The 143,744-nt window shown below is 42.7% G+C and overlaps 5 protein-coding genes, 1 long non-coding RNA gene and 2 other non-coding genes across 19 annotated transcripts in view; 6 read left to right on the top strand and 2 right to left on the bottom strand.

The window, feature by feature from the left end:
• The window catches only part of LOC110531797 (perilipin-2), a 6,923-nt gene extending 4,688 nt beyond the window's left edge, over positions 1-2,235 (top strand). The window contains exons 6-9 of one of the 2 annotated variants that reach the window (XM_021615226.2): positions 150-334; positions 551-661; positions 859-1,149; positions 1,894-2,235. In XM_021615226.2, the coding sequence (XP_021470901.1) occupies positions 150-334; positions 551-661; positions 859-1,149; positions 1,894-2,016 (710 nt within the window). In that variant the 3' untranslated portion in view covers positions 2,017-2,235. Of the gene's footprint in view, positions 1-149; positions 335-550; positions 662-858; positions 1,585-1,893 lie in introns of those variants that run through there. The other variant, XM_021615225.2, reaches the window with a different exon arrangement.
• Positions 2,236-2,641: 406 nt separating this feature from the next.
• LOC110531798 (zinc finger protein 502) lies at positions 2,642-37,002 on the bottom strand. Of its 5 annotated transcripts, XM_036987646.1 has the most exons (10): positions 12,998-13,085; positions 12,756-12,823; positions 10,923-11,134; positions 9,222-9,323; positions 9,026-9,121; positions 8,180-8,290; positions 7,875-7,995; positions 7,445-7,762; positions 5,463-5,681; positions 2,642-4,189 (listed from the first exon to the last, which is right to left on the bottom strand). In XM_036987646.1, the coding sequence occupies exons 2-10, from the start codon at positions 12,778-12,780 to the stop codon at positions 4,140-4,142; spliced, it is 1,254 nt and encodes a 417-aa protein (XP_036843541.1). In that variant the 5' UTR covers positions 12,781-12,823; positions 12,998-13,085; the 3' UTR covers positions 2,642-4,139. The 5 variants fall into 5 exon arrangements, with proteins under 5 accessions (XP_036843541.1, XP_036843540.1, XP_036843542.1 ...); XM_036987645.1 differs by lacking the exons at positions 5,463-5,681; positions 7,445-7,762; positions 7,875-7,995; ... (4 more) ...; positions 12,756-12,823; positions 12,998-13,085 and adding exons at positions 28,953-29,169; positions 30,740-31,057; positions 31,853-31,973; ... (3 more) ...; positions 36,094-36,305; positions 36,676-37,002; XM_036987647.1 differs by having other exon boundaries at positions 10,932-11,134; positions 12,756-13,065.
• LOC110531803 lies at positions 12,888-20,630 on the top strand. The gene is made up of 8 exons (XR_002474755.2): positions 12,888-12,989; positions 17,092-17,152; positions 17,939-18,055; positions 18,136-18,247; positions 18,389-19,329; positions 19,480-19,639; positions 19,715-19,842; positions 20,005-20,630. It is a non-coding gene; the product is annotated as an uncharacterized LOC110531803 (long non-coding RNA).
• Positions 37,003-45,788: 8,786 nt separating the features above from the next.
• On the bottom strand, positions 45,789-52,642 carry LOC110531793 (tripartite motif-containing protein 16). Of its 3 annotated transcripts, XM_021615217.2 has the most exons (7): positions 52,510-52,642; positions 50,706-51,324; positions 48,110-48,205; positions 47,514-47,804; positions 47,164-47,323; positions 47,021-47,080; positions 45,789-46,922 (listed from the first exon to the last, which is right to left on the bottom strand). In XM_021615217.2, the coding sequence occupies exons 2-7, from the start codon at positions 51,294-51,296 to the stop codon at positions 46,393-46,395; spliced, it is 1,728 nt and encodes a 575-aa protein (XP_021470892.2). In that variant the 5' UTR covers positions 51,297-51,324; positions 52,510-52,642; the 3' UTR covers positions 45,789-46,392. The 3 variants fall into 3 exon arrangements, with proteins under 3 accessions (XP_021470892.2, XP_021470893.2, XP_021470895.2); XM_021615218.2 differs by lacking the exon at positions 52,510-52,642 and having other exon boundaries at positions 47,571-47,804; positions 50,706-51,530; XM_021615220.2 differs by lacking the exon at positions 52,510-52,642 and having other exon boundaries at positions 46,727-46,950; positions 50,706-51,534.
• On the top strand, positions 51,550-61,578 carry haus6 (HAUS augmin-like complex, subunit 6). Of its 2 annotated transcripts, none has more exons than XM_036987642.1 (16): positions 51,550-52,020; positions 52,208-52,303; positions 52,387-52,465; positions 52,590-52,722; positions 53,221-53,365; positions 53,806-53,868; positions 54,011-54,068; positions 54,184-54,357; positions 55,205-55,254; positions 55,370-55,499; positions 58,560-58,662; positions 58,758-58,818; positions 59,124-59,259; positions 59,660-59,758; positions 60,082-60,214; positions 60,312-61,578. In XM_036987642.1, exons 1-16 carry the CDS (start codon positions 51,893-51,895, stop codon positions 61,070-61,072), a joined length of 2,349 nt encoding a protein of 782 aa, XP_036843537.1. In that variant the 5' UTR covers positions 51,550-51,892; the 3' UTR covers positions 61,073-61,578. The 2 variants fall into 2 exon arrangements, with proteins under 2 accessions (XP_036843537.1, XP_021470887.2); XM_021615212.2 differs by having other exon boundaries at positions 51,551-52,020; positions 55,055-55,254.
• Positions 58,896-59,026, top strand: LOC118966243. Its single transcript, XR_005053502.1, has one exon.
• Positions 59,840-59,970, top strand: LOC118966244. Its single transcript, XR_005053503.1, has one exon.
• A 5,359-nt stretch (positions 61,579-66,937) lies between the features above and the next one.
• LOC110531786 (DENN domain-containing protein 4C) lies at positions 66,938-141,970 on the top strand. 4 transcript variants are annotated; one of them, XM_021615208.2, is made up of 35 exons: positions 66,938-67,223; positions 74,431-74,722; positions 95,741-96,051; positions 112,783-113,035; positions 113,419-113,488; positions 115,203-115,372; positions 115,884-116,125; positions 116,361-116,427; positions 116,585-116,643; positions 117,578-117,722; positions 117,931-118,106; positions 118,290-118,390; positions 118,795-119,013; positions 121,186-121,331; positions 121,650-121,688; positions 121,866-121,999; positions 122,270-122,402; positions 124,963-125,169; positions 125,434-125,562; positions 125,946-126,093; positions 126,339-126,509; positions 126,787-126,912; positions 127,333-127,476; positions 127,672-128,873; positions 131,270-131,474; positions 131,728-131,831; positions 135,221-135,396; positions 135,778-135,963; positions 136,225-136,405; positions 136,836-136,946; positions 137,253-137,390; positions 138,865-138,982; positions 139,217-139,370; positions 139,489-139,553; positions 139,690-141,970. In XM_021615208.2, exons 2-35 carry the CDS (start codon positions 74,594-74,596, stop codon positions 139,824-139,826), a joined length of 6,096 nt encoding a protein of 2,031 aa, XP_021470883.2. In that variant the 5' UTR covers positions 66,938-67,223; positions 74,431-74,593; the 3' UTR covers positions 139,827-141,970. The 4 variants fall into 4 exon arrangements, with proteins under 4 accessions (XP_021470883.2, XP_036843534.1, XP_021470885.2 ...); XM_036987639.1 differs by having other exon boundaries at positions 136,225-136,477; XM_021615210.2 differs by lacking the exon at positions 74,431-74,722 and having other exon boundaries at positions 136,225-136,477.
• The last annotated feature ends 1,774 nt before the right edge of the window (positions 141,971-143,744 follow it).

Here is a 143,744-nt window from a genome sequence, read left to right as displayed (position 1 = left end):
CTATAATTTTGATACCATGGATGGCCAGTCCTTGCATCCATAGCTGTCTTTGAATATGAGAGTGGTTACATTTCGAGTCCTAATTCCCCTTTATTGTTTCAACTCCTGATTGCCGCTTTAGTTTCATGTTCCTCTTTTCACCTTGACAGAAATCGAGGCTAAAATGGTCGAAGGATTCGATGTGGCGAAGGATGCACCTAGCTACTATGTCCGTCTGGGCTCTCTGTCTACCAAGCTGCGTAAGAGGGCGTACCACAAGGCTCTGGCCCAGGTCAAAGACGCCAAGCAGCGCAGCCAGGAGTCCATCTCACAACTCAGCCACACTGTAGACCTGGTGAGTGTTGACATCAAATGATAGAAGTGGAAATGGAAAACTTTATTCTCCATAGAATGTGTCAATTCTGCAGAAGGAGTAAATGGAAATTATTTTAACTGTCTTTCATGAGATGTAATGAGATCTGATGAGGTTCCCTTGCACTGGATTCATTTAAATTATGTGGGAATGAGATGTTCGTTGTGAAGTCTATCATTTCGTTTTCAACCCTTTTAGATTGAATACGCCAGAAAGAATATTGACGGAGCTAACCAGAAGGTGAAAGGGAAACTGAGCTCCCTGATTGAGTGGAAGTCTAATGAGGAAGCCGATGGCAACGAGGCTGAGGTAATGACCATACTTAAGAGCACTCATCATAGAATACCATTTTAGCCACATCATATTGTACATGGACCATCTCTTGCAGTTTTGCGTCCAAATTGCATATTTAAGTTATTTTATTTGACTACTCCTTGAGGAAAAAGCTACTTCATTTTATGTGAAGATACAGGTGAATTAAATGGTCTTCATCATTTATCCCCCAGAATATAGAGTCAAGGACCCTGGCCATAGCACGCTCCCTCACCCAGCAGCTGCAGACAACGTGCCAGGTGCTGGTGTCTGGCCTACAGGGCCTTCCCCAGAACATCCAGAAGGAGGCGCTGTTCCTCAGCCACTCCGCCTCCCAGGTCTACTCCAGCTTCAGCAAAGCGGCGGCGTTTGGGGACCTGTCGGACGGCGTGCTGGCCAGCAGCAAGGCCCAGCTGGGCAAGATGAAGGAGTCGCTGGATGGCGTCATGGACTACCTGGTTAACAACACATCCCTCAACTGGCTGGTAGGTCCCTTTTACCCCCGGCTGGCACCACCCCCCACCGCCACATCCTCCCAGTCTCAGAAGACACCAGCCCCCGCAGAGGTGGAGATGAAATCAATGGAATAACTAGCTGCCTGTTTAACGACTTTCTATCCCATATTATTCCTCCATCAAATATCCTTAAGTCACACTAATGAGCTTGCATTTATTCAGCATGTTGATGAATAAATGTTGACCAACTGTTTGTGAATGTTGCTCAGTGTGTGCTCAATAATCTAGCTTAATTTCCATATGCCTTTTCTTATGCAGGACATTGCTTTTGATGCTACTGTTGTTTTTGACATCACATTATATCCTGTTGTAACCATAACCTGCCATATAGTAGATACGTAGATGTTAACACCTTAACTTGTATGCTGCCATCTTTGTACAATTCTAATAAATAAGTTAATATGTCATCTGTGTGTTGTCTTGCTGCCTTGAAAATGACCAACCAGTGTGAAAGCATTTGGGAATGGAATTGGATGTTTTATACATTGTCGAAACCCATCTTCGGGCTTCAGTGAATTCAGTGTCTGTAATACATTGAGATAGCTTGGATATGAGGTTTGTCTGTGAGTGGTTCAACTAACTAAACTGTAGTTGTATGGTTTTCCAGGACTAGGTTTGGCAATGATGTAACCCTCCCACTGTATTAATACCTAGTAATCCAAAGGTCATACAGTAAGGCAGGTTCTTGTGCTTAGTTGCGTTTTCCATTTACAGGTACCAGACTCTACCTTGTCCGACCTCTCGTCAGTTGAGGATGATGAAATGTCAGATGAGACCAGCACCAACAAACCTCTTATCAGCTCCCATTGCCCACCAATAACCTTCATTGTCAGCTAAATAGCACGTATGTCTGATATAATGGTTAGTTATTGAAAATAGTATTTTCTTTTCAAAATACTTTCAAATACCATTGGTAGACATTGATTAATTTGGCCAGTGTATTTTAAATGTTAAATAGAATATGTAAATACTCATGTATTTCAACTGTCTGTTCTGTTGTGGATGAAACATTTTTGCATTCGCTAAGTGACCGCCTCTCCCACTTACATATCCAGTTTTGAATCGGATTCATTATAAAATTCATAATGCGGTCATTTAAGATATAATAAAATTGGTGTTTGTGGATTAATTTACTGCTGCTCGATGCCCTTTATGAACATGTTTGATTGGGTTTTCATTTTTGTAGATTTTCAACTTGAAAACATTCAAAAAGTTATACTTCAAGGCGGTCACTTTCCTAGGGTATTTTCATGGAAGGCGTGTGAGCATTTAAATAAACATTGTAACTATGGTTTCCTATACAGAATATAATGTAATGGTAGTGGGATATAGACTGAGGCCTCCAGAATAAGAATGCTATTTCTCATAGTTGCAGGTGAATTAGGAGTAAATGTAACCAGTGTGTGGTTGTATGTTCTAATTAGCAGTTCTTTAATAAGTAAATAGAGAGTGTTCTGCCCCATTGCTGCTCATAATGTCTTCTTTATTAACAAGAGGAATAGTCATATACACAAAATCTATACAAAAACTTTTCCAGGAATCCTCAACAATTATGACAGCCTTCATAATGTGTCATGCAGGGATCATCAATTAGATTCAGCCGCGGGCCAATTTCTTTCTGGAGCGGATGGTCGTGGGCCGGAACATAATAAAAAAAATGGTTTTATACTGCAAAATGACCGCAAGACGCCTAAACAGATATTTGACTAAAACAAAAATGTCAAACCTTGATTACATTTGGGAACATTGTCCTGTGAAGGGTGCCTTCTTTTGGATGGCACGTTAAAATGGGTGTCGTGACTCTCCGTGGTGAATCCCATGGTGCTTATTGTAAGAGTATGGATGTTGACCACAGTGTCATGGTTAAATTCCCAACCTGGCCACATTCCATCATGGCCACTGAATCATCCCCCTCATTCCTAAATGGAATATATCACTACTCACCTCTCCACCTGATAGCTGATGTGTGGGGTAGAGTTTTGGCATAAAAATGGTCACTGTGCATCACTGAGGTGGGTGCTGCACATTGATAGTGGATGAGGTGAGTTTCCGCCTACTATGTAAAGTACTTTGAGTACCTCAGTTAGCAGAAAAGTGCTATATAAATCCAATCAATTATTATTATTTCTATACAATCAAATATGTCTGTCTATTATGCGTGGCAGTACTTGGGAATATATTTCAGAAATGAAAACCAATAGATGATTTCCTGGTGTTTTTACAGTCTTATGTCCAACAATGAAAATCTAAATTCAGTCCGCGGGTCGCCAGTTGGGGAACCCTGCTGTACAGAGCACAACGTCCCTCAAGAACTTTCGGACAACTTAAGACTTTTTCTCGATGAACTCGCTGCTGTATTTTCAGGTTGCCGCTTTCAGTGAATCTCTTACCACACCTTATACACTGATAAGGTTTCTCCCCTGTATGAGTTCTCATGTGTTTTTTAACGCAGCTGCTGGATGCAAAACGTTTGTCACACAGTGTGCAGGGGTATGGCCGCTGGCCTGTGTGACTCTGCAGATGCACTGTGAGACTTTCAGGTTGTTTGAACCTCCTCCCACAAAGTTGACAGCTGTAGGGTTGCTCACCTGTGTGTGTTCTCATGTGTACCCTCAACTGACCTGAGGTGCTTAAAGTCATTCCACAAACGCTACATAAGTACGGTTTCTCCCCTCTGTGCATCTGGAGGTGTTGCGTCAGGCCATTGGACTGTATAAATCCCTTCCCACAGATAGAACAGACATAAGGTCGCTCCCCGGTGTGAGTGCGTTCATGTGACTTTAAGATTTCTGTTTTCCTAAAGCCCCTGCCACAATGTGAGCAAACTTATGTCCTTTCTTCAATGCGATTTGCCTGGTGAACTTTCTGGTGCTGTTTTAGACATCCCTTCGTTTTGTATCTCTTCTCACACTGGTCACAATGGAACGGCCTGGCTTCAGAGTGAACGCTTTCATGTCGTCTCAGGTCACAGAGGTTTCTGAAACCTTTCCCACACTGGGAGCAGGTGTACCTGTTGATTTGATGAGACAAGATATGATAAGGTGGTTTAGTCAAGGACCTTACCATAGTCACAAACTATAGAACAACCGAGCATCTCTATCTTCACCACCGTAGTAGTCCTGTACAGAACTCAAACTAATTTTGTTCGAGGGCCACATTCTGTCTTCACTGAGGTCCAGAGGCCACACTGCAAATGTAGTATATTGCCTTGTCTAATTACACAAACTGTATAAATATGTTCCAAAAAACAATTGATGCTCCCTGACTAACAGCCTAGCTTTCATTTCAGTGACTGTTAGTGAATATGTTTGTGTGATTACCTAATATAATATACAGTGTTGAAAAGATACCACCTAGAGAAACAAAGTAACTAATGACATCAATATTATGAGAAAAATCCAATTACGCTGTCATTAAATGACTCAGTATTAGAAAACAGCCAATTATCTTGCTACTATGAGAAAGATGTTATTACGATGTAAGTTAATAACTTGTTCTTATGAAATAACAATTCTCGTTATAAATGGGAAACAGTGTTGTTACAATATAATGTGTGTTCTTAGAACATGGATACACTGTGGTTACTGCAATTCCTGTCCAACGAGGAGCGGTGGAATTTTGTATTTCTTTCTTTCCTTCCTTCTTGCCACACTTGGTGACTTATGGTGGGCCGTACTGATATTACACACTGAAACTTTCAGGTTGTCGCTGACAGTGAATCTCCTATCGCACATTCTACACTGCTAAGATTTCTCTCCTGTATGAATTCGCATGAGAACGGCCGCTCACCAGTGTGGATCCGCCGATGTATTGTGAGACCGTAACATCTTCTAAACCTCTTCCCACAATGCTCACAGCTTTTGGGGCGTTCATCTGTGTGTGTTCGTGAGTGTACCAACAAGGCACCTGAAGTACGAAAACTCTTTCCACAAACGGTACATAAGAACGGCTTCTCACCTCTATGCCACCGGAGGTGACCTATCAGTATTTGATGTTGAATAAATCCCTTCCCACATATAGAACAGACAAAAGGTCGCTCCCCATTGTGGGTGCGTACATGTGATTGTAAAGTTCCTGCAGACCTAAAGCCTCTGCCACAATGTGAGCAAACATATGGCCTTTCTCCAGTGTGAACTCGATGGTGTTGTTTTAGAGCCACCTTTGTTTTGTATCTCTTCTCACACTGGTCACAATGGAAGGGCTTCACCTCAGAGTGAACGGTTTCATGTCGTCTCAGTTCATATGAACACTTGTGACCCTTCCCACACTGGGAGCAGATGTACCTGTTCTTCCTGGTCTTCTTGGCCGAGGAGCTTTCTGTCTCACTGACAGGCAGGACGTTGTTCTCAGCTCCAGCTTCTCCAAAGTCCACGATCCCACTGTCCTCCTTTGGATGGTTCTTCTTGATGTGCTCCTGAAGGATGAGCCATCTCCTGTGGGAGAACTGGCACTGTGAGCAGGAAAAGCCCTGGGACTGGGGGGGGGCTTGGCTTTAGCTTGTCCTGCAGGTAGAAAACACAGGAGGGTGAAATAAGGGCTGGTGAGTTAAAAGTTCCATTGCAGATTGTCAGTAGTTGATGAGGCAATAATATAAAGATTTGTATTTTATCCATGCCGAAATCTGTTGTGCAATTATAGAATCTGATCTAAATTGATCTAAACTAGTGGAGTTATGGAGTGGAGTAAGAAATTCCTGAAAAATTAAGTTTTTACAAAGTTACTTTAAAATAAGTTTGACTAACAACTAGTGTTGCACGGTATACCAAAACTTTTGTACCTTTTCCGATACTAGAACATGAAAATATTGTTTGGTATTAGAATTTGTTACTTTTGGTACTTCTGTCAAAGTCTATCAGCGCAAGAGCCTCCCGAGTGGCACAGCGGTCAAAGTAACTGCATCGCAGTGCTAGAGGCGTCGTACAATTTTCCCGGCGTTGTCCGGGTTAGGGGAAGGTTTGGCCGGCCGGGATGTCCTTGTCCCATCAAGCTCTAGCGACTACATGTGGCGGGCCGGGCACACGCACACTGACTCGTGTCGCCAGTTGCAGTGTTTCCTCCGACACGTTGGTGCCGCGAGCAGTGTGTCAAGAAGCTGTGCGGCTTGGCAAGGTCTTGTTTCGGAGGATGCATGGCTCTCGACCGTCGCCTCTCCCGAGTCCGTACGGGAGGTGCAGCGATGGGACAAGACTAACTACCAATTGGGTAGAAAAGGGGTAAAAATAAAAAAATGAAATAATAATATAAATACAAAAACGTACATCAGCACAGACGATGTCCCCCTTATCATGCTGTACAGAAGTTAACACCTGAATAATGCGACACGACATCAGGCATGCAGAAATGTTGAAACTGTTAATTATGGTTCTCAAAACAATGTCCATACAGGCTAAAACACTTTATAATGCAAGATGATACTGGTAGCTTCCAGCTTTGTAGGCTAACTTTCCTTGCTAGTTTACAGCTGAAGCCAACATCAATTCACTACCCTTTGTGATAATATGCTAAATGTTGCTGATTTAAAAGCTAAACACCACCAAAAAACATTAAATTTACTTATTCGGTCTCTCTATCACGTCTCTCCCAAATATTATCTATTGCCTCCGCAAACTGACTGTGTGAATAGGGCTCCGCCTCGTGAATGCGTCATTACTGGCTAAAGAGACAGAGCGCACTTTTATAAAATAAGCTACTTCTATGCAAATGTTGTTGATCAGTACAATAAAATAAGTCCCAAATGGAAGGGAAACAGATTGTTTGTCAAATGAAGCCCCATGAAATCAGCCAAAACAAGCTCAATAACTCAATGCATGCACACACTCCTATTGAATATACATTCACCTGTATTGTGAGAAGGCCTAGGCTAAATCTTGATTTACTCAGTTTATCAAATCGAGATTTATTATTCAAATAAATGACTGTCATTATGCTGTTATGTACTGTAGTTAGAAATTGAGTCTCTGAAAAATTTTACCGTAAAAATATTCTAATGTAATGATATTGAACTCAAAAGATGCCCAACGATTGAACAAAGCAGTAGCTGAGTTTATCTAGATAAAGTACAATTCTGTGACTGGCTAATATATGCCTTCTTTTTTTGCCCATGGTATCATTTTGGTATTGAGTATCATGACAATAAACCTGGTATCAAAGTCAAAATGCTGGTATCTTGACAACACTACTAACAACCAGGCTCTGCTACTCAAACTTCAACTCAGTTCGCCAGTGTATGGATGTATGCAATGTATTCCGTCCTGAATTTCCTTACCATTGATGCCTACTAATGATGGCTGTTTCTGCTGCCCAGAATTCCCAGAGGATTCCCCAGCCTCTTCCAGTCTTTCAGTGCCCTCATCACTTCCCTCATTGGCGTATTTGTCCTCCCCACTGACTTCTTGCTGTCCCTCCTCTCCACTCTCCTGTTCTTTCAGTCCTTGAGCATTGTCATTCTCTCCCTTTCTCCTCACATCACTCTTGTTCGTCACCGTGCCTTTTTCTCTGCCTCTTTTGGTCTGTTTAGACTTCAGTGAGGGAGCAAGGCAGGACAACGTGGACAGGATGGTATCAGAGTCATAGAAGAAAAGATCTTGAAAAGAGAGAGAATACAAATAATTCCAAATTCTCTTTCAGGAGAATCCCCTACAGGTATTTCACCCAGAGGTTAACAAGTTCAAATAGATCACCTGAGGGATCCTAACCTTTTTTTAGGTGCCCCAGATTTCTATGATGCTGCAGCAGTGTTTTCAGATGCTCAGGGTCAGAGAAAGACTGCTGACACTCTTCCAGGTCAATAGGGGTCAAGTTGAGAATGGATGCTGTCTGAGGGAGAGAAGAATAAGTATGTCTGCAGAACAGAGAAAAGTGCTGTCCAATCCCACATGACCCCTAGCCCCTACCCAGTTGACACTTATCGATGTTTATTCATTCATGGAAGGGTGTCAAGTATACAAATGAACATCAACATGTTTTAGATGATCTAATAGGATGGAGATGGAGTCAGTACCTGTGTAAAGCTGGGCACTGGCATCATCTCCTCCAGTCTGTCAAAGAACTGCCACACCAGTATCTGTAGCGCTGTGTCATACCTAGTGCTGTACTGTACAGGGAACACCTCCTTTAACACAGAGGTAGAAAGGGAGAGTTGTGTGGTTTTAGCCAAGGCACATGTAGTAATTTAAAAGTAATCAATATTCGCATTGAGGTCATTCTAGTCGAGGGATGGGCAGCTTTAATGGGGGTGGGGGAAACTAAAAATCTGAACTCATCAGGGGCCGCAGTTGCTTGCGAGTCTGCGTACCCACATGTGCATACCCCCACAACCACATTTTGAGCAAAACATTTGAGCAGCCACCCTCTGACAGCAGGGAGACATTTTTTTTGTTTATTTTAGATTTAATTTTGTGCAATTTTACACATTTTGCCATGGGGCGGAGAGAATATTTAGCAATTGTATAACTAATTTCCTGCAATTCAACACATTTTGTCATAGGATGGAGAGAAATGTTTGCAGTTTTTAATAAGATATCTGGGTGAGACTGACTAACACAATCAATGGGTGCCCCTCAGCTGGTAATTGGACCATTATTACCAAGTTTAGGTAGCTGGCCACTAAAAAAATGTTAACTGACATGGGCTAATTGAGTGTCTATCAGTGAATGACGTAAGAGAAAATCTGTTAATGAACAACCCAATTTCGAAATTGCACCTTGTGTATTCTACTATTTCAACTCTGAACAGTAAGTTCAGACCCGGACTGAGTTGGCAAAAAAATTACAATCGAGTTGCCCATCCCTGTTCTAGTCCTTAGAAGGTGGGATTTGTAACATCTAGATGTGAGATATCATCTCACCTGAAAAAAATGTTCCCTCTTTGTTGAGTCTTCTAGCAGAGTTTGGACCAGCTCCACAAAGTTATCCTTTGAGTCCTCCACAGATCTGTCTTTGCTCTGAATATGTCAATCACACACAAAACAACTGTAACCATCTACAATGAGAAATAGGTAAAGCAGACTTGCCATTAATAGACTGATATTACAGGTTACTTACCCCTTTATGTGTTGTGCATGAATGGATTCTGTCCAGGTGGGGCTGGATGGTTTTGTAGCCAGCTGAGTTAGACTCCACACCACGACACAATTCAAGAACCAGCTGAAACAGGAGGCATATACTGTTATGGCTATGAACAAATTATTACTGACCAAAAATATAAAACGCAACATGTAAAGTGTTGGTCCCATGTTTCATGAGCAGAAATCAAAGATACCAGAAATGTTCCACACGCACAAAAAACACATTTCTCTCAAATTTGTTTATCTCCTGTTAGTGAGCATTTCTCCCTTGCCAAGATAATCCATCCACCTAACAGGTGTGGCATATCAACAAGCTGATTAAACAGCATGATCATTACACAGGTGCATCTTGTGCTGGGACAATAAAAGGCCACACTAAAATGTGCTGTTTTGTCACACAACACAATGCCACAGATGTCTCAAGTTGAGCGAGTGTGCAATTGGCATGCTGATTGCAGGAATGTCCACCAGAGCGGTCGCCAGAGAATTGAATGTTCATCCTTCTACCATAAGCCGCCTCTAATGTCGTTTTAGAGAATTTGGCAGTATGTCCGTCCGGCCTCACAACCGCAGACCACGTGTAACCAGGCCAGCCCAGGACCTCCATATCCATCTTCTTCACCTGCGGGATCATCGACTAGAGTATAGGAACACTGTGGACAATTTTCAGCAAGTTGCAACCATGAAATACAGTTATAAACACTTTTCCATAAACAAGGTCTAAATCATGTTTGATGCACTAAGTAAGTCAATTATTGGCAGGACTGTTTAAACTAGACCAGCTACCAGGAAAGCTGATGAAACGGTGGGCTTGCAGAACCAAGAATTTCTGCACAAACTTTCAGAAACCATCTCAGGGAAGCTCATATGCGTCTTCGTCATCACCAACAGGGTCTTGACCTGACTGCAGTTTGGCATCATAACCGACTTCAGTGGACAAATGCTCACCTTCGATGGCCACTGGCACGCTGGAGAAGTGTGCTCTTCACGGAATGTACAGATACCATGCCGAGATCCCGAGGCCCATTGTCGTGTCCTTCATCCACCGCCATCACCTCATGTTTCAGCATGACAATGCACAGCCCCATGTCAGAAGGATCGGTACACAATTCCTGGAAGCTGAAAAAGCCAGACATATCACCAACTGAGCATGTTTGGGATGCTCTGGATCGACGTGTACGACAGCGTGTTCCAGTTCCTGCCAATATCCAGCAACTTCGCACAGTCAATGAAGAGGAGTGGGACAACATTCCACAGACTTGGAAGGAGGTGTGGCACTGCATGGTGGTCACACAGATACTGACTGGTTTTATGATCTACGCCCATACCTTTTTTTTTTAAGGTATCTGTGACCAACAGATGCATATCTGTATTCCCAGTCATGTGAAATCGATAGATTAGGGTCTAATGAATGTATTTCAATTTACTGATTTCCTTCTATGAACTGTAACTCAGCAAAATCTTTGAAATTGTTGCATGTTTTATTTACATTTTTTGTTCAATGTATATACTGAGGAAACACAAACTGAGGAGTCAAATATGTAACTGATAACTGTGAGATCCAGGGGCAAACAAAGGTCTGAATATCACCCAATGGCCCACATTATACTTTAGTGGTAGATGTTTCTCAAATTATTCCCCACACCCTACACCATTCCCAAACACTCAACACTCACACCTGTCTCACCCTCGCTCTCAGTCCCAGGATGAGTTGAACCCTCTGCTTGAGCGTCAGGAGCTCCGGAACCATCTCTGTCACCAGAGTCACAAACTCCTCCAGCTTCCCATACTGCATCACGTTACGCTGCTGAGCCACTTGCCACATGGATGCAGACATCAGACGTAGTGGTGGCACCAGAAGACGCAAGGAGGATAGAGGGAGATGAGGACCTGTCACCAGAGGAGGAAGTTAAACAGTGGAGTGTACTGACATGAACTGTCTTCGTGTGGCATTTGAGTCTTTGTAAACAATTAGGCTATATGTTTGAAAGTACACTGTTGAATGTCAGTCTCATGGTCAGCGTTTAGACAGGCAGCGCAATTCTGATCTTTTGACCAATCACATCAGAACTTTTTCAGAGCTGATCTGATTGGTCAAAAGACAAATGAGTGAAAAAAATATCAGAATTGGGCTGCCTGTCTAAACACTGCCATGGACTGACAGTACTTGCAACCATTAGCTAGCTACAGTATTTGCATTTCCCCAGCCTTTAGCTTACCAAAGAAGTAGCTGCGTCAGGCTTGTCGATGTTACAGACAATCAAAAGCATTAACATAACAATTCAACAAACCTATGTAGGGTCCATTTCCCCACTCACTTGGGGAAACTAGACAACCAGGTGTGGGGCATGGCTTACTAATTAGTGACCTAGTGACCTTATTGCATCAATCAAGTTCAAGGACGTGACGCTGTCCTCCCTGGAATGAGTTTGACACATGTACCCAAAATGGTTGGAAGTACACAGAATGTATGATTTCCATGTATGATCTAAGTTTTAGTGTGGGGTGAATAGTTATTTTGGATAGCCTGTAATGTATTGTCCCCCTCATACCCTGAAATAAAATCTGTTTCATCAAATATTTAACGGTCAGTCTTATCAACCTATTAATTACGCATATGGCCATAAATGACATCAAGGACTTGCTTTCTCCTTGGCAATATTCTGGAGGCAAAACTCGTAACGCAGTCGAGTTGTACGTTCCACATTACGCCAGAGGTCCCTCACGTGACAAATGACAGCAAAAACTGATTATTTGAGGTATTGCACTCCCATGGGTTAGTTATAAAAAATATTTTGTGGTAGTTTTGACAGTTGATATTCCTTTACCACGAATAAGCATATTTACTTTCGACAATGATTGCTCCATCAGAGGCTACCACTGTACTGTTGGCTTTGGGTAACGTGAGAGATAGCGAGTAAAGGTAAATTAGCTAGTTGATCATGTGATGCACGGAATGCCATATCTAGCTCAATACATTTGGTTATCAATAACATCTTTGAACAATGTCAAAGTAACTAGTGGAGATCGGAAACGGTTGTTTCTACTTTGGCAAAAACCTAGCTTTTAAAGTCGTTAATTTGGCTCGCAGGGTGAGAAACATCCGCACGCCCTCAGCCATCCCCACAGAGATGCACATGCGATTCAGGAACTGCAAACATTTTCACGGTGTGAGAAATTTTACAACATAACGTCACAACATAATCAAAGACAGGGAACTACTTCACGCTGGGAATATTTTTTTACACGACCCTGTCCAATTCTGATATTTTTTATACTAATTGGTCTTTTGACAAATTTAAATCAGATCTTTTCACGTCTGATTATTTTTTTTTAGAGCTGAACTGATTGGTTAAAAGACCAATTAGTTAAATATCAGAATCTAAACTCATGGACTGCAAGTCCTTGCGTACATTACAGTAGGGCGCTGTTACTTGCATTTCCCCCGCTTATCAAAAAGTGTCAAAGTAATATTTTGCGAGACAAAAAGTATGAACATAATTCAACAAACCTGAAAATGTTGACGTGGGATACATTTCCCCACTCACTTGGGGCAACTTTCCAAATGGTTAGCAGGTGCTGCAACGCGGCAAAATGTGGGTTTAAACGTCAGCTAGCTAACGTTAGCTATGCATTGCCAACACAATGTTTAGCTGCCTTGGCTAGTAAACAATATTTCGCCCAAAGACAGGGTTTTACTGTTTTCTAAACTACTAAGTTCGACTTGTCACAACCATTAAACAAGGTAAGTACTTTTTATCTGCAACCAGAAATGTTTTGAAACGAGTCTGCAGCTTTTCTTCACCACGCCAGAGAGGAAGGCGTGGTGGAGAGGCCCAACTCGGCGGAAAATGTCTCCCTCCAGCAGCAGGTGGCGTTGTTTCGCAATGAGTGTCGAATTTGGTAAACAAAAAAATGCTTGGTTTATTTTCTACGTGAGGTTTATTGATCAAATAGACGTTAAATAAACATAAAACTGTTTCAGCTTATTTCTATTGTATGTAAAGAATCCAAACAGTACATCTCTCCACAATAGTGTAAAATCTTCATAAATGTGTTCAATTATAAACCTACTGATGTCTTGCCACAGTTTTCTTACATGCATACAATGTCAAAAAAGATGCAACATTGTTTCTGGATGGTCATTACAAAAGGAGCAATTTGAGTTGATGTTTTCCTTAAACTTCTTCATATAGTGGTTGGCAGGATAATATTTATGAATAATTTTAAAGGAAACTTCCTTAATTTTGTTAACAAGTAGGTATGTGTGTGGCAAGTCTCACCGCGTCTCTCTCGCCATTGAATACAGGCGGTTGACGTCAACAACCAAATATTCAAAAAATTATTACAATAATGAGATGTATCCACCAATCCAAAGAAAGGATAGGCGGAAACTAGACCGCCCGCCGTGCCACTTTGTGGACAATGACTCTCCCGTTATTAGGGCGGAGAGACGTATCGCAGTCTATCCATAATCTATCATGAAAAGTGAACCACTGGAGGCAGGCATAAACCTATAGGAAAAACGGGGGTACATCTCAATAGTTTAGCCTGTCTTCCTCTCGATAGCTTCTTGCCTCGCTTTTATCGTATGAAGTTGTCATGTGCATATGTTTTTCCATTCATGTTTTAATACTAGCAAACCTTTCCTATACACTTAGGGTAAAACTTTTCCATACAAAAAAAATATTGCCGTTTTGAAAACTGCAGTGTAAATGCAGTTGACTGTGGTATTTTGGATGCAGTAATTGCAGAATATTGAACTGCAGTTATACTGCACGGTAACTCCAGTTATTCTGCACTTTAACTGCAGTTGTACTGCAATCTTTTTTCGTAAGGGTTATTATAGAATAGGTAGCATTTTTTAGACCTCAAAATATTGAATAATAATAGGTAGGGGATAATCAATGAGGGGCTATGTGTTCTCTGGAAAATAATGCACAATGTGGAAGGTGTGTTCCAGGACGCGCTAGCCTCCTTCCATGGAGTTGCATTATTTTCCAGAGAACGCATAGAGCCCCGAGTTGATTATCCCTTTTATACCCTGGCTATAATTTAACACATGCACCGCTAGAAATGTGTTAATTTGCTGGTAGAAATGTTTAACATCCACTGAAGTAGCTATCAAGTTGACTAGATATCAACAATAGTTGCCTTGGTCAGTCCTAGCTTGCTAATATAAAAATCAAATTCAATGCTAATGTTTAATTCAATTTTTGCTTTCAAAAGTAGCTCAAACATGGAACATGTAAGAATGAACTATAGTCATTGAATTCTACCGTGCAAATATATTGTGCATTATAGGGAAATAATGCATGCTCTAGAATGCCCTTCAATCAGTGGTATAAACTATTTAAGTAAAAAATAATTTAAAGTACTACTTGAGTACTACTACTTCTGCCAACTTACTTTAATACATTCTTAAAGAAAATAATGTACTTTTTACTCCATACATTTTCCCTAACACCCAAAAGTACTCGTTACATTTTGACAGGAAAACGGTCCAATTCACACACTTACCATGAGAACAATCCCTGGTCATCACTACTGCATCTGATCTGGCAGACTCACTAAACAAATGCTTAGTTTGTAAATTATGTCTGAGTGTTGGAGTGTGCCCCTGCTATCTGTCAAAAATTGAGCAGTCTGGTTGACAATTGAGCAGTCTGGTTTACTTTTACTCAATTATGGCAATTTAGTACTTTTTCCACCACTGCCTTCAAGCCAATCAGAAATGAGTATTCAACAATGCAAACACGGGCTTCAAGGTCATTATCAAGGGTTACCAACATATTCAAATAATGATTGACATTTTTATTTAAAAAAACCATTGAATTTATTCATACCATTTCACCCTTCCATGAGATACAGTCCTGACACATCTAGGGTTGCTTCCCAAGCCGGATGGTCGTTCATTTTATCGGTACGTTTGCCAGAGACGGACCCAGTCATTAAGTCTCTGTTCTGTATCTATGTCGTTTGTTCTAAATGTTCTGTTGCCATAATGTCTGGCAATGTTCTTATCCCTTGCTTCCTAACTAGCCAACTACGGCTAACTCACGGTCAAACATTACAGCCAGAATAACAGCTAAGTAGCCGCATTTGCATTTGTTTAAGCGGTTTTCTAGTGACATTTGATAATGATGCGTGATTTTACCTGGCATAGAAAATGTGCTCCGATGAGCTAGCCAACAACACAGCTAACACAATCACTTCAAACTGAAGCTGGGAAGACTGCAAACTAGCTGCATTTAGTTTTCGATTGACATTTCTTTGTATATATCCATTAAAAAAAAGGTCTGATTCATGATTGACTGGCTGAGAAAAGCTGCCTGCCTGTCTCATCCTGACTCCTGACCCCTACACATGCCTAACCAGTTATCATTTAACAAGTGTCGTATCAATTTGAGGTTTGTCAAAGTCGGTAAGGAAAAGATGAGTCTGTTCTACTCATGAATTCAGAAAGTATTCAGACCCCTTCACTTTTCCTGCATTGTTATGTTACAGCCTTATTCTAAAATGGATTAAATAACAAATCCTCAATCTACACACAAAAGCCCTTAATGACGAAGCGAAAACAGGTTGACATTTTTTGCAAATTTATAAAAAAAAACATACCTTATTTACTTAAGTATTCAGACCCTTTTTTAAAAACCTTTAACTAGGCAAGTCAAATAACAAATTCTTATTTTCAATGACAGCCTAGGAACAGTGGGTTAACTGCCTTGTTCACAATGACAGATTTTTACCTTGTCAGGTCGGGGATTCGATCTTGCAACCTTTCAGTTACTCGTCCAATGCTCTAATCACTAGGCTACCTGCTGCCCTTTGCTATGAGGCGGCAGGGTAGCCTAGTGGTTAGAGCGTTGGACTAGTAACCGGAAGGTTGCAAGTTCAAACCCCCGAGCTGACAAGGTACAAATCTGTCGTTCTGCCCCTGAACAGGCAGTTAACCCACTGTTCCCAGGCCGTCATTGAAAATAAGAATTTGTTCTTAACTGACTTGCCTGGTTAAATAAAGGTAAAATAAAAAAAAATGAGACTGGAAATTGAGCTCAGGTGCATCCTGTTTCCGTTGATCATCCTTGATGTTTCTAGAACTTTTATTCAATTAATTTGACATGATTTGAAAAGACACATCTGTCTGTACACAGGATTGTGTCGAGGCACAGATCTGGGGAAGGGTACAAAAACAATTCTGCAGCATTGAAGGTCCTCAAGAACACAGTGGCCTCCATCATTCTTAAATGGAAGCAGTTTGGAACCACCAAGACTCTTCCTAGAGCTGGCTGCCCGTCCAAACTGAGCAATTAGGAGAGAAAGGCCTTGGTCAGGGAGTTCCTCTGTGGAGATAGTTGTCCTTCTGGAAGGTTCAAGATTGAACTCTTTGGCATGAATGCCAAGTGTCACATCTGGAGGAAACCTGGCACCATCCCCACGGTGAAGCATGGTGGTGGCAGCATCATGCTGTGAGGATGTTTTTCAGCGGCAGGGACTGGGAGACTAGTCAGGATCAAGGGAAAGATGAATGGAGTACTGAGAGATCCTTGATCTGCTCAGGACCTCAGACTGGGTTGAAGGTTCAGCTTCAATACATTTGCAAACATGTCTAAACCTGTTTTTGCTTTTCATTACGGCGTAGTGTGTGTAGATTGAGAAACATTATTTAATCCATGGCTGTAAAGTATCAAAATGTGGAGAAAGTGAAGGGGTCTGAATATTTTCCTAATGCACTATACATCCAAAACCACTCAGTGGTTTTGAATTCAACACATTCTTTATGAATTACATCTGCATACTGCTCTGCTTGCATGGTTTCAGATTTTTTGTTCTCTCTCATATTGTAGGAAAACTTTTGAAGGGGTCTGAACAGTGTTTTCATGGACTTTCCTGAGTATTAAAGGTCAGGTGAGCATTGGTGTCATTTAGAATGAACCACAGATAGGTTTTGCTGCACCAATTAAGGAACATACAAATGGAAAAGATTTATATATATTCTTTATTTTAAATACATCTCCATAAGTATTTGCCAATTTTGTTTTAGGGAAATTGCCCGTTACATAATGTTGCATCAGGCTTTCAAAATGTGTGGGTGAATATTTTTTAAATGGACATTTTAAAAACCAATCTGAACAATACATGGACCTGTGTAGTTCATTCAAATTACATTTGAGGGTGCATGCTCCACAGCTCATAAAGATTGTGCGCACAGAATGTTTCATATTTTGAAGATACTGTGACATTGTGGGTCTAATCGAGACCAACATGTAATGAAATCACATTGCTGTTGCAAAGAGAAATATGTTCAACAACTGACATTTTCAGATATTATTTTGACAAACACACTTTGGTGCTTACCAATTCATTCTCTATTGTCATAGATTTTGTGGGCACCGTCATGTGATCTGTGATATGATTTTAAGCATGTACTGATGAAACTCACTTAATATTTTATTCTTAAAGTCTACAAACGCTCTACATTTATTCACTCTGTGATAGGGTTGGATCCTATATGCTACTTGTATTATTGTCCTGTAAATGGTTCAGTGCCTATAATTTAGGCTGTGTGTAGAATGGGGCATAAAGGAAATTACCTCTACTAGATTATAGTGATATGGAAAACAGCATACAAATTTGGCCTGTGTATTAATTTGCCTATAACTAATCAGAATTTCATTATGTTTACATAAAAAGAGTACTTCAAAATGAGAAGATCCTGCCATGGAAAAGACGACTGGGTGGACAAAGTGGAAAGGAGGGGAAAACTCACCATGCAGCAGGACACCTTCAGCTGCGGGGTCTTTAATGCAGGTTTGATAGCTAACCATTCATTATTGAAAATATAACTGCTGTGTGACAATTAGGTCAAAAACTCTTATTTTTTGGTATAGATGGCCAAGGAAGTTGCACAGAACTTCCCCTCCCAAATTGATATAGAACCTTCACAAAAGCACATGGAGCAACTGCAAAACTAAATGGCTGAGGATATACTAAAAATGTCTGGTATGTAATGACATTTGAATTCAAAGTAAATGTAAATTCTTAATTTGTATGTAGTTGTGTGGGACAGCCATATGTTCAGTTCATGCCTATGATTTGAGTTCAACAAAGCCAACACCTGCTTCTTGTGTGTCACCGATAAAGAACCTGGATGTGGCCCAAAGACTGACTGGCTTAGTAACTTTATTTAACACATTTATAATCTTTTGACAACAGTGACGGCATGTAAGACAATTTTTGATAACACAATGGATGGCTAATTCGTCATACGTTATAAATAATATCAATGCAGTGTTACGCTTTGTTTTAGATTTGATGTTTTGCATGCCAACAGTGGTTCAATGTGCTGTCCCTAGGACTGAAGACAAGAGTTCAGAGTGAAGAACACAAACTGGAAGTGCTCTCTTTGTTGTTGAAAATGTATGCTATACCCCATCCACACTGAAGAGGCTCTGAAATGTACATCAACCAGGGATAAAGAGAAAGTCAACACTGAAATGTTTCATACTCATTTGAATGAAAGTGTCTGACATGTTGGAAATTATTAAAGGTCTACAATTTCTGCTTAATCTGTCAATATTACATTTTTATTCATTGATTTACTGGCCACTATTACTGTGGTTACATGTTCAGTATATGTATTGACCAGCAAACCCACTGCAGCCTACCTCAAGCTCACTCTCCATCCCTGCTTTGGACAATTAATAACATGACTCTTGTACTTTGCCCTATTCCTACTTTATCTGGTGACAACTGCATGCATGGCCATCCTTGTAGAGTTTCCGAGCCTTGTTTTATATCTTATGACACAATATTGTATACTTGTATAGAGCAGACAAAGCCAGTAATCTGTAAAAGTTTCACCATGTTACAGGTGGTCCAAAAGCTGTCGAGACCCCTTCACAGAGAAACTGCCCAACAACAGAAAGCCTGTGTTGTGAGGCCATTGCACTGATGAACCATACAGCTGATGAAGCAATTGTAAAGGAGAAGATGAAGCAGATGTTCGCCTATCGCCAAAAGATGGTTCATGACCCAGTGAAGTCCTGAAATATTCACAGCATTCCAAAGACATAGCAGGAATGGTATGTGGATCTTCGACTGCCTTGCCTTAACTGTCAGGACCGTTTTTTTCTGTTCTACAACAGTCTGATTAGTACTGATATATTACATGACGATAGTGCTACACCATAATGTTTACTGTTCTATCTTGACTTATTCCATCTTGTCTGCAGATTGAGCAAGATTTTAGTGATGCAACCTCTGCAAAGTTCCTCGAGAAGTGGCCTACTCTCTCCAAGCAGGAAGTCATTGACCAAAGCCGTGGCCTCACACAGACAGGCATCCTGCAAGACCTGGTTCAAGATGCTGAATCCACAACAGAAGTGGAAAATGGTATGCTGGAATATAAGTATTATACTAATGGAAGGGTGCATTATTTTGACAGCAAAATGGAAATGTAACTTTCAGGATGGGACAGTGACATGTCCTCTATTTTGGTCCTTGTCCACCTTATGCCACCGTCACCTCATGGCCACAAGAGACCAGGAAAATTCTCAGCCAGACACACCAGTAACCACATTGTGAAGTTTATCAAGGTGAGGTTACAGTTGACTTTTCTCTCTCCATTCCTAATCCTAAACTACTTTAAAGATTATGGACAAATTGTAAGATCATGTGTAGCTGTAATTTAAATTGACAAACTGTTTGCGAACCGTGATTCATTTTAATAGCAAACTAATGAAGTTCTTGTGTCACAGACTGGGACCAGCATCTGGAGAGCGCCATGGAAAGCCTTCAACCCTATCTGCTTGCTGTGGGGACCCAGAGGAGTGTGATTCACAAGTACTTCATTGTGATTGACAAACATGCAATACATTGTAAGTCACCAGACTCTCTTGCCTGTTTTGATGAGCTTTTCAAAGCTCACTTTGTCTTTGGTACCTCACATCTCCCTCACCAGCTGTCAGAGCAGCTTACAGATCACTGCACCTGTACATAGATAGCCCATCTGTAAACAGCCCATCTATCTACCTACCTCATCCCCATACTGGTATTTATTTATTTTGCTCCTTTGCACCCCAGTATCTCTACCTGCACTTTCATCTTCTGCCAATCTATCATTCCAGTGTTTAATTGCTATATTGTAATTAATTCGCCACCATGGCCTATTTATTTCCTTAACTTACCTCACCTCATTTGCACTCACTGTATATAGACTTTGTTTTCTTTTGTTCTACTGTATTATTGACTGTATGTTTTGTTTATTCCAAGTGTAACTGTTGTTGTATGTATCAAATTGCTACGCTTTAACTTGGCCAGGTCGCAGTTGCCAATGAGAACTTGTTCTCAACTAGCCTACCTGGTTAAATAAAGGTGAAATAAATTTTTTTTTAAATTTGGTTTTGTTGAATCATTCAGTGCCAGATATTGTTGCCGCTTTTGTCTTGCTGAGAAAGGACTTTCAGACTGAATTTGATGAAGATTCACCCAAGATAGTTATGCGAACTCGAGCACTTCATGCAGAACACTGCCAAAAAAGGAGACGAATCCCAGTCTTCCCTTTGAAGGGTGTTACACGTTCTTGCATTCTAAACTCCTTGCAGTACTTCAATACATGTGAAAACTTCTGTTGATATTATGCATGATATCTTGGAGGGAAGTGGCACAAAATAAAATGAAACTGCTAATACTGCACTTGAACAAGTACACAACATCAAATTAAATAGTTAAACCTCTTTATTCTCCTGTCTATGGTTACATGGAGCAAAGTAACAAACCTCCGGCAGTGAAGTTAGAGGACTAATGACTTGGGGTTAAATGCTATCCAGTCCTGTTGTTTACTTCGCAATCTACCACTTATCTTTGGAGACTTAGCTTGTCCAAATTATCTACACTGGTATTTACTGTTGCTTCAGATGGTAAAATAGTTTTTTAAACACTTAAATCGCAGAACACCACAGGTTATTCAAGCAATTGTTTCCAAAAAAAAGGAGGCTGCTACCGAAGCATCATTTTATGGTGCATTACCCCACATATACAAGTCGGAAGTTTACATACACTTAGGTTGGAGTCATTAACTCGTTTTTCAACCACTCCACAAATGTCTTGTTAACAAACTGTTTTGGCAAGTCTGTTAGGACATTACTTTGTGCATGACAAGTAATTTTTCCAACAATTGTTTACAGACAGATTATTTCACTATCACAATTCCAGTGGGTCAGAAGTTTACATACACTAAATTGACTGTGCCTTTAAACAGCTTGGAAAATTCCAGAAAATGCCATGGCTTTAGAAGCTTCTGATCATAATTTGAGTCAATTGGAGGTGTACCTGTATTTCAAGGCCTACCCTATAACCTCAGTGCCTCTTTGCTTGACATGGGAAAATCAAAATAAATCAGCCAAGAGAAATTGAAGACCACAAGTCTGGTTCATCCTTGGGAGCATTTTCCAAACGCCCGAAGTTACCACGTTCATCTGTACAAACAATAGTACGCAAGTATAAACACCATGGGACCACGCAGCCGTCATACCACTCAGGAAGGAGATGCGTTCTGTCTCCTAGAGATTAACGTACTTTGGTGCGAAAAGCGCAAATCAATCCCAGAACAACAGCAAAGGACCTTGTGAAGATGCTGGAGGAAACAGGTACAAAAGTATCGATAACCACAGTAAAACAAGTCCTATATTAACCTGAAAGGCCACTCAGTAAGGAAGAAGCCACTAATCCAACACCGCCATAAAAAAAGACAGACTACGGTTTGCAACAGCACACGGGGACAAAAATCTTCCTTTTTGGAGAAATGTCCTCTGGTCTGATGAAACAAAAATAGAACTGTTTAGCCATAATGACCATAGTTATGTTTGGAGGAAAACTGTGAGACTTGCAAACCAAAGAACACCATCCCAACCGTGAAGCACAGGGGTGGCAGCATCATGTTGTGGGGGTTCTTTGCTGCAGGAGGGACTGGTGCACCTCACAAAATAGATGGCTTCATGAGTGAGGAAAATTATGTGGATATATTGAAACAACATCTCAAGACATCAGTTAAAGCTTGGTCGCAAATGGGTCTTCCAAATGGACAATGACCCCAAGCATACTTCAAGTTGTGGCAAAATGGCTTAAGGACAACAAAGTCAATGTATTGGAGTGAACACCACAAAGCCCTGACCTCAATCCTATAGAAAACTTGTGGGCAGAATTGAGAACGCGTGTGCCAGCAAGGAGGCCTACACACCCGACTCAGTTATACCAACTCTGTCAGGAAGAACGGGCCAAAATTCGCCCAAACTTATTGTGGGAAGCTTGTGGAAGGCCTCCCAAAATGGTTGACCCAAGTTAAACAATTTAAAGGCAATGCTACCAATATACTAATTGAGCGCATGTAAACTTCTGACCCACTGGGAATGTGATGAAGTAAAAGCTGAAACTGAGTAATGTATTTGGCTTAAGGTGTATGTAAACTTCCGACTTCAACTGTATGCTTAAAATTGGACCAGTTTTGCATAGCTGGTGCATGCTCTATAAAGAAATGCATAATTTATTTAAAAAAGCTTCTAAAATGTAACTAACATTGGGAAAAAACCAAGTCAAATAGCATACAGTTGGCAGACATTTGACACCAACAGTCATGATCAGTCCATGTAAAATGTTATCTTTAAAAATGTGGTAGGCTGTAAGATGGCTGAGACTCTTCAGGTACCAATTGACACCATGTGTTAAATGGGCCAAACACCATGGAAATATGTATTGTTCAGTTGTTTGTCTTAAAGTCCATGCCAGATGCCAGTTTCAGAAAATCCACCATATTGTTGTTAAAGATGAGAGGTTACTTTTGCCCTACAATGTCTTGATGAGCATTTTAATCCATATAGAGTTGGTTGTACAAAAGAGGGACCTTATGTAGTTGATGTTAAAGAGCTTTTCTATCACAAAGCATTTGAAATACAGATGTCTTACATTTGTGATGATTCAAGTTTGTTTATTGTCCCATACGGTTTCCTGTGACTCTACACTGCACAGTAAGCTCTTTAAAACCAAGATGTATTGTATTGCAATATTGGCTTTTTTATTTACTTTTTAATACAGGGGGGACAGATGCCACAATTTTATTTTGTGTTTTTGATATGAGAGATGCCAGTTTCACAAAATCCTCCATGTCATTGAATTGCAATATTGAGGTTTTTATATGTACATGTATTAAAGTGAACGGAGGCCAACATTTCATTTCAGTCCACAATTTTATTATCATCAGTATTTTAAATGTATGTATTGCAAATGTCTTACATTTAAGAATAAAGTGCTTTGTTAAATACTGACTTCTGATTTGACGTTGAGTTCAGTTGAATGATAATTTTCAATTCTATATTGAGTGAATTGGCAGTAGAGTTGTTTCCATGTTACTCTAAATGGAGTAAATTACAGTTCAGAGTTATATATGACAATTGAATTCTGCAACAAGAGTAATAATTTTTACTCTATTTAGACTGGGACCAAATGTTATCTTTTGTAGAGTATAATTATATTCAATGAGTACAATTTACTGTTTAATTTGTGGTATTAAAAGTGACTGCTAATATGTAAAAGTGCATGAAATGTGTACAAAATGATTTTTTCTTAGACCTGCAAATACAATAATGGATTGAAGCAATGCTTTTACTATAAAGGAGATCTTTCCACCCCCAACTCTTGTTCACGGTCTGTGAACCCACAACCTTCTGGCCCGCAGGCCTCTGTGCTATAAAATGTCCTGCCTTCAGGACAAAGAACAGTTCCTTTAACTGCTTATCTAAGTCTCTGGTCTGTCCAATAAGTGAGGATAAATGGTAGACATGTTCTCTGCTATCCACTTTTTTAATTATTATTTTGGGGATAAGAGAGGTTCACTTGTTTCAGGGAGGGTTTAGGTCAAATATATTTAGCTGAGGGGAGGGCCATTCATTTTCATTTCAGAGAGGTCCGATTTGCAGTGCCTTGCGAAAGTATTCGGCCCCCTTGAACTTTGCGACCTTTTGCCAAATTTCAGGCTTCAAACATAAAGATATAAAACTGTATTTTTTTGTGAAGAATCAACAACAAGTGGGACACAATCATGAAGTGGAACGACATTTATTGGATATTTCAAACTTTTTTAACAAATCAAAAACTGAAAAATTGGGCGTGCAAAATTATTCAGCCCCCTTAAGTTAATACTTTGTAGCGCCACCTTTTGCTGCGATTACAGCTGTAAGTCGCTTGGGGTATGTCGATCAGTTTTGCACATCGAGAGACTGACATTTTTTCCCATTCCTCCTTGCAAAACAGCTCGAGCTCAGTGAGGTTGGATGGAGAGCATTTGTGAACAGCAGTTTTCAGTTCTTTCCACAGATTCTCGATTGGATTCAGGTCTGGACTTTGCCTTGGCCATTCTAACACCTGGATATGTTTATTTTTGAACCATTCCATTGTAGATTTTGCTTTATGTTTTGGATCATTGTCTTGTTGGAAGACAAATCTCCGTCCCAGTCCCAGGTCTTTTGCAGACTCCATCAGGTTTTCTTCCAGAATGGTCCTGTATTTGGCTCCATCCATCTTCCCATCAATTTTAACCATCTTCCCTGTCCCTGCTGAAGAAAAGCAGGCCCAAACCATGATGCTGCCACCACCATGTTTGACAGTGGGGATGGTGTGTTCAGCTGTGTTGCTTTTACGCCAAACATAACGTTTTGCATTGTTGCCAAAAAGTTAAATTTTGGTTTCATCTGACCAGAGCACCTTCTTCCACATGTTTGGTGTGTCTCCCAGGTGGCTTGTGGCAAACTTTAAACAACACTTTTTGTGGATATCTTTAAGAAATGGCTTTCTTCTTGCCACTCTTCCATAAAGGCTAGATTTGTGCAATATATGACTGATTGTTGTCCTATGGACAGTCTCCCACCTCAGCGGTAGATCTCTGCAGTTCATCTAGAGTGATCATGGGCCTCTTGGCTGCATCTCTGATCAGTCTTCTCCTTGTATGAGCTGAAAGTTTAGAGGGACGGCCAGGTCTTGGTAGATTTGCAGTGGTCTGATACTCCTTCCATTTCAATATTATCGCTTGCACAGTGCTCCTTGGGATGTTTAAAGCTTGGGAAATCTTTTTGTATCCAAATCCGGCTTTAAACTTCTTCACAACAGTATCTCGGACCTGCCTGGTGTGTTCCTTGTTCTTCATGATGCTCTCTGCGCTTTTAACGGACCTCTGAGACTATCACAGTGCAAGTGCATTTATACGGAGACTTGATTACACACAGGTGGATTGTATTTATCATCATTAGTCATTTAGGTCAACATTGGATCATTCAGAGATCCTCACTGAACTTCTGGAGAGAGTTTGCTGCACTGAAAGTAAAGGGGCTGAATAATTTTGCACGCCCAATTTTTCAGTTTTTGATTTGTTAAAAAAGTTTGAAATATCCAATAAATGTCGTTCCACTTCATGATTGTGTCCCACTTGTTGATTCTTCACAAAAAAATACAGTTTTATAAAACTTTATGTTTGAAGCCTGAAATGTGGCAGAAGGTCGCAAAGTTCAAGGGGGCCGAATACTTTCGCAAGGCACTGTATATACCGTTCATTCCCTAAGCAACCCTAATTAGACTTACCTGTGTTAATGGTTTTCACAGACAAAGTTGAGTCAATTAGGATCCCAATTATTTACTGCACATGCATCCTGGGGTCCACATAAAACATACAAATACATGAAAGTACAGAACAGCAGACAATAACATAAGATACAGTAAATTCAACAAATATGTATAAATGAAAGACACCAAGAGACTACTATTTACACTATTCCTATACAGTTACATAAGATCTTTAGAGGAGTGGCGCTGTGATACAAGACGCTAAACTGGTGGCAGAGCATTCCACGATGAACTGGCTCTACACAACTGAGCGGTGCATTAAATCTGTTTTTGGTTTGGTTAGTGAAGAAACCCATAGTGGCGTATGTACAGAGCATTCGGAAAGTATTCAGACCCCTTGACTTATTCCAAAATTTGTTACGTTACATCCTTATTCTAAATTAAAAAAAAAATGTTTTTATCCCCCTCTAACTACACACAATACCCCATAATGACAACAGCAAAAACCTTTTTTTTTTTTTTTTTAAGATTACATTTACGTAAAGTACTCAGACCCTTTACTCAGTACTTTGTTGTAGTACCTTTTGGCAGCAATTACAGCCTCGAGTCTTCTTGGGTATGACGCTACAAGCCTGACACGCCTGTATTCGGTGAGTTTCTCCCATTCTTCTCCCCAGATCTTCTCAAGCTCTGTCAGGTTGGACGGGAGTGTTGCTGCACAACTATTTTCAGGTCTCTCCAGAGATGTTTGATCAGGTTCAAGTCCAGGCTCTGGCTGCACAACTATTTCCAGGTCTCTCCAGAGATGTTTGATCAGGATCTCTCTGTACTTTGCTCCGTTCATCTTTCCCTCGATCCTGATTAGTCTCCCAGTCCCTGCCGCTGAAAAACATCCCCACTGCATAATGCTGCCACCACCATGCGTCAACGTAGGGATGGTGCCAGGTTTCCTCCAGACGTGACGCTTGGTATTCAGGCCAAAGAGTTCAATCTTGGTTTCATCAGACCAGAGAATCTTGATTCTCATGGTCTGAGAGTCTTTAGGTGACTTTTGTCAAACTCCAAGCGGGCTGTCATGTGCCTTTTACTGAGGAGTGCAAATTAAATTAAAATGCAAATTAATTACTTAATCATACAATGTGATTTTCTGGATTTTTGTTTTAGATTCCGCCTCTCACAGTTGAAGTGTACCTATGATAAAAGTAGGAAAACCTGCAAAATCGGCAGTGTATCAAATACTTGTTCTCCCCACTGTATGTTAGAGAAGCTTCCATTGAAGAATACTCTGAGTTCTATTGGATAGATAAGTAACTCTCCAACCATGTGATAGCAGGTGATTGTAAAGCCAAAAGTGAGTTTTCTCAATAACTAATTATGATCAATAATATCAAAGGCTGCACTGAAATCTAACTATACAGCTCCAACTACCATCTTATTATCCATGTATTTTAGCCAATCAGTCCTCTGAGTCAGTGCAGTACAAGTTCCCTTCCCTATATGTACACTGAAAATCAGTAGTTAGCTTGTTCTTTAAAAAAATATATTGTATTTTTTCAATGATAGATGACTTTGCTCATGATGCGCACCCCTCAAAATGATACAAAAGTGCACTGGACTTGAAAAAATGATACAGATGTAACCATGTGCCATTTAATGTATTATTTGACCAGCATGAGTGCTCCCAAATCAAAATTCCATGTGCATTCCACAGGTCACGTTTATAAGTGAGTGTTATTTTTTTTTATCAAGATGAGGAAAAGTTTTGCTGGTTGGGAACCACTGGTTTAGACAAATCACCTTAGTCAAACTATAGATCTAACGAGCATCACTATCTTCACCAACATAGTCCTGTACAGAGCTCAATGTCCCTCAAGACCAGGAGTCTCAAACTAATTTTCTTCAGGGGCCACATTCTGTCTTCGATGAGGTCCAGAGGGCCACACCACAAATGTAATATTACCTTGCTGTGTAATTCTGCAATAACAGTACTCCTGTATCAATCCGTTATGAAATGTTCGACCCTGACAAGCTTTCATTTCAGTGACTGAGTGGGCAGGATACAGTGAATACGTATGTGTGATTACCTAATATATGGTGTTGAAAAGCTACCACCTTGAGAAATAAAGTAACCAATGACATCAATATTACGAGAAATCATATTACGCTGTCATTAAATGCCTCGCTATCACAAAATAGCCAATTATCTTAGCAAGTCAACTTTAAATGAAATAAAAAATAAAAATTTTATGGCCCGGGAATCATAACGTTGTTCCAAAATGTGTGTTAGAACATGATACACTGTGGCTACGGCAACTCCTGTCCAACAAGGAGTGGTGGAACATTGTCTTTCTTTCTTTCCTTCTTTCTTGCCACACTTGGTGACTTGTGGTGGGCCGTACTGATATTACACACTGAAACCCGTACATTTGTGGCTGTTCCCCGATGAACCCGCTGATGTACTTTCAGGTTGCCGCTTTCAGTGAATCTCCTATCGCACATTTTACACTGGTAAGGTTTCTCTCCTGTATGAATTCGCATGTGTCTGCTAAGGTCGCTGTGGGACGTGAAGCATTTGTCGCACTGTGTGCAGGAGAACGGCCGCTCGCCAGTGTGGATCCGCCGATGTATTGTGAGATCGTAACATCTTCTAAACCTCTTCCCACAATGCTCACAGCTTTTGGGGCGTTCATCTGTGTGTGTTCGTGAGTGTACCAACAAGGCACCTGAAGTACTAAAACTCTTTCCACAAACGGTACATAAGAACGGTTTCTCACCTCTATGCCACCGGAGGTGACCTATCAGTATTTGATGTTGAATAAATCCCTTCCCACATATAGAACAGACAAAAGGTTGCTCCCCGGTGTGGGTGCGTACATGTGATTGTAAAGTTCCTGCAGACCTAAAGCCTCTGCCACAATGTGAGCAAACATATGGCCTTTCTCCAGTGTGAACTCGATGGTGTTGTTTTAGAGCCACCTTTGTTTTGTATCTCTTCTCACACTGGTCACAATGGAAGGGCTTCACCTCAGAGTGAACGGTTTCGTGTCGTCTCAGTTCATATGAGCACTTGTGACCCTTCCCACACTGGGAGCAGATGTACCTGTTCTTCCTGGTCTTCTTAGCCGAGGAGCTTTCTGTCTCACTGACAGGCAGGACGTTGTTCTCAGCTCCAGCTTCTCCAGAGTCCAGGATCCCACGGTCCTCCTTTGGATGGTTCTTCTTGATGTGCTTCTGAAGGGTGAGCCATCTCCTGTTGGAGAACTGGCACTGTGGGCAGGAAAAGCCCTGGGACTGGGGGGGCTTGGCTTTAGCTTGTCCTGCAGGTAGAAAACACAGAAGGGTGAAATAAGGGCTGGTGAGTTCAAAGTTCCATTGCAGATTGTTGTCAGTAGCCGATGTGGCGATAATATAAAGATTTAGATTTTTTTAATGCAGAAATCTGTGCAATTATAGAATCTGTGCACTAAATAGATCAAAACTAGTGGAGCTGTGCATCAAGAAATCCTTAAAATACAAGTGACTAACGACTAGGGCTGTGGCGGTCACAAAATTGTCAGCTGATGATTGTCAAGTAAATAAAGTCTAATTAATCCATGTAATATAGCCTACACCTTCACAATAAATCCATTATTTATTTTAGACAGGTCTAAAGAAACATGATATGAAGAAAATGTAGTCTATTTCAGAAGAACAGAATAGCATACCGAGTTGTCCTTATGTTAGGTCCTGATGTGGCTATGCTATTAGGATATTCCTTCACATTATAAGAGCAGTAATGCGCACATGGTAGTACGCTATAAGCGCGAATGTTGCGTTTGCGGTCACTTTTGATAATGGTGTGTTCCTGCTAATGCAATTATGCATGTACTGATTTTATTATAAAAATGCATTTTTAAATGGTGAAAATTATCTTCCCCAAATTTGAAACTCACGTGCTGCTTCTGTCTGCCAGTTAGGGTCTACACCCCGTGAAAAGAAGATTAATGTGCTTAATTTTAAGTTATCTGGCCACTTTAGTTGTGATACAAACCTTATTAAAACATAGGCATATGTGCTAGGCTACATGAAGTGTACAACTATTATTCGAAAAAGTCGCTAAAATAAAATAATGCATTGTTTCTTATGTTGGGCATCATACATTCATCAAGTGATGGGTGACAATATTAGCCTATCAGAATATTCTTGATTTAATCTTGTCTTCACATATATTATTTATTATATGTGTGAAATTTGTTTTGATTTAGAATGGACCGTTATCATGCACCTGTATCGAAAAAGCACATGTCATCTATGCACTTAAATAGCAAATGGCAAACGCTTTTCGCGTGGTTCATTTTCATCCCAACCAGGTAGGCTATACTCCCATTGTAAATATATGCTATACTCCCGTTGTAAACATATGCAATTTGCTTAATATTAGGAAAGTGGAGAAATAAAAATAGTAGGCCTAACCTATAGAAAGCTGATGTGATCCTCCTCTTTTTAGTAGAGGCCATCACTCTATTTTCTTGAGCAATTACATAGCCTATAGAAATGTTGCGCAACATGAGCTCATGGAGTGTTTGATTAGATTTTTGATTACATTTGCATTGATGTCAGGGTGATTAGAGGGACAATAGAGTGCTGAGTACAAGGCAGATAGCAAGTTTGGTAAGCTACTAATGACCAGCAGCAGCAGAGCTTGGAGAAGCCTAATTACCGTGACTAAGCGGTCACATGGAATTTGACTGCCTTCATGACTCGTGACAGCCGATGTGGCGGTAATACGGTCACGGCAACAGCCCGACTACTGACCCCACTCTATTACTGGACAAAGTAAACAACTTCACCAACTCAGTTCGCCAGTGTATGGATGTATGCAATGTATTCCGCCCTGAATTTCCTTACCATTGACGGCCACTAATGATGGTTGTTTCTGCTGCCCAGAATTCCCAGAGGATTCCCCAGCCTCTTCCAGTCTTTCAGCGCCCTCATCACTTCCCTCATTGGCGTATTTGTCCTCCCCACTGACTTCTTGCTGTCCCTCCTCACCACTCTCCTGTTCTTTCGGTCCTTCAGCCTCTTCGTTCTCTCCCTTTCTCCTCACATCGCTCTCGTTCTTCACCGTGCCTTCTTCTATGCCTCTTTTGGTATGTTTAGACTTCAGTGAGGGAGCGAGGAAGGACAACGTGGACAGGATGTTATCAGAGTCATAGAACAAAAAATCTGGAAGAGAAACCACGTTTACATCCACAGTTTTTATGCAAGTCATACCGTATATAAAATGTAAAATCAGGACAGCTCTTTTTTTATAAAGGACATAGATAATTTGTTTGTTTGACATGGTGGGAGTTTTTGGTGCACAATGTATTATGGGAGTGTATGTATTATGGAAGAAACGTCTTTATGCACAATTATTGATATAGTAACCACCAAATCGAAGTAAACTTGGTCATGTGATATGGTGTGTGGTCTTCCCACTACAACCCGGGAAACCATGCAGTTTATTAAGCAACATATTAAATAAATTAACTTCACAGGGTGATGAAAATGCCCAGTGCTGAGCTTGATGCTCCTTTCCAATAAATATAGGTGGTGACATGAAGGTCGATGTTAAGCTGCCATTAGACAAATATTCCTTGCTCCTAAGTATAATATTCTCATGTAGACTAGCCTACCTGCGAGCTGTTGTCTGGCACATTTGTGACAAAACTATCGGTGATGTTGAAAATGCGATGGAAACACATTGAACTTTAGATGTTGATTCGTTACATGAAAACAAAAAGTATAGTGTGTCATCACCCACCTACTTGTCTATCCGCATTAACACAGTTTGGTGGAAACACCACATTTTATTTATGCAGATTTTTGAATATTCACATGAAAATCTGTCACCAATTGGATAGAAACCTAGCCAGAGAGAAAATCCAAATAATTCCACATTCTCTTTCAGGAGAATCCCCTATAGGTATTTCACCCAGAGGTTAACAAGTTCAAATAGATCACCTGAGGGATCCTAACCTTTTTTTAGGTGCCCCAGATTTCTATGATGCTGCAGCAGTGTTTTCAGATGCTCAGGGTCAGAGAAAGACTGCTGACACTCTTCCAGGTCAGTAGGGGTCAGGTTGAGAATGGATGATGTCTGAGAGGGAGAGAAGAATAAGTATGTCTGCAGAACAGAGAAAAGTGCTGTCCAATCCCACATGACCCCTAGCCCCTACCCAGTTGACACTTATCGATGTTTATTCATTCATGGAAGGGTGTCAAGTATACAAATGAACATCAACATGTTTTAGATGATCTAATAGGATGGAGATGGAGTCAGTACCTGTGTAAAGCTGGGCACTGGCAGCATCTCCTCCAGTCTGTCAAAGAACTGCCACACAAGTATCTGTAGCGCTGTGTCATACCTAGTGCTGTACTGTACAGGGAACACCTCCTTTAACACAGAGGTAGAAAGGGAGAGTCGTGTGGTTTTAGCCAAGGCACATGTAGAAATGTAATCATATTCAATATTTGCCATTAAGTCATACTAGTCCTTTGAACAGAAAATGGCGCTGGAATAAATGGCAGCAGTTTTATTGTTGGATTATGTGGGGTATTTTCATGTTATTTGTAACTTATTTTGTACATAATGTTTCCGCAACCGTATGTTACGGCAAAAAAACAGCTTCTGGATATCAGGACAGCAATCACTCACCTCGGATTAGACAGATCTTTTCTTCAACAAGCAGGACGCACAGGACATTCTCCGAACACCCGACAAGGTGTTATTATTTGCAAGAGGAAGAGACGCAGGTACAGAGGACACAGGGCAGGATGCCTCGTGAGGACCCGCAGAAGGCGAGTGGGAAAGCTGCCGTTACCGTCAATATTACTCACCAACGGGCAATCATTGGACAATAAATTAGACGAGGTACGATCACCAATATCCTACCAACGGGACATCAAAAACTGTAATATTCTATGTTACACGGAATCGTGGCTGAATGATGACATGGAAATTCAGCTAGCGGGATATAAGCTGCACCGGCAAGATAGAACAGCTCACTCCGGTAAGGCGAAGGGGGCGGGGGGGGGGGGGGGGGTGTCTGTGCATATTTGTAAACAACAGCTGGTGCAAGAAATCTAAGGAAGTCTCTAGATTTTGCTCGCCTGACGTAGAGTATCTTGTGATAAATTGCAGACCACACTACTTGCCTAGAGAGTTTTCAGCTATACTTTTAGTGGCTGTTTATTTACCACCACAGATGGGTGCTGGCACTAAGACCGCACTGTCAGCTGTATAAGGAAATAAGCTAACAGGAAACCACTCAACCAGAGGTGGCGCACCTAATGGCCGGAGACTTTACTGCAGGGAAACTAAAATTAGTTCTACCAAATTTCTATTAACATGTTAAATGTGCAACCAGAGGGAAAAAAAATTCTAGATCACCTGTACTCCACACACAGAGACATGTACAAAGCTCTCCCTCACCCTCCGTTTGGTAAATCAGACCACAATTCTATCCTCCTGATTACTGCTTACAATAAAAAAATTAAAGCAGGAAGCACCAGTGACTCGGTCTGTAAAAAAGTGGTCAGATGAAGCAGATGCTAAACTACAGGACTGTTTTGCTATCACAGACTGGAACATGTTCCGTGATTCTTCCGATGGCATTGATGAGTACACCACATCAGTTACTGGCTTTATCAATTAGTGCATCGAGGACGTCATCCCCACAGTGACTGTACATACATACCCAACCAAAGGCCATGGGATTACAGGCAACATTCGCTCTGAGCTAAAGGGTAGAGCTGACGCTTTCAAGGTGCGGGACTCTAACCCAGAAGCTTATAAGAACTCCTGCTATGCCCTGCGACGAACCATCAAACAGGCAAAGCGTCAATACAGGGCTAAGATTGAATCGTACTACACCGGCTCCGACGCTCGTCTTATGTGGCAGGACCCCCAAACTATTACAGACTACAAAGGGAAGCACAGCCGCGATCTGCCCAGTGACACGAGCCTACCAGACAAGCTAAATCACTTCTATGCTCGCTTCGAGACAAGCAACACTGAGGCATGCATGAGAGCATCAGCTGTTCCAGACGACTGTGTGATCACGCTCTCCGTAGCCGACGTGAGTAAGACCTTTAAAACAGGTCAACATTCACAAGGCTGCGGGGCCAGACGGATTACCAGGACGTGTGCTCCGGGCATGTGCTGACCAACTGGCAGGTGCCTTCACTGACATTTTCAACATGTCCTTGATTGTGTCTGTAATACCAACATGTGTCAAGCCGACCACCATAGTCCCTGTGCCCAAGAACACCAGGGCAACCTGCCTAAATGACTACAGACCCGTAGCACTTACGTCCGTAGCCATGAAGTGCTTTGAAAGGCTGGTAAAATGGCTCACATTTACACCATTACCCCAGAAACTCTAGACCCACTCCAATTTGCATACCGCCCAAACAGGTCCACAGATGATGCAATCTCTATTGAACTCCACACTGCCCTTTCCCACCTGGACAAAAGGAACACCTATGTGAGAATGCTATTCATTGACTACAGCTCAGCGTTCAACATCATTAGTACCCTCAAAGCTCATCACTAAGCTAAGGATCCTGGGATAAACACCTCCCTCTGCAACGGGATCCTGGATTTCCTGATGGGCCGCCCCCAGGTGGTGAGGGTAGGTAGCAACACATCTGCCACGCTGATCCTCAACACTGGAGCCCCCAGGGGTGCGTGCTCAGTCCCCTCCTGTACTCCCTGTTCACCCACGACTGCATGGCCAGGCACAACTCCAACACCATCATTAAGTTTGCAGACGACAACAGTGGTAGGCCTGATCACCGACAACGACGAGACACCCTATAGGAAGGAGGTCAGAGACCTGGCCGGGTGGTGCCAGAATAACAACCTATCCCTCAATAATTGTGGACTAGAGGAAAAGGAGGACCGATCGACGGGGCTGTAACGGAGCAGGTTGAGAGCTGTAAGTTCCTTGGTGTCCACATCACCAACAAACTAGAACAGTCCAAACACACCAAGATAGTCGTGAAGAGGGCACGACAAAGCCTATTCCCCCTCAGGAAACCAGAAAGACTTGGCATGGGTCCTGAGATCCTCAAAAGGTTCTACAGCTGCAACATCGAGTGCATACTGACTGGTTGCATCACTGCCTGGTACGGTAATTGCTCGGCTTCTGACCACAAGGCACTACAGAGGGTAGTGCGTACGGCCCAGTACATCACTGGGGCTAAGCTGCCTGCCATACAGGGGAAGGCCCTAAACATTTTCAAAGACCCCAGCCACCCCAGTCATAGACTGTTCTCTCTACTACCGCATGGCAAGCGGTACCGGAGTACCAAGTCTAGGACAAAAAGGCTTCTCAACAGTTTTTACCCCCAAGCCATAAGACTCCTGAACAGGTAATCAAATGGCTACCTGGACTATTTGCATTGTGTGCAATTTTCCCTACTTCTTTACTTATCTATTGTTCACCTAATACCTTTTTTACACTGTTGGTTAGAGCCTGTAAGTAAGCATTTCACTGTAAGGTCTACACCCGTTGTATTCGGCGCACGTGACAAATAAACTTTAATTTGATTTGAAAGAGGGATTTATGACATAAAGATGTTAGCCATCTCACCTGAAAAAAATGTTCCCTCTTCATTGAGTCTTCTAGCAGAGTTTGGACCAGCTCCACAAAGTTATCCTTTGAGGCCTCCACTTCCTTGTCTTCGCTCTGAATATGTACATCACACACAAAACAACCATCTACAATGAGAACTAGGTAATGTAGACTTGCCATTACCAGACTGGTGTGTTTTACACATATTTCAGGTTACTTACCCCTTTATGTGTTGTGCATGAATGGATTCTGTCCAGGTGGGGCTGGATGGTTTTGTAGCCAGCTGGGTTAGACTCCACACCACGACACAATTCAAGAACCAGCTGACACAGAAGATGTATGCATTAATAACAGTTGCCTGAACAATTTATATACTGAGGAAACAAACAGAGTCAAATATGTAACTGATCATGAGTAAACAGAAGATGAGTAAATTGTGATGAGCTATCTTCTGTCAGCATCCCTCGTCTCTGATTCAGAGGGGTTAGGTTAAACGCGATAGACACATCTCGGTTGAATACATTCAGTCGTGCAAATGACTAGGTAACCCCTTACATCATACTTAAGTGGTAGACTTTTTTAAATGTTATTCTCCTGACCCCTACTGCGTACACCATTCCTAACCCTCAACACTTCCACCTGTCTCACCCTCGCTCTCAGTCCCAGGATGAGTTGGACCCTCTGCTTGAGCGTCAGGAGCTCCGGAACCATCTCTGTCACCAGAGTCACAAACTCCTCCAGCTTCCCATACTGCATCACGTTACGCTGCTGTGCCACTTGCCACATGGATGCAGACATCAGACGTAGTGGTGGCACCAGGAGACGCAGGGAGGATAGAGGGAGATGGGGACCTGTCACCAGAGGAGGAATTTAGACAGCTCATGTTAGTACACTCCACTGTTTTCATGTGGCATTTCAGTCTTTGTAAAACAAATTGGCTATATGTTTGAAAGTACAGTGTGAGTGTCAAGTCTCACGGGCAGCGTTTAGACAGGCAGCCCAATTCTGATCTTTTGCCCAACCACATCTTTTCAGGTCTTTTGCAGAGATCTGATTGGTCAAAACACCAATTAGTGAAACAAGATCAGAATTGGACTGCCAGTCCTTTCACATTTTAGCTAACTATTGGTATTTGTCCAGCCGTTAGCTTGCCAGAGTGGCAGGGTCAGGCTTGTCGACGTTACAGACAATAAAAAACATTAACATAACAATTCAACAAACCTGAAAATGTTGTAGGGTCCATTTCCCCATTCACTTGGGGAAACTTTCCAATTAGCTAGCAGGTGCGGCAAAGGGTGATTTTAAACGTTAGCTAGCTAATTATTCATTGCCAGCAAAACATCATCGACAGCTGGCCTGGCTAGTAAACAATGTGCCTCCCTAAGTCATGGTTTGACTATTTTCTGAACTACTAGGCTCGACTTGTCACAACCATTTTAACTAGCAAGTACATTTTTTTTATGCAACCAGAAATGTTTTGAAACGAGTCTCTGCAGCTTTTCTTCAACATGCTCAATTTCTTCCGCATTATGTGAGTCACGTGGTATGCAGCAGAGCCAACCATTAGCTCCAGTGACCCCAACAAGGTGTATCATTTAAAGTATACCACTGGAGGGAGGCAGAAACCTATCAAATGAAAAACGGCGGTCCGTCTCAATTGTTAATCGTGACTTCCTCTCTTCAGCTTCTTGCCTCGCTTTTATCGTGTGATGTTAGGTCATTTGGATATTTGTTTGTCATTTATGTTATTTTTTAACACCAGCAAAACATTCGTGTCGATAGATGCTTAGGGCACAACTGTGTTATTGAGGGGGCGATATAGAATAGGTAGCATTTTTGGGGGCCTCATCAAAAGATCACACACCTTTGTGATACCATGTACAACATACATTGATTGACGTGTTAATATGTCCAGGACGAGTTTGGTTTCCAACCATTCATCGTAATCAATTTACATCCAACCACAGAAAGTCGCATGAGCAATTCAACACAAATATGGATGAAGAAAATGTAAGATACTAAAACCCTTTTAATTAACTGAAACTGTATGGCTAATAATCAAAATATATTGCAATAGTTATACGAATCACAATTATAACACGCAAAAATAATTCATCTTTCCTTTCTCTGTTTCATAATTTTCTTTCAAATTGCACGAGGCAGAATGTGTCTCACTGGAGAAAGCGAGTGAGCGAAACAGCGCCCCTCGTCTCTGTATGTGTAGCCCATCTATCTGATGCTGTCTGGTCAAAAAGAGTATAATATTGTTGCTGCCCATAGCATTGAAACAAGAGGGAATTTGGCCTCCCTTAATAAAGGGGAGACCAAATGAATGGTGAATGGTCCTAGCCCCCCAAAAAAGTGCCAAGGGAAGTTTGGAATTGGCTTCACACCAATCACATCACATCAAAGTCAAATGCCATTGACAGAAAAAAATTGAATTGTTGCGTCTTGTTGTGTTGTTTTCCTCCAGTGGCTAATTAGCTTGCTAAAATTGGCCTTTCCTAAATTTGCCATGGAAGTGAGATAGGGATTTGGACTTGTGGTTTTACTTAATTCTCCGTACTGGACAATGATTATAACGCTAATTCTGATCCAACCATAAATTCCTACATTGTGCCCCTGGCCTGAGAGGATGGAAGTTCAATATGTAGCTAGATGCAGTAGGCTAATGTTAACTATCTGGTTCATCGTTGCCCATGAAAGGAAGTTAGGCTAGCGAGCAACCAGCTTTATCCAGGTAGCCTAGGACAACAAAAACTTAAAGTGTGTACTTTACGACAGCGTCATAGACCTTTGCGGCAACATGAGAGGAGGATGGCATTGGCGTTTCTCTACAAGTAGGGTGAGTCAACATGTTCTTTACACACACACACACACACACACACACACACACACACACACACACACACACACACAGAGAAATCAGTACCATGAATATTTCGGAAACATAGATTTTTTTTTTTTACATGCAATATCCTTTGTGGACTCCACCGGACACATGTTACTCTTTTGTTTTGTAATGTAACAAAGGTGTGGTTGAATTTATTCTGCCACTGTGTCTTCTTATTGTCTCGGACTTAGGCCTATATCACGGTGGCAATGCATATTAACTAACAAGTTATAATTCAAACAATGCAATTATCACAACACATAGGTTGTAATATGGCTTATTTTTCGGGCTTGGCTTTCTCAGGTGATTTTACCCATGCACCGGAATTGGTTGAAACCTATTGTATTTTGCTCTGTGACCCAACTTTCCATAAGGCTTCAAGGTCATGATATCTACCTTTCTCTTAAATGTCATTTGGACTAGATTTAGGCTGGGAGTGTAATAATTGTTGACATTTTTATAATGTGCATTGTGGATAGATGGCAGCATTCACGCAAAACTGAAAGCGCGAACCACTGCATTTAACCATGGCAAGGCGACGGGGAATATGGCAGACTACAAACAGTGTTGTCATTCCCTCCGCAAGGGAATCAAACAGGCACACCTCCAACTCAATCATCAAGTTTGCAGACGACACAACAGTAGTAGGTTTGATTACCAACAATAACGAGACAGCCTACAGGGAGGAGGTGAGGGCTCTGGGAGTGTGGTGCCAGGAAAATAACCTCTCACTCAACTTCAACAAAACAAAGGAGATGATCGTAGACTTCAGGAAACCGCAGAGGGAGCACCCCCCTATCCACATCGACGGGACCGCAGTGGAGAAGGTGGAAAGCTTCAAGTTCCTCTGCGTACACATCACTGACAAACTGAAATGGTCCACTCGCATAAAAGGTGTGGTGAAGAAGGCACAACAGCACCTCTTCAACCTCAGGAGGCTGAAGAAATTTGGCTTGGCACCTAAAACCCTCAAACTTTTACAGATGCACAATTGAGAGCATCCTGTTGGGTTGCATCACTGCCTGGTACGGCAAATGCACCACCTGCGACCGCAGGGCTCTCCAGAGGGTGGTGCGGTGTCACGACTCCCGCCAAAGTTGGTCCCTCTCCTTGTTCGGGCGGCGTCACCGGTCTTCTAGCCATCGCCACTCCACCTTTCATTTTCCATTTGTTTTGTCTAGTTTTCCCACACACCTGGTTTACATCCCCTCATTACTCTACGTGTATATCATCCTCTGTTCCCCCCCATGTCTGTGTGTGTTATTGTTCGTTTCGTTACGTGTGTAACGCTACAGCATGGTTTTGCGCCGGGTATTGTTTGTAACCCGTGGTTTTGTTACTTGTACCTATTTGTGTAATTTGTTGCGCTCGCTTTTTCCTTGGGATAGAGTGTTGTGACGCTATTGTGTCCGGCTGTTTTCCTCTACCTTAATAAAGTGTGCCTGTTCACTCATCTCTGCTCTCCTGCACCTGACTTCCTTTGACCAGTTGCGCACACTCTGACATGCGGTCTGCCCAACGCATCACCGGGGGCAAACTACCTTCCCTCCAGGACTCCAACCGCACCCGATGTCACTGGAAGGCCAAAAAGATCATCAAGGACAACAACCACCCGAGCCACTGGCTGTTCACCCCACTATCATCCAGAAGGCAGGTGCATTAAAGCTGGGACCGAGAGACTGAAAAACAGCTTCTATCTCAAGGCCATCAGACTGTTAAATAGCCATCACTAGCACATTAGAGGCTGCTGCCTATATACATAGACTTGAAATCACTGGCGACTTTAATAAATGGAAAACTAGTCAATTTAATAATGTTTACATATTTTGCATTACTCATCTCATATGTATATACTGTATTCTATTCTATTCTACTGTATCTTAGTCTATGCCGCTCTGACATTGCTCGTCCATATATTTATATATTCTTAATTCCATTCCTTTTCTTAGATTTGTGTGAATTGGGTATATGTTGTGAAATTGTTAGATATTACTTTTTAGATATTACTGCACTGTCAGAGCTAGAAACACAAGCTACACCCGCAATAAAATCTGCTAAACACATGTATGTGACCAATACAATTAGATGTGTAATATTAGAGTGTTCTAGGATATTTTATCCAGTATTAGGATATTTTTAGTGGGACATGGTTGCATGCAAGTTCCTGTCCGGTGTCATGACGTTGGCCTGGGGGTAGGTTTATGACAGTCATAAAAACCTCTTCCCCCCTTTTTCCTCTCTTTACCCTAAAGATGTGACATTTGAAAATCCCTTGGTTAACATAAAGATTCTGGGAACATCAGAAGGTGGGGGGAAATGAACTATATTCTGGTAATCCGACCAATTGAACATATGCGGTGGTACTTAATGAATATGATGTCAGTTCAGTTGTCATCTGAGACATTCTCATCAATGATAGGATGACATAAACTCTACAGTGGAAAGTCTGCACTTTGTAGTTATCGGATTCACATGGAATTGTTGTTCAATTTAAATGTTTGAATATAAAATGATTGGTGAAGAGACTAAATGTAATTTTAGCTTCCAAATGAGAGATTTGGGTTTTCATAAGGTTAGGGCTCTGCTCAATCAGTGGCCCGCCCCTGTGAAGAGACATGGGTTATAAAACTTTTCAAACACACCCTTCTCGCTCCACTATATGAAGCCTTGACGAAAATGTAACCTCCGGTTCTAGGTACGTGAGGTCTGCCACCTCTGCGTTAAAAGGACTAACATCTCAACTACAGAACTAAACCAACCTCAATGTGAGCTTTGGTTGCGAATGGTATGAACTTTGAACTCTTATTCACTACAGAAGTGATACCTCCTAGCTGTTGAGTTAGCAACAGCAGCTGCAAACGTGGGCTAGGAAAGAACAGACAGAGTAACCCGTCTACCACACAACGACGTTACTACAACGTATTCAATTCACCACCAGAGACATTCTTCAAAGGACAAAGGACTTGGTTGGGCAACACGGCCTTCCATCAGCCTCCAACCTACCGAAGCGCAGCTCAGAGTAAATATTTATTGCATTTTCCTTTTCCAAATGGGCAGTAATTTAGAATGCAATAGATACTGTATTTACGATAGAGACATCACTTCTCCCTTTGTTCTTCAGTCTTCCCGCTCTTTCACTCAAACCAATCCCCCTTTTCTTTGTGTAACCAACTGTCATATCTGTTCCGCCCACTAGGGACGTTTTCCTTTATGATATAATTTGTAATCAAGGTATGATTCATTCTTTGTATATGTAATTCTGTGTGATTAGTTAGGTATTTAGTAAATAAATAATTAAACCCAATTTTGTATTGCTGATTCAACTTGTTAGCCAGGGTTCGTGAAGATAACCAAGAATTTACAACTTTCAGATGAGACTGAATTAAGATGACGATTAATATTGACTGCTATTGATGTAAAATATTACTAGGTCTTTAAGAGATTATTCGGAAGATAACAGCTCTATAAATATTATTTAGTGGTGCCCCGACTCTTTAGTTAATTACATTTACATGATTAGCTCAATCAGGTAATATTAATTATGGAGAAAGGATTTTATAGAATAGCATGTCATATCACTTAATCCGGCATAGCCAAAGACACGACACCGGGTTCACAGTTGATGTCCACTATGACATAATTATGACATCATGGTCAACATAAGTTTATCCGTAGGCTACTTTGGCTGCTGCAGTTCAGACAGTTCAGGCAGACTGTGTCCGTGGTTCAGACGTGTTTAGATGGCCTAGCCTAAAATACACATTTCTGCACTTTTTTGTTTTACAACTTGATTCAATGGCAGCTTTGTGTTACAGAGGAAAAAAACATGATCATTTTTACAATGTCTTCATGAACACTGTACGTGCTATGGTGATTTTAACAACACTTAATTGGAAGAATGTCACCAAGAGAAACAAATGGAGGAGGAGGTAAAGGAAGAAGAGGCAGTTGCTCAGCTGAAGAAAGAGAGGAAGGTACGATTGGTCCTCTGGTCATTTGCTAGGTTTTAATCGATCTGTTCTTGTATTGGCTAAATAATGGACTGCTTGACTTGATGTTCCACATTAGGGATAATCATTTATTACGCAAGAGTTTACTTCACCCCTCAGGAATGCAAAAGGACGTCTACTTCCCAATCCTCATCAATTTCATGACGAATCTCACTGATACTGTTGGTATAATCAACATCTTTCAGTATACAACAAACCTGTCTGAACCAGTACAAAACAACTGAACATGTTTACTTGTCTTTATCAGGCAGTGGAAAGTGATTCAGGAGGGAATTTGATCTCCTGTAAGTTTCTGTCAACATTTGATGTGCGATTATTTGATAGAAAGTTTAACATTAAAGTTTGTCATATCGACTAACTAAGCACTTGACACAACATCCTCTCAAAAATAAACATTATTATTTTTTGTATTGAAACAGGTGACCAAAGTACACCTTGCCAAAATGTGCTTGGAAGATAGCGAAAACAGTTCTTCCCATATAGAGATCCTCATCCCGGCCCTTCCTCCCCCTCGCTGACTGGATCAGAGTGTGCCAACATTGCAAGCATCCAGGAACACGTGGTGAGGATGAACGAAGGTCTACTCAAAAAGCCTGGCAGTTTAGTCAACGGGTCAAGACTCCCTACCCCTCATCCACTGAATTTGAGCAGAGCCTGGAGATGTGTGAACACAGAGTTACAACAGCAGAGAATTGAGGGCGAGTGGCAGTGGCACACAACATTACAATATTACTTATTCTAGAAGGTATGTTTACCAACCACATTTCAACTGAGTGCCTGACCCAAATAATCTCATCACTGTTTACATACTCAATTCAGGTGAATTTTTTCCACACATTAAACAGCATTTGACAGTTCCAAGAATGAAAAGATAAAGAACTACTGTTTTTATGGTGAAGAAGGAAGGCAGACACCACATCTATAGAGAACTAAATATGACAAATATTGTGATGTAGTTGAATTCAAAGTATTAATTTGGGGAGATGAGTAGTTAAACATTAGACAAGATTGAGCAACTCTTGTGTTTTGTTTTGAAGTTCCAAGACTTTGTTGCAGAGGGCACATGGAGAGGCTCGACTGACAGATCCTTTTAGTGCCCTCTTTGGGATCACAGAGGGTACAATTCTTAAGGTTCTGGGAGATAAATCCTGCTCTTTTTTGCTCACCTTGATTGACCAAATCTGTGGTCAGAGATGTCGTGAGTCAGGTTAACTCTGACATCTCACTGATCATCTCCTGTTCCAGCTCAGGTAAATCAAGCCCAGTGTTGTGTGATACTGGCAGGCGATATGCCATGCAGGCTGCCCAGAAGGTGGTGTTAGTTATCTCTGCAAAGCTGCGGAGGATTGGAGTCACTGGACAGGCCACACCTCAAGCCAAGACCAATCCATCTAAGTAGAATATGGACATTGAGGCTTCTCTTGCACCGTTGCCAGGAGGTAATGGCTGTTATGGCTGACTCCGAAGAATGTCAGCAAGAATCAATGGATGTGTTTAGAATAATGTTGCACACAAAGTACAAATTTAGGCATCAAGTTGGTGGTCTTAATTGTGTTGGTCTTAATCTGGAACAATACGCATCAGAGAAACAAATCTCTTGAAGAGCCTTATCCTCTGGCTGCATGTTGAGTGAAAAAAGCTCCAGAAATGCAATGTCAACCATTGAGAAACGAGTGTTGACCTGAAGTCTGAAGCTATTAGCTTAGTTCTCATTAGGTCTAGCAGAAGTCTATCTGTACAAATGTCTGCTGGCAGACCTGAGACTTCAAGTAATCTGGCCAGTCAAACAAATCTGCCAGCTATGTCAGAAGAACATTTATCTACTACAATTAATGTGGGTTCTGAGGCCTCCGGAATTATGGAGTTGTTTGTGCGATACACTTCATATCACAAACAATCAGATTTGACAAAAGTGAAAGCTGTCCCGGTGGCACGTTAAAAGGTTGCAGAATATGCTGTTTTACTCTCGAATTTTGGCCACTAAAAGCTCAGATTGAGTCAAAAGAGGAGAATCTAGAGCAAGCTTAAAATGTTTCTTCAAAGGTATTTTTGATCCAGCAAGAGTGAGCCTATGCTTCTAGGGGCCATCTCACCAGAAGTGGCTCTTCATAGAGGTCAAAGCGAAAGTTCCAGACCTATGATGGCTCTTAGCCATCAGATCATTCAGCTTCAACTGGACTCTACCGCTAAGGAGGTTATGAGCACGATTGTGTAATTTTACAAGCCAGAGGTTCCTGAGAATATGTCCCTTTTGGCTATGGTGTTTGTGGACAATGTCAAGGCTTGGTTAAAAGACATCTCTGCCACAAGTTCCTCAACTTCTTTATCTGAGAATTTGTGCGTTGCTTACAGTGCAGTATTTTGGGAACTCTTAGGTCAAACGTTTCATACAAAGGAAGCTAAACAATTGAAACAAGTCCTACACTGAACAAAAATATAAACACAACATGTAAAGTGTTGGTCCCACGTTTCATGAGCTGAAATAAAAGATCCCAGAAATGTTCTATATGCACTAAAAGCTTATTTCTCAAAAATGTTGTGCACAAATTTGTTTACATCCCATGTTAGTGAGCATTTCTCCTTTGCCAAGATAATCCATCCATCCGATAGGTGTGGCATGATTAAACAGCACGACCATTACACAGGTGCACCTTGTGATGGGGACAATAAAAGGTCACTTTAAAATGTGCAGTTTTGTCACACAACACAATGCCACAGATGTCTCAAGTTGAGGGAGCTTGCAAGTGGCATGTTGACTGCAGGAATGTCCACCAGAGCTGTTGCCAGAGAATTGAATGTTCATTTCTCTACCATAAGCCACCTCCAACGTCATTTTAGAGAATTTGGCAGTACGTCCAAACAACCTCACAACTGCAGTATGGCGTCGTATGGGCAAGCTGTTTGCTAATGTCAACATTGTGAACAGAGTGCCCCATGGTGGTGGTGGGGTTATGGTACGGGAAGGCATAAGCTATGGGCAATGAACACAATTGCATTTTTTGATGGCAATTTGAATGTACAGACATACCGTGACGAGATCCTGAGGCCCATTGTCGTACCATTCATCCACTTCAGCATAATAATGCACGGCCCCATGTCGCAAGGATCTATACACAATTCCTGGAAGCTGAAAATGTCCCAGTTCTTCCATGGCCTGCATACTCACCAGACACGTCACCCATTTGAGCAAGTTTGGGATGCTCTGGATCAACTTGTATGACCATGTGTTCCAATTCCCTCCATATATACTGTTGGATTCAATTAATTTCCATTGTATTTTTACAAAAACAGTTGAGTGTAACTCATTTGGTTAAATGTAATGCCAAACAAAGTGTTCATGCTGCTTGAGATGGAACCCTGGATAGGATAGTACACCCTCTGATTATCACTAGAGCATTAGAATGTTAAATAAGTAGTTCACTAATCAGAAGTTCAACAAATACGCTTTTTATTTATCAGTTTGCATTTGGTTCAGCATTGTCAATATTGAGTGAACACTGTAAATATAGGCTCAGTTGATTGAAAGATAATTGATACAATATGGACCTGCAGGGGACCTGTAACATGATGTATTTGAGAGTTCTAGGACAAAAAGAAATACGATATGCAGGAGGAAAAAAAAGTATGTGTAAACAGTAGCCTACATAAAAATTGCCAACATCTCTGACATAGAATATGTAACACACAGCCAGGACAAGTTGAGAGATCATTCTGAAAACAATGTACTTCCTGCCTTACTACATGCTGCCTTCAGAAGTAAAATCTCACCAGAGATATGGATTGTCTGGCTAGCGAGAACATTAGATTCACATTATTCCTAAGCGAGAACATTACATTCACTTTATTCTTAAGCGAGAACATTACATTAGATGAACTTTATGCCTAACATTTTGGGGAAAATAACCTCAAATTATATCTAGACTAGAGAGTTCAATCTGTGAAAGTCAATCCTGAGATTCATAGAAGGAAATGTTTATCTCTGATAAACAATTCGGAGTAGTAGGGGATGGTAAAGCATCACTCTGACAGGGGCCTCTACTCTAGCTCACATAGCTCAGCAGTGGTCTTAAAACAATGAAGCCAAAACCCAGGATAGAGGGGCTGAGTGAATTTAGTCTGGACTCTGTGCAAGAGGGTCATTTTGTCCGAAACACTGTAGAAGGACAGAGTGCCCGCCTGGTGATCAAGATACACTCCTACTCTGGAGGACTGAGGGCGTGCCACTTCAGTCTTGACATTATTATGTCGGAAAAAGTAACCATTACTACAGCACTCTAAACTCCAGGACTTGTCATTGTGTCCGAATTGACAATCGTCCGCAGGCCCTGATCGGCTGATGTCTTTATATGAGACGCCTGCATAAATCTTCCACCCACTCCACTCCACCTCCCAGTAACAGCGCCCAGACAGACCTTCCCTGCACAGCACCTGACACAACTGAGTGAATCTGTCTGGACGGCTGGGGTAGGAGTAGCCTTTGCGCTTCAGTTTCACCTTTCTGTTTAGCTCAGACAGAAAGAGTTGTCTGTATAATGTGTGTGGGTCCAGGGTGAGCCGACAGGAATCTGAGGGAAGAGAAATGAAGAAATACAACTATGATATGAGTGTGGTTGAGTATCATTGGAGATACGACTGTTAGAAAATTCAGGATAAAGGGACTCACATTGTAAGAAGTCGGCTCTGGTCTTGGGTTCGGGAGGGTGTAGAACATCTACTAGATTCACTGAAAACACACAATCACACACTGTAAAAGACGAACTGAAATCCCGTCAAAGTATACAGGTGAAACTCTCATTTCTAACCTACCTCTGGTGGAAATTCTGCACCATTCCCTCTTCAAGACGCCCTCTAGTTTCTCTCTCAGGTTAGACACAGCCTCACTCACATCCTCAAAGTGCGGAAGAGGACGGACAGCGATGGTGGGCAAATCTGAAAATACACTGGGACTGGCGAGAGACTGATAACTCTGCAGAGCGAGAGAGAGCACATAGCCACCAGAAAATGATTAAATAGTCAATCGTCTGTGCGCAAACTAATAAATTCCTCAAATGAAGCACTTTGCTTTTCTACGAGAGGCATTAGTTTAAGTCGGCGAGCTAAAGAAACAACATTCTACTCACTACTTTAGATAGCTACAAAGGCTTTGGTAAACCCACCCCAGAATAACGAGTTCCTTTTGCAATAACAAACGGATGGTCCCTCAGTGTAGCTACCTCCAGGAAATGGATGTGATCCTCTGTGTGTGCGAGCTTCTCCAGCTCAATCCCTCTCATTTTCAGCTCAGCGATCTCCTGCTCCAAGCGCTCCATGAGGCCTTCAGCTTGACTCACAGCTGTATACTCCTGGGCTACAATCAGCTCCTTCATCTCAGAGCGCCTTCGCTCAACGGAGTCAATCAATTCTGTGAAGATCCTCTCACTTTCCTCCACTGCCGCCTGTGCAGAGCGCTGTTATGAGACCGACAAAGACAAGAGAACGGTTCATGTTAAAAAAAACTACCATCTCTCTAACTTGGAGCCCAGTGGGATTGGAGTGGCCTTTAACTGTCTGACTGGTTAAAAAGCAGTGAAATGGGTCGTGATTCCAGGTTGTCTTTGTTGCAATTATACTGTGCGTCTAAGAAGATTGATATATCATACCAATGTGGTTCCTGAGATATCAAACACTTCTCCAGGCAGTGTGGGATCTGATCATCTGTGCAACTCTACTGCAACAAAAACGACACGGTCGATCTTCTCAGATCAATACTCACACTGAGAGACTCCACAGCCTTTTGCACTTCCTTCAACTCCTTCTCCCTCTCCTGGACTCTCTGCTTGACCTTCTGCTGACTCAGCCCGATCTGCTTCTGTGGACAAAAACAAACAGTATTTATTTGACATTTTGCAGGATGAAATCTCTTGAGATGCACCGTCTCATTTTCAAGAGTGTCCAAATGAAGAAAAAAAAATCTAACAAACAATACTTAGAAACAAGACAATAATAAAATAATAATTCAAAACGTACAAAAAAAAATCTAAATGTAGTTGTACAACTACTAATAGCCCTACAACTAATAAAAACTACTGCTACAACTACTATACAACTAATGAAACTAAGGATAATATATACATACATATTTACTAATATCTCCACATGGTGATGTTTCTAATAGTTAAAAACACAAACAGTTTGTTCTTGACATTTTATAAAAAAGGGCTTTCTTAAATTCACTGTGTGAATTTAATGCCCTGATTTCTAGAGGTAGAGTCATTTGGGACTTTACATCGAAAAGATCTCACTCCAACCTCACGATGTACACTTGGAATGTGTAATTGCTGCTGAGTCGTGTATAGTGTCTTGTATAGTTCGGTGTTCCTTTATACACACAGGGAAATCTAAGTTGATACATTTAAAAAGTAAATTGGTACCAATGCAGTGGTCTTCTAGTTGGGAATGGCCATGTACTGTTATAATCTCCCCACGGCACCGCAAGAAGATGACTGGCCACCCCTCAGAGCCTGGTTCCGCTCTAGGTTTCTTCCTAGGTTCCTGCCTTAGTTTTTCCTAGCCACTGTGCTTCTACATCTGCATTGCTTGCTGTTTGGGGATTTAGGCTGGGTTTCTGTATAGCACTTTGAAAACATCTGCTGATGTAAAAAGGGCTTTATAAATAAATTGGATTGAAATAAATTTGATTGTTAAGACTTCCTCTTCTAATTATAATGTGGGAAAGTGAAAATATTGAAACTATCGACCAAATAATTTAAAAGTGTTGAATACTTCTCCTTGCCATTATTATTTACAAGACAAGATGTGTCTAACATATGGTGGGGGTTCCTGGGCCACCGATTTGCCCGGGAGGGTGTTCCTCTGCAAGAAAAGGTTGAAGAGCCCTGCTCTATTCATCAGGTTAAAATATTTTGCAGATACAAGCAACTGTCCAAGATGATTTTAACACTTTACAAAAAAAATGGTTTCTAGCAAATAATTTGGTTTTAAATCAAACAGTCCTATATCAATCATGCTGTTCGGTACATGGCAAATAAACTCCACAGCTGGCAATTTCAAAATTGATGCACCTAATTGAATAATGCTTGGAAGTGTTGATTGGTTGAAATATCTTGGTTTGAGGATTGATTCTTAGTTATCTTTTGGAAAGCATATTGTTTATATTATTAACTACAAGCTTGGCTTTCCATACAGATCTTAGAATTGTTTTACTGTATCCATTAGAAAGACCTTAGTCTAGGATAGGAAGCAGCAGTTGGGTTACTATGGTGACATCATCTAGCAAAACACAACCAAGACCTACCTTACTGTAATTTCTAACAATATTTGCTAATTAATTATTGGATGCCATTATAAAAGACACATCATTGCACAATGTATGACTCACTAAATCAACTGTCACTCCTAATTAGAAGACAACTGCATTGGTACCAATTTATTTTTCAATGTATCAACTTAGGTGTTCCTAATATATACAGGGAAATCTAACTATACAGCCTATTAGCTAGAAAGGTAACTCCAAACACATTTTCGCTTAGACGTGTGTTGGCAAAAATGTATGTCCATGTCAAAAAAGCTTACCAGCAGCACTTGCCGCACTGGTAGCCTATACGCGGTTGCTTTTTCAAAGCCTGTGTCAGATACTCCAGTGAGTGTAATTGACTCCAATGAGTGTAATTTACTCAATATTAGGATTTGAGAATATATTTTTTTAATAAATATTTTCACTGACCCCATACAGTACCTAGAACCCCCGGTTGAATACTTCTGGTATAGAGGACTGTATCATTAGTGAAAATGTGAATTCTGACAAATTAGAGACTATTCATTTATGAATATAGGGCAAAGAAGTGGGTCAATACTAAGCCTTGAGGTACTCCTCTACTGAGTGAAAGGAGTTCTGATTTGTGTTCTATGAAAACAGTGTTTTCTATTGCTAAGATAGGCGTGGAAACAGTTTAGTGATCTTTTAGTGAAACCAAACTTTTTAAGTTTTCCTAGTAACATTGATTGAATGATCAACTAAATCAAATAAAGATTTGGTCAGATGAAGAATTTGTATATCGCAGTAAGTTTCAGTAATATTGTAGTTGTAGTAGAATGGTTGGGTCTAAAGCCAGATTGAAAAGGGTAATATTTTATTTATCTAGGTACTGATATATTTTGGAATGTAATAATTTCTCACAGATTTTTGCTATTGAACAGATTACTATAGGTTAGAGTTTCCACTTTAATGAAGAGGGGTCTTGACTGAGCTACATGGTATGGATGTGATGTGACAATACAAATCTGTCTCATATTCCCATCTAAATGTGATTTTTCCATCACAATAACTGTAATATTAGCTTGATTCTCACCTGTTTCTCCATCTTTTCAGCTGTGATTGAGACTGTATCATGGCCTTTATGTTCATCCATGGTACACAGATAACAGATACACTGCTGGTCGGTCCGGCAGAAAATCTCCAGCAGTTTGTCATGATGAGAGCAGATATTGTCCTGCAATTGTGTGGTGGCTTTGATCAGCTTGTGCTTCATCAATGGAGCTATATTATAATGAGGCTGGAGATGAGTCTCACAGTAAGAGGCTAGACACACCAGACATGACTTGAGAGCTTTCTGCTTTCTTCCATTGCAGAAATCACATTCCACATCTCCAGGTCCAGCAAAGCACATAGCAGGAGGAGTAGGCTGGAGTCCTATCTTCCTCATGTTCCCAACCACCATGGCTAGCAAGCTATTCTTCATCAGAGCCGGCCTAGGTGAGAAAGTCTGTCTGCACTGGGGACAGTTGTAGGCGCCCTTTGGATCATCCTTATCCCAGCAGTCCTCAATACAATTGCTACAGTAACTGTGTCCACAGTTGATAGTGACCGGCTCCTTCAGTAAATCCAGACAGATAGAGCAGCAGAACTGGTCCTGGTCCAGGAGAACTCCCTGCTCAGCCATTTTAGCTATCACTCACAAAGACCAATAACTGGAAAGACAAAGGCACACCCCGGCAGAAATGAAAAAATCTAGGTAGACGTAAAATGTATCTCCCAGTCCAGCAGTTGAACTAGTCTAATTGGAATTCAATAATTCCATTTTTACCAGTCGTGATTTCAATATAAGACATCACAATTCAAATATAATTGTTGATAACCGACTAGCAGCGAGAGATCGATCCGAGATCGGAAGGGGGACATAATTATGCGCGACACAGGAAGTATGCACACCAACATCCGGCTGATCTAATTATTTTCTTTCTTAAAATATTTGGCGGTTTGAGGAAGACATTCGTAAAAATTGGCCTGCGTAATGTCGAGTAACTACATATTTATGGTGTTCATTTATTTTTTTTATGTCGTTAACTATATTTGTATCCTTTGTTAAATTTCGACGACGGTAAGGCGCATTACTAACTAGCCATGTTTGCTTTCTGTTTCTGCCCAACTAGCTAACTAATGTTAACGCGTTAGCTTTCCTCGTATCTGTAACGTTTTCAGTCTTCTGCTAACTAGCAGCTAGTTTTTAGATCTAAACGTTTGCAGCTCGCTGGAAATATGTCGAACATTCAGAGAACGAATGGCAAATATCTGTGGTGGTCGCTTTTGGGTCTTGGATTTCAACCTGAAGTCGCAGTATCATCAGGGGCCAGCAAAGCCAATGTCAAACACATCATTCTTGGCCCGTACGTGTTGATTGTCGTGGTAACAGTTAACAGTACAACATCAGTAGTGCAACCCTGTTTCAATCCAGTGAGAAACTGGCAATGGCATGACATTTAAAATAAACTAATAGACAGAGACAGACGGACTCTATTCTCTCAGGTCAGTCAAAAGCCTGTTTTGACACCAGTTTCTGTCTCTCACCAACAGAAATATGTTTGACAAACCAAACAAGGATGCGTTCTACATAGTTACCCATTTCCTGTTAGAGAAACTCAACCCCACCCGCTTCCACGATACATACAGGTGATGGTCCCATTCCCAGCTTGTTTTTCTTCACAATTTTGTAATGTTCTGCAATCATGTAATATGCTGGGTTTTGTATGCAGGCATTGCTGGCCGGTGTTGGACCACAAAGCAGATGCTGAATTCCGTAAGGTGACCTATGCTTGGCTGCGAGATCTGATGGTAAGGATTTGGCATTCATTTCATATGTACAGGATTTGACATACTTGTTGTAGCAGATGTATACTGTCTGTAAGTACGGCTCTTAATCAGGTCTAAAGCATTTGAACTTGATCTGTGCTTTCAGGATGAGCAGGGCAGCACAATTCCCAAAGTGGTGGCGTCACTGTTCCTCTCGCCTGGTGGTCCCAAGTTCGTCAACCTGATGCTCCATCTGGCCAATTATGTTGAGTTTCAGGAGATGCAGACATTTTCTACAGGTAGGAAGGCCAGAGAGGGGAAGGCGATGTGGGAAGGTTGACTCCGCCCAAAATCTGTACATGAAAATAAGACCACGAAGTGAGGAATAATTGTATGGAGGTCAATGAGTGTGGAATTGAACTTTTTAATGTTAATTTGCTACGTGAAATTAATATAAGTTTCGTAATGAGATTTTTAAGAATGCACTGATAAGTGGATCCACATGGCATTTCAGCAACTTTGAAAAAAAATGACTGTCGGAGTTGTGCCTGTTGTTCACACACGTATCTGCCCTCTCTCATTGGCTAGAATGCTACCACCTGATCTCGCCTGCCTTCCATCTTTGAGGACATGTATTCCCATTGTGAGAGCAGTAACTCTACTATCTTGTCAAATAGATCATCTTTGGGAAGGCCTATGTATGACTAAGGTTTGGGCTAAAAGGCATACGCCATCGATTTTCTTCTGCCTGTGAATTGCAAGCGTCTGTCTAGTTGTTTTTCAATGTGTGTTATTAGATGGCACGTGGGTCCCAGAGGCGGCGGCAGCCCCTGCCTCTTCTGTGCAAATGGCACTGAAGCGGTTTCAGCTGGTCAAGACCAGATTCCTGAGGGGAGCTGTAGAGCAGGACCGGATCTTGCATGAGTACGAGAGGCAGGCCCAGTAAGTCACAGGCAACTGTACAAACCACAAGCATTGGATATGTTTCAGATATTTTTCAATGCCTAGAAAAGTATCACATTTTTGTTGACAATTTCAGTTGGATAAAAAAAACAGATCCTTTCATTGGGTAGGTATCATGTGATTCTGACTAATTAGCACAGGTGCAAATAATGAGCAGGCAATCAAGCCTTACTATAAAACATGGTCACAGAGGTTGAGTTTATATACTCTGAATGTCTTGCTTTTGTCGGTCAACTGGGCTGTGTATTCACAGGCAGCTAATTATTTCCCCTAATTTATATTCTGCCCAATCAGATTAGCTCTGAAACAAAGCTGATGCGAAAACATCAGATTTGGGCTGCCTGTGTAAACACAGCACTGTTGGTTCTTTTTTAATTGGCCTAGTTTTGCCCTTCTACGTCTGTGTCCTTCTCTTGTAGATCTCAAGTGAAGTCTCTGAGGGATTTGAGGGCTGAAGATGCAAAGTATAATGATTTGCTCAAGTATGTATGAGAGATTCCATCTATCCTTCAATTATTTTTTTGTTGTCGTTGCTCTGTTTTCAGTTACCTTTTGGCATAAAACACTGCTCAAAGTGCCAATAAACAATGGCAGTTGGTTAAATTCTTTATTTCCCCCGCACAGGCGTCACAAGAATGAAGCTGACAAGGAGGAAACTCTTCAAGCTGAGAAGATTCAAAAGGTTTTTCCTTAATTTCATAACTGTCTAGTTCGTCAAACATCACTGGAAACTGACATTCCTTACATTTCTATCTGCAATGTTCTGACCCTTACACCTCTGAATGAACAAACCCCAGGTGCGCTCCCTGTGGTCATCCATCGACGGAGTGCTGTCCACCCTGGAGGAGGAGCGGCGCGTGTTGGAGTGTGTGATCGGGGGAGGTGTGGACCAGTACACCCTGGACGGGACGGGCCTGGCCCTCAAAATCCCCCGGGTTCTGCTGGAGCGGATAGAGCAGTTATCCCACCTGGTGAGAAGCACAAAAAATGATATCGTTGCCTTTTTAGTTTAGTGGGTGATGGTGCATTTGGAACTTGATCCATATTTCAGTGCAATGTTAACCAAATCTTTCCTTGAGTACTCTGATGTTCTAGAACTAGCACAACTGATTAAATTAACGAGTAGTGATTAGTTGACCAATTGAATCTGGTATGCTAGTGCTGGAAATTCATAAAATAAGTGGAACTTGGCCTCCCGGGTGACACAGTGGTTAAGGGCGCTGTCCTGCAGCGCTGGCTGTGCCACCAGAGACCCTGGGTTTGGCCGGTAGGGATATCCTTGTCTCATCGCGCTCCAGTGACTCCTGTGGCGGGCTGGGCGCAGTGCGCACTAACCAAGGTTGCCAGGTGCACAGCGTTTCCTCCGACACATTGGTGCGGCTGGCTTCCGGGTTGGATGCGCGCTGTGTTAAGAAGCAGTGCGGCTTGGTTGAGTTGTGTATCGGAGGACGCATGACTTTCAACCTTCGTCTCTCCCGAGCCCGTACGGGAGTTGTAGCTATGAGACAAGACGGTAACTACTAACAATTGGATACCACAAAATTGGGCAGAAAAAGGGGTAAAATTCACACACAAAAAAGAAAATAATAATTGTAAAAAAAAATAAGTCGAACTTGAAGGGGGTACTGCTCTAGTCTGCGTGTTTATCACTAAGCTGTGTGTTGTCAGTCGAGTGTGGGCAGTGTGTACGAGGCAGACCAGCTGAACCTCCTCAGCATGCTGGAGCTGCTCCACCAGGCCCTAGGCCTCCTGGTGGAAGAGAGGGTCAAGATGGCAGGACACACCCCCATTGCTCAGCTCCACCCCCTGCTCCTGCAGGAGAGAAACCTGCAGATGGCCCGTGCCCTGGAGGACCTCCGACTCATGAGGTGCGATAAAACATTTTTAAACCCATCTTGAACTGTAGTAATAAAGCTCTTTTAAAACGGTGTTGCTCCTTTCTCCTTGGTATCACTGCATCCCACTGTCTCTCTCTTCGTCCAGGAAGAGGATTTCAAAGGAGGAAATCCCCGAGGTAAAGAGTGTCATCAGGAAGTTGGAGACGGAGTGGGACCAGAAGTGGGCAGACTGTCTGAAACGCACGCCGCTGACCTTGTTTCTCAACGAGGATCCTGTAAGTGCCTCTTAGGGTTTGTGACCTGGATGTATTAAATGGAGGCTCTGTCCATATATAACCAGTAGCCCTTACCCTCCTGCAGGCTAGTGCTATTCTACTACGGCGACTGTAATCTTTAACTTTACTGACTTTATTGTCCTCTTGGAGACGTTTTGTTGCAGTGTCATGTACATGTTTTAAAGTGGCATTAAATACAAAACAAATTGACAATACAACTTTAATAACAGTTACATACTAATAAAAAGAGACTAGGCTGCTGGCCTTACTGGGTCGATAGGAACATTAGCCCAAGCAATTTAGGAGATTTTATCACACTTGGCACTAATTGTCCAGTTCTGTTCTTCCTGCCGGGTGGTACCCTATACCTGCGGCCAGGGGTGAGTAGTTCAAAGTCCAGGTACAGGGGGTGGCTTGAGTCTAAAATAATTGTGTGAGCCTTGCGGAGGGCCCTGACCTAAAAGATCTCATCCAGGCCTGTCTGTTTGACTCCATGTACCTTACTTGCTGTGGTGATAATCCTTCTCTGCATATTTCTCTGGCTGACAGTGGCATGACAGTGGCATGCCAAACCATGCCAATACAAAAAGTAAAAACTCTCAAAAGATTTGAAAGTCAGTCTAGTACAGTCAACCTTAAAATATCCCAGATTTTTGAGAAAGTACAGTCTGACTCTTTTTGTAACTCAGGTCTGTACATTAAATCCACTGTAGCTTATTGTCCAAGAGGACACCCAGATATTTGTATTCCTCTACAGTCTCTTATGTTCTGACCTCTGATAGATGTTGCAGTGGTAGGTGTTGTGTGTAGATCTCTTTGGTCTTGTTTTTATTGAGGACCAAGTGTGATTCCTCACTCTACCAACTCCTTTAGGACCGGACCATGGTGTTTCTCATCCTGCAACAGGCTGATCAAGGAAGTGTCTGTCAGGATGGGAACTAGTACAACTATTAGTGTACAAGAGTGGGGTCAAAACGTATCCCTGAGGAGAGCCTGTGTTTGTGGTGCGTGTGTCTGACACGTGGGGTCCTACTTTGACCCGCTGTGACCTCTGGCTCAGGAAGTCCAACAGCCCCTCCCCCATCTAAAGAGAAGTCTCTGGTTGATTGTGTTGAAGGCAGAAAAAAAAGTCAGCCAACAGAACCCTGACATGGGATTTGGCACCATGTTGAGAAAAGTAAGAATGGCATCATCAACTCCTTTGCTGGGCTGATAGGCAAACTGAAACGGGTCGAGGAACTTCTGGGTGGAGCTTAGAATGACTTTTCACAATTTTCTCAAAGCATTTGATTACTAAGGATGTCGAGGCCACAGGACAGTAGTCATTCAACACAGCGGGATTAGACGTTTCTCTGCAATACTGGCACATGTTGCTGGTTGAGCGAGGTTTGGAGAATGTCTGTAAAAACACCAGCCAGATGTTCAGCGTCCACTTATTTTGTCTGGGCTTTTGTTGCATTTCCTGAACTACTTCAAAAACATCTGCCTGTTGAACAACAACCCTCTCAAACATATTTATAATGACGCTTCCATTTGTTTTACCTCCGACACGAGGTCGTCAGATTCAAATCTTGTGAAGAATACATTCAGTTCATTGGCCGTGTTCTGGCCCTCATGTCTCCCAAGGTCAGCATTGGTTTTCCCCTAGCCGATGTAGGGGGCACAAGCCGTGGCGTTAATCCCTTGCCAGGCCACCCTTGAGTTTTCTGAGGAGAGGGTCTTCTCCACCCCTTTGCTTGAATGCCTCCTTGTCCACCAGTATCTCTTTTGATCTCAACTTGTACATCTCTTAAAGCCTGTCTATTACACTCGTAAACTGCCTTCCTATTAAGTAGTGATTTCTTTTTTTGATACCCAAGGCCTATTGTTCAGGATGCTTTTTCAGGTTTTAGTAGGCGCAACTGACTCAACACAAGTTTACATAGTCTGAAACGACATCTGAGCGCTCCTCAAGATCAGAGTTGCTGTCCTCCAATACCTCCCAGTCAAAACAAAACACCCTTGGAGACAAGTGATACTGTTGTCTTTTCAGATCTGTGACAATTTTAACTGGGTTTCTCCCTCTCCAGGGTTGGCCGGAGGTAGTCAACATTGTGGTCTGATGTCCCCAGGGGAAGTCTGGTGGTGGCAGAGAAATCATTTGGTATTGTCCCATAGCCCAAATCAAGAGTCTTATTTTTTTCTAGTGTGACATTTCACATACTGGTGGTACGTGCACAGGACCTTGCGCGAAGTACAGTTGTTAAAATCACCTAAAATGTGGGTGCGTCGGGGGAGATGGATTCTGTTTTCTGTGACGACAGATTATAAATTATTTCTGATGCGTTTTCTGTATTAGCTTTTGGTTGTAAGTACACACTGGTCACAAACAATTGGGGGAACTCACGGGGCAGATGGTAGGGTCGCAGTGACACGGAAAACAGTTCAATGTCGGGGGTACATAGATCTTACCAGGATTAATTTACACCACTGGTCCCTGACAAGCAGGCAGACACTCCGCCGTGAGGTTTCCCTGTGACGGTCAGATCACGGTCCGCTCTGACCATTGTGAAGCTGGCCGGCTCTACTTCCCTGTTCGGGACTTTGTCGTCCAGCCAAGTCTCAGTAAACGGCAGCAAACAGGCCTTTCGGTATTCGTGTAGGAAGTGCAGATTCGCTGACACCTCATCCGCTTTCCCCTCAGTGACTGGGCATTGATCAGCAAGGTGGTGGGTACATAAAAAAAAGTATTTGTCTGAACCCTGTTTTCCACGTTTGTAATCCACTCGCAGACAATCAGGGATTAGATTGGCCATTGAGATATCCATCGCGTTTGAGTTGCACTGTAGTAGGAACTCTGCTGTATTAGATTTTGCTGCCACCAGCGTTTTCATAATTTAGTCTGTTAGTAGCGATCAACAAGATAAGTCCAACACCCCACCACTGTAAAGCCATTGTTGACAGATGGTTTACAAGCAGAGGGAACAAATTAAAAACTCAAGAACGCCACACCAAACATCACACATTGCGGGATGCAACAGAGCCATGCCCCCTCTAATCTCTCTCTCTCTCACCATTCAGGCCCTTGACTTTCTGTGCCCCATGGCTCCTCTGTCCTTTGAGCCGGCCACAGAAGCCAGTTTTAAATCCAGCGTTTTCTCCCAGTATCCGGCGACGCTACCCAGTGAGTAGAGGGAAACAAAATATTTCCACTTCTAAGTTGCTTTATTGTTTAACTGCATATTTTAACAATTGTTACTTTTTTTCTTTTTAACTTAGAATTTTCTGAGGAGAAGCTTGCGGAGACTGACTCCATTCCAATGGATTCTGCCCTCAAACGGTATATTAATACTCGGCCTACCTTGTTTTCATTGCTAATGTGCAACTAGTAGTCTGATTCCTCTGTATTGTTGTTGATGGGAGGCAGATACCTGGGCAGTTCTGAGCTGTGCTCTGTTCGTCACTAGTCCTCCCTATAGCATACCTGCTCTCTGATGACCGGGGCGAGTTGAGTGAAATCGCAACGGACAGATACGGAGCAGATAACAATTATCCTGTCTTGTTCTTTTTAAAAAAATATATATTTTTTTTACCATGAACTTCATTTGATGCACAGAAGTCTTTATAACGTCTCTTTATGAACAGCCTTTGCCCTCTAGCCGTTGAGAGGGTTGCGTCTCGTCTTCCTAGTGTGGTCTCTTCCCCACTGACTCCCCTCCATGCACTTTGTGAAACTCCTCTGGCTGTCCCTGTCAAAGCTCCCTCACCAAGCCCCCTGCCGGTATGTGATGTGCACCAAGTGTCCTATTCCATGTTCAGTTCAGACCAGTGGATGCTGCTGAGTGGAGGTCGGCTCATAATAATGGCCCGGAACAAAGCAAATGGAATGGCATAAAACACCTTAACCAGGTGTTTGATGTATTTATCATTCCACTGATTCTGCTCCAGTTATTACCACAAGCCCATTCTCCCCAATTAAGATGCCACCAATCTCCTGTGGTTCAGACTCAGTCGGAAGGTTTAAAAAAAACTATTTACATTTTTTTTAAAGGCTCATTGTTTTAGCATATTTCAATGTTTTAATATTGCTTTTCATTTTTAAAGTATTTTGGCCCATGTTACTCCTGCACACAAATGTCCTTAATTCATGTTTAATCTCTTGTGGCAATCTTTCCTTATAGGCCAGTGTAAGGAAGACTCCTTGTGCATCTCTAAAGATGTCTGCGGTGAAGAGAGAGGCTCAGATCCTGGACTCTGAGTTTGACAACTTGGCAAATCAGGTACAGTTTCCATACATTTCCTCACTTGAACCACAATGCAGAATGAGGGCTGACCCTTCTAGTCATTATTTTGGTAGTTGTTGGGAGGCAGATACCTGGGCAGTACTGAGCTGTGCCCTGTCCGTCACTAGCCATCCCTATAGCATACCTGCTCTCTGATGACCGGGGCGAGTTGAGTGAAATCGCAACGGACAGATACGGAGCAGACAACCGTTATCTGCATAGACATGACTGATTTGAGTCACCGAAGAAGGTAGTCTTATGTACCATGCTGCTTAACATGCCTATTTTCAATTTCCTTACTAAGCGTGTGTATGTATTAGTTTGCAGAGGCTGTGACCACCAGCCCTGGTAATGGAAGTTTACAAGGACTTGCGCTGGGTGATTTACTGTGCAATCTTGGCACAGACCCTTTCTCCACCAGGAAGCAGATTCCACGTACCCCAGAGAGTTTGAGTGCGTATTGAACCTTATTTGATTATGTACTTTGAAAGGCAGAATTAGTTTTGCTTTTTGTTGGGCAGAGGAGTAATGGTTTTTTTTTTATTATTAGTTCTAGATGTGAGGAGTTCCTGGCGAAGGGCAGTGGAGGAAGGAGAGGCTCAGAAGGCCCGTCTGTCTGATAAGTTTGACGGCGACGGCATCTTCAGGCACCTCACGGCCCTCTGCGAGGTACAGGAGACCTCCCTCAGCCCCGACGTGCACTCGCTGAGCACAGGCCTGGATCCCACCAATGCCGGTTGCAGTACTGCAGCCCCCGAGCAGGCATCGCTCATGTCTACCCTGCCCTGGGACTGCTCCAACACGGAGGCTCTCCACAGCCTGAGCAGTAGCGACGTGATCCAGTTCAGAATCGACCAAGAGGCGATCCCAGAGCAGTTCAGTATAGATCAGGAGACTCTCCCCGAGCTGCCGGGCAACGACGGCAGCTTCCTGAGCTCCAGTGACACATCCAACACAGAGGAGGAAGAGCTGCTCCTCCCCCACATCCCCTCCCTCCTTCCCACAGAGACTGAGCCGGCCCTGCTGGTCTCAAGCAGGCGTCTGGACAAGATCCAGCAAACCTTCAGAGAGGCCTCCTCCATGGACCGACACCAGGGGGCACAAGAAATGTCTCCCCCACAGCATGACGAGAGGAGCCTGGATGCCAGAGACTGGCTGATGGCAATGTCACTGGAGACTGCAGCCACAGTTGGCGCGACAGACAAAGTATTTTCTCTGGATCTGGACACTCTAGAGAGCCCTTCACCACCAAGAAAAGAGCAGTTTAGCCTCTCGCAACTCTTAACATTCTCCCCCATAGAGGACCTGTAGTGCCTCCAGAACATTTATTTTATATATATCTTTTTTTCTTTTTTAACTTGGACTTTATAGACTACCTGAACTATCTTCTAGTTTCTCACTTTTTCACAATTAAGTCTAACCAACTTCACTGCACATGCAATTCAAATATTTGTACCTATGTGTGCCATAGTTGTGTTCCAATCCTTTTTTCTAAGAAACTAATATGAATTGTAAAATATTGTTAATAAATGGTCTAGATAGTTAAATTTCAATCTGTTTAATAATTATTTTTCTATGTGTGCATTTCCTGGGCCTGTGAAGGCCGAGTTTACAATTGCATTAAGTTTTTATTTTCTTGTTGGGTGTAAACTATAACATTTTCTGATGGTCATTGGACTTTTCAATTGATGAAATGTCTACTTGATTTTTTTTTAAAGTATCGATTAAGTGCAGTAGACGGTCTTAGGCTATAGAAGACAGCCAAAGTGTTGGTAGCTTTGAGATTTCACTAAATAAATACAGTAGCACTCCTAAAACCTTTGACTAGTAGTGTATAATGACTGCTGTACTATTTAAGGTTAATAGAAAACCTACTCAGTAAAAATAAAATAAAAACCCTTGAATGTTTTCTATATTGTAGAATAATCGTGAAGACATCAAAACTATGAAATAACACATGGGATAATGTAGTAACCAAAAAAGTGTTAAATCAAAATATTTGATTAGGTAATTCAAATATCCACTCTCTTCCTTGACAGCTTTGCACACTCCTGGCATTCTCTTAACCTGAAATGCTTTTCCAACAGTCTTGAAGGAGTTCCCAGAACGTTCTGAGCACTTGTTGGACCGCAGAGTGAAGGAAAAGCAGCCGACTCATCCCAAACCAACTCAATTTGGTTGAGGTCGGGGGTTTGTGGAGGCCAGGTCATCTGAAGCAGCACTCCATCACTCTCCTTCTTGGTCAAATAGCCCTTACACAGCCTGGAGGTGTGTTGGGTCATGGTCCTGTTGAAAAACAACTGATAGTCCCACTAAGCCCAAACCAGATGGGATGGCACATCGTTGCAGAATGCTGTGGTAGCCATGCTGCTTAAGTGTGCCTTGAATTCTAAATAAATCATTGTCACCAGCAAAGCACCATAACACCACCATGTTTTACGGTGGGAAATACACATCCGGAGATCATCTGTTCACTCACACGGCATCTCACAAAGACATGGCGGTTGGAATCAAAAATCTCAAATTTGGACTCCAGACCAAAGGACAAATTTCCACTGTTCTAATGTCCATTGCTTGTGTTTCTTGGCCCAAGCAAGTCTTCTCTTCTTATTGATGTCCTTTAGTAGTGGTTTCTTTCCAGAAATTTGACTGATACATGCAGTCTCCTCTGAACAGTTACTGTTGCGATGTGTCTGTTACATTTATTTGGGCTGCAATTTCTGGGGCTGGTAACTAATGAACTTTTCCTCTGCAGCAGAGGTAACTCTGGGTCTTCTATTCCTGTGGCGGTCCTCATGAGAGCCAGTTTCATCATAGTGCTTGATGATTTTTGCAACTGCACTTGAAGAAGCTTTTAAAGTTTTTGACATTTTCAGGATTAACTGGCCATGTCTAAAAGTATGGATGGACTGTCATTTCTCTTTGCTTATTTGAGCTGTTCTTGCCATAATGTGGACTTGGTGTATTACCGTATAGGGCTATCTTCTGTATTTTACCCCCCCCCCCTTCCCTCCCTCCCATCTTGTCACAACACAACTGATTGGCTCAAAAACATTAAGTAGGAAAGAAATTCCACAAATGAACTTTTAACAAGGCACAGCTGTTAATTGAACCGCATTCCAGGTGACTACCTCATGAAGCTGATTGAGAGAATGCCAAGAGTGTGCAACGCTGTCATCAAGGTGGCTACTTTGAAGAATCTAAAATATTAAATACATTTAGATGTAACACTTTTTTTTGGTTACATGATTTCGTATGTGTTATTTCAGAGTTGTGATGTCTTCACTATTATTATGCAATGCGGAAAATAAAGAAAAACCCTTGAATGAGTTGGTGTTTCCAAACTTTTGGCTGGTACTCAATATGTTGCATCTGTAGCCTACTACTACTAGTTTATAAAGATAATGCACAACATTTCAGATAGAGGGCATAAGAGGCCCATGGAATATGTGGCCTACTACCAGTGCAAAAATAGCATGCACTACATTACAGATAGGGGGCATAAGAGGCCCATGGAAAAGGAGGAAGGTTCTCGTCATCTGAACGCCATTACTGTTCCCCGAGCAGCAGGATATTATGCTTGCAGCACGATGGTGCTTTCCCGAAGTTCAGCAAAGACATGCTAAACTTTGGGAATGTCGATTGTTTATTAAAGTTTTTGAACTAGTGCAGTACGTGTTTTTCACAAAATTGCAACCACGTATGAAAAAATTAATGGATCATTTGACGTATTGTATTATTTATACCAGCATTTTTTATTTTTATTTTACAAACATACTGGTATGTTGAAGGCTGTTGTGTAGGCGATCTTTAAAGAAATACACTGAATAAAATACATATGCTATTGGAACTATTCTGAGTCTGCAAAACTTAAATGTGCCTCTTGTGCTGGGCAACGTGTTAAAGTTCGTGACTCCTTACTCCACCCACTCCATTCACTGCAGTCAGTGATGTAAAGTACTTAAATAAAAAATACTTTAAAGTACTACTTATGTATTTTGGGGGGTATCTGTACTTTACTATTTATATTTTTTGACAACTTTTACTTTCACGTCACTACATACTTAAAGAAAATAATGCACCTTTTACTCCATACATTTTGAGAGAATGTTGTTGAGATCATTGTTGAGATCAAGATATTTGCAGGTAGCATTTCCTTCATGAAAGATTCTATTATATCTCACACATCACTGTTTTGAAGCCAGTGTTGAAGCAATGGTTGTGTAGTCTCCCCTGTTTTCACTGCATCCAACTGTGAAATGACTTGCATACCGCCCCAACAGATCCACAGATGATGTGATCGCTATTGTACTCCACACTGCCCTTTCCCACCTGGACAAAATGAACACCTATGTGAGAATGCTATTCATTGACTACAGCTCAGCGTTCAACGCCCTAGTGGCCTCAAAGCTCCTCGCTATGCTAAGGACCCTGGGACTAAACACCTCCCTCTGCAATGGGCCGCCCCCAGGTGGTAAGGGTAGGTAACAACACATCCGCCATACTGATCCTCTCGGGGGCCCCTCAGGGGTGTGTGCTCAGTCCCCTCCTGTAGTCCCTGTTCACTCACGAATGCATGGCCAGGCACGACTCCAACACCAACATTAAGTTTGCAGATGACACAACAGTGGTAGGCCTGTTCACCGACAATGATGGGAGGAGGTCAGAGACCTGGCTGTGTGGTGCCAGGGTTCTAACTTCTCCCTCAACGTGATCAAGACAAAGGAGATGATTGTGGACAACAGGAAAAGGAGGACCGAGCACGCCCCCATTCTCGTTGACAGGTCTGTAGTGGAGTAGGTTGAGAGCTTCAAGTTCCTTGGTATCCACATCACCAACAAACTATCATGGTCTAAACACACCAAGACAGTCGTGAAGAGGGCACGACAAAGCCTATTCCACCTCAGGGGACTGAAAAGACTTAGCATGGGTCCTCAGATCCTCAAAAAGTTATACAGCTGCACCCTCGAGAGCATACTGACTGGTTGCATCACTGCCTGGTATGGCAACTGCTCGGGCTCCGACCACAAGGCGCTACAGAGGGTAGTGTGTACAGCCCAGTACATTACTGGGGCCAAGCTTCCTGCCATCCTGGACTTCTATACCAGGCGGTGTCAGAGGAAAGCCCTAAAAATTGTCAAAGACTCCAGCCACCCTAGTCATAGACTGTTCTCTCTGCTACCGCATGGCAATCGGTCTAGGTCCAAAGTCTTCTTAACAGCTTCTACCCCAAGCCATAAGACTCCTGAACAGCTAACCAAATGGCTACCCAGACAATTTGCATTGCCCCTCCCACCCGCTTTACACTGCTGCTACTCTCTGTTTATTATCAATGCATAGTCACTTTAATTCTACCTACATGTACATATTACCTAAATTACCTTGACTAACTTGTGCCCCCGCACATTGACTCTGTACCGGTACCCCCTGTATATAGCCTCCCTACTGTTATTTTACTGCTGCTCTTTAATTGTTTAATTTTTTAATAAAAATAAAATAAAAATCTTAGCTATTTTTTACTTAACACTTATTATTCTTAAAACTGCATTGTTGGTTATCCCCGAATGACAGATTACTGAGATCAATCTGTAGGTCAACCTCTCATTGCCAACTGCTGGAAGATCAATAAAATAAGATGGGGATACAGGGTTTCGAATTACAGTGGTGACTTTTGACCTTACACAAGAAACATAAAGTACAAGAATATCTGGAGTGCGAGTCCAAATTTGTTTGTCTACTGAGTATTACTGCGCATTTACTGAATGTGTGTGGTACTTCTCCCTTTGTAATAATTTGCTTGAAAAGGATGTCAAGCCTGCCTTTAATGTTTGGAAGTCAAATGCTAAACATTTACGTTTCTAATAAGACAAAGGCCAAGTAATAATCTTCTCACAAATTACAATTTGGAGAGATGGGCTATGATCCATGAATCAGTCCAAAACCTGTTTCCAAGAGGCAAACCTTTGGATTGATTGCGACCAACGTGGGTTTAAGACAATTGTTGGAAGGCTGTGCATAATTGGGATGATATAAACCTATAGCAACATAATTTTACTAGGATACTACCTCAAAGATATTTTATTTGTCAGGCCAAGCGATTGATCTGATGCAACTTTTGGCACATGTCGATGCTGGCCTTGGGCTGATTTAAATGTGGAAAGGTGGATCTATTACCATCACCATTATGTTAATCTTGGTCGTTAACGGGTAAGCCAGTCCATCATTGTTTACATTGTGTCTTTGTTTACATTTGATTTCACACTGGAAGCAAACAAGGCAAGGCAAAAAAAAGGTGTTCAGGTGCTTGTGTTACAATTGATTTTCAACACAACAACAGTACATTAAGTTATTGTTTTGGAATTCATTTAACATGCAGAACTAAATGCACATGTCTAGAACACAGTGCCCATTCAAAGCTAACCATATTCGGTTAGTAGAGATCCTACTGAGTATTTCACACCCCACTTTAGCTGAGACAGGTAGAAAAGTTATCTCTCTGCAAGCCAGTATATATCCCATGTACAATCTATTACAGTGTCTTGCATTGGGGGCTATGGACGGGGTGGAGAACGAAGTGCTGCTGGATATGTACGACACAGTCCCCCTCCAAAACGAATCATATTTGGTTAGTAGAGACCTCACTAAGTATTTCCCACTCCACTTTAACTGAGACAGGTAGAAACTTTTTCTCTCTACAAGCCAATATGTATCTCATGTACAGTTTATTACAGTGAATTGCATTGGAAGCTATAGAGGGGGCGGAGTGAAAAGCCATTAGCAGGCCATGGGACATAGTCCACCTCCAAAACTAACCATATTTGATTAGTGGAGACCCTACTGAGTATTTTCCACCCCACTTGAGCTGAGACAGGTAGAAAAGTTCTCTCTACAGCCCAGTAGTCTCAACATACCAGTGTCAACATTGCATTTCTTCATTATTGCTCTTTATGTTTTTAAAACACTATGTTTTTATTTGTTTTCATTAATTACTTATTGCATTTTCTTATTGGCACAATGAAAGTGGCCACCGACTAAAATGCATTATCATTTGTATGAGTTATCCACATTGCAAAGTTTTGAAATGCAGGCTTTTATTTTGAAGGTTTCAACATTCCCATACGAATACGAAGTCATCGTGTGTGCTGCTGGCAGAATACTGGTTTGAGCGCCAGTCATTATTCTCTGGGCGGTTCCATTCTGTCTCAAGCAGCCGTCTAAACAAACCAAGACTAGCTCACCAAAGTAGCTGACAAAACACGAACATGGCGCATGCTTGCACCGACAGCTACCGATAAAACAGTGTCGCGAACAAGTGGGAAACAAAGTTTTCAGATATTGCACCCACTTTGTGCCTTCAGTGGTGGATTTGGTCATGTAAAACACGAACGGAATAGCTCTAGCGGGTGAAAGCTGCAAGTTGACTACATGACAACATTGTCTCTTATAGTGTTGTAAAGAGCTGGTAAGTATAGCAGCCTGCCTCTTTTGGTTGGGGGAACAAATCACGTTTTGGGGGGGTTGGTTTAGGCGCTTTAAGTTTATCAATACAAGAGGATGAAATGTTACTTTGTCATGACGCAGTTTAACGATATGATATATTTTTTTAGACATTTCAAATGTTAAGTACTTTGCGTGAATATATTGCAAGAGCGGTGGTGGCATAGTAGTTTTTACTGCGCAACAGTAAGACGGGCAACGTAATTGTATTTCCCTGCGCAAACTTAACACATTTTGAGTCTCTTATTGAGAGTGGAATGTTTTGTTTTCAGACGCTGTCATGAGTGATCGGAAGTTGAAGTACTTTTAAGTCGTAGTCAAAGATGCAACAGTTGGAACAAATTCTTCCCCCGAACCCTGTAGTCGAGACCCTCATATACGGTGACGGATCGGTTCTCTTGTACTCTTATCAAACGTTGCAGGTGCTTGGGTGTCAACACTCTCGAAAGACTATTTATTGTCAGGCAAAACAAGCGTTTTTCTTTTGAAATATCTATTGAAATACATATTGCTTTTTCAACATAATTCTTTCTCTCAAAGATCATGTCTAACAATCAGACTGACTTGTAACCAACCTAGGGTATTTCCTTATTTTCTGCTAACAATGCTATATTCTCCACTGAAAATCTGACTGCCAAAATAATATGTATTTTTTTATGCCGTAATGGAACTAAAAACAAACATGCAGAGCGTTTGTAGTAGCCTAGTAATTCCAGAACAATCCTCTACTACATTAGTCAACGTGTGGGCCTCAGTTTAAGCAACAAGCCTTAGTGTGTTTACTAGACCTATATCCCCAATGACCTTTGTGACTGACTGTGCAATGTCTGCATCGTGTGACCCTGACTCCTTGCAGAGGACATGTGTTGTTGCCACAGTCATAAACCCGCCTATTTCTAGATTATCTCTAATTGAAGATTTTAAACCTAACCTTAGGTTAACCTTAACCACACTGCTAACCTTGTGCCTAATTGAATGTCTGTCTGAAGCTCTGTATAGGTTCCTCTCCATGTGCACTGTCTGTCACTGAGTGCAAGTCAAAGTGCTCACATATCTGTGGCTCAGCACTTGACTGATTGCCAGCAAGCAACTGAGGCGCTGCACTGACAATATGAATCAGTGTCATTCCTTACTTCCCACCTCCATGCGTCCTTCCAAGTGTGTGTTTGCCATGGCATCTCTGTGCCAGTCTGTGTCATCGGTCCCAGCAGGGCAAAAAGGATGGTATTTCACCACGGGTACTGTAGCCACATTTAGGTTTCCATTAGGGTAGCAAATATCAATGCAGTTTGTGACACAGTATTCCCTCACTCTTGTGAGGGAGGAACATGATCTGACTTGTCTCAGAGCATGGGAAACAACGCACTATGCAACAATACTTCAATCTATTTAGATTTGTAGCTTGCACATCTTTTCAGCCCAACCCCTGGAATGCACTGAAATGCTGCTTTCTCACAACAGACATGTACTAACTACATGTCGGTTGTGAGAAGTTGTGAGGGTGTTGGAGTACATTTTTCCCCATTTCAGTGTTCTAAACTGGGTCATGTGCCCCAGGTGGGTGTTTGTCTTTGGCTGCTTTTACACAAGCAGTCCAATTCAGATTGGGCTCAACGATTACCGGGCACCACTACTAGGCATTGTGGGTAGAGGAAAAGTAATAGTTCATTGGTACTGCAGCTACTTAGGTAGGACTTCTCATGTGAAAGAGAAATATGACACCATTTATATGCGTCACACAGTTTAGGTCCATAGTGTGAACAGGGGCAGAGTGCATTTTGCCATCTCATATGTGGGTAGTGGAAATAGAGATCGTGGCTCGTTATGTGTGAAGCAGATGAGAAGTACAGTATGAATGACTTCAGTCTTATAATTGACTTATAGCAAGAGTTCATATGAGGGTATTTTGTTTTTAAAACAGGACGTGTGCACCTCACACACAGTCAGGAAGTAGTTTTATAAATGGAGATAGTTCTCCAACTTTGCTAAAGCATGATAGAAAGAATCAGGGGACTTGTTCATTTCCTTTATGACTCGCATGTCTCTGTATTGTAGTCTTTGTCCTCAACTTTCAATGGATCTGGGACCATTTTGTCTATCGCTGTAGTTAGCGAGTGCAGTGAATTTTTCCACCTCCATGTGGAAAGAATGCTTTTTGCCTGGCTGCCCGTCACACTCGAGGGAGGAGGCAGTGAGTCTTGTGACATTTCAGCTGAGCTTTTCTTCACCCCTCAGCTACCTCTGTCTGATTCCAAGGACCTGTACTTTATCTGTCAAGGACCACCACAAGCATTGTAATGGCACCAGAGCTATTATATAATAAATATTGCAATCAAGCTTTTTCCAAGACTATTTTGGCTGTTCTCTCTTCCCTCTCCTTTTCTATCTCATTTTCTCAGTCTCACACTCTCTCCTGCTGATAGTCGTCATAAGTCAGACAGATGGCCAAGATGTTGTTTTTTTCTCTCGCTCGCTCGTCTATCTGCTGATAGTCATATGTCAGGCAGATGGTCAATAGGACGAGCCTTGTATTTATTCTGTAGCTCCTACAGCCAATACACAGCCTTCACAGGCAGCAGATGACGTCACACCACAGCGCAAATCCTTTATCAGACTTGTATGTAAAGCATGTCTGCTGTTGGATATGTTGGTGGAATGTGTTTGGCATTACGTGAAAGTTAAACAAAAACGTGGCAGTGCTCTATTTCACAGTGCTAGACTTTCAGTTGTAAACAAAGCTGTCTTAGAATGTCACACAGAGCAAGAATCCTACTTTTGGGTGCGGTTGTGAGGCCGGTTGGACGTACTGCCAAATTCTCTAAAAATGACAGACGCGGCTTATGGTAGAGAAATTAACATTGAATTCTCTGGCAACGGCTCTGGTGGACATTTTTTGCAGTCAGCATGCCTATTGCGCGTTCCCTCAACATTTGAGACATCGTGGCATTGTGTTGTGACACCTTGTTTTGTCACATGTGTAATGATCATGCTGTTTAATCAGTTTCTTGATATGCCACACCTGTCAGGTGGATGGATCATCTTGGCAAAGGAGTACTGCTCACCAACAGGGATGTAAACCAAATTTGTACGGAACATTTGAGAGAAATACGCTTTTTGTCTGAATGGAACATTTCTGAGATCTTTTATTTCAGCTCATGAAACACGGGGACAACAATTTACATGTTGCGTTTATATTTTTGTTTAGTATAATTTGGTCTCCTGAGAAATTAAGCTAATTTGATTTCACGCAAATTGACCATTTTAATATATAGGATTCATATAATATTCTAGTCGATCGCCAAACAGATCTGTTAACCCAACGATAAAGTCTTGTTTCTATTTTAGTTTTATTTCTCTAGTGCTGTTGACGGAAGGTGCACCCGACTCAGCTGCCCTGAAGTTTTCCGATTTTGAACCATTTCATGTGTCTGAAGGTGCATACTCTGCCTTCCCGTCAGTCCCGGAGAGCAAATCAAGTGCACTATAGGCCTACCGCTGGTCAATCGCATGGCTCAACAACCAGCACTGCAGCTGTAATGAATGAGTAGGACAGTGTATCGATAGGTTTGTGTTGGTTGTTGTTATTAGCGGCGTGGGTCTTTTTTAATGTCGAGGAATATGTCACTTTCTCTGTGTTTATAGGAGTAACAACATGATTTTGTGCGTGAGGCAGAAATAATGTGGTGCAACTCGAGTTTCGCCATCTCTGGAACACAGTGCCCCTTTTTGGTCAGTGTCAGCGGAGGAAATGGAGAGCGGAGGGGCGATGAGAGGTGGGCCCTCAGTCTGCTGCTCTCTCCTTCCACTGAGACCGACCATCGGATGCAGGCACCATCAGCCCATTAAAATTTAAAGCAAATTATTCACTAACCTGGATTCACTTGGTCAGTCTAGTCAAATGGCCAATTTGGGTGCAATTAATTAGCTTAATTTCTGAGATCAAATTAGATTTCAACAAAATATTTCAGAACAATCTGTGATGGTGGTTGTCATGGCTTGATGAAATAATATGGAATGACTCAGCCATTTGTCATTCAAATGACCCTCCTATTTAGTCAGTGGACCAACCCCATGTCAGTGTCACTCAGACCCTGTTCACAAAGTCCTTTTGACTCCAACTGGCAGTCTGCATATCTTCTCCCTCTATAGCTGGTAGTGAAGGGAGAACTACACTTGGAAAGCCACAAATAGGCATTGAGACATTGTGCTCTTGCATACTAATTTGTGCACTGTGTTGTAGCCTATTGGATTGAACTTGTTCTGTGTTTTTGTGCTCTTATGCCTGCCTGAGATGCAACATGAAATTGCTTTGGCCTTGGAAAAACTCATCACTTTTGACACACCTTTTCATCGAATTGGTGCGTGGGAGGTTTACGACTTGTGGTGCATAGAATTGATTTTTCTGCCGCCTTCTCTCTCGACTGTTGCATATGCTCTGTCTGTTGAAACAGACGATGCTCTGGTGTGAAATCTGACAATTTGCTAGGACCTGGGACCTTTCCTGTTTCTTGAATGAATATTTAGCAATTTGACATTATCATACACAGAAATCAACAACGTCTGTTGTAGGCCTATGTTGCACTGTATGTTCGTGAATTGCGGTATTACAGCAGAAGACTGTCTTTTATCATCATTGTTCATGTCAGTGGTAGGTTACAGGCCATCTTTTTAGACTGAATGACCTATTTCGCTGCGACTCTTTTGCTTTGTCTCACACGTCAGAAATATTGACTATTGACCCATCCGACGGATATGAAAAGGTGTCTGTTCGTCAGTCATTGCGGGGAAAGTCCTGTCCATATTTCCCCTCTCTCTGTCAAGAACTAGAAAGATGTCAACCGCTCGTAATTCAGTGAAGACTATGCTTATTTTCCAGGTTGGCTAGGTTAATGCATTAGCCTAGCCAGCCTGAGCTGTGTAATATATTAGTCTTGATGCACTTGGTTACCCAGAGCAGGGGAAAAATCAGGAGTTCAATCAGACTTCTGTCAACAGGTTGCCTGCACTTAAGAACAGGTGGTCCAGGACTACGTTTAATCGCTCTTTGGCCCAGTCGTGGATTTTCTCTCGTCCTGTTTGCCCATTCTGCTGGATGGCCGCATCGTTTCTTCCATCTGCGTAGACAGGTTTGTTTTCCATTTTTGCTGCAAATTGCAGATGAGGAGGCCTTGTGCCTTCTGGCAAAGTGTTATAATAAGCTAATATGTATTTTCCCCTTTAACTGTGCACATCGGTGACATTTTGCGGATTGCTGCCTAATGTGTCTGGGAAAGGATTTGCAGTTCAGGGGTGGGATCTGTGTTTTTGTAATCATGACGTTCTTCTCAGTTCTGATTGACAAGTAATAATGTCGTAAACAAAATACATTGCTGATTGCCTCATTGGCTGGAATGAGTAGGCTCAGGGATAGGCCTCAGTGTTGTTGGCCTAGCTCTCACTGAGTGGGGAATGTCTTGTGCATACTGAAATCTCTCAATGCATGTCCCCCCTCCCCCCCTGTTATTTTCTTTACTCTTAACCCAAAACTGATGTAGTGAGATGTCCTCTTCAGCATAGGAAAAGTTGAAACATCTTCTCATAATACATTGTTTTGATTCATTAACAACACATTGCTTTGGTAATTACAAACCGCAGTTGGAATCACTCACACACATCCCTGCCTCTGCTCTGCTGGAATAATTGAGCCCTGTCTGAACAGACTCGAGGTTGTCTGCTGTCAATGGCCACACACGCATGCACAGACTTACACACACACACACCAGGGTTTCCGTTAGCCAGTAATAGCCGGCTCCCCCCCCCAAAAAAATATAAAAAGCCAATCAATAAAATTGCCGCTGGCCAATTGACCGGGAGAAAGAATCCCATTGCAAAATTATGCTTTTTAGCCTGTTCATTGGTGGAAATACCAGTCGATGGAGATACATTTGACCATGCTTCTATGTTAATTTGTGGAATTAAATTGGCGAGTGTGTATTAGTCATTATGTTCAACCCATTTGCATAGCATACATATACAGAGCTTATGAGTGGGAAAATTGGTCAGACAGTGCGAAGCTGCTCATTTGTTGGTTCTGGTGTGAAACGTGTTTTTATAAGCCCAATCATTGCATAACAATTTTAAAATGCGATCGCATGTTAAAACATTTTTGATGGCCACAATTTAAAAAGCTAATATTTGTATTAATTAAAGTGCGCTTCCCATTCGCCATTCAAGTGCAAAAAGACAACGGTAGGCAGGCTTCAGCACATCACACACCACTTTGCAATGAGCTGGAGGCATTTATGCATTTTGAAAACTTACACTTAATTGTTTGAAACCAAAACATTTTACTTCATTATGAGACGTGTCTTACCTTGCTTCAAAGTAAAATCTGACCATAGAAATGTTAAGGCAATTATTTTAGACTTCCATATACTTATTAAACCAGTAGCCTATTTCTCTCATGCTCTAATGGTTTTCAAATAAACATTCTTTCATTGTCCAGCAGCGAAATGCATCATTCTAGTCATGTTAGCAACCCATGCTAGTTGTATCTTTAGATCTCCCCTATTTATACATTTCTAACGGATATTTTCATCTCTGTCACATGAAACCGTTCGCGTTTGACTACTGTGGTTGCATTATGGAATGAATGTTTGCTTACTTAAAATGTGAAGAAATAATAGTTTATAAACATTTTTAAGCAAAACGTTCTGATCTCTTGCATCAGCCTCATTATTAAAAAAAAAAAAAAAATGTTATGAAGCCTAGTGGTTGTAAGAATTTGGGATCTATATTCCCACAACTGTCCCAGAGTTTGGAATAGGCTATTTCTTTCTTGCACAGAACATGCTGACCAATAGAATGTCAACTTTTCTACTATGAGGGATATTCGTTTGACATAAGCTAGTGATTTTGCCGTTCGTTACTCGTCTGGCTGGCTGAGGAAAAGGAAATGTGGCAGTAATTCCAACGAGGGTGCCGATAGACATCTGGCTCCCAAGCAACTTTGCCCTATTTTTAAAAAATTAATAAAAAAAAGTTATTTCCCACATTTATTTGCTCAGATCATTTTTAGTATTATTGCATACAGCCGGAAAAACCTTTTAGATATCAGAGCAGCGGTACCTAACCAGCATTTCGACCAGAAAAACAAATTTCCTGAATTGGATCCTTTGTCCGTACCCTCCTAGGTGGATCCACTTATTCCAAAGCCTGCTTCAAAACACCACCACTGGAGAAGAGGTATTCGGAGTGGACTTTTAGTCTGACTCAGTAGGTGTGCAAACCATCCGCTTCAAACGTCAGTACAGAGACAAAGTGGAGTCACAATTCAACGGCTCAGTCATAAGACGTATGTGGCAGGGACTCCAGACAGTCACGGATTATAAAGGGAAAACCAGCCATGATGACGTCTTGCCACCGGACAAGCTAAACACCTTTGTCCGCATCGAGGACTGTGAGCTATCGTTCTCCGTGGCCGATGTGAGTATGACATTTTAAGCTTGTTAACCCTCGCAAGGCTGCCGGCCCAGACGGCATCCCTAGCCGCGTCCTCGGAGCATGCACAGACCAGCTGGCTGGTGTGTTTACGGACATATTCAATTTCTCCCTATCCCATTCTGCTGTCCCCACATGCTTCAAGATGGCCACCATTGTTCCTGTACCCAAGAAAGTGAAGGGAACTGAACTAAATGACTATCTGTCATCATGAATTGCTTTGAGAGGCTAGTTAAGGATCATATAACCTCCACCTTACCAGACACCCTAGACCCTCTGCAATTTGCATACCGCCCCAATAGATACACAGATGAGGCCATCACACTGCCCTATTCCCCCCCCCCCCCCCCCCCCCCCCCGGTTACTCAACCCTGCACCTTAGAAGCATGTCCTTAGAAGCTGGCCCTATGTACATAGACATGGAACACTGGTCACCTTAATAATGTTTACATACTGATTTACTCACTTAATTTGCGTAAATACTGTATTCTAGAGAAGCCAGCAGCTCCATAAGAGAAAGACCACCATGGTTGGCACAGTTAGAAAGAACAGGCCTGCGCTCCCCCCTGCACTCCTCACAACAAGAGGGAGAGAGGCCTTCTCATCAAAGTTTTGACTTCACCACCCCTCTAGTTTCTTACCTCCCAAAGAGGAATAAGAATGTGGTCCTCCTAAGCACACTGCACAAAATGGCTGAGATCAGTGATTGTGAGGGCAGGAAGCCAGCCATCATCCTGGACTACAACCACAACAAAGGAGGCGTGGACAACCTGGGCAAGGTGATTGGAACTTACAGCTGCAGCATGATGACTGCCCGCTGACCCCTGGTCATCTTTTATAACATCTTTTTATTTCATTGATGTGTCCTCATACAATGCCTTCGTGATATGGAACAAGATCAACCCTACCTGGATGCCTGATAAGCGGAACAAGAGGAGGGTGTTCCTGGAGCAGCTGGGAAAGGCACTTGTAACCCCACACAATCAAAGAAGGGAGCGCCTCCCCCGCACTGCAGCCTCTGCAATGCTTGTGAAAGCTATCTTGTCCTTATCCACCTGAGGCGAGGATATGCCAATTCTGCCCACAAAGAAAGACTGTAAAACAAATACTATGTGCTGTACATGTGAGAAATACATCTGCAAAGTCCATGCACACACACTTGCATACTGTCCTACATGTGCTAATTAGAGTTGATTGATTTATGTTCTTCACATTTTTGTTTTTGTTTTGTATATATTATCTTATTTTATTCTTATTGTTGTTTATACACCTTGTGGGTGGGGGCAATGGTTCAAAAAAATGGGAGAAGACTAGTATTTTGTAGTTGAAATCCTCATTGTATAGTATATAAGAATATTTCACCATGTTGCCAAAAAAGTTCAAGACTGTCATTGTTTCCCTTCAATAAAATGCATTCAAAACTACTTTCTGCACATTTCTGCTACTTTCTTAGTCTATACAAGTGCAATCTCTTGGGAAACAATTCATGTTTACACCTATGCAGTACCTTTTTAGCAATAATAATAAACCTCTACTTTAGTACAGAGAACAATTCTGACAGGTGTGTTGTAATAAAAATGAGTGATGTCCACTGATTTAAATGCGTTTCCACTGATTTAAATGCGTTCGTGAAGAAGGAAAACACACATATTCATGAAGCCGCTGTAGAACTTTTTGAGTATCTAAGGGCCCATGCCACATCTTCAGCCTCCTGAGGGGAAGAGGCATGGTCGTGTCCTCTTCACGACTGTTGGTGTCTGTGAACCGTGATGGATCCTTAGTGATGTGGACACCGAGGAACTTGAAGCTCTCGACCCACTCCACAACAGCCCAGTCGATGTGGATGGGGGCGTGCTAGGCCCTCCGTTTCCTGTAGTCCACGATCAGCCCCTTTTTGTCTTGCTGACGTTGAGGGAGAGGTTGTTGTCCCGGGTCTCTGACCTCCCTTTAGGCTGTCTTGTCATCGGTGATCAGGCCTACCACTGTTGTGTCGTCGGCAAACTTAATGATGGTGTTGGAGTTATGTGTGGTCATGGGAATACAGGAGGTGACTAAGCACACACCCCTGAGTGGCCCCCGTGTTGAGGGCCAGCATGGTGGATGTGTTGTTACCCCAAACACACGTGCACACACACTTTTGCCATCTGAATCAAATCAGGCAGAGGGGGTTTCAGCTATCCCCCCCCCCCCCCCCCCATTAATAGCCTGATTCCTCCTCCAGACGAGAACACATGGTTTTCCTGTTCTTCTTTTCAAATGGGGGTTTTGTTGCCGCCTTATCCCGGCTCTGTGCCGCAGACACCATACTGCGATGACAGGTTGCAGGGCCACTATTTTGCCGTGGGCCCTGTGGAGACTACAGCCATGGAGTGGTACTTTAGAGAGACATGGGTACCGCACTTATGAGGTGTAAGTCCAAGCTGTCACCAGATTGATGAAAGGGGCCACATACCAGATGTTTTGAGCTGGCTTTACATAATATGCAGTTGTATATGAAAGTCTTCCAAAGGATATTCCATTTAACAATCAATATAACGATTCCTAAAGCTATGAGGATGAGACAAAAACACACGTTGTGCTTCTCTTTCCAGAATGGAGGTTAGAATTGTCAGAGCGATATTTGCTGTGTGAACTGGAATGAGCCTCAAGTTGATATGAATGAATTTGCTTCGCCGGACCTCAGGGGCCTCTGGATAGTGGTTTGTGTTATCGGTGTTCTAGTTGATGCCCTAGAGATATTGTTGAATCCAGTAAGTGATTGGTCATAAGTATTGTTTGCTTATAGTACTGTAAAAGGGAAGGAGGTGGCTTACTAGATTTGTGTGGTGTAGGTTTTCAAGGCAGTAATTTAGATCGGTGAACATAAGACGTGTTATAGGTTCATGTTATTGTAACGTATTCAAATGTTCTTAAACATTTGTCTAGAGAGAAATACCTGTGCTTTGGTAGGAAAACTGTCAGTCTTTTCTGTGATATGTTCATATGTCTCTCTGTATGACAGTGTTGTGTGTGTCACTCACTGCCATTGCCATTCTCCTCAGACAAGTTGGTCCCCAGTCTCCAATGAATGGAGCTTCATGACAGGGCCTCTGCTCTGCTGGAATAATTTGAGACAGGCTTGTCAGAACAGACACAAGACTGTCTGCTGTCCATGACCACACACACACACACAGAAGACCCATCCCGCCCCCCACAAGACCTAACGTCCAGGGTCTGTTGTGTGACAGGAATGAGATGACTGACTAGAGGAGACCATTGGGGAGGGAGTTGGGGGTTTCACTCCGTACAGTTCATGCTGAAGAGTGAACCACTCTATAACCCTATAGATATATGCCCCTACAGCTTATTTGCTTGATTTATGTGGATCTTGCTTAGAAGTGTGCTTGGGAGAGACTATAGAGTACTGTTAAAATTGGACGATAGCTTGGCACTTGGAACAATGTGTGTGGTGAGGGTTCCTAGAAGAGTCCTCCTCTGCCTGAGGGCCGTTGGACTGGCGTTACTGGCTTTTGTCAGGTTTTCAAGTTGAGACCAGCACCACAGCCAAGAAACATGACCTGTAATACACAGGCACATAGGGGCCTGGCCTCTTCCCTGTGAATGGAATGACTCAATGGAGAGTAAAATATAATGAGTGAGGAATTGGCCAGCATGCCTCCCCCCTGATGACCAACGGCCAAAGCCAAGGGGAACTTCTGCCATATTGCTTACAGAAGGGCCATGTTCATAAGGGCACAGTGTAGTGAAATGTTCAGGTAGTGCCTCATCCATTTATATTTTTTCCCCCCCTTGGCTATATTCGGTAGGGCACAAAACGTTTGAAACAAAAGCAAGCGTTTCTTAAGCCCAGGTTGTCTCTCCCTTTTTTCCCTGTCCGTTTTCTTCTGTTTGGTGTAAATACAACACGACACTGGTGAACGTTGGGTGAAACAAGACTGGTTAGACTAGTGTTGGCACTTTCTATAGGCCTCTGTTGCTCATTCACACAGCCATCCCAGTGGAGACGGTGCTTAAATGAATGCAGAAAATTGCAAATCAAAACTTTTCTCCCACAGCGACTGTCATTTTTGTAAAGCCTATTTGATTCGGAGTTCGGACATTTTAAAATTTGTATTTGAACTATTTCTAAAATGCATACTTCTGTTTTTTTTCTGATCTCAATTCACTCAGGCGTAAGAGGGAGACTTGCGCTAATGGTGCTGGCACATGCGCAGATCAAATACACAGCTGGAATGCTGATTAAGCTGTTAACATGTCCTAATAATTCGAACGATTGCTCAGAAAACCAGGTTTTAATGGGCGTATGCTTACTTCGATTTAAGATAAACAGAGTGAAGTGTTTACATGACTAATGCCATACTCGGCCTACTGCCACAATCAGTTTAATATTGAATTATTAGTGTGCATGTAAACGTACTCCCTGTGACACCCAAGTAGTTCAGCTCTGCCCCAGAGTTACACAGGGGGACAAACTGTTCTGTTTTATAACCTTTTTAGTGACCAGTTAAAACATTAGGAAAGACTGTAGCACAATGGACATTTCACAGACCAGTTCAATTGGCCTTTAATATTATTTCAACTGTGCTTGATAATGCTCTCGTTGTACGAGGATGTGTTTTTATGACCCTACCTGCCCACGCCTGAGGCCTGCAGTTGTTTTAGAGTCAATGTTTTGTCTAAACACATTTATTGCTGAGTCATTTATGTTGATGTCAGATTGTAAAACGGTTAGTTCTGGCTACGCAATCTGATTGTCCGATGCCTCTTTCATGTTCCCTGTAGTCTACAGGGCCGCTATTCTCACAAGACAAGATGGCCGAACGTGAAAGGAGCACATGCCAGCTTCTGTTTACAATGTCCTCAAAGGCTTTTAATTTTAATCCCTTCTCCTTCTCCCAAAGTACTGGCGTGCACAGTTTATGGCTGAGAATTAATTTTTTATTTGCTTTCTGAATGTTTAAGGTGTACTTTAAAAACGAGCCTTACCCGCTTTTATTTACTGTAGGCGAACGTCTTCATTGAACTATTTTGTAGGCCACAGAGTTTGTGTAGGCATACATTATCCATGTGATGCCCTTTGAAGAACCACACCGGATCGATTTCCTGCGGGGACTCACCCCTTCCCAGATAGAATAACAACACGAGTGGCATGGGGGCTGCCTGGCATTGTTCAGGGCTGGGTTGCCATGGCAGCGCTAGTGTTTGTGTACATTGTCTGTCCACAAAGAGAATACGTTGTGCTTGTCTTCTATTTTACTAGTGTGTGTTCGTGTTCAGGGTAGCCTAAATATAGGAAACACACACATCCTCTACCCAGTGTGTGTGTGCGCATGTGGCCTACATATGTAGGATCTTAATTTGATCACCCTGTTGCAGGAGAACTTTCTCCGGGATGCTGGCCTTCTAGGCGGAGTTGTAAAGACTGGCCAATAAAAAGAAAAGGAAAGATTAAGATGGGCAAAAGAACACAGACACTGAACAGAGGAACTCTGCCTAGAAGGCCAGCATCCCGGAGTCGCCTCTTCACTGTTGAAGCTGAGACTGGTGTTTTGCGGGTACTATTTAATGAAGCTTCCTGTTGAGAACTTGTGAGTGTCTGTTTCTCAAACTAGATACTCTAATGTACTTGTCCTCTTGCTCAGTTGTGGACCGGGGCCTCCCACTCCTCTTTCTATTCTGGTTAGAGCCAGTTTGCGCTGTTCTGTGAAGGGAGTAGTACACAGTGTTGTACAAGATCTTCAGTTTCTTGGCAATTTCTCGCAAGGAATATTCTTCATTTCTCATAACAAGAATAGACTGACGAGTTTCAGAAGAAAGTTAATTGTGTCTGGCCATTTTGAGCCTGTAATCGAACCCACAAATGCTGATGCTCCAGATACTCAACTAGTCTAAAGGCCAGTTTTATTGCTTCTTTAATCAGAACAACAGTTTTCAGCTGTGCTAACATAATTGCAAAAGGGTTTTCTAATGATCAGTTAGCCTTTTTATAATGATAAACTTGGATTAGCTAACACAACGTGCCATTGGAACATAGATGGTTGCTGATAGGTGTTCAGTGGCCCATTATGTAGATCTTCCATTAAAAATCAGCTGTTTCCAGCTACAATAGTCATTTACACTGTATTTCTGATAAAATGTTATGTTAATGGTTAAAAAAAATGCTTTTCTTTCAAGAACCAGGCAATTTCTAAGTGACCTCAAACTTTTGAACAGTACTATATATATAATATATATTCTCTCTCATATTTAATTTGACAATTTTCACTGTCCGGAGGAATGTGATCTGGGCCTCTGTGCCATTAGGACAGCCATTAGTGAGGCTTGGTCTGGTGGATTAGGTGATTGGCAGGTAGCTGATATCACCTTGCTTTCACTGAGTTGTTCTCTCTCAAGCTTGACACCTTTACTTCCTACAACAGACTAACCTTGTTGTGTGGGGTGCGTACATGCGCGTGTGTTTTGTTGGGGGTCCATTTCGAAGTATAGGTGCAGGTGTTCAACAGGTAATCCACTATGCTGCAGAATTTCAAGCGACGGGGTTGGTTGAGAGTGCTGTTGTCAGGGAAACGTCGATGGAGCCAAACACTTTGCCAGGACCGTGTGCTGAATACGAAGCCACGATGATGCTGCTTTTGTTTCAATGAACTCAAGTCCCAGCTTTAGCTCAGGGGGAACAGAGGAATCCTCATCCAAACCAGACCGTATTATGAAGGGGGACATTTCCTCTCAGTTGAATTCCATTCAAGGTTGTGTTTGTTATGAGATTCTGTGTGCATGAGTTTACATACTCATAATGTAGTTTATATAGGCCTATTTGTTGTGGTTGTAGGAGAGTTAGTTGGATGTAAAAGGATGATGACGTGTGATTATTTTTCCTAATGGTGGGCTGATGGGACTAATGGGCTACTATTCCGAATAGTGGGATATGTTTTGTCTGAGCCTTACCAAGTACAAGGCCTAACGGTACATAACACGATGGGGGCGACGAAACGACGGAAGCCTCTACTTTTCAATGGAGGGAAGGGAAGTGGGCGGGGTGACCGTTGGGCGATTCGAGCCTGTGGAAACATGAACGGGGGAGACTTAAATTGTGGAAAGCTGAACTTTATGCAAATACTCTGCGATGTCACGGTGCTATTGACAAATCGAAGCACGCTATAGCTTCCAGACCCTACTGGATTGGCTGTTGATATTTAGCAGTACCTTGCTAGCACCCAAACGAGGGCGAGGCTAGGGTGGCGAGGCAAAATACAAGTGCTAGTTAACAGGGCCGGTAACAGCGTTGGCAGGACTTGTACAGTGTTTGTTTGTAGATCTCTGTTTCTGTTTACGTTTTGTCTTGTGGATCCTTTCATTACCAACCGCGTGTGTGTTTATTTATGTAAAAGATCAGGCATCTGGGCCCACAGTGCCAGGAAGCTGACATGGCCATAGCATGACCGTGAGTCATACCCACCACCACTCTGTGATAACAGTTTGCTCCTGACTCCTACTGGCACCATATCAGCTTGAGAATAATGGTCTCTGTTTGTTACAGAGTGTTCTACCGTTAAGTATCCAAAGAAGAAGAAAAAATGCTTCTTGTACACCGGCTAGTGTGGGACTTGGTCTTCAATAATCCAGTGAGATTGTAAATGTATGGTTTGAGTAGATCATTGTATTCAACAGCTAGGCAATATGATTTGTTACAGTGGATTTTACTGGCCTACTTATCATGACATTGTGTCCATAGTCCATCAATATGTATGTTTTAATTGTCACATGGCACTTAGCAAGCTGCATTAAAAGACAATGCAGCTCAGCCTCGTTTAGCTATTGGTAATTCAATGCATGATTTAGATATGGTACCAAGATGCATAAATAACTCACTCCCAGTTGTGTGAAAAATATGTTATTGATGACATCAGCCACTTAAGTTGGGTGTTTTGTTTGGACTGCTGCAAATACCCATTAATTGAACAGTATGAACCTGAGCCTTCATCCTTAATCGTGTGAGCGTGCATGCCAGATGACGCAATTCAAATGTCACTCTGGATCTTCGATTACCCGTGCAAGCATGTTGACTCTGAAGTCTTAACTATTCATGAGATCTAAAATATATGAGGTGGGAGTAGCTTTTTCAAACCTTGAGCTGTAAGGTACACTGAGTGTACAAAACATTTAAGAAAACCTTCCTTATATGAGTTGCCCTCAGAACAGCCTCAATTCGTCGGTGCATGGACTCTACAAGGTGTTGAAAGCGTTCCACAGGTATGCTGGCCCATGTTGTTCAAAGGCACAAACATTTTGTATTTCCCATTCGCACTCTGAATGGCACACACACAATCAATGTCTTAATTGTCTCAAGGCCTAGAAATCCTTCTTTAACCTGTCTTCTCCTCTTCATCTACACTGATTTGAAGTAGATTTACCAAGTGCCATCAATAAGGGATCATAGCTTTCACCTGGTCAGTCTATGTCATGGAAAGAGCAGGTGTTCATAATATTTTGTACCCCACTGTTACAGACCAGGGTTGTTTATTTTTAAAAGCCTGATGTACCACTTCAGAGTTCTGATGCGAAACGTCTGATACGGCTTTGAGAGAGCCAGGCCCCTCTATGCATTAAAGACTAACAAGACAAGCTGTTTTCCAGTCACAAGTCCACTAACCACCACCAGACAAACACATTCTCTGTGCCATAAGAGCATTGATCTAGAACACATTTAATGGTGTGCTTTATTACACGGCAAAAAGTCTATTAAGAATGAAAGCTAGCTCTGACGGTTAACTGTGAGGTGTAACCATGGATACGATGATTTAAATCTCTGCAGAAAGTAGTACCAACAGTGGCTTGTCTCCTCTGTCTGCTATAGTGCACTGCATAGCATACTAAGGACTCTGTTCAATCAAACTAACTCACTATCTGGATGGTGAAGGGGTCCGGACAAACACCATTATTTTTGTGGTATGAGAATGCATGGCCAGATTCATTTGGATGAGAACTTTGTTTACTGCGCAAAGCAAAATAAACTTGACTGCATTTTGATTTGCACACACACATTTTCAGAGGAATAATTGCTGCCTGTGGTTTTGCCCTCTGAGTAAAGTAAATAGCTCAGGGAAAGAGCATGTTATGTGGGATGTATCTCAGCTCCTTTGATCCTGAAGCCCGGTCCCACTCACTCTCTCCAGAATCGTTCCATGTCATTTCAGCAAGCCATGACGCCACCCATCTTCGATTGTTCTGAAATATTTTCTGCAGTTAGAAACCGATACGATAAGCATTCCTGTAACATTATTTCATGAAATATAACTTGAACTCTGAAAAAATGTAGCTAATTGATTTCAGATAACATTAATTAAATATAGCACCTATCGTCTGATTTGGACAACATCTTCCTACCAGTGAGTAGTAATACATGAGGAATTCCCAAAAAATTCAGAATGCCACCCATGGACCCCCCCCACACCCCAACAACCAGTATCTGTTCTCCATGTCTGACAAGTAGTGTGAAGCTGAGGTTTGGAGTATTGCTTCTTAATACTATAATGTATTCACAGTGATTTTGGTAATGGTTATGTTCCCCTGTTCAGAGAATTTAGACATTTGAAGTCTCTTGCCCTAATTCCCAAAATAGAGTGGGAAAGTACCAGGTTTTGCCCAGTAGATGGTGCTATTCGTGCTACCCACCCTTGTATCCAGTTTTCTGGTTTCGTGTTTATTAAATTGATCACAATATTTTCGTTGAAAGTGGGTAGAAAACCATTAGCTCTAGCTCATGGTGATGACAAATTGTGTGGCCATCCTCACAAGTCAAGCCAGTCCTCCATGAAAGCAATTTAGTTTGTCCTTCTCTAGAAACCTAATGGTTCAACCCAACTCTCCTTTAAAAGTCTAACAAATGGCAGCTCTCTGAGAGGGCTTATTCCTATGGTGCAATTCTCATGAATACTTTTCCTACAAGCCCACAACTTGGAGAAATGGGCTGGAGACGAAACTGCGGCGAAAACCCTAATAAAATAAAACAATTATAAACCATTGCGTGGTAGTCTTATGTTTTCCAATACAATTATTAGAAAAATCTCTATGATAAGTGACATTTACCATTAAACCCAATACCAGTGCCATTGTATTGTTGGGACTTTCACCATTGTAGACCATTAGAGACCATAATGGTTTGCTTTTGTTCACCAGGAGTGGTCTAACTAATACACCACACACTCAAAGGGGCCGTTTCCTGGACAAAGATTAATCCTAGACTAAAAAGCATTTTCAACTGAGTTTTTCCATTGAGTTTGGCTGTTCTGTCTAGGCTTAATCTGTTTCCCGGGAAACAGCCCCTCAATCCATTCTCAACCAATGGAAACTCATGATGCTGAAAAGCCCTTGGCTAAATAAATAAATGATCTCACTCCAATACATTTTAATAGAAAGTTAGCAAAAATAGATAAGATCTTGCTACCATGGAAAGGAAAATACCTGTCTATTTGTGGAAAATTCACCCTGATTTAACTCTTTCGTCATCACAGTTTACCAAGCGACCGTTTCTTTAAATTAAATGAGCAAAAAATATATTTATTTGGAATGGCAAACCAGACAAAATGAAAAGGTCCTATTTTTAAAATGAATTAGGAGGACAGAGATTAAATATTAAAACATTAGAAGTTAAATATTAAAGCATCAGACCTCTCACTAAAGGCTTCAGTCATACAAAAGTTATAGTTAAATCCAAACTGGTTCTCTAGTAAATGACTAAGAATGTCTCACCCCATGAACAAAAATGGCCTTTTTCCTTTTATTCAGATTACAACCGCTCACTTTCGGTTATTTGAAAATGAAATCAGCTCCAAAATATCATTATTTTTTTAACAAGCCATAGAAAGTTGGTTGCAATTTCAGTTTAATCCACCTGAAAAGAAAGAGCACATAATACAGCAAATATTGTGGTTAAACTCAAATATACTAATTGATAAAAAACCTTGATTTCCTGATAAAATGTAAAAAATTAAATTAAATTAAAATGTAAATAGACAATCTTTGTAAATTATATCATAAACAGGACTGGTGGAGTTATGTCACACATGCAGCTAACAAAGACTGTCTGCTCTACCCAAAATTTCAAACAACTAATTACAGCATTACCACAAAAATGGAAGCGGCAAATGGACGGGGGAAAAAGTAAGGAACTTGTCTGTCGGCCCTGCATTAAAGACCAAATAGGTTCAAGAAAATTGTGATAAATAAAAATATATACCAGTTTCATTTAAGGACCAAAGAATTGACAGCTGCGCCATGTAAATTGTAAAATAGTTGGGAAGAGATCTTCGATGTACCGATTCCATGGCACAACGGCGCCGGATTCAAAACTTCAAATTTTTCTATTTAAATGATTCTACAAAATTCTTGCAACCAATAGAATGTTATATACAGTTGAAGTCGGAAGTTTACATACACCTTAGCCAAATACATCTAAACTCAGTTTTTCACAATTCCTGACATGTAATCCTAGTAAAAATGCCCTGTCTTAGGTCAGTTAGGATCACCACCTTATTTTAAGAATGTGAAATGTCAGAATAATAGTAGAGAGAATTATTTAGTTCAGCTTTTATTTCTTTCATCACATTCCCAGTGAGTCAGACGTTTACATACACTCAATTAGTATTTGGTAGCATTGCCTTTACATTGTTTAACTTGGGTCAAACATTTCAAGTAGCCTTCCACAAGCCTCCCACAATAAGTTGGTTGAATTTTGGCCCATTCCTCCTGACAGAGCTGGTGTAAAGGAGTCAGGTTTGTAGGCCTCCTTGCTCGCACCCACTTTTTCAGTTCTGCCGACAAAGTTTCTATAGGATTGAGGTCAGGGCTTTGTGATGGCCACTCCAATACCTTGACATTGTTGTCCTTAAGCCATTTTGCCACAACTTTGGAAGTATGCTTGGGGTCATTGTTCATTTCGAAGACCCATTTGCGACCAAGCTTTAACTTCCTGACTGATGTCTTGATGTTGCTTCAATATATCCACATATTTTTCCATCCTCACGATGCCATCTGTTTTTTGAAGTGCACCAGTCCCTCCTGCAGCAAAGCAACCCAACAACATGATGTTGCCACCCCTGTGCTTCACGGTTGGGATGGTGTTCTTTGGCTTGCAAACCTCCACCTTTTCTCTCCAAATAATGGTAATTATGACCAAACAGTTATATTTTTGTTTCATCAGACCAGATTACATTCCTCCAAAAAGTATGATTTTTGTCCTCATGTGCAGTTGCAAACCGTTGTCTGGCTTTTTTTACGGCGGTTTTGGAGCAGTGGCTTCTTCCTTGTTGAGCGGCCTTTCAGGTTATGTCTATAGGACTCGTTTTACTGTGGATATAGATACTTTTGTACCTGTTTCCTCCAGCATCTTCACAAGGTCCTTTGCTGTTGTTCTGGGATTGATTTGCCTTTTTGCACCAAAGTACGTTAATCTCTAGGAGACAGAAGGTGTCTCCTTCCTGAGCGGTAAGACAGCTGCGTGGTCCCATGGTGTTTATACTTGCGTACTATATTTTGTACAGATGAACGTGATACCTTCAGGAGTTTGGGAATTGGTCCCAAGGATGGAACAGACTTGTGGAGGTCTACATTTTTTTTTCTGAGGTCTTGGCTGATTTCTTTTGATTTTCCCGTGATGTCAAGCAAAGAGGCACTGAGTTTGAAGGTAGGCCTTGAAATGCATCCACAGGTACACCTCCAATTGACTCAAATGATGTCAATTAGCCTATCAGAAGCTTCTAACGCCATGACATCATTTTCTGGAATTTTCCAAGCTGTTTAACACCTTATGGATCCCTTCACGCGCCAATCCCTTTAGCGGGATTGATTTGACAACATCCAGTGAAATGGCAGCGCGCCAAATTCAAACTACAGGAATATCAATATTCAACATTCACAAAAATATATGTGTATTACATCAAAATAAAGCTTAACTTCTTGTTAATCCAGCCACTGTGTCAGATTTCAAAAAGGCTTTACGGCAAAAGCAGAACATGCGATTATCTGAGGACAGCGCCCTGCATACAAACACATGAAAATCAGATTTCAACCAGACAATGTGACAAAAGTCAGAAATAGCGATATAATTAATGCCTTACCTTTGAAAATCTTATTCTGTTGGCACTCAAATGTCCCAGAAACATCACAAATGGTCCTTTTGTTCGATTATGTCCCAATAATGTCAATTTATTTGGTGCGTTTGATTCAGAAATACACCGGTTTCAACTCGCCCAACATGCCTACAAAGTATCTAATAAGTTACCTGTAAAATTGGTCCAAACATTTCAAACAACGTTCCTAATCCAACCTCAGGTACCCTAAAACGTAAATAATCAATACAATTTAAGGTGGAATAAACTGTTTCTGATACCAGATAAAAACAACGTGAAGTGCGTTCCAGTTCACGCGCACCAAACAGTGGAGTCCACCTGGAGTGACACTTACAAAGAACAGCTGTACTTCTTAATTTCTCAAAAGAAAAACATCAACCAATTTCTAAAGACTGTTGACATCTAGTGGATGACATAGGAACTGCAACCAGGTTCCTCATAAATAGGGCTTTCTATTGAAAACCATTGGGAAACACAATGACCTCAATTTTTTCCCCCTGGGGGGATTGTGCTCGGGGCTTCGCCTACCAAATCAGTTCTGCTATACTCACAGACATTATTCTAACAGTTTTAGAAACTTCAGTGTTTTTTATCCAAATCTACTAATTATATGCATATCCTAGTTTCTGGGCCTGAGTAGCAGGCAGTTTACTTTGGGCACACTTTTCATCCGGACATGAAAATACTGCCCCCTATCCCAAATAAGTTTTAAAGGCATAGTCAACTTAGTGTCTGACTTCTGACCCACTGGAATTGTGATACAGTGAATTAAGTGAAATAATATGTCTGTAAACAATTGTTGGAAAAATGTATTGTGTCATGTACAAAGTAGATGTCCTAACCGACTTGCTAAAACTATAGTTTGTTAACAATACAATTGTGGAGTGGTTGAAAAACAAGTTCTAATGACTCCAACCTAAGTGTATGTGAACTTCTGACTTCAACAGTATATGGGGAATACATTTTTCCCAGCTCTGTAGAGTTTGCTGTGAGGAGGCAGAGTCATTAGATAATTTATTTTGGTACTGTCCAGATGTAACTCATTTTTGGTCACAGGTCCAAGAATGGCTGAAGAATTGCAACATTTACTTAGAGCTAATGCTGCAGATACATTCACACTACTGGGTGATCTGAAAAGTCATAGTCAATTGATAAATAATATAATTATTTTAGCAAAAAATGTTTCTTTAATTTACAATCTGTAGAAACTCTGAGAATAGAAAGGTTCAGTACTTTTGTGAAGCATCACAGGACACAGTTGAAAAATATATGGCAAATAGAAAGCTTAAGTGTTATTATTTAGTTTACTCCAATTGGGGGAGGGGTGGTATTGTTTGCTGGGAATAATAAAGGAAATTATATTCTAAAAAGATGTGTGTGTGTGTGTATGTGTGTGAGACACACACAGAGTTGTACGAGATCTTCAGTTTCTTGGCAATTAATCGCATGGAATAGCCTTCATTTCTCATAACAAGAATAGACTGACGAGTTTCAGAAGAAAGGTCTTTATTTCTGGCCATTTTGAGCCTGTAATCAAATCCAAAAATGCTGATGCCCCAGATACTCAACTAGTCTAAAGAACTCCAGTTTTATTGCTTCTTTAAGCAGAACAACACTTTTCAGCTGTGCTAACATAATTGCATTAGGGTTTTCTAATGATCAATTAGCCTTTTAAAATGATAAACTTGGATTAGCTAACACAACATGCCATTGAAACACAGGAGTGATGGTTGCTGATAATGGGCCTCTGAACGCCTATGCAGATATTCCATTAAAAACCAGCCGTTTCTAGCTACAATAGTCATTTACAACATTAACAATGTCTACACTGTATTTCTGATTAATTTGATGTCCTTTTAATGGGAAAAAAAATGATATTTTCTTTCAAAAACAAGGACATTTCTAAGTGACTCCAAACTATTGAACAGTAGTGTATATTTATCCCCAAAATATATGGGGAATTGGAAATGATGCAGGCAATTACATTGATGGAAGCGACAATAAATAAATAAACAATAAATAAATACCCCCCCTCTTAGATTAGTCCATGCTGATTGGGAGGTTCCCCAGAATCTCAACCAATCCTAATCCAACCAAACCTAATCATGACCATAATGGTGAATTTGTTCTGGATATGTAGTTATTGGCATCCTCTGACTGGATAAAAAATATAGTAGAAACAGTGCCATTTAGTGGGCAAAACATGGTTGTATACCAAAACATACTGTATGGTAATTGTTGGGGTGGTGTTGGCGTGGGAGGTCCGTGTGTGGCTTTTGACCGTTGTTTTGTGTTCCTCGTGTCTTAATGATTGTAAGGAAGAAATTGCGTCCACATCGGACGTTGGGAACTCTCTATTGAATATTATGGGAATCCTATAATGGAAAATTGCCAATCTAGGTGCAATCAATTAGCTTCATTTTTCAGTAATCAAATTATATATACACTGCTCAAAAAAATAAAGGGAACACTAAAATAACACATCCTAGATCTGAATGAATTAAATATTCTTATTAAATACTTTTTTCTTTACATAGTTGAATGTGCTGACAACAGAATCACACAAAAATTATCAATGGAAATCAAATTTATCAACCCATGGAGGTCTGGATTTGGAATCACACTCAAAATGAAAGTGGAAAACCACACTACAGGCTGATCCAACTTTGATGTAATGTCCTTAAAACAAGTCAAAATGAGGCTCAGTAGTGTGTGTGGCCTCCACGTGCCTCCCTACAACACCTGGGCATGCTCCTGATGAGGTGGCGGATGGTCTCCTGAGGGATCTCCTCCTAGACCTGGACTAAAGCATCCACCAACTCCTAGACACTCTGTGGTGCAATGTGGCGTTGGTGGATGGAGCGAGACATGATGTCCCAGATGTGCTCAATTGGATTCAGATCTGGGGAACGGGCGGGCCAGTCCATAGCATCAATGCCTTCCTCTTGCAGGAACTGCTGACACACTCCAGCCACATGAGGTCTAGCATTGTCTTGCATTAGGAGGAACCCAGGGCCAACCAGCATATGGTCTCACAAGGGGTCTGAGGATTTCATCTCGGCACCTAATGGCAGTCAGGCTACCTCTGGGGAGCACATGGAGGGCTGTGAGGCCCTCCAAAGAAATGCCACCCCACACCATGACTGACCCACCGCCAAACCGGTCATGCTGGAGGATGTTGCAGGCAGCAGAACGTTCTCCACGGCGTCTCCAGACTGTCACGTCTGTCACGTGCTCAGTGTGAACCTGCTTTCATCTGTGAAGAGCACAGGGCGCCAGTGACGTATTTGCCAATCTTGGTGTTCTCTGGCAAATGAAAAACGTCTTGCACGGTGTTGGGCTGTAAGCACAACCCCCACCTGTGGACATCGGGCCCTCATACCACCCTCATGGAGTCTGTTTCTGACCGTTTGAGCAGACACATGCACATTTGTGGCCTGCTGGAGGTCATTTTGCAGGACTCTGGCAGTGCTCCTCCTGCTCCTCCTTGCACAAAGGTGAAGGTAGCGGTCCTGCTGCTGGGTTGTTGCCCTCCTACGGCCTCCTCCACGTCTCCTGATGTACTGGCCTGTCTCCTGGTAGCGCCTTCATGCTCTGGACACTACGATGACAGACACAGCAAACCTTCTTGCCACATCCCGCATTGATGTGCCATCCTGGATGAGCTGCACTACCTGAGCCACTTGTGTGGGTTGTAGACTCCGTCTCATGCTACCACTAGAGTGAAAGCACCGCCAGCATTCAAAAGTGACCAAAACATAAGCCAGGAAGCATAGGAACTGAGAAGTGGTCTGTGGTCCCCACCTGCAGGACCATTCCTTTTATTGGGGGTGTCTTGCCTATAATTTCCACCTGTTGTCTATTCCATTTGCACAACAGCATGTAAAATGTATTGTCAATCCGTGTTGCTTCCTAAGTGGACAGTTTGATTTCACAGAAGTGTGATTGACTTGGAGTTACATTGTGTTGTTTAAGTGTTACCTTTATTTTTTTGAGCAGTGTATTTAAAATGTTGCAGGAATGGTAATCTTACCTGTTCCTTAATGCAAAAACTATTTTGGAAATCCTCCTTGTGCTTTTTGAGGTGGAATGACCCTCCATGAAGCTAGCCGAAGAGCCTATGTGTTCACCCCCCCTCCCCTTTGACCACTCCAAAGAACTTTAGCATTTCCATTTACTTCTTTTACCCTGGAGCAACCAAACCACATCAGAGTGGGTGCCACCCCTCCCTCATTAAAGGCGTTTTTTATTGCCTGCCTTGTTTGTGGAAACCCTGAGTCATTCTTCCTTGATCGTTCACCTAACATGAAACTGTGTTGTCTCGCTCTGGACCATTATGCAATCCTTTTGAGGGGTGGAATCCAACAGGGGTGCACCACTCAGGCTCTTGAGTAGTACTGGGAAATAACCGAGTAAATTAACTTAACTTGTGCTCATCTAAGGTCTATGATGATGCATCATGGGTTTTCTTAAGTACAATTGTAGAGAATGACTCGAGTTTAGTCCAGACACATTTCGGTAAAAATAATTAACAGTGAAAAAGTACAACATTCTGGCAAATATATATATATATATATATATATATTTTTTTAAACTAGACACTTTGCCAAAAACTAGACATCTTAGTCTTCAGAGTGATAGTTTATTTTTGCAAATGCATCATAGTTTTGTAACCACATTTAGCTACGGACATGTTTAAAGCTGGTTTAATGAGAATCACCTAACCCTAATTCTAACCCTAAACCTCAACTTCACCCCTATGCCTAAAATAGCCTTTTTCTTGTGGGGACCCGGCAAAATGTCCACACTTGTCAGAATTTTCCTTGTCCCCACAAGGATAGTAAAACCCAATAAACACCGACTTCATGGCATGCCAACTACCACGGCTGTTTGAGTTCATACATACCCTTTCACTTACTGTGGACCTTATGTGATTCATTATTGCTCCTGTCCAAATATGTATAGTTGTGAATGCACAAGTGCAAAACTCTGTACATCTTGTCCCCGTCCTTTCCTTGTACAGACAGGACACAATACCCATGTAGCCTAGTGCATGACATTTACTTGGAACAAACAGGGCACAGTTTGGGTCACCTTTCTGACATGGTGAGAGAGTGGTATTTCTCTTTATGGAACCAACTGCAGGGGTACAAATGTACTGTAGTCTGTAACCGAGGTGACAGCCCTGTTGTGAGGTCCCAGTCTTTGGTCGACATAGGGCTGGCACAATTATTGTATAATCGTGTAACTGACAATTGTGGACAATAACAGTGAACTTTTAAAAAATTATCGGCATCTTTAATACATTTATTTTAGGTGAGAGAGGGATTCAACTCGATATTATAGTTTACCTAATAGGAGTTTGGTGGTTAGAGTTGGTCATAATTTTACGAGCAGAGCAGCTTAAGTTCCAAAAGTTCCAAGCGGTTAAAATCATAAAATCAACTGTTTTTTAGACAGGGGTGTCAGCAAGGCTGTGTTGTATTTATTAGGGGCACTACATTGGCAAAATGATGTTGTCGAACATCTCATTCCAAAATCATGTTCATTAATATGGAGTTGGTACCCCCCCCTGCTGCTAAAACAGCCTCCACTCTGCTGGAAAGGCTTTCCACTAGATGTTGGAACATTGTTTGCTGGGACTTGCTTCCATTCAGCCACAAAAGCATTACTGAGGTCGGACACTGATGTTGGGCGATTAGGCCTGGCTCGCAGTCGGTGTTCCAATTCATCTCAAAGGTGTTCGATGGGGTTGAGGTCAGGGCTCTGTGCAGGCCTTCTTCCACACCAACCTCGACAAATCATTTCTGTACGGACCTCGCTTTGTGCACGGGGGCATTGTCATGGTGAAACAGGAAAGGGCCTTTCCCAAACTGTTGTCACAAAGTTGGAAGCACAGAATCATTTAGAATGTCATTGTTTTCTGTGGTGTTAAGATTTCGAATACACAGCCAGGAGACAACAAGAATCATTTGCAGTCTACTGGCTGTGTAACAAAAAAAAATCCCCAACATTTTCTATAGCTTATTTCTTTCTATAAAAAAAAATGGCACAAATTCGTTTACATGCCTATCAGTGAGCGTTTCTCCTTTGCCAAGATAATCCATCCACCTGACAGGTATAGCATATCACGAAGCTGAAAAACGGCATGATCATTACACAGGTGCACCCTGTGCTGGGGCATTACAAGGCCACTTTAAAATGTGCGGTTTTGTCACAACACAATGCCACAGATGTCTCATGTCTTGAGGGAGCGTGCAATTGGCATGCTGGCTGTAGGAATGATTGGCTGGGCCTGGTTTCCCAGTGGGTGGGCCTGGCTCCCCAGTGGGTGGGCCTATGCCCTCCCAGGCACAGCCATGGCTGCACCCCTGCCCAGTCATGTGAAATCCATATAATCAATGTATTTCAATTGACAGATTTTCCAACATGAACTGTAACTTAGTAAAACCTTTGAAATTGTTGCATGTGGCTTTTATTTTTCCGACATTCAAATTGGATCCAGATTATGAAGGCATTTTTTTTGTAGGGCCTACATTCAGGTTTGACTATTAAACACTTATGAAGTGGGCTACATTAAGTAGAGCCTGCCGGGTGCTCCTCCCTCAGTTCAGAGGGGCCACGTTTCTTCTCCTGCTCCTGCCCCATGCTGCAGCTGACTCACGACTGGAAAATGTCACTTCCTGCATGCTTTTCCACCTCTCTTTGAAGAGAATGGGATGTTTGCTTTCTTGGCTTTTCTTTCTTCCTTAGACAGCCATTTGCTTCATTTTGCCGTATCCTCCTCCCAAAGCCCAGTGTTTTTCTTGGACGCCTGAATAACCTATTTTTGCACCGTAAAGTAGTTATTCTAACTGTATAAATGAAAATAGTCCGTCTTTAGAAGCCCACCACTCTCCCACAAGCAAGGTAACCTGGGACTTATGCTGCCATGTTATTTGAGACTACCGTTGACAGTATTTATGCCTGTGGTTATTGTGCACAGTAAATGGCTTGTTCAGGAAAGATGTTGAGAGATTTGAGTAATTTACAGACTATAACAAGTTATAGTTATAATATCTACCAGCAGAAGAAACAAGCTGTGATAGTTTCCAACCCCTCTCACTGAGAGCAGAGGGTTCGTGCTCCATTAGCTGTTAGACTAATTGCATCTAATTACTACCTCTATGCCATAGTGCTTGTTATGGCTAATTGATGGATCATTCTACTTCTTCTACAGCAGGAAATCGAAGCATCTGATTAATCCTCGCCGAGCTTTAGCATATGGTCGTCTTGAATCTCGGGAAGGAAGCGTTTTTATATCCCAAGTGAATAGAATAACAGGACCCCATGCTCTCGTTTTCCAGAGAAGGCTTTGTAAGACTCGTGTCATCTTGATTTATGCTTACAGTGGTGTTTTGCTGCATTCCGCTCAGCTCTGCCGCTCTCCTCTGCCTCTCCCTAGTCACCGACGCTCCGAACTCTCTCCATGTCCCTTAGTATGGGACTGGGAAGTGATATACAGTGACAGGAGTGTTTGTGAATAAGTCGCGTCGTTTCACAAGACCCCTGTCATTCTTTAGGTATATTAAGTACTTTATGGTGGGATGCTGTTTAGACACGTAAACAGTCATTAGGGATTCCACATACACTGTTAGAATGAAAAGGACTGTCCCATGGTGCCTGTGTGATATAAGGAGCAGGTCGTTCCCATGTGACTTGCTCTGTACCATTTATAGACTAAGACATAGGCTACATTGCTCTTACAGAAGGCCTGGATAAGGCCCCAAATTCCATAGACGTATCCCTACTTTGATAACAAACAAAAAACATGTTCCCATTCTCTGACCTCTAACCTCACTTTTGACCCTGCCCCACCCGCCTCTTCTCTCCCCAGGCACGACCAGCCATGATTGAGGACAAGGGCCACCGCGTGACCGACTACTTTGTGGTGGCCGGGCTGACGGACAAGTCCACGCCCCTGGAGCAGGACCTGTCGGAGACCAAGTCCAGCGGGCCTAAGGCGCCCATTACTGACCTGGCCGTCATCAACAAGTCGGCGGGAGAGACTGTTCCCGAGGGCTTCACCTGCATGGAGAGCACCTACAGTGGGCAGCAGGCCAACCTCAACCACGGCAGCCTTAAGAGCCACGAGCTGTTCCTCTGCTACAAGAGGGACCGCGACAAGCCCCCGCTCATCGACATCGGGTGAGTCCATCTGTGTGCGCTCTACTGTGAAACCAAATGGAGAAAAAAAAGGGTGTTTCACAATGGCATCATTAGGGTGAACTCTGAAACAGGTGCACCATAGCCTCAGAATCCCTTCCTCGTCCCAATGAGACCAATTACCAGAATAGTCATCTCTAATAGAGCTGCAAAGTACATCTACCTTAATCCCTTTCTTTGAAAACGACACTGACAGGAGAGAAAATTGTAATGAAAATTGCTTCTGGTCTATTATTGAGCTATTGTGGAAAAACCCTCTCCAATGTAGGCCTATTGCTTGCTTATTATTTGTAGTGCTTTTCGGTTATTTGCTAGATTAATTGAATGCAACCCCCCCCCCCCCCATTTCATTTTAAAGCACTTAACTTTCTATCAGGGAAATAACAGCACCCAGTGGTGTTGCGTTTTGAAAGAGTGATGCTAACCACTATCCTCAAATGAGTGTTTAGCCTTGATCCGGGGGGGTTGTTGGCGCCTGTCATTCTATGCTGTTAGATTTGCTAGCCACATATCTCCACTCTTCTTAACCAAAACAACAAGCTGGAGTTTCCAGTTACTTGGCTCGACTGATTAAAAAAAAAAAAAAAAAATCCTCTGTCCTGCTTTGGGAACATGTTTCTCTTCAACTGTCACTGACTAGAGTGTAAACAGCAGATCAAATATAAAGTGTTTACCCAAATAAATTACATAATCATACTCTGGCTAGTTATAGGCTAGTAAAGGACACTTAAACTTCTTGGAGTGGAGAGCGAAAATTCCATCTTGGATTTAGGTAGTTCCAATTTAGCATAATTATCGGAAGTAGACATGGTTTGGGATGTGGAGACTTAGAATTAATTTTGTTATTGAGCTCCTTTTAGGTTTGTGAGATTGAAGGATGAGAATAGAGGCAGGAAGCTTAAAGCGCTTGAGCTATTGCCCCAAGGCTTTGTCTAGGCTTTGACTGCTAACTCAATCCAATGTAGAGATACAATCCAGACCCTTTATCCTAATACAGTTCTACTCCACAGCAGGCAAAGCGTGTTTAAATTGTCATTAAAACCTACATTACAACCAGTTTAATTATATAATTTCAACCAATTTCACCCCTGGGTCCATGTAGCTAATACCCACAGGGTCAAAAATATCCACCGGTCATTGAGTGAAGCCATAGCCTTGGTTGAAGACAGACACGGCACCAGGATAAAGTGACTAAAAGGGCAGTTGAAATCGATGATGGGGCACAATCAGGGCCTAAAATGAACTTTTTGGTCCACCAGCCATTTAAAAAATCTCCCAGCCACTCAGATTTTTTATTTATAATTAATTTTTGTAATTAAACACACTTTTTTCCTCCCCAATTTTGCGATTACGTCCTTGTCTCATCGCTGCAACTCCCCAACGGGCTCGGGAGAGGCGAAGGTCGAGTCATGCGTCCTACGAAACATCCTTAACACCCACTCACTTAACCCGGAGGTCAGCTGCACCAATGTGTCGGAGGAAACACTGTCCAACTGACGATCAAAGTCAGCCTGCATGCGCCCAGCCCGCCACAAGGAGTCGCTAGAGCGCGATGAGCAATGGGCCAAACCCTCCCCTAATTGTGCGCTGCTGCCGGTAACGAACCCCAGGCTGTAGTGACGCCGCAACATTGCAATCCAGTGGCTTAGACCGCTGCGCCACTACGCCACTCGGGAGGCCCTAGCCACTCAGATTATTTACCAGACAAAATGTTTTTTACCTCAAATTACACCAACAAAACACAAAACCGATGAGCATACTTTGTAATGTTTCTAAAACAAATGTATTACTAGTAAGAAGTAATGTGGTATATTGTTTTATTTCATTTTTGTTACCATGGTAACGAGACTCATATTTGTGCCTGTGAGATTGAGTCTGACTAGGGTTGTCTTCTCTTACCTAGCAGTTGAAACTCAAACATTGAAAAACAACCTAGCTTGTGAACAAAACAATGTAAATAGCCAAAAAACACAAGGACTAAGTCTCACTTCAGTAGACTTTCGTTTCAAGTAAAAAATGATTATTTCACTCAGCTCTTCACGTGCTCAAAGCCCCCAGACGGGGAGTGTTGCATCGCAATGTGGGATAGGCTATATAGGATTCAGTTCTTTGACTTTGTATGATTATTTTACCAGCTATGAAACAAAATGGCAGAAATACTTTGAAGACAGCTACTGCATTTATTTTACTGGAAATGTGATCATACTGTACTATTTGTATTCACTAATACGAGTGAAATGCATGACCACCCGCCTATATGGCTAGTGAAATAGACATCTTACCCGCTAATGCCAAAATCTACCTGCATTTGGCAGATGGTGGGTGTTAATTCTAGGCCCTTTGCACATTTTTGGGGGGTTCTTGCATTGGAATTATATTGATTTCTGCTTATCACGCTATAACACAGCAAAAAGGTCAAATACAGAGACACCGAGACCATTGATTGTGCTTTTGAAGTGACAGGTTGACACAATCTCTGCTTTACTGTATCAGCACAAACAATGTACAGCGCCCTACACACTAAAGCAAGACCGTTTTGATAATTAATAAAGGCTATAAGCTAGATAGACTTTTTGTAATAGGTGAATGTCCCCAGGGGCGTAACTTTCATTGGGGACGGGGACATGTGATGCAAAACGAGGCAACAGTGTTCTTTTAGGACCCTGCGAACACCTCCGAGCGGTCGGGTGGGCTGTTTTGTAGTTTGTATCCGACTGAAATAAAATGTTTTAAAAAATATATATGTTGCCCCCCCCCCCCCCACATCTAAAACCAAAGTTGTGCCCCTGATTGACCCTATGTGAATGCAGCCATACACACAGCTAGCTGTCTTACCAAAATATTGCAAACTAAAGTATTAGCCTTGTTATTCATGCATAAAAACAAATACTGAATAGCAGTTTGGCTTAGAATACAGACACAACTGTGAATGCGAACAAATGAATGTGAACAGAACAAAACAGCGGTACCGTGTAGGCCTAGTAAACAACATATCAGATCAATGACGACACGAAAGAATCTATAGTGCCTTCAGAAAGTATTGACACCCCTTGACTTTTTCCCCACATTTTGTTGTGTTACAGCCTGAATTTAAAATGGATGAAATATATGTTTTTGTCACTGGCCTACACACAATAACCCATAATGTCAAAGTGGAACTATGTTTTTTGACATTTTTACAAATGAATAAGTATTCTCCTTTGTTATGGCAAGGCTAAATAAGTTCAAATTTGCATAGAAAGTCGCATAGAGTGAGTTCATATATGTAACTATGTGCAATAATAGTGCTTAACATGATTTTTGAATTACTACCTCATATTTGTACCCCATTCATAATTAATAATTAATTATCTGTAATGTCCCTGAGCAGGGAATTTCAAACACAGATTCAACCATAAAGACCAGGAAGGTTTTCCAATGCCTCACAAAGAAAGGCACCTATGATTTGAATATCCCTTTGAGCATGGTAAAGTTATTAATTACACTTTGGATGGTGTCTATACACCCAGTCACGACAAAGATACAGGCGGCCTTCCTAACTCGGTTGTCGTAGAGCAGTGGTTCCCAAACCTTTTATAGTGCCGTACCCCTTCAAACATTCAACCTCCAGCTGCGTACTCCCTCTAGCAACTGGGTCTGCGCACTATCAAATGTTGTTTTTTGCCATCGTTGTAAACCTGCCACACACACTATACGATACATTTATTAAACACAAAAATGAGGTTGAAGTTTTGTCACAACCTGGCCCGTGGGAAGTGACAGAGGTCTTATAGGACCAGGGCACATATAATAATAATAATAATAATAATAATAATAATAATAATAATAATAAATAGTTTTGGTCTTTATTTATGCTATCTTACAGATAAAACCATATTTATTCATAAATTGTGAACAACTCACCACATGTTAATGACAAGTGTGTGCTTGAAAGGATGCACCTAACTCTGCAATGTTGGGCTGTATTGGAGAGAGTCTCGGTCTTAAATCTTTTCCCATGCACAATCTGTGCCTGTATTTAGTTTTCATGCTAGTGAGGGCCGAGAATCCACTCTCACATAGGGAGAGGTGGTTGCAAAGGGCATCGGTGTCTTAATAGCACGATTTGCCAAGGCAGGATACTCTGAGCGCAACCCTATACAGAAATCTGGCAGTGGCTTTTTATTTTAAATTACATTTTCACAGAACCGCTTGTTGCAATTTCGATGAGGCTTTCTTGTTCAGATATCGGTAAGTGGACTGGAGGCAGGGCATGAATGGGATAACGAATCCAGTTGTTTGTGTCGTCCGTTTCGGGAAAGTACCCGCGTAATTGCGCACCCAGCTCACTCAGGTGCTTCGCTATATCATATTTGGTCCGTAAGCTTGAGTTAATTTGCACACAAAGAAATCCTACAATGATTGAAAGACCTGTGTTGTCCTTGTTAATGCAGACAGAGAAGAGCTCCAACTTCTTAATCAGCCTCAATTTTGTCCCACACATTGAATATAGTTGCGTAGAGTCCCGGTAATCCTAGATTCTGATCATTCAGGCGAGAAAAAACTTGGCATCAACCAAGCGGTCAGACAAGTGAACATTTTGGTCAGTAAAGAAAACTTTAAGCTCATCTCTCAATTTAAAAAAATGTGTCAATACTTTGCCCCTTGACAACCAGCACACTTCTGTATGTTGTAAAAGCGTTACATGGTTGCTGCCCATAACATTACATAATGCAACAAAATACACAGGAGTTCAGGGGCCTCGCTTTAACAAAGTTAACCATTTTCACTGTAGTGTCCAAAACGTCTGGTCTGTGGTATGTAATGAGGAGTAACAAGATGCTGCACTTGACGCATAAATAAAACTACCTATTCCAGTTACTAATAAGCACACACCCATTAAAAAAATTACTGTAAAAACTGTTAAATCCCCTTGGATTGATGAGGAATTGAAAAATTGAGAGGGATGAGGCAAAGGGTATGGCAATTAAGTCTGGCAGCCCAACTGATTGGCAAAACATACTGCAAATGAAGAAATCATGTGACTAAACTAAATAAAAATAAACTACACTATGAAAGAAAGAAATTATGTAAAGAATGATAGTAAAAAGCTTTGTTGCACCTTCAATGACATTTTGGGGATAAAAGCCAACTCTGCTCCTTCATTCATTGAATCAGATGGCTCATTCATCACGAAGCCCACTGACATTGCAAACTACTTTTAATGACTTTTTCATTGGCAAGATAAGCAAACTTAGGGATGACATGCCAGCAACAAACGCTGACACTACACATCCAAGTATTTCGGACCAAATTATGAAAGACGAGAATTGTACTTTTGGAAGAGGTGAAAAAAATGATTGTTGTCTATCAAAAATGACATGCCACCGGTGTCTGACAATCTGGATGGAAAATTACTGAGGATAATAGCAGACAATGTTGCCACTCCTATTTGCCACATCTTCAATTTAAGCCTACTAGAAAGTGTGTGCCGTCAGGCCTGGAGGGAAGCTAAAGTCATGCCCCTACCCAAGAATAGTAAAGCCCCCTTGACTGGCTCAAATAGCCGACCAATCAGTCTGTTACTAATCCATAGTAAGCTTCTGGGAAAAATTGTTTGACCAGATTACAATGCTATTTCACAGTAAACAAATTGACAACAGAATTTCAGCATGCTTGTAGGGAAGAACACTCAACGAGCACAGCACTTACACAAATGACTGATGATTGGCTGAGAGAAATTGATGATAACATGATTGTGGGGGCTGTCTTGTTAGACTTCAGTGCAGCTTTTGTCATTATCGACCATAGTCTGCTGCTGGAAAAACGTATGTGTTAAATTTAGGGTTACAAAGATCATGGGGACAAAGATCATACTTTTTGTAGAAATGTCCTTTGGTCTGATGAAACAAAAATAGAACTGTTTGGCCATAATGCCCATCATTATGTTTGGAGGATAAAGGAGGATGCTTGCAAGCCGAAGAACACCATCCCAACCGTGAAGCACAGGGGTGGCAGCATCATGTTGTGGGGGTGCTTTACTGCAGGAGGGACTGGTGCACTTCACAAAATAGATGGCATCATGAGTGAGGAAAATTATGTGGATATATTGAAGCAACATCTCAAGACATCAATCAGGAAGTTAAAGCTTGGTCACAAATGGGTCTTCCAAATGGACAATGACCTCAAGCATACTTCCAAAGTTATGGCAAAATGGCTTAAGGACAACAAAGTCAAGGTATTGGAGTGGCCATACAAAGCCCTGACCTCAATCCTATAGAAAAGTTGTGGGCAGAACTGGAAAATTGTGTGCAAACAAGGAGGCCTACAAACCTAACTCCGTTATACCAGCTCTGTCAGGAGGAATGGGCCAAAATTCACCCAACTTATTGTGGGAAGCTTGTGGAAGGCTACACGAAACGTTTGACCCAAGTTAAACAATTTTAAAGGCAATGCTACCAAATACTAATTGAGTGTATGTGTGCACAACCGGTAATACCATATATATTCTGTTATGGCACGGTGTGAAGGTATAGAAATCTGGATACTGCACAACCCTAGTGGGTAGGCTCTGCAAGCGGAGCTAGCTGGAGCTTGGCTGCGTCATCGCCGTTGGGCTTGGCGGCGGCCTTGGTGGTTTGATGCTGCTGATCATCACTCTCCTTCTCTTTTGGCTTTGTTTGGCTACTTTGACAAAGCCAATTTCTGATGCCCATCATGGCAGATTAGCTGGTTCGAGCTAGCTAATTAGGCGAAGGCAGATAACACTAACGCTTTTTCAGCTAGCCAAGAAGCTTACGAAACTATAGTGGTGGGGTGTTTGGCAGAGTTGAGTGAAGCAGCTTCAGCATTAAACCGGACCCCACCTTTATGAATCAAAATCAAATATTATAGGCGGAGGCGTGTCACGTTATTCACTTAGCCTACAACAGATGAGAAGTGTCCCCCCCCCATGCTTTTTATGGAAACACAAAGGAGTCATACCTAACCACTCTGGTGGCTTTCAAGAGTCCCCCTACACATACCCTGTCACGCTCTGTCCATTATGCTGACACAGCACAGCGGAGATTGATTTTTTTCTGTCACTCAATCAGTTGAACTTTTTTGCTATACAGTGGGGCAAAAAAGTATTTAGTCAGCCACCAATTGTGCAAGTTCTCCCACTTAAAAAGATGAGGCCTGTAATTTTCATCATAGGTACACTTCAACTATGACAGACAAAATGAGAAAAAAATCCAGAAAATCACATTGTAGGATTTTTAATGAATTTATTTGCAAATTATGTGTATAGTGACATAAACTAAAACTGAGGGGGCACAAGTTTCAACTGAGGGGGCTAAGTCCCTTTTTGCCCCATCGTGGAGCCGGGACTGATTTGGTGTTTGCAAGTCTGGATACAAGTGTTATGAACTGCAAGCCTCCTTCACTGGCTGACTTGGTAAAGGTTTCAGAAGGATCCACTTCTTGTCAGAAAAGGGAGAGGTAGAATTGGGGATCAGGTCATAACATATTTTTGGCTCAGTTCCGCTCTCCCATCCATCTCAGGCATATACGGATGGCTATTCCACATGCCATTATTCATCTCTGTCAGAAAGTTTCAACATAAGAATGGGCAAAATAATAAAAAATGGCACCTGTAAATTATTCATCGTCCTTCTGCTCTTCGTAGCAGTTGCAAGACCCCATTTCCTTGCCCCCCAGCCCCTGTGTTCAGTGTTTCACCATTGACTGTCACTGTTCCAACTTGTTCTTGTGTGTTAATTAGGAGTTCACTGGCACTTGTCCTTCCTATGCGGCCTCTTTGGATTCTTTCGCCTCCCGTTCAGAATGAATGGTGCACCGGCTGCCAGATACAAAACATGAGGGCCTGGGACCTGTCTGTGTTCCTTCTCATGTCACAAAGTGTCCCCTCCTTGGCTCCTGTGACCCTCCCAGGATTGCAATTACTTGGTACAAGGAGGGCAAGGCTATTGGCTGTGCCCAAGGCATGCTGCACATTAGAGACTCTGTCAAATCCTTGAAGGATATAAGGTCAGCAGAAGCAAGGATTTGACTTTGCTAGTAACGTTGCTTTGGAACTCCTGCAGTAATTGCTGTCAACCAGAGTATAGGTTGTAGTGGTAGACTGATTGCATTCCTGATTACATCTAGATTCCTGTTTTTAATCATTAAAAAAAATGTTACCCTTATTTTACCAAGTAAGTTGACTGAGAACACATTCTCATTTACAGCAATGACCTTGGGAATAGTTACAGGGGAGAGGAGGGGGATGAATGAGCCAATTGGAAGCTGGGGATGATTAGGTGGCCATGATTAGCCTGGACACCGGGGTTAACACCCCTACTCTTACGATAAGTTCCATGGGCTCTTTAGTGACCACAGAGGGTCAGGACACCCGTTTAACGTCCCATCCAAAAGACTGCACCCTACACATGACAATGTCCCCAATCACTGCCCTGGGGCATTGGGATATATATTTTTTTAGACCAGAGAAAGGAGTGCCTCCCACTGGTGCTCCAACACCTCTTCCAGCAGCATCTGGTCTCTTATCCAGGGACCATCCAGGACCAACCCTGCTTAGCTTCAGAGGCAAGCCAGCAGTGGGATGCAGGGTGGTATGCTGCTGGCCTGTGTGGGTGGATGCAGTGAGGTAGTTTTAAAAACCATGGAATGCTGAAATCTGAAGACTTGCATTTTGATAATACTTTTAATACACAAAATATTGCTTCGCCTTTTGGTCAACCTCCTCTTGTTGTGTAGTACTTTAGAAACATCAATGCATGATAGCGCTGCGCTAGAATGTGTCATTCTCCAGTTTGCTATCTACTGTCTGGAAGGTTGAAATGAGTAATGTGCCAAGGATGTCTGACTCAGATCGCCCAGTGAAGAGGCTGACCAGGAATAGTTCTATCCAGAGGAAGAACTGACTCGGTAAAGGGGAAGCCTGGATGGAAAACCAGCCTTGTCTTCAGAAACAGGCAGTTCTGGCCACAAATTCCCCCCCCCCCCCCCCCCCCCCCCCCCCCCCTTTTAATACTGTACAAACTACCAAAGTTCCTCAACACAAATAGAAAACCATGATTAATTGTCATAGCTATATTTCTTCTAAACATGCCCTAGGAGGGCAAGTGGAGATAACTGTACCTTGCATTAAACTGTGTGTTTGAAGCGATGACGCATTCACCCACCCCATCATACATCCCTCTACCTGTGAGAGTGTACTTGATCTCACAGTGAATCGGGGGGTAGCCCGACCTGTCAGTTCAACACCTTAGCCCTTACACCAAGAGGTCCAAATCCCTTTGAGGTTGCTAAATGTTGTACTAAGGTTGCTAGAATATGTTCGGCCACAGTACCTAGTCTCTGGCCTGAGTGTCAGTCTGTTGGTGCTACTGTACAAACTCCTTGTAACTTATTGTCTTGCCAATAATATCGGCTTGACAATGACCTCAGTGGAGTTGACGAGCACAAACAGATCTGGGACCAGTCTACCTAGTGTCTAGCCTGCCATGTTGAGCTCGGTTCACTTCAGAACCCTGGTTGGTTCACTTCCGAGGCTATGGAGGAGACTGAACAAGTTTCTCAACAATTCCTTGAGAGGAAACCACAGATATTCCCCAACCATCAGAAAATATTCACTCTCTTCCTTTGAGGTTTGCCTTCGCTGCATGTTTTTGTTTCCAGCAGGCATGTGACATTATGTGGCCAGAGTGGGAGGTGCGTAGAAATGACCCCTATTGACTTGACTTGAAATATGACCACACTGAACTTGCGAAATGTTGCGCTGTGGAAACAAATCAAGATTCCTATACCTATTATGTTGATGCGAGGTTGAATAAACCGAAAACTAAAAAATACCTGTTTATTTACCATTTGTTTTCTGAAGGATAATGTATAGTATGTATTGGAGTTAAACTCTAGAGAAAGCTCAGTTAAACCTGCATAAGTTTACTGTGGTAGCATATGCCTACTAGTTGAGAGACTGTCTGCATAGAGAGCGAGAGTGAGCATTCTGATTTAGTGTGGCTCTGATTGTGTGGGCAGGAGTCATTCTGCTGCCAGCACTTTGACAGAGAGCAGAGTGGTGCAATCTCAGCTTCCTCACATGCTGTTGACACTCCGGCCTGTTGAATGCAAGTCAAAGGCAAGCCACATGAGCGAAGACAGGATCCTGTCTCAACTCTCGCTCCTCTTTCTGTCGCTCTACCCTGCTCTCTACCTTGCTTCCTCTCTCTCATTCTCTCTACCTCCCTCTCTGACTATCTGGCCATCTTTTCCACTTCTTTCTCTGCAGTTTGCTAAGCAGTGCAAACGGATATCCAACATCAACACCAATTAAAAACGCTGCATAGGGCAGTTCACCTGTGGACCTATATGGCCTCAGGACAGACTTGTCATCGAAGGCCATGGGATAGTTGGTGGTACAAATAGGATTTGGCCATGAATTAATTACATTCCTGTTCTCTAGGTCACTCTAAATGCACTGTATGTGGAATCCCTCTATAATGCTACTTGCCTAAGGCCAGGCAACAATGGATGGCAGTACTTTTGTTAGCGGGTGGTTACATTTATGAAATGGACCCAAGGTTATCTCAGCTTGAGCCCAGACGCTCCATTGTGATACAAGGTCATGGTGATTTGATCACCCATTGTTGCACTCCGATACATCGTAGGCTAACGTATTTAGATGGCAGTTGAAACCGAGCAGCTGTGTTAGTTGTTACACACTGCGGGATATGGTGGTATTTTGTCTTTTTCAGGCACATTCATTCTTTCCAGTTTATGAAAGACTATACCTGTCCACAGAAGTCCACTCCCTGGTGGAGTGGTTCCAGAAAATGAACCTCGACGTCAACAAAACGAAGGAGCTCTTTGTGGACTTCAGGAGACAGCAGAAGGAGCAGGCCCCCATCCACATTGACGGGGCCGCGGTGGAGAAGATGAAAAGCTTCAAGATCCTCGGCGTACACATCATTGACAATCTGAATGGTCCACCCACCCAGATAGTGTGGAGAGTAGAGCGCAACAGGAGGCTGATGAAATTTGGTTCGGCCCCGAAGACCCTTACAAACTTTTACACATGCACCATCGAGAGCATTCTGTCAGGCTGTATCACCGCCTGGTATGACCACTGCACAGTCCGCAACCGCAGGGCGCTCCAGAGGGTGGTGCGGTTTGCCCAACGCATCACCGAGGCACACTGCCTGCCATTCAGGACATCTGCACCACCCGGTGTCACAGGAAGGTCAAGAAGATCATCAAGCTTCTGAGCCACGGCCTGTTGACCTCGCTATCATCCAGAAGGTGAGGTCAGTGCAGGTGCATCAAAGCTGGGACTGAGAGACAGAAGCTGTTTTTCAATATCATCACTCTCGCCATCACTAGCCGGCCTCCACCCAGTACCCTGCCTTGAATTAAGTCACTGACGCTCGCCGGCTACCACTCGGTTACTCATCCGTGCACCTTAGAGGCTGCTGCTCGATGTTCATATACATCAAATAAAATGTTATTGGTCACATACACATGGTTAGCAGCCGTTTTTTGGGGTGTAGCAAAATGCTTGTGCTTCTAGTTCCGACTGTGCTGCAATATCTAACAAGTAATATCTAACAATTCCACAACAAATACCTAAAACACACAAATCTAGGTAAAGGAATGGAATAAGAATATTTAAATAAATGGATGACTAATGATAAAGCGGCATAGGCTAAGATGCAATAGATAGTATAGAATACAGTATATACATATGAGATGAGTAATGCAAGGTATGTAAACATTATTAAAGTGACCAGTGTTCCATTTATTAAAGTGGCCAATGATTTCAAGTCTATGTAGGCAGCAGCCTCTATGCTAGTGATGGCTGTTTAACAGTCCAATGGCCTTGAGATAGAAGCTGTTTTTCGGATGCTGTAGGTGTCCTGGAGAGCAGGTAGTTTTCCCCCAGTGATGCGTTGTGCAGACCGCACCACACTCTAGAGAGCCCTGCAGTTGCGGGCGGTGCAGTTGTCGTTCCAGGCGGTGTTACAGCCCAACAGGATGCTCTCAATTGTGCATCTGTAAAAGTTTGATGGTAATAGGTGCCAAGCCAAATTTCTTCAGCCTCCTGAGGTTGAAGAGGCGCTGTTGCACCTTCTTCACCACACTGTCTGTGTACATGGACCATTTGTTTGTCTGTCATGTGTGCGCAGAGGAACTTAACTTTCCACCTTCTCCACTGCTGTCCCTTCTATGTGGATAGGGGGGTGCACCCTCTGCTGTTTCCTGAAGTCCACAATCATCTCCTTTGTTTTGTTGATGGAGAGGTTATTTTCCTGACACCATCGTTGTTGTTGGTAATCAAGCCTACTACTGTTGTGTCATCTGCAAACTTAATGATTGAGTTGGAGCCATGCATGGCCACCCAGTCATGGGTGAACAGGTAGTACAGGAGGGGGCTGAGCACTCACCTTTGTGGGGCCCCAGTTTTGAGGATCAGCGAAGTGGAGATATTTTTTTCCTACCTTCACATCCTGAGGGTGGCCTGTCAGGAAGTCCAGGACCCAATTGCACAGGGCGGGGTTGAGACCCAGCTCCTCAAGCTTAGTGCTGAGCTATAGTCAATGAATAACATTCTTACATAAGTATTCCTCTTGTCCAGATGGGATAGGGCAGTGTGATGGCGATTGCGTCGTCTTTGGACCTATTGGGGTGGTAAGCAAATTGGAGTGGGTCTATGGTGACAGGTAGGGTGGAAGTGATATGATCCTTGACTAGTCAAGCCCTTCATGATGACAGAAGTGAGTGCTACGGGGCGATAGTCATTTAGTTCAGTTACCTTTGCATTCTTGGGTACAGGAACAATGGTAGCCATCTTGAAGCATTTGGTCAGCTGGTCTGTGCATTCTCTGAGGACGCGGCTAGGGATGCCGTGGCTGGTTTTCTTTTTGTAATCCGTGATTGCCTGGAGACCCTGCCACCCTGTCTGAGCTGTTGAATTGCAACTCCACTTAGTCTCTATACTGACATTTTGCTTGTTTGATTGCCTTGTGGATGGGAATAACTACGCTGTTTGTATTTGGCCATATTCCCAGTCACCGTTCCATGGTTAAATGCTGTGGTTTGCGCTTTCAGTTTTGCACGAATGCAGCCTTCTATCCACAGTATCTGGTTAGGGTAGGTTTACATTTTCACAGTGTGTACAACATCTCCTATACATTTTCTTAGAAACTCACTCACCGAATCGGCGTATTATTATTCTATGAGGCTACCCGGAACATATCCCAGTCCGCTTGATCAAAACAATCTTGAAGCGTGGATTCCGATTGGTCAGACCAGCATTGAATACTCCTTTGCACGGGTGCTTCCTGTTTGTGTTTCTACCTATATGAAGGGAGGAGCAAAATGGAGTCGTGGTCATGTATGCATCATGGAAGATAAAGTAACAGTGGTCCAGTGTTTTTCCTGAGTGAGTGCTACAGTCGATATGCTGATAGAATTTAGGTAGCCTTGTTCTCAAATTTGCTTTGTTAAAATCCCCAGCTACAATAAATACAGCCGCAGGATATATGGTTTCCAGTTTGCATCAAGTCCAGTGAAGTTCCTTGAGGGCCGTCATGTTCTCGGCTTGAGGGGAACACTGGTCGCTTTAATAACGTTTACATACTCTTTTACCCATTTCATATGTATATACTGTATTCTAGTCCATCCTATTCAACTATTGCTGTGCATATAATATTCTATCCACATATTCGAATATCATATACAGTACCAGTCAATAGTTTGCTCATTCAAGGGTTTTTCTTTATTTTTGCTATTTTCTTCATTGTAAAGTAATAGAGAAGACATCAACACCAGGACATAACACATATGGAATCATGTAGTAACCAAAAAAAGTGTTTAACAAATCAAAATGTATTTTCAAAGTAGCCACATTTGCCTTAATGGTGGCTTTGCACACTCTTTGCATTCTCTCAACCAGCTTCACCTGGAATGATTTTTCCAACAGTCTTGAAGGAGTTCCCACATATGCTGAGCACTTGTTGGCTGCTTTTCCTTCACTCTGCAGTCCAGCTCATCCCAAACCATCTCAATTGGGTTGAGGTCGGGTGATTTGTGGAGGCCAGGTCATCTGATGCAGCGCTCCATCACTCTCCTTCTTAGTCAAATAGCCCTTACACAACCTGGAGGTGTGTTGGGGCATTGTCCTGTTGAAAAACAAATGATAGTCCCACTAAGCACAAATCAAATGGGATGGCGTATCGCTACAGAATGTTGTGATAGTCATGCTGGTTAAGTGTGCCTTGAATTCTAAAGAAATCACTGACAGTGTACCCACAAAGTACCTACACATCATCACACCACCTCCTTCATTCTTCACAGTGGGAACCACACATGCAGAGATCATCCGTTCACCTACTCTGCGTATCACAAAGACACTGCAATTGGAATCAAAAATCTTAAATTTGGACTCATCAGAACAAAGGACAGATTTACATTGCTCGAGTTTCTTGGCCCAAGCAAGTCCCTTCTTCTTATTGGTATCCTTTAGTAGTGGTTTCTTTACAGCAATTTATCCATAAAGGCCTGATTCACGCAGTCTCCTCTGAACAGTTTATGTTGAGATGTCTGTTACTTGAACTTTGTGAAGCATTTATTTGGGCTGCAATTTGAGGCTGGTAACTCAAATAAAAAATAAATAAAAACATGTTTAAACTTTTTGATTTAAATTGGCAAGTCAGTTAAGAAAATATTCTTATTAACAACGCCGTCCTACCCTGGCCAGATGCTGGGCCAATTGTGTGCCGCCCTATGGGACTCCCAATCACGGCTGGTTGTGATACAGCCCAGGATCAAACCAGGGTCTGTAGTGACGCCTCTAGCACTGAGATGCAGTGCCTTAGACCGCTGCACCACTCGGGAGCTCCAAAATACAGTGCCAAGTCAGCCAGGAGAGAGACACAGACATGCATACAGTTGAAGTTGGAAGTTTACATACACAAATACATTTAAACTCAGTTTTTCACAGTTCCTGACATTTAATCCTAGTAAAAATTCCCTGTCTTAGGTCAGTTAGGATCACCACTTTATTTTAAGAATGTGAAATGTCAGAATAATAATAGGGAGTGATTTATTTCAGCTTTTATTCCTTTCATCACATTCCCAGTGGGTCAGAAGTTTACATACACTCCATTAGAATTTGGTAACATTGCCTTTAAATTGTTTAACTTGGGTCAAATGTTTCGAGTAGCCTTCCACAAGCTTCCCACAATAAGTTGGGTGACTTTGTTGTCCTTAAGCCATTTTGCCACAACTTTGGAATTATGCTTAGCGTCATTGTCCATTTGGAAGACCCATTTGCGACCAAGCTTTAACTTCCTGATTGATGTCTTGAGACGTTGCTTCAATATATCCACATAATTTTCCTACCTCATGATGCCATCTATTTTGTGAAGTGCACCAGTCCCTCCTGCAGCAAAGCATCCCCACAACATGATACTGTTACCCTCGTGTTTCATGGTTGGGATGGTGTTCTTTGGCTTGCAAGCCTACCCCTTTTTCCTCAAAACATAACGATTGTCATTATGGCCAACCAAATCAATTTTATTTTCATCAGACCAGAGGACATTTCTCCAAAAAGTATGATCTTTGTCCCAATGTGCAAACCGTAGTCTGGCCTTTTTATGGCGGTTTTGGAGCAGTGGCTTCTTCCTTGCTGAGCAGCCTTTCGGGTTATGTCGATATAGGACTCATTTTTACTGTGGATATAGATACTTTTGGACCAGTTTTCTCCAGCATCTTCACAAGGTCCTTTGCTGCTGTTCTGGGATTAATTTGCACTTTTCGCACCAAAGTACGTTCATCTCTAGGAGACAGAACGAGTCTCCTTCCTGAGCGGTATGACGGCTGCGTGGACCCATGGTGTTTATATTTGCGTACTATTGTTTGTACAGATGAACGTGGTACCTTCAGGCGCTTGGAAATTGCTCCCAAGGATGAACCAGACTTGTGGAGGTCTACTATTGTTTTCTGAGGTCTTGGCTGATTTCTTTTGATTTTCCCATGATGTCAAACAAAGAGGCACTGAGTTTGAAGGTAGGCCTTGAAATACATCCACAGGTACACCTCCAATTGACTCAAATAATGTCAATTAGCCTATCAGAATCTTCTAAAGCCATTACATCATTTTCTGGAATTTTCCACTGGAATTGGGATACAGTGAAATAATCTGTCTGTAAACATTTGTTGGAAAAATTACTTGTGTCATGCACAAAGTAGATGTCCTAACCGACTTGCCAAAACTATAGTTTGTTAACAAGAAATTTGTGGAGTGGTTGAAAAACTCCAACCTGAGTGTATGTAAACTTCCGACTTCAACTGTACATCGGACTCTGACATTGCTCGTCCTAATATTTCTCTATTTCTTGATTCCATTCTTTTACTTTTAGATTTCTGTGCATTGTGTATAGTTAGATATTACTGCACTGTTGGAGTTAGGAACACAATCATTTTACTCGCAGTAACATCTGCTAAACGTGTATTCGACCAATAGAATTTGATTTGAATGTATTATTCATGTGGATGTGCATGAATATGTGTACGTCATTGGCTCATTGTTGAGTGTATGTGTCTCGGGTGCTCTACGATGATTCTGGCCTTGATCTCGTTTGTGAATGTGTTTGGTGTTGTATGTATTAATGTGGGTGTATGTGAATATGTACATAGTCATTGACTCCTATGGTTGTCTCTCTCTCACAGTGTGTTATACGAAGGGAAGGAGCGTCTCATCCAGGGCTGTGAGGTCATTCAGGCCACGCCGTACGGCCGGTGTGCCAACGTCAACAACAGCTCTGCCACCTCGCAGCGCATCTTCATCACCTTCCGCCGCGCGCCGCCCGTTCAGCCCCAGAACTCACTGGCCGTCACCGACATCTGCATCATCGTCACGAGCAAGGGCGAGACGCCGCCGCACACCTTCTGCAAGGTGGACAAGAACCTCAACTGTGGCATGGTGAGTTCTCTGGTCCTCTGTGGCTCAGTTGGTAGAGCATGGCACTTGTAAACGCCTGGATTGTGAGTTTGAATCCCGAAAATGTACGCACGCATGACTGTGGTTAAAATCATCTGCCAGATGTCATATACTTTACCATTGGTAAGCCCACATGCTCAATTTCTCCAACACATATATACATTTTTTTAATGGTTTGCAACATTTCAATCCCTGAAAGGATCTTCACCTTAAAAGTAGGGTTTTGGGAGGAATGTATGGGGCTGGAATATACCTATTATGAAATGTAGGCCATGGCACTCACCCTGAGTACGTCCTGTTGAAATTAAGCATTGAAAATGTTGTTTTGAGCCCAAATTCACATGGTCTTATTGTTCATCCTCCAGTGGGGCTCCAGTGTTTTCCTGTGCTACAAGAAATCAGTGTCCGCGTCCAACTCTATCAATTACAAAGCCGGTGAGTCTTCTTTGTCGTCTCTCGTCTACCATCTTTTCACACCGGTCTGCCTGTTTTGTTCACATTGACGGATAGTTATTATTTCCTGGCCTTTGTTCAATGCCGTTTACCATATATTTCCCGCTTGCTTCGCGCCTGAGTCGACTTCAAAGTAATTGTGTGTTGATCTCTTATGATTGATCTGAATTGACAGGAGCTTTCCGTGTGCTGTAGATAAGACTAAAGGCACTGGTGTATGCCAGCGCCGTTATCTGTCACTCAAATACCTGTAAACGGATGATTCCTGGAATAGATGGCTGGGAAATGGCATGACTCATTTGGGGGTTTTGTCGCTCTTCTGAATTTTAAGATATGGGCTGCGTCTCAAATGGCACTCTATTCCCAAAAGGCCCTGGTCAAAAGTAGTGCACTATATATGGAATTAGGGTGCCATTTGGGACACAGTCCTAGTTTGAAATCAGTGCATCTATCTGGAGTTTAGAAAAGGGCAGAGCCTCACTGCTCCAAGTGTTTCTCATCAGCATTCCAAGCCTTATTTCGGGTCCCCATTTATTTCAAGGTGGAAAGCGTTGTCATTGTGCACCATTGCAATTGCCCTCTTTTTCGCGTTTTGGTTTTCCACTTTAATGACCTCCAAACAGGTTCTTATGGAAAATAGAATAGCATGTGTTCTTACTATACACTAGGAAAGGTAATGTTTCTGAGGACAGCTAGCCCAGAATCAGACATTTTGTAAGGCCCTATTCAGCTGGTTTCCCTACATGTACCAGTATCCACATTCTTGTAAATACAGCAGAGTTGTTCCCTGTCTCGCACTTGCTACTTTCTGAGGTCAGAGCTGGGTGTTGGCTTAGACGGGCCCCTGTTCAGATACTGCGCACATACGCCTTATCTCCACTAGGCCTTCCTGTGAGATGACGCTTTTTATTCTCCAGACTGCTTCCTACCCCGCCTCCTCTTTCGGTCTCTTTATTTTGACAGCGTTCTCTGGAATTCACAAAAGGCCATGGGTGACACAGGCCTTGATCAGCTAAGTGTTATCCTTTTGAAAATAATGTGTTCTGTATCTCAGCACACTGGCTGATGTCAATGAAAATATGACGAAGGGAAATGGGGTTCGATTTTATTCCAACAGCCAAGTGAGCCCATTTTTGTCCTTCCTTCCTTCCTTCCCTTCTCCAGTCTTCACTTCATAGATGTTATTATTGTGTAGTGGGATCTGTAGACATAATTGTCCTTGGTGTATGTAGTCTAGTGCTTTCAGTGTACCCCAAGGAAATGAGTGTTACATGTATGGATGCCTTTTGGGTGTTGGACCATTCTTGGTACACACAGGAAACTGTTGAGCGTTAAAAAAAACAAAAAACAGCAGCGTTGCAGTTCTCGACACACACCAGTGGCGCCTGCCACCTACTATCGTACCCCGTTCAAAGGCACTTACATTTTTGGTCTTGCCCATTCACCCTCTGAATGGCACGCACAGACAATCCATGTCTCAAGGCTTAACAATCCTTCTTTAACCCGTCTCCTCCCCTTCATCTACACTGATTGAAGTGGATTGAACAAGTGACATCAATAAGGGATCGTAGCTTTCACCTGGTCAGTCTATGTCATGGAAAGAGCAGGTGTCCTTAATGTTTTGTACACTCAGTGTATGTCTTATGTGTCACTTGCCATATGAAAAAAGATGGATTGATTGCTCTCTCTCCTCCAGGCCTCATCTTCCGCTACCCAGAGGATGACTATGAGTCCTTCCCCCTGTCTGAGTCTGTGCCCCTGTTCTGCCTCCCCATGGGGGCTAAGATCGAGTGCTGGGCCCCCAACACACGCTACCCTCTGCCCGTCTTCTCCACCTTTGTGTTAACCAACTCCTCTGGGGAAAAGGTAGGTGTAACAGCAATGGCATTATATCAGTTAACGTGATTTACAATGAATCGTGAATAGATAGTTATGGATGGCTGGAACTGAACAGCCCTGTGATACTGTCGATTTGATTGACAGCTGTAATAGTCAACATTCAAGCCTCACTTCCTGAGTTGCATGTGACATTGGGTGACTGTGGGAATGGGTAGAATAATTTGTTTCCTCATCAGGCTGTGTGTTTCACTGCACCTCAATGTCAGCTGCTGCTTGAGCAAACTACAATCTGATCACAAGTTTTGTCCCAAACCACGTCACATCTCTCTGAGCTAGAGTAATGAAATTGGACTTTGTTGTATAAATGGTGAATGCCAGTTGAGATGACGGGTGGCGTTCAACGTAAACGGATTCAGCGATTTAGTGTAAAGTGTGCTCAAACGCTACTCCACCATATCGTTACAATGCGTGAAACGCGTTTGTTAACGTCCCTTATGTTAACGCAGGAATCGATCTGTTATAATTTGCTCTGTCCCAGATGTACGGCGCAGCCATCCAGTTCTACGAGGTCTACCCCATAGATCTCCTCAGTGAGAAGCAAAAGGTGCAGCTGGGCTTGCTCACCACCGTGGAGAAGAAGATGATCCCCAACCGGACGGTCAACACCAACAAGTGCATTTGCCTGCTCTCCCGCTGGCCCTTCTTCGAGTCTTTCCGCAAGTTCCTCATGTTCCTCTACAAGCTGTCCGTCTCGGGTCCCCACCCGCTGCCCATCGAAAAGTAAGGATTGCGTCATTTGTCAAGTTGGAGGCTTGCTTTAGGTTGTGGTTTGCACTTTTGGGACTATTCCATTGGTTCCATTGTACCAGGACAACTAAATCAGGCGCAGCTCAAGATGTATGTGTTTTATACATGTATTTGAGTTTTTATAAATTCATTTGATAGTTTGGAGAGGGGTAGGTGGGCGTTGGTAGAGACTAATGTGGCTGTGTTTGCTGCTTTGTTTCTTTGACAGGCACATCTCGCACTTTATGCACAACGTGCCCTTCCCTTCACCTCAGAGGCCCAGAATCTTGGTCCAAGTGAGATGCCGTAGTTTTTTTTGTGTGTTGGAGAGGGAAGTTTGTTGGTGTTTTTGCATCTGTGTCTGTACCTTTATGTGAATGAATGTGTTTGATGTGTGGAGAAAAAAAAAACTTGTCATGGCAGGTGTGACATTTTTTTGGTTTTCTCTTTCAGCTCTCTGCACACGACACCTTGATGCTCGCCCAACCTGTGTGTACTCCTCTCCCTCTCAGGTACGACTGATTTAAAGCTGGCTGAATGGATCAATGCGAGTGTGTGTTCTCCTGGACATTATCGGCTGTCTCAAAGGCTCAATCTGATTTTGTACTTGCACACATTTAGAACACAAACACACAATGAAAAATCAGAACCGTCACCGTATCCTCGTAGCTTCGTTTCAGACGGTACGTCCTCTCCACAAGTTTGGAGCTGTGAAAGTCTAGGCTTCAGGAACAGAAAGAGAAACTGGGCCCAGTTATTGTTATCATTGCAGATCATCAACCACATATTTTCCAGAGGAAATACCGGGGTTAGAAAAAATCAATCATCCAGCAATCATCCAGAACCTCCAAAGGTTCTAGTTTGGTAATGCAAAACGCATTCATTCATGTCAGTTTTCTGAGGTCAAATAGTTACGCTTTGAAACAGCCAATAGAAAACAGGCATTGGGACTGCCAGAAACAGCACTGCCTGTCTGTCACATTGTGGACAGGTCCTTCATTATTAAGTGCATAAGCCCAGCCTGTACATATTACATAAACTGTTATGCTGCCATTGCATTCTGCCAACAAACCTCAAAATGTTCTGAAAATACCAGATGTTCCTTCATTATCATCAGGCTCTTTCCTCTCCAGGTTTATAATTTCAGAGTGGAAAATGTTGTTGTTGGTCAGCTAGAGAGATCATGACTTTGGGGACCCAGAAGACTTGCTGGCTGGTGCCTTTGGGCCAGATTTACAAGTGTTTGCTGCTTTGGAAAGTTTCAACTTTTTTTCAACTGTACCAATTACAAACCTCCCTTCAAAGACGGCTGCCCTTCATCCAATCCAACCTTTGATGACCCACCCATTGTATCCCTGAGTCTGGTTTGAATGGTTTCCCCAATCCCTCTGTGCTCCTCTGTTCCCAATTCATCCCCTCCTGTCTCTCCTCCTCTCCTCTCCTCAGTGGGGCAGACTACAGTACGTTGCTGATGAACCTGGGCTCTGAGAACTGTGCCACGCTGCTGCATTTTGTCCTGCTGGAGAGTAAGATCCTGCTTCACTCCCTGAGACCCGCTGTACTCACCGGGGTAGCAGAGGCCGTAGTGGCGGTGAGTGATACAGGATATGGTCATTCAGCTTTTAGAATGTTGTAAAAAGGACTATTCAAATAAAATGGTATTGATTAGTTAGTTGGTTGGAGTTTTTATCCAGTTAGCTTTTATATACAGCTTGTGGCCCATGTAGGACTGATTTTAGGTTAAAAGTTAGATCAAAATGTTAAATAAAAGTTCTCTCCATCTGTGTTCTTCTCTCTAGATGATCTTCCCGTTCCAGTGGCAGTGCCCGTACATCCCCCTCTGCCCGCTCTCCCTGGCGGGGGTCCTCAATGCCCCCTTTCCCTTCATCGTGGGCGTGGACTCCCGCTACTTTGACCTTTATGACCCCCCGCCGGACGTGGTCTGTGTGGACCTGGACACCAACACTATTTACCTGTAAGATCCATACACTTTAAAGGAGCATTTCCCCCATTTTGACATGTGGATCTGTTTACACACTTTATCCTGTTGTCGATACCGCCAAACAGTTTTTCGGTACATATATTGCATGTTAAATATTTTGTTATTTACACGAGAATGAGCATATTCCAAAAACACTATTCTGAACCAACTGTGTAGGTCTGATGAAAAGAGACACAGTAACTGGAAAAACCTCCCAAAGAAACCCTGCAAGAGCCTGTTTAACTCCCTGGCCAACCTGCACCACCAGCTGGGCATCGGTAGGTACACATAGTCACAGTCACCTCAACGGGTTTCTCATAGCAATTGCTTCATGGCCAGTGCATTCAGGATAAAAGTACACTAATTGTACGTATGATATAGAAGTTAATTCTTTATGAATATATGTCTTTAGATATAAATTATGAAAGAATTCTAGCTGTCCAGCCGATAATGAGTAAATGGTGCATTCAGCCTGCTATGCTCATGTAATGTAATCATAATATATTTGCTTTAGCAGATCCTATTTCCAGTCATGCGTGCATACATTTCACGTACGGGTGTTGCCGGGAATCGAACCCACTAGCTTGGTGTTGCAACTGAGCGACAGAGGACCAATTTTTTTGGTATGTTACATTTGAATAAAACGAGAAAGGTAAATATCCGGTCTGGTGGCTGTTTTCAGTGCGTCGGACAGCCCAGGAGGGCTTGGCGGTGGAGATGACCCCCATCGAGGCGGACTTCACCTGGCACAAGAAGATGACCTCCCTGGAGATGGAGATCCAAGAGGCCCTGCTGCGCTTCATGGCCAACATCCTGAAGGGCTACCGCTCTTACCTCAAACCCATCACCCAGGCCCCCTCCGAGAAGGCCACCTCCGCAGACTCACTATACGACCTACAGGGTTAGTGCAGGCTGTGTGTTACCGCTCTTACCTCAAACCCATCACCCAGGCCCCCTCCGAGAAGGCCACCTCCGCAGACTCACTATACGACCTACAGGGTTAGTGCAGGCTGTGTGTTACCGCTCTTACCTCAAACCCATCACCCAGGCCCACTCCGAGAAGGCCACCTCCGCAGACTCACTATACGACCTACAGGATTAGTGCAGGCTGTGTTACCGCTCTTACCTCAAACCCATCACCCAGGCCCAGTCCGAGAAGGCCACCTCCGCAGACTCACTATACGACCTACAGGGTTAGTGCAGGCTGTGTTACCGCTCTTACCTCAAACCCATCACCCAGGCCCCCTCCGAGAAGGCCACCGCTGCAGACTCACTATGTGACCTGCATGATAACAATGGAGAATGGATGGATAATTTTTAGTCCTTCATTTATTTGCCCAGAACATTAATCGCAGCACCCAGAACAAAATCTTATGCAGGCGCTGTTTTGTAGTTCTTAAGAGACTACATACAGACAAAAGAATAGACAAATGGGTTGTCGATGTAAAATTTAAAAAAATAATACTTTGTGTACTAACACATCAGAAAAAGGTCTACATAGGGGTGCTAATTTAAAAAGCTCTGACGAAGGCCGTGAGGCCGATACGTAAAGCTTATTAAAGATCAGTGATGCTATCAAGAGCAGTGTGCGGGTCCCTTCTTTTTTCTCATCTTATTCAACGGTTACCATGCACCTGCAACAAATATGGCTCAGATGTGCGAGTGTCTTTTTGAATTTTGAGTATACTAAAACATCAGAAAAGTCCCATTTTTATTTGTTGCAATCGCACACATTTCTCAAAGTATTTAAATTGCGCAATGTATTTTATGCGTTATGTTGATGTCAACTCCAGGGCCTGTGTTAAACAGAAAGCCTATCTGACTCCTCCAAGTGTTCATAGCAGGCAGATCTCCGATTTCACAGGTCTACTTAGTGATTGCTCAGTGTCGGAAATCAATCATCCATGGCATTAGCTGTAAAGACTTCCACTGACGTAGGCTTTTTGGAAAGGCATCGATCACATCCTCATTTAGGTCCATGAAGGCCAATGGAAGCTGCAGAACCAGTGGGGAAAGAGCTGCACATTTATAATGGCTAGCTTTATTGGCTACACACCTGGGTTGAATACCTTCACCTTCACTTATATAATACATTCTGAAGAAAATGTAGTGATATACGGTGCATTTGGAAAGTATTCTGACCCCTTGACTTATTCCACATTTGTTACGTTACAGCCTTATTCTAAAATGAATTAAATTGTCTTTTCCCCTCATCAATCCACACACAATACCCCACAATGACTGTAGCAAAACAGGTTTTTAGACATTTTTGCAAATGTATTAAAAATGTAAATATCACATTTACATAAGTATTCAGACCCTTTACTCAGTACTTTGTTGAAGCACCATTGGCAGCGATTGCAGCCTCGAGTCTTCTTGGGTATGACGCTACAAGCTTGGCACAGTTGTATTTGGGGATTTTATCACACACTTTTCTATGCAGGTCCCCATCCAACTAGACAGAGCTTGGGTGGAGGGTCGCTGCACCGCTATTTTCAGATCTCTCCAGAGATGTTTGATTGGGTTCAAGTCCAGGTTCTGGCTGTGCCACTCAGGGATATTCAGAGACAGAGACACTCCTGCGTTGTCTTGGCTGTGTGCTTAGGGTTGTTGTCCTGTTGGAAGGTGAACCTTCACTCCAATCTGAGGTCCTGAGCAGGTTTCGATCAAAGATCTCTCTGTAATTTGCGCCGTTCATCTTCCCTCGATCCTGACTAGTCTCCCAGTCCCTGCCACTGAAAAACATCCTCACAGCATGATGCTGCCACCACCATGCTTCACCGTATGGATGGTGCCAGGTATCCTCCAGACGTGACGCTTGGCGTTCAGGCCAAATAGTTCAATCTTGGTTTCATCAGACCAGAGAATCTATTTCTCATGGTCTGAGCAATCCCCCGATTGCTCAGTTTGGCCAGGCGGCCAGCTCGAGAAAAATTATTTGTGGTTCCAATCTTCTTCCATTTAAGAATGATAGAGGCCACTGTGTTCTTGGGGACCTTGAATGCTGCAGAAATGTTTCCTGAGTGTTTCCTATGAAATAGGCCCATTGACCTGGCTCTCTGTCCTCTCCCAGGGTTTCTGAGGAGCAGGGAGCGCACCCACCAGAAGTTCTACTCCCAGCTGACCAAGACTCAGATCTTCATCCGCTTCATTGAGGAGTGCACGTTCGTCAGCGACAAGGATACGGGCCTGGCCTTCTTCGACGACTGCATTGAGAAGGTGAGCATTGACAAGAACCAGGCATCAGGGATCCATGTTGGAGCCAATTCCATTCGGACTCCCATCAAGCCAGGAAGTGAATTGAATTGAAAAGTTACCCCCAAACCCTGCTAGACAAGAATATGTCTTCCCTCCATCATCCTAGTGCCTCAGACAGACGTACATTTTCGAACCCATTTTTCAGCTTCCACCGTTCCCCACGAAATACCTTTTTGTTACGTGTTGTTTTATGGTCGGAACATTCCTCCAAGGGAGTCTGACAGAGGAAGGCTCATTTCCTCTGATTGAATCTGTTCCTTTCACTTTTTCCCCCTGCAGCTATTTCCCTCCGATAAAGGCAACGACAAAGGCACTAAGGTAATCCCTCACACCGTCATCATGTTTTAACACATCTCCTTTTCCAACTGGGGTCTGTCAACTTTATTTTATGCATCGATTAGAAGAATGGTTTTTGATCTGGTTGTGGTGATTTTATTGGTCTGTGTGTGTACGGCCATGTGCGTGGACTCTGACAACATGTTTCCCTCTCCACAGGTGGAGGGTGAGTCCTCAGAGGACACCAAGCTTATGGAACTAGACGAATCACAGAAGAGCGAGCACACTGTCTTTGTCATGCCCCCAGAACCCCCCGCCACCGAGGAAGGGTCCGACCCCCTTGCCCACTACAGGTGAGCTTATACCCCTCTAATTCCTGCTGCACCACTAACACATTGGCATTACTATAACACCAGTGAGCCCGGTAGTGTTTTATAGTGTGAGCGTAGAATGTGTAAATCTGTGGTGAAAGGTTGACCCAAGACCTGGCCAGGAGGATCGGAAGCGGGTCTGCATTGGCTTCACTCTCATACCTGTGGCATCTCCCTTTTCTCTGCTCTCTCTGTGTGTATGTCTCTCTCTCTCTGTCTCTCTCTGTCTCTCTCTGTCTCTGTCTCTTTTAGTTATAAGAGTTTTCCACGGTTGTGTATGGACCTGTTTGACCGCCCCAGGGAGGTGATACCAGCGCTGAGGAGTAGTACACCTGGGGCCAGCCTGTCCAGCAGCCCTGCACTACTGGCCAAGAGGACCAAGCAGGTACACGATCACACAGTCAGACAGATAAGCAGGTGCAACTGTTTGCTTTATTGCAGCTTTGTAGGGAAGGGGGGAAAACAACAAAAGAAACTGACTAACAAATTCCGGTACTTTCCTGATCGTTCTGGTTCTACCCACTGCAAGCTTGCTGTACTGACCACCTAACCACTTCCCCAGTCAGGGAATAACCTAACCTAACCTGCAATGGACGCCGTCTGCTGCGGAGTCATTTTCTCAGGCTGTGATGGCTCCAATAACAATAAATGACTCACCACAGTCACCAGCAGAAACTTATTTACAGTAGGTCAGAGGAGGGGTTCAAAGCCAGTCTGCACGCGTCAGCCTCCAACACTAGCTTTTATTTGGACAGGGATGGAAGAGCAGGAAGAGTGAGGCGTGTGTGTGTTAGAGACATGGCCGATTTAATTAGGGCTGATTTTCAAGTTTTATAACAATTAGGTAATCGTCGTTTTTGGATGCCGATTATGGCCGATTACATTGCAATCCACGAGGAGACTGCATGGCAGGCTTGACCACCTGTTAAGCGAGTGCAGCAAGGAGTCAAGGTAAGTTGCTAGCTAGCATTAAACTTAACTTGTAAAAAACAGTAAATCTTAACATAATCACTAGTTAACTACACATGGTTGATGATATTACTAGTTTACCTAGCTTGTCCTGCGTAGCATATAATCGATGCAGTGCCTGTTAATTTATCATTGAATCACAGCCTACTTCACCAAAAGGGTGGTGATTTAACAAGCGCATTTGTGAAAAAAGCACTGTTGTTGCACCAATGTGTACCTAACCATAAACATCAATGCCTTTCTTTAAATCAATACACAAGTATATCTTTTTTAAACCTGCATATTTAGTTAAAAGGAATTAATGTCAGCAGGCAATATTAACTAGGAAAAGGGTGTCACTTCTCTTGTGTTCTGTGTAAGCAGTCAGGGTATATGTAGCAGTTTGGGTCGCCTGGCTCGTTGCGAACCGTGTGAAGACCATTTCTTCCTAACAAAGACCGTAATTAATTTGCCAGAATTTTACATAATTAAGACATAACATTTGAAGGTTGTGCAATGTAACAGCAATATTTAGACTTATGGATGCCACCCATTCGATATAATATGGAACGGTTCTGTATTTCACTGAAAGAATAAACGTTTTGTTTTCGAAATGATAGTTTCCGGATTTGACCATATTAATGACCTACGGCTCATATTTCTGTGTGTTTATTATAATGAAGTCTGATTTGATATTTGATAGAGCAGTCTGACTGAGCGGTGGTAGGCAGCAGTAGGCTCGTAAGCATTCATTCAAACAGCACTTTCCTGCGTTTGCCAGCAGCTCTTCGCAATGCTTGAAGCACAGCGCTGTTTATGACTTCAAGCCTATCAACTCCCGAGATCAATACTATAGTGCCTGTAAGAACATCCGATAGTCAAAGGTATATGAAATACAAGTAGTATAGAGAGAAATAGTCCTACAATTTCTATAATAACTACAACCTAAAACTTCTTACCTGGGAATATTGGAGACTCATGTTAAAAGGAACCACCTGCTTTCATATGTTCTCATTTTCTTAGCAATTAACTTAAACGTTAGCTTTCTTACATGGCACATATTGCACTTTTACTTTCTTCTCCAACACTGTGTTTTTGCATAATTTATACCAAATTGAGCATGTTTCATTATTTATTTGAGACTAAATTGATTTTATTTATGCATAAATAAATATATTAAGTTAAAATAAGTGTTCATTCAGTATTGTTGTAATTGTCATTATTACAAATATATATATATATATATATATATATATATTTATATTTATATTTATATTTGTAATGACAATTACAACAATACTGAATGAACACTTTTATTTTAACTTAATATATATATATATTTTGTTTTTGTATTTTTTTATAAAAAAAATTCAAATGTAATCGTCCGATTTAATCGGTATCGGCTTTTTCCTTCAATAATCGGTATCAGCGTAGAAAAATCATAATCGGTCAACCTCTAGTGTGTGTGTCTGCGCGGTGGGAAAGGGGCCACTTGTGACCTGTTTTCTAGAATAATAGACCTCCCAGGAAACAATACTTGTTGTCTTTTCTCCCGCTTTCGTGGGAGGCCAATATGTTGTTCCAGTTCCAACAGAACTGTATGTGTTTTTTTGTCTGGCATATTAACATATTCACGTATATTCTCACCACAGGCACAAACACATACTGTAGTTGTGGGTGTCGGGACAGGACGTCAAGCCAGTGTGTGGGCGTTGTTATGTCTAAGCTGCTCTTGTCTACGCTCTCGCCTCAGAAGGCCACGAGCAGTATTTGTTGGCCATTGTTCTACGGAGGGATGGGAGGTTCACCATTAGGAACGTGCACAGTCACACACAAACTCTCTCCTCCCAACTCTAACCATCAGGAAATGGTGAAGGAGAATAATCGGAAATACATCATCTAAAATCAATCATAATCAGTCAATTGCGTGCACGTCCCCCACCCCCATAAAAGGGACAAATAAAAGTCATTGAACTGAACTCTGTGTCCCGCCACAGGAGATCAAGCTGGCCTACAAGATGGCCAAGCGCTTCTACTCCAACCCTCCGCTGTGGGCCAAGTGTCTGTTCAGCCACTGCTACAGCCTGTGGTTCATCTGCCTGCCCGTGGGGGTGAGGCTGGCTCAGTCCAAGAGCTGGGCCATGCAACAGGCCTACAACGTCCTGCTCAAGATGAGGACATCTGAGGTGGAGGTGCTGGATGAGGTAAGGGAAACTTGGGGTTTACTGGGTGTGTGGAGGGGGTAGGTATAGGGTCGTGAGTGCTTATGGTTGGTTGTCTGTTGACGTATGCGGACATAAGTGTGCGTGCATTTGTCTGAGAATGTTTGTGAACGAGTCTTTGTGTGTGTATGCTCCCATATAATCGCTTCCACTACAGTGATGACACCTTCAGTGGAAGTCTAACTACCATTAGGTTTTTAACTTGTTGTGTCCTCTCACACATAGCCACCCTCTGTCCCTCCGTAGGTGTGTTACCGTGTAGTGATGCAGCTGTGTGGCGTGTACGGTCAGCCTGTCATGGCCGTCCGTGTCCTGGTGGAGATGAAGAAGGCAGGGGTGCACCCTAACGCTATCACCTACGGATACTACAACAAGGTAGGGTACTTACACCAGCCCATACACATGCATACGCTCCCATTTCACTCCCTTCGCCTTGGCCCTTAACCTTTAATGTTCGGTCTGGATATTAGGATGTGTAGTTGTGGATCTTCACCCATATTGCTTAGGCCTTACATAACTGCAACCATTTAGGGTTAGGGCACTTAAAGGGACAGTGCAAGATTTTGGCTTGCTAGCTGTACCTGTAGGCTTCCAGTCATTGCGCTAGTTAGCAATGTCTGGCCAAACTACCTTCAACTTCAAACTGCACGCTGGGACAAAAATGTCTACAATCTCGCGCTATCCCTTTAAACTAGCCTAAACAAATACCTCAATCCAAAGTATGTCCGTGTTCATCTCCTCTCCACTCATTTCTCCAGGCTGTTCTGGAAGGCCCCTGGCCCAGTCGGAACCGCAGTGGGCTCTTCATGTGGGCCAAGGTGCGCAACGTGGCGCGCGCTCTCTCTCAATTCAAACAGGCAGTCCACCGGATGCCCGCCATGGAAGGACCCACCGTCATCACGACAGGTGAGGTGTCCGAACACAGAGACCGAGCATGGGAGAGTCAATCACTTAGGTTAGAATGCAATCACCACAGTTGTTGCACCAAATGCATATCACTTTCTACTCTTTTCATATATTTTGGCTATGTAATGTACCTGTGCTTGTATGTAGGACAATACACTCTATTTACAATATACTGTAAAGCCCCCTTGCTATGTTTGTTTGTATTGGACTTAAATGGTTAAGTGCAGTAGCTCCCCTTTTTTTAGCTTGCTCAGGAAGTGATTTAGGCCCGTCAGCGGGCGGCTTGGCGAGCAGCGACGGCGACCGGCTGAGCCACGGGAGTGCAGACAGCTCCAGCGAGGCAAACGGAGAGGATCACACCCTGTTCGCACGCAGCCTCATCATAGCAGACACCGCAGACAACCACTGCAGCGGAGGTAGACTGCAGCCTGGAGACACTGGACCAAGTCCCTACATGTACAGCTTCCCCTAGCCCCAAACTATTAGCCCCTAGCTACTCGCCTGTTAGCCCCTAACCTCTCGTCTATAGCCCCTGGCTACTAGTCCCTAGCCTCTAGCCCTTAGCTCCTAGCCTCTAGCTCCAACACCCTAACTTCTTACACCTACAGCGCCGAGCCTCTAGTCCCTACCCTTCAGAAGTGCACAGAGCTGAAAAGACTGGGTAGATTAAGACAGTATGTTTGTGTCCCGCAGGAGTTCAGTCTGATCAAGGCTACGGCTCTAAAGATGAATTGCACCAGGACCTAGTGGATTTGGCTCAATCAGCAGCCCTTGTAATCGCTGTGGATCAGTGCAGCAAGTCCGCAGCACAGCACAACGGTAACCAGCTCAGCCCCCCCCCCCCCCCCCGTCTCAGGCATAACATAAGATAGTTATGGCGAGAGTTCATCTGCTAGATGAGAAGGCAGTGTGTCAGACTTTTGTATTCATTTTTTTTTTGATGAGCATAAATAAAATAACAAATAATTCAATGCCAACGTGCATAAAGATGGCGGCCCCCATGTACTTACCACAGATGCCTCGTTTGCTCAGTTTGCAGTATTGTACATTGCTCTCCGTTACTCTTACTTGTTTTTGTATTGGCAGTAGCAAAGTATACATGTAGATTGGACAGATTTTATTGGTACGTTGAACCATGTCGTGCGGCGTACTGGGTACTGCTAAAAACAATGACGTCATATCTGAATTCCTCTTATCTTTATGCACCTTCGCCATTGGTGTGCAATCTTGTCTCGTCAGGTGGGGACATAGCTGGCTCGGTGGACAGTGCAGTGGCTGTAGCGGAGCCCCCCAGCCCTGTGAAAGCACTCCCACATGTCCCTAGCATCGTCAAACTGTCCACAGGGGCGAGTTTTGATACCGCCATGAAGAGAGGAGACACTGGTGAGTGACGGGAGCAGACTCAAACCTAAATCTTAACCTTATCTCATATCTGAGGTTTACACATTTGATATTTGTGGTTACATGTTTGTCTTCAAAACAGCACTGAACTCTGCTTATGGTTATTGGGGGAAATTGTGGACAGAAAATGTCCCCCCGGTATTGAAGGCATGCCTATGTGTTCATCTCTACCGACAGCCCCTGGGAAGCTGTTCTCTCTGCGCAGCCAGAGCGAGGACATCTCCCTGCCGGTTGAGGGTAGGTCTGCACCTCCGGGTGGCTCCGGGGTGGCGGGGCCTGCAGTCCAGGTCCAGCGCCAGAAGGCCTTCTCGGAGCGCAGCTGCAGCTTCAGCGCCGAGAGTCGTGCCGGCATGCTGATGGAGAAACATGGTGTGGACCACATCGTCAGCCGCATGGGCGCCGATGCACGGATCTTGGCGGCGGCTCTCTCTGGGGGCGGCACCACCCCCCCGCCTTCAAAGCCGCTTCCCAGTGCGGCCAAAGCCCTCTTTAAGGACCTGGAGTTGGACTCTGAGGAGGGGCGGGGTCCGACGCTGGGGAAACTGTCAGAGGAGGAGGGGCCAGTAACGGACCCAACCCCACTGGAGGAGGGGTTAGGGAAAGAGGAGAAGAGGATGAAAGGTGACCGGAAGGAGGCAGGAGGGGAGGATGAGATGGGTCTAAAGTTGGGGGAGGATGAGATGGGTCTAAAGTTGGAGGAGGAAGATGAGGAAAGAGATTCAGGGGGGAGGGGCTCTATTTCTCTGCCAACCTTGGAGATTAAGGAGGTGCAGGTAGGGGCAGACCCCCTCTCCCTCCTTGTCTCGGAGCACGAGGAGTTAGCCTCCGTAACCAGTCAGGAGCTGCCGCAATCCCTGCCTCCCATGGTGTCCCGAAACCTGGCAGACGAGATTGAGATGTACATGAGCCTCCGGAGCCCGCTTGGCCCCAAATCCTGTAGCATGGAGCTCCACCAGGAGGGCCAGGGAGGGGACCCTTCCCCGGATGCTGCCCCAGTGAAGCAACCTCAAGAACGGAGGTCCAGCCTCCCCGTGCCCCCTGTCAAACACCCAGGGGGGTCAAACGGGGACACGACGCCTAAACGCAGCCCCGCAGCAGTCACGCGCTCCAAGACCTTCGCCGTGAAGGCCTCCAGAAGCCCTGCCTCTTCCAGGGGTGTTGTGGCCAGCCCAAGGTCATCGCCACTGACTGCGCTGGTGAGGTCGTCGCAGAGTGGTTCGCTGGGGTCGGTCATCAACTCCATCTCGGGCATGAAGATGGACACCCTGCTCTCGGGACCAAAGATAGACGTGTTGAAATCAGGCATGAAGCAGGCAGGGAACCTGGCCAGCAAGGTGTGGGGGGCTGTGGCCTCAGCCTACTCTTACTCTGACGACGAGGTGAGCGGGGATGGACTGCAGAACATGCATACATAGCTAGATTCACTAAAAGATCAAGTAAAATGGTAATTAATTGCACAATATAACCTGCAACAGTCGGATGACATACAGTGAGGTCTGACACCCTTGACAAAGATTAACAGAAATTACTGTATAAAATAAGGAATTCAAATACTGAGCTATATTGTATGCAACAAAAAAAAGGTAAGTGATGTTATTTTATACTAATACAATTGTTTGGTGCAAGAGATTTTGTTTAAGAAGTAATACTTTTTTTCTCAAAGTTGGGGGCCTACAGTACCCCTGGTTGTTCTTCAACTTGAGTAACTCAGTGAGAGGGGCAGCACTGAACTAGCCTGCAACATCACTTCCTGGAGTAGCTCAAACTGTCCATGTTGTGTCTACATGAGACGCCATCTTAACCAACTTCATTTGGCTTCAATGCGTCTTCACATGGTAATTGATTGATGATTGATGGGTTTGTCCATTCATATATGCAGGAATTGGTCTGCACTTATAGAAGCAAAATATCCCCATAACCACTGTTTAATTTGAGCCGGATCCTGCCGGAACAGGTTTATGATTTGCGCAACATTGTAGCCTATTGACCAACGTGTGGCCATTGCTGTGGTGAGAGAGAAGCGCACCTGTATCTCACAGAACTAGAATGAGATTCACTTTCTATGATCGCTTTCCCTCTCTGCTCTGATAGACTTGAGCCTGCCACTACCATCTCTCCAGAGTCATACTTCATCATTTATTTCCTTATAGAATCATAGCCATGGGAAGGATGCTGGTGGTGCCACAGCACCCCTGATAAGTTGAAATACATTTGCCAAAGTTCTAGAATTACTGCCAACTGTTCAGAAATAAATGAACTCATTCCGAAGACTACACCAGGAGTAGCCACGAGGATCAATAGACTTTTTAATTATTGCTTAACTGTGGAGTGTAGCCAATCACAAGGCATTGCCTACAGTCGGAAATGCGTGGCAAATCTGTCAGTGAACAGCATGCAGCCAAAACATGCCTTTCGCAATATTTCAAATACAATCGTGGGAAACGACAGGTTGGAAAGTAAATGGCTCCTGCTGAAAAGAGAAGACTAATCTGCCTGTAGGCCACTAAATATGTTATCAACTTCCAAATAGACATATTGAGCGAACAACATTGTTTTACAATGTAAAACACGAGAGAGGCTTTTGACAAGGGGCCATCGGCCACCGCCGGTGAGTGAGCTGCACATCATCGGGTGAGTCAGTGAAACTGGAAAGCTTTTTCAGGACTATAATTTTGTCCTCATGTTGTACAATGTGTCTCCGCACACCTAGGCCTAGGCTAGTGATAGATTCAAGACAAGGTCGTCTTTATTGATCTCAGATTCTCGTCAGCTTCAAAGTAGACTATCATTTGTGAGGTATAAAAAAAAGAAAGAAGAATGATGTCTTCAGTCGTCTGAAATGATGTAGAACTGCATGCGGTGTGTTTATAGAAGGCAAACATTTTCCCAGACCTGAGGCTACAAAACCTTATCTCCATGTGTGCAACTTCTTCAATCGCCTCTACTCTACTGCTCTATGCCTGTACCCGAAAGCGAGGATAATGCATGCAATGCTTTATTATAAAGGTGATTTTTTTTTATATATTTTGTTTTGCATTCCGATACCTTCCACTGGTCCTAGGACCCTTGTTAAGGTCAACGGCATCATGAACTTCACCAAGTACCAGGACATTTTTGCCATAAACCTTGGCTGCTAGTGGACCTCCCAGCAAGACAATAACCACAAGCACACATCAAAATACACAACATTGGCCACAAAATCAACATTTTGCAATGGTCATCTGTCTCCAGACTTGAAACCCATTGAATACGTGTGGTTTGAATTGAAGAAGGCAATCCCCATACACGCAGACGCGGATGAATTCGGTATGGAGGAAACTCCCTCCAAATGTGTTCTCCCATCTCATAAACCATTTAAAAAAAAGGTTTGGTGCCTTTGAAATCGGGTGTCAATAATTTTGACCCATACCTTTTTTGAGAAAAAAAAACATTGACTTGTTAAACAAAATCTCTTTCTCCAAGCAATTGTATAAGTATAAAATAATTACATTTCCCCACTTTGTTTTTAGCATAAAATATACCTAAGTATTTGAATGATTTATTTTCTACAATTGTTTTTGATAATCTGTATCACGTCTCAATAATTTTGGACCTCACTGTAGATACCACACTGTAAAACATCAGTATATACAGGACAATGATGTAAGACCTTGACTTGACAGGTTCATCTTCCAAAGCATATTGCAGAATGCATTCAGTTTTGTAAAAGTGAGTAATAAGACCATTCACAATCGTTGAGAAGTTTACATTTGGCCTTATTTCCCCCTCTTCCCAGGATGAACTGGGCCCCGGCTATAGGGAAAGGGACAGTTTCCCTGCCGGGCTGGATGAGTCCATGCTGTTGGGGGGTGGAGGAAGTGACAGTCCCACCCACAGAGGGCCCACCCAAGGCCTGGTGTCCAACGGCCTGACCCAGAGCAGCACCAGCCTGGGCAGCAGCAGTGGGAGCAGTGACACAGGGAGAGGACCCCACTCCACACGTAAGCATAGACACACTTGACACACACACAGCTTATATAAATAAAAACGTATGCAGGCACACACACACACTGTTTACGCATGCACAAGAAGACAAAACAACGTTACCCGTATACCCATAAACAGATACACGCACAAGATGTGTATGGTTGAAAGTGTGTTGTGATTGTATACTCCGTGTTTGTGTGTGTGTGTATATATGTATATGTATATATGTATGTGTGTATGTATATATATATATATGTATATATATAGACGTGACTCCAGGAAGGCCAGGCAGAGGTCCAGACTCTGAGAGGTCAGACCAAGGCTCCCACCACACCAGCTCCTCTAGTATCTACCAGAACTGTGCCCTTGAGGTGAGACTATCATACTTTATATTTACAGTTGAAGTTTTTCACAATTCCTGACATTTAATCCTAGTAAAAATTCCCTGTCTTAGGTCAGTTAGGATCACCACTTTATTTTAAGAATGTGAAATGTCAGAATAATAGTAGAGAGTGATTTATTTTAGCTTTTATTTCTTTCATCACATTCCCAGTGGGTCAGAAGTTTACATACACTCAATTAGTATTTGGTAGCATTGCCTTTAAATTGTTTAACTTGGGTCAAACATTTCGGGTAGCCTTCCACAAGCTTCCCACGGTTAGTTGGGTGAATTTTGGCCCATTCCTCCTGACTGAGCTGGTGTAAGTGAGTCAGGTTTGTAGGCCTCCTTGCTTGCACACGCGTTTTCAGTTCTGCCCTCACATTTTCTATAGGATTGAGGTCAGGGCTTTGTGATGGCCACTCCAATACCTTGACTTTGTTGTCCTTAAGCCATTTTGCCACAACTTTGGAAGTATGCTTGGGGTCATTGTCCATTTGGAAGACCATTTGCGACCAAGCTTTAACTTCCTGACTGATGTCTTGAGATGTTGCTTCAATACATCCACATAATTTTCCTTTCTCATGACGCCATCTATTTTGTGAAGTGCACCAGTCCCTCCTGTAGCAAAGCACCCCCACAACTTGATGCTGCCACCCCTGTGCTTCACGGTTGGGATGGTGTTCTTCGGCTTGCAAGCCTCCCCATTTTTCCTCCAAACATAACAATTGTCATTATGGTCAAACAGTTCTATATTTGTTTCATCAGACCAGAGGACATTTCTCCAAAAAGTACAATCTTTGTCCCCATGTGCAGTTGCAAACCGTAGTCTGGCTTTTTTATGGTTTTTGAGTGGTTTCCTTGCTGAGCGGCCTTTCAGGTTATGTCGATATCGGACTGATTGATTTGCGCTGTTCACACCAAAGTACGTTCATCTCCTTCCTGAGCGGTATGACAGCTGTTGATCCCATGGTGTTTATACTTAGATGTCATAACCGGCTAGCCAAAACAATAGTTTGTCAACAAGACATTTGTGGAGTGGTTGAAAAACTAGTTTTAGTGACTCCAACCTAAGTGGATGTTAACTTCCGACTTCAACTGTAAGTGGCTACCGTACTCAATATATGGTCTCACAAAGACAGAGTACATACAGAAAGTATTCAGACCCCTTTTTCTACCTTTTCTTACGTTACAGCCTTGTTCTAAAATTGATTAAATCGTTTTCCCCCCCTCATCAATCTACCCACAATACCCCATAATGACAAAGCAAAAACTGATTTTTAGAAATGTTTGCAAAAATATACAAAAACAAAATAACTGAAATCATATTTAAATAAGTATTCAGATCCTTTATTCAGTACTTTGTTGAAGCACCTTTGGCAGCGATTACAGCCTCGAGTCTTCTTGGGTATTGGGGAGTTTCTCCCATTCTTCTCTGCAGATCCTTTCAAGCTCTGTCAGGTTGGATGGGGAGCGTCACTGCACAGCTATTTTCAGGCCTCTCCAGAGATGTTCAAGTCCGGGCTCTGGCTGGGCCACTCAAGGACATTCAGAGACTTGTCCCGAAGCCACTCCTGCTTTGTTGGCTGTGTGCTTAGTGTCGTTGTCTTGTTGGAAGGTGAACCTTCGCCCCAGTCTGTGGTCCGGAGCACTCTGGAGCAGGTTTTCATCAAGGATCTCTCTGAGGGCCTCCCGGGTGGCGCAGTGGTTAAGGGCGCTGTACTGCAGCGCCAGCTGCGCCACCAGAGACTCTGGGTTTGCGCCCAGGCTCTGTCGTAACCGGCCGCGACCAGGAGATCCATGGGGCGACGCACAATTGGCCTAGCGTCGTCCGAGTTAGGGAGGGTTTGGCCGGTAGGGAAATCCTTTTCTCATCACGCACCAGCGACTCCTATGGCGGGCCGGGCGCAGTGCGCGCTAACCAAGGTTGCCAGGTGCACGGTGTTTCCTCCGACACATTGGTGTGGCTGGCTTCCGGGGTTGGATGGCGCTGTGTTAAGAAGCAGTGCGTCTTGGTTGGGTTGTGTATTGGAGGACGCATGACTTTCAACCTTCGTCTCTCCCGAGCCCGTATGGGAGTTGTAGCTATGAGACAAAAACAAAATAACTAGTAGTAGCTACTAAACAATTAGATACCACGAAATTGGGGAGAAAAAGTTTTTTAAATGTTTTTTTTTTTTTTAAATACAATTTTATTTTTAAAACTTTTTTCTCTGTTCATCTTTCCCTCAAGCCTAACTAGTCGCCAAGTCCCTGCCGCTGAAAAACATCCCCACAGCATGATATTACCATCACCTTAGGGATGGTGCCGGGTTTCCTCCAGACGTGACGCTTGGCATTCAGGCCAAAGAGTTCAATGTTGGTTTCATCAGACCAGAGAATCTTGTTTCTCATGGTCTGAGAGTCCTTTAGGTGACTTTTGGCAAACTCCAAGCGGGCTGTCATGTGCCTTTTACTGAGGAGTGGCTTCCGTCTGGCCACTCTACCAAAAAGGTCTGATTGGAGGAGCGCTGCAGACATGGTTGTCCTTCTGGAAGGTTCTCCCATCTCCATAGAGGAACTCTGGAGCTCTGTCAGAGTAACCATTGGGTTCTAGGTCACTTCCCTGACCAAGGCCCTTCTATTGCTCAGTTTTGCCAGGCGGCCAGCTCTAAGAAGAGTGTTGGTGGTTCCAAACTTCTTCCATTTAAGAATGATGAAGGCCACTTTGTTGTTGAGGACCTTCAATGCTGCAGAAATGTTTTCGTACCCTTCCCCAGATCTGTGCCTCGACACAATCCTGTCTCGGAGCTCTACGGACAATTCTTTCGACCTTATGGCTTGGTTTTTGCTCTGACATGCACTGTCAACTGTGGGACCTTATATAGACAGGTGTGTGTCTTTCCAAATCATGTCCAATCAATTGAATTTACCACGGGTGGACTCCAATCAAGTTGTAGAAACATCTCAAGGATGATCAATGGAAACAGGATGCACCTGAGCTCAATTTAAGTCTCATAGCAAAGGGTCTGAATACTTTATTTTTTAATACATTTGACAAAATTTCTAAAGACCTGTTTTCACTTTGTCATTATGGGGTATTGTGTGTCGATTAATGAGGAAAAATAATATTATTGAATCCAATTTAGAATAAGGCTGTAATGTAACAAAATGTGGGAAAAGTCCAGGGGTCTGAATACTTTCCGAATGCACCGTACAGTATGCTGTAGTAATCTGTCAGTTCATACGTACAGGGTGCTATAGGCTCATAATAGACTGTGACCTCTTTCTATCTGTAACCGATAAGTTTGTTACTTAGTCAGGTTGCTTCAAGTAGCCTATGCCAGGTGTGTCTGTAATCTCTCTCTGTGTGTGTGTGTGTGTGTGTGTGTGTGTTTCTAGGTGCTGATGTCCAGCTGCTCCCAGTGTCGATCCTGTGAGTGTCTGGTATACGATGAGGAGATCATGGCGGGCTGGACGGCAGACGATTCCAACCTCAACACCACCTGTCCCTTCTGCCGCACCGCCTTCCTGCCCCTGCTCCACGTCGAGTTCCACGACCTGCGCACCACCACAGCGTGGGTGTTTGTCTGTCTGGGCCATGAAGTATACACTTGTATAATAGTGTATTCAATAAAACAGGATGCGAGATTTTCCATGCTAATGTTTAAATTATACTTACTAGTTCATGAAGAACTCACTAAATGAGGCAGAATTTTGTTGTGAGACACGGTACAATTCAAATTAATCCGATTACATGTACAAAACCAGACAATTAAGCACATTTATGGAAACGGCTACATAGGAAGATGCGGTGGCGGGCTTTGACATGGGCATTAAATACATTTTAACCTACAATTGGACATACTTCATTATCTTCGTCTAAGTCATTCAAATGTTCTATGTGGCTGGATGTGTGTGCTCTTCCCCTGTTTCATTGTGTGTGATCTCACCTACAGGTTCTACCTGAACCCCAGCGCATCAGGAGACAGTATCCACAGCACCAGCCAGCAGGCCACAGCTACAGGCTCCACCGAGAACAAGGTAGGGGCTGCAATGGACACCCCGACCCCTGGCCTCATCAGCTTCCCAGAATCTGAGGACCCAGGAGAGGCCCCGGCCAGCCAGACTGCCACGCACAAGAGGTCGGTTCACAAGAAGTGCCTGTCTCAAAAAAACACATTTAATATTCTGTCTCCATCATTATTACCTTTTATCCTTCATCTGATTTGGTGCCTCCTATTCAGTAAATTAAAGGGTTAACGTGTACCCTAATGATGCTAATGTGTAGCTAAGCGAACTTGTTCATCTGTCAATTGAACTGTAAGAACTGAAAAATGACAAGCTGAAAACTCGACTTGTTGTTAAAGATCCTCTGTCTTTGCCCTCTCCTGTCTGTCTGTCAGTTTGATACCGGAGCCGGCTCAATCGGATCCCCTGGGCCTGCTGGAGCACCAGGCAGGGAAAAGGGGGACGTCTCTGACACGCAGCAACAGTGTGGGCGGGCCTCTACAGAGCCTGGTTGCCCAGAGAGAACCAGGACACAGCGTGTCCACCACCAGCCTGCCCTGCAGCCTGACAGAGATGGTGAGTGTCCTTAGAATGTCCCTGCAATCCTTCCCACTCAGCGCACCAGGACTTGAGTCAATTAAATTTCGGGTCAGTAAATTCAGGGTATGAAATTTAAATCAATTCAGCGCTTATGAATCGAAAATGAATGATTGTTTTCTGTATGTGGACTTTCATTGAAATAGAATTTACTCTGAAACTGCAGCACATGTACAGGCCATGCTTTTCTATGCTATTGAGAAAGCAAAGAGGTTGTTTACACAGTGCTGTCAAACCACATTTGTCAAAATCCAGAAATAAAATTACTTGGGATACGTAATCAGTGGTCACTGTCCAATGGAATAGGTGATTCACTGTGTTTGTGGGTGGGAGGCAACAAAGGTTCTATTTATGTGGATGGTCAGGAGTTATGCAACTGACTAAAGCGCTGTGTGTGTGTGGTTCTCAGGATGGCCTGGGACAGAAACGGCCCAACCCAATGCCCGTGTCTGTGCCCTACCTCAGCCCCCTGGTCCTCCGCAAAGAACTAGAGACCCTACTGGAGAATGAGGGAGACCAAGTAACACACATTTAACAGATATAATAATATTTTCAGAAAGAAGCAATATTACAGGACAGCAAAGAGGGGCCCATAGATTCTCACATGTAGTATGATTTACAGTAGGTGGCATTGATGTTGAAGGGCCCCTGTGTTTTTAAAAATGTCATAAATGTAGCTAGCTGTTGTGTGTCCCTTGATGTTCTGGTCATTTGTCGCCCTCACTGTTACTGCTTCCATTTTTATTTAACTGTTAATCTTTACAGATTTGAACATTAAGCTGTAGTATCGCTTATAAAGCACAGTTTAATTGGTTTTCTCCATCAGGTCATCTACACCCACAAGTTCCTGAGCCAGCACCCCATCATATTCTGGAACCTGGTGTTTTATTTCCAACGCCTGGACCTGCCCAGCTACCTGCCTGGCCTCATCCTCACCTCGGAACACTGTAACAATGGAGTACAGGTACATAACCATGCAGAACTCACACACGCTACTCATCTACACAAATATTCACACACAGCTTACAAACAGTGCTCTCTACTCGTGATCACCTCAGAGCGACCAGCCACCGTGAACCCACGTGATCAGTCACTGTTTTTAAAAAGCATTTTTAATTTAACCTTTATTTAACTAGACACGTCAGTTAAAAACAAATTCTTATTTACATTGACCATCTACCGGGGAACAGTGGTTTATAACTGCCTTGTTCAGGGGCAGAATTACATTTTTAGTAACAGGCCCAACGCGCTAACCACTAGGCTACCTGCTGCCCCTGTTAAAGGTCATGAACTATCAAAACCATGTTTTTCGAAGGGAACCAGATCAAAGTATGAAAAATGACTGTTGCTTCTATGTTGATAACGTTTGATCATAAAGTTACTGGTCTCCTCCCCCATGTCAAACACTTGGACTCATTGTTAAGGGGACAAGGTGACATCACCTTAACTCTCTTTTTAATACACCAATGGTATCATGCTATTCTCTTACCTAATTAAAATCAGTACTGCCTTGTAACCAACATCGGAGAAGACATGGTGATTTATAGCTAGCTAGACAGCTACTCTACTGGTGCCAGCAAAAATAATGTAAAGTTTACACTATTCATCTATGGCAAAGACACTTATATGTTTCCCCTTTCATCTGTGTCTGGTGTTAGCTAGTTACTGACTCGCTAGGTTTTTATCCGTGTCTGGTGTTAGCTAGTTACTGACTCGCTAGGTTTTTATCCGTGTCTGGTGTTAGCTAGTTACTAACTTGCTAGGTTTTTATCTGTGTCTGGTGTTAACCTAGCAAGTCAGTAACTAGCTAACACCAGACACGGATGAAAACCTAGCTAGTCAGTAACTAGCTAACACCAGACATGGATGAAAACCTAGCGAGTCAGTAACTAGCTAACACCAGACACAGATGAAAGCTAGTTACTGACTAGCTAGGTTTTCATCTGTGTCTGGTGTTAGCTAGTTACTGACTCGCTAGGTTAACACCAGACACAGATGAAAACCTAGCTAGTCAGTAACTAGCTAACACCAGACACGGATGAAAACCTAGCAAGTCAATAACTAGCTTTCATCTGTGTCTGGTGTTAACCTAGCGAGTCAGTAACTAGCTAACACCAGACACAGATGAAAACCTAGCTAGTCAGTAACTAGCTTTCATCTGTGTCTGGTGTTAGCTAGTTACTGACTAGCTAGGTTTTCATCTGTGTCTGGTGTTAGCTAGTTACTGACTAGCTAGGTTTTCAGCCAGCATGGAACAAAAGGGGGGGTCATTCAAAACTCAGATGCAGTTGTCATGTCAACACATCTGTCAGTGCTGCTGTGAACCGCATCACAGCCATGAGAGAGAAAGTACTTTTCAGAATGACTGTTCAGGACCTTTAAAGCAGTGCAACAGTAGATAACTGTGTGTCTGTATTTTCCATTCACTATGTCCACAGCTCCACCAGACATCCCTGTCTCAAGACAGTAAACAGGTGTATGTTCAGCTGCTGTGGGACAACATCAATCTGCACCAGGAACCTGGGGATCCCCTCTACCAGAGCTGGAGGACCCTGAGTGACTACACACTCTCTCACACATACATAGCTCTCATACATCTAATCAAGCAATCATCCTCAGAGCACTGAGCTGTCTGTCTGTCTCTTAACTTTTTAACATGCATGTCCTGCTCATATTTGATAATGGAACACAGTTTGAGTTGACAGCTAATGAATAGAGCCATATACGTAAAAAACAATTATTCTAATGTATTGAATAGTGACTGAGTACTGAATAATCTCTGTTTCCCAGTGGAGAAGAAGGGCACCCTGGCCCCCACGGACTACCAGGAGACACGGACTCTCCTCAACAGCATCGTCCGCAGCATCCAGACCAACGACGTCTATGGCCCCATCAACCTGCTTCTCCGGGAGGTCAAGAGGAACCCAGAGGTCAAACGCCAAAGGTCAGTCCTCTAAAGCTTATATGTGGGGGTGACACATTTATGAGCTAATGTAAACTTTTGGTGTGAACTTCTCTAATGTAAACTTTAGATTTTGATCTATTTATTGGTCTCTTATCAGGGGTATCTATCGGGAGATCCTCTTCCTGGCGCTGGTGGCATTGGGACGGGAGAACATTGACGTTGGTGAGTGAACTGCATGACACAACCAGTCTTTTTTAAACCAAGACATGGATTTGGGTAATTCCAATCATTCAGTGTCTTGTTCCTGAGTTTAATGAGCTAAATGATTCTGTTTTTCCCCTCCTTGTCTCCCCAACAGAGGCTTTTGACCGTGAATACCGCCTGGCCTTTGATGAGCTGAGCCCAGAGCAGCTCAAGGCCCTGCATAAGATCGACCGGCCACCCAACACCAACATCCAGTGGTGCCTCAAGTGCTTCGGCGCTCCAGTCATCTGATTTGGCCACTGCTGCTATCTGCTGGACGCTCTGAGGACCTCACTCACACTGGAGAGAAGCAGACAAGAGAAAGGGGGGGAAGGAACTTGATGGGTGAGGGTGTAAGGGAGAATTTTTGCACCTTCATATCACCCAAAGATGGTACTTTTTTATCCCGAAAGTCCCTTTTGTTGTTCTTTCCCCGCGGGCCGCTTGTATTGCATTGTTATTTATGTAAATACTCTGGAAGGTCAGGAAAATAGATCCTTGTATTTATAAAGCCCTTCCTACATCAGCTGATGTCACAAAGTGCTGTACAGAAACCCAGCCTAAAACTCCAAACAGCAAGCAATGCAGGTGTAGAAGCACTATACATTAACTGAACTGTTGGTAAACGAATAGGTTAACAAAATAACCGCATATTAACAATTAAGCTTGTATGATAGCAAGCTAGCTACGTTAGCTTCCTAGCTACAGTAGCATGGCAAGAATGGGGGACGCCTACTATATAAAATGGTGTGGTGAGAATGCCACTTGTACAGTGTTAGTTCCTTTTATGATCGAGTATGCGTGTCTCTCACTGCCCAGTCCTGAGTGGCCTTGCTCCATCTCTGTCCTATAGCCCCAGGATCTGACCCCAACACCCCTGGCCCTAGAACCACTTTGTAGTATTCTAGTAGGCGATTTACCCATGGACAGAATACTGATCGTCACTGTCATTGATGTGCACTTTTAGAAACGGTAGCTTTACCAGTCCGTTGGTTGTCTTTTTTGTACATATTTTTCTACATGGGGGATGCCTTGATGCTGATAATGATTTCTACAGATTCAGTCTTCACTATTGTTGTTGTGTCATTGTGGGTGTTTGTCTTGGAATGCAATTCGTTTTTGAGAAGTAGATTTCTCTCGTTTTGTGTGTAAATAAGTGTTGGAGATCAGTTCGAGAACATTCCAGAACCCTGCAAACGTGTCTTAAAAGAAAAGCCTGAACTAAATGTTTTATTCTTACAACATCGACATCCCAATGGGAGAGAAAAGGAATCTGTCGCAGCATACTCAACCTAGAATGTTTCAGGTTTAGTCACTAGCCATTTTGGGGCTAAAAATCAAATGTAACCATGAATAGGAAGGGAACTGAGATGCAGCTCTTTCCTTCCATGCCTTGAGCAAAAGACGAGAGCCGTTCTGTCACAGGGAAAGAAACCACGGTAAGTTACTGCGGTGCCTCGGTAGTAGTGACAAGTCCAACATACAGTTAAACTCTTATGGTAATATATGCTTTCATGTGATTAAAAATCTGCTTGTGTACATGCTTGGGTTACTCCATAATATATCGACAGTATATCTGACTGACATAGAAATATCCCTCCCTTTGAAAGCTTAACCATCATGAAGCATTGTAGTTCAGGAAGATAAGCTAGCTTTTAAAGGTTTACATATTAGTGAGGTCTGCCTTAATTCATTTTATCCCATCTCTTGTTTTCCTTTTATTGTGAATGGAATATCAACTTTGAGCAGCGGAAGAGACTTTACACAGCACATAAAGGGCTCATTCAAACCGGAGAATTATGCCCAGGGCCTGTAGGAGTGAGTGCTGACCTAGGATCAGGTCTACATCTGTCCATGTAATCTTTATTATTTGAAAGGCAGAACTTATCCTAGCTCAGCACTCCTAAGACGCTTTAAGAATACGGACCCAGATGACATTACATAAAGTATCATAACGGCTCTACACACCACGTTGTAGGTGGTCCTTTCTAGATACAAAAGGGAGAGTCACACAGAAGTGTGAATACTCTATGTAAAGATGTCAGATTGCACTGCTTAGATTAGTACGTGATTTAACCCCAATTGGGATCATCTGTTCCAACTTCAAACTTTACCACCGCGAAACCTAAATCCAACTGTTTATTATTAGAACATATGGACAACAGAACATGTATCAAGCCAATCACAGTGGTGTTATACATTTGATAACTAACTTCTTTATATCGAAGCGATTCCATCATATATGACATTTGAGCATTTCCTGTTGGCTAAAAGCTGTGCTTGATGTGCTCGTCAGAGGATGTATACAAAATGGTTCAATCTACCGTCCTGTGGAATGCACGTGAATGTCTATACACTATTGTACTGCAATAAATGAGTTGTGACCTGATTCAAAACAAAAACCTGCCACTAGTGATGCATTTTTATACAGTCGTCAATGCATGGGTTTGGGGACAATTACTCACCTACTCTTCAACATTGCATTAAGGGTGTATTTTTTGCCATCACAACACCAACACAATTCTGGAAAAGTTCCTGAAGAATGAATGATTTTAAAATAGTTAAATAATTCATTTTGGCTTCACATAAATTAATGCACGTTGAGGATTATCATCATAGCTCTCTTACAGCAATCACTCAATAAAATATTTAGTACAAGATCATAAACTGTATTGGAATATTTGTAACATATTACTCAGTTCCCTCTGTGGTCTGCAAATAATAAACACATCTTACAAGTTCTTCTACTCCGCCTGACACAGGATGCTTTTCTATTTTGAAAAGGGACACTGACGTGCCATTAGCCCAAACCCTAAAGGCTGGATAGACTAGCTCAGAGAACTTTGTGTGGAATGTATGAAGATGGGTCAATGTGCTACAGGAGACACTGTAAAAGGACAGAGTGCCAGCTGACCAGTCCAGAGATACAGTCCCAGTTTGTTGGAGGGGACAGGTATGGCAGTGCTCGTCATATTGTGCCAGGCCATGTATTGGTCATCAGCACAAAGCAGACTCCAGGACTTGTCATTGTGTCTGAGGAGGTCGTAGTGCCTTCCTCTCCTGCTGATGTCTTTGTATGCTATTCCTATATAAGTTGAATACTTGTTCACCTCCACCTCCCAGTAACAGCGTCCAGTCAGTCCCTCAGTGCATAACACCTGTGCAGGGCGATCAAGACATGGTTGCATTTCTCCCCGGGTGACTCTTCTCTCCTCAGACAGCGAGAGCTCTCTGTGTGCTGTGTTTTGGTCCAGTGTCAGCTCACGGGCATCTAATAGGAATGACAGACGAGAAATTAAAAAATACAAATATTTCTATTCATATCCATTTATGATATATACTGATCAAAAATATAAACATGCAACAATTAACGTTTTTACTGTTAGTTCATATAAGGAAATAAATTCAATTGCACGCTCCCTAAAAACTTGATGTCTGTGACATTGTGTGGCCTTTATTGTCCCCAGCACAAGGTGTACCTGTGTAATGATCATGTTTAAATCAGCTTCTTGATGTGGGTGTATTATCTTGGCAAGGAGAAATGCTCACTAATTGGGAGGTAAACAAATTTGTGCACCAAATCTGAGAGAAATAAGCTTTTTGTTCGTATGGAACATTTCTGGGATTTTTTTTATTTCAGCTCATGAAACATGGGACCAACACTTTACATGTTGTGTTTATATTTGTTTTCATAATTTAGGCTTATTAATCAGAACATTCTTGACTTACAGTTCTTCAGGCCAGCATTCTGCATCATGTTCAACACTAAATAAGAAGCAGAAGATTAGATTGTGTATATCACTCAAACACTATCTACAGTCCCTTCATAGCCATAGCGTGCCTGTGTGCAGAAAGGCCACACAATTGTCACACTGACAGCATAGATTAGTTATAATGGTTTCTACATTTGTAGTTACCAGATGGTCTATGTTTCCTACCTGAGTTTCCCAAGATTATAGAGTGGGTCCTCTAGTAAAGTAGAGAGCAGTTTCACTCCTGGGTTGTACTCAATTCCAGTTCTTTCAGGCATGAGGGGTTTGACTTCAGAGCAGAGGCCAGAGAAGCACAGCCTTCCATCTTGACTCCACAGAATGACAACCTGCAGTGCAAAGACTTCCGTATTGCGGAACATACACGTTAGATCGATTTGAAATGTAAGGCAATGATCCC

Source organism: Oncorhynchus mykiss, chromosome 9 (genome assembly GCF_013265735.2).
Source record: "Oncorhynchus mykiss isolate Arlee chromosome 9, USDA_OmykA_1.1, whole genome shotgun sequence".
NCBI lineage: Eukaryota > Metazoa > Chordata > Actinopteri > Salmoniformes > Salmonidae > Oncorhynchus > Oncorhynchus mykiss.
The sequence above is the reverse complement of the archived record's forward strand: the minus strand, read 5'-3'. Positions and strand labels throughout refer to the sequence as shown.

Coding starts and splice junctions, on each gene's coding strand:
- LOC110531786 (XM_036987639.1), top strand. CDS start 74,594: ATGTGGCAGGGACTCCAGACAGTCACGGATTATAAAGGGAAAACCAGC. Junction 113,489..115,202: donor CTCTATCAATTACAAAGCCG/GTGAGTCTTCTT, acceptor TCTCTCCTCCAG/GCCTCATCTTCCGCTACCCA. Junction 138,983..139,216: donor CCAGAGCTGGAGGACCCTGA/GTGACTACACAC, acceptor TCTGTTTCCCAG/TGGAGAAGAAGGGCACCCTG.
- haus6 (XM_021615212.2), top strand. CDS start 51,893: ATGTCGAACATTCAGAGAACGAATGGCAAATATCTGTGGTGGTCGCTT. Junction 58,819..59,123: donor ATGGATTCTGCCCTCAAACG/GTATATTAATAC, acceptor CTTTATGAACAG/CCTTTGCCCTCTAGCCGTTG. Junction 59,260..59,659: donor CCTCACCAAGCCCCCTGCCG/GTATGTGATGTG, acceptor CTTTCCTTATAG/GCCAGTGTAAGGAAGACTCC.
- LOC110531793 (XM_021615217.2), bottom strand. CDS start 51,296: ATGGCTGAGCAGGGAGTTCTCCTGGACCAGGACCAGTTCTGCTGCTCT. Junction 48,206..50,705: donor CTGAAAAGATGGAGAAACAG/GTGAGAATCAAG, acceptor TTTTGTCCACAG/AAGCAGATCGGGCTGAGTCA. Junction 46,923..47,020: donor CAGAGCCGACTTCTTACAAT/GTGAGTCCCTTT, acceptor CTCTTCCCTCAG/ATTCCTGTCGGCTCACCCTG.
- LOC110531798 (XM_036987643.1), bottom strand. CDS start 36,697: ATGGACCCTACAACATTTTCAG. Junction 32,271..35,472: donor AGAGGGAACATTTTTTTCAG/GTGAGATGGCTA, acceptor TCTGTGTTAAAG/GAGGTGTTCCCTGTACAGTA. Junction 31,974..32,159: donor CAGTGCCCAGCTTTACACAG/GTACTGACTCCA, acceptor TCTCCCTCTCAG/ACATCATCCATTCTCAACCT.